This window comes from Glycine max, chromosome 8, assembly GCF_000004515.6.
Source record: "Glycine max cultivar Williams 82 chromosome 8, Glycine_max_v4.0, whole genome shotgun sequence".
Lineage (NCBI taxonomy): Eukaryota > Viridiplantae > Streptophyta > Magnoliopsida > Fabales > Fabaceae > Glycine > Glycine max.
The window spans coordinates 1,032,663-1,171,886 of NC_038244.2; the positions used below are offsets into that span (position 1 = coordinate 1,032,663).

General features: G+C 32.7%; 17 protein-coding genes, 1 long non-coding RNA gene, 2 other non-coding genes and 1 pseudogene across 36 annotated transcripts in view; 9 read left to right on the forward strand and 12 right to left on the reverse strand.

The window, feature by feature from the left end:
- The first annotated feature begins 6,277 nt into the window (after positions 1-6,277).
- LOC100781978 (probable LRR receptor-like serine/threonine-protein kinase At1g63430) lies at positions 6,278-11,462 on the forward strand. The gene is made up of 13 exons (XM_006584650.4): positions 6,278-7,060; positions 7,446-7,584; positions 7,758-7,829; positions 7,970-8,113; positions 8,211-8,360; positions 8,886-9,002; positions 9,080-9,144; positions 9,413-9,667; positions 9,758-9,963; positions 10,064-10,199; positions 10,280-10,437; positions 10,564-10,779; positions 10,954-11,462. The coding sequence occupies exons 1-13, from the start codon at positions 6,976-6,978 to the stop codon at positions 11,197-11,199; spliced, it is 1,989 nt and encodes a 662-aa protein (XP_006584713.1). The 5' UTR covers positions 6,278-6,975; the 3' UTR covers positions 11,200-11,462.
- A 3,107-nt stretch (positions 11,463-14,569) lies between these two features.
- Positions 14,570-17,534, reverse strand: LOC100785714 (RNA-binding NOB1-like protein). The gene is made up of 5 exons (XM_003532626.3): positions 17,118-17,534; positions 15,864-17,010; positions 15,454-15,622; positions 15,069-15,185; positions 14,570-14,921 (listed from the first exon to the last, which is right to left on the reverse strand). The coding sequence occupies exons 1-5, from the start codon at positions 17,437-17,439 to the stop codon at positions 14,772-14,774; spliced, it is 1,905 nt and encodes a 634-aa protein (XP_003532674.1). The 5' UTR covers positions 17,440-17,534; the 3' UTR covers positions 14,570-14,771.
- A 1,220-nt stretch (positions 17,535-18,754) lies between these two features.
- On the reverse strand, positions 18,755-20,531 carry LOC100790487 (actin-depolymerizing factor 7). The gene is made up of 3 exons (XM_003532635.5): positions 20,319-20,531; positions 19,488-19,747; positions 18,755-19,289 (listed from the first exon to the last, which is right to left on the reverse strand). The coding sequence occupies exons 1-3, from the start codon at positions 20,319-20,321 to the stop codon at positions 19,139-19,141; spliced, it is 414 nt and encodes a 137-aa protein (XP_003532683.1). The 5' UTR covers positions 20,322-20,531; the 3' UTR covers positions 18,755-19,138.
- Positions 20,532-22,245: 1,714 nt separating this feature from the next.
- LOC100795231 (serine racemase-like) lies at positions 22,246-25,173 on the reverse strand (annotated as a pseudogene).
- A 6,388-nt stretch (positions 25,174-31,561) lies between these two features.
- LOC100810141 (probable copper-transporting ATPase HMA5) lies at positions 31,562-37,370 on the forward strand. 2 transcript variants are annotated; one of them, XR_005892499.1, is made up of 7 exons: positions 31,606-31,947; positions 33,669-35,060; positions 35,192-35,446; positions 35,636-35,758; positions 35,848-36,324; positions 36,531-37,029; positions 37,201-37,370. XR_005892499.1 is itself a non-coding variant. In XM_026129478.2 (6 exons), exons 1-6 carry the CDS (start codon positions 31,657-31,659, stop codon positions 36,945-36,947), a joined length of 2,955 nt encoding a protein of 984 aa, XP_025985263.2. In that variant the 5' UTR covers positions 31,562-31,656; the 3' UTR covers positions 36,948-37,370. The 2 variants fall into 2 exon arrangements, 1 of the variants encoding a protein (XP_025985263.2); XM_026129478.2 differs by having other exon boundaries at positions 31,562-31,947; positions 36,531-37,370.
- A 273-nt stretch (positions 37,371-37,643) lies between these two features.
- GSTT3 (glutathione S-transferase T1-like) lies at positions 37,644-40,962 on the reverse strand. Of its 2 annotated transcripts, NM_001317613.1 has the most exons (7): positions 40,780-40,850; positions 40,608-40,681; positions 40,369-40,429; positions 39,613-39,666; positions 39,135-39,214; positions 38,385-38,590; positions 38,025-38,237 (listed from the first exon to the last, which is right to left on the reverse strand). In NM_001317613.1, exons 1-7 carry the CDS (start codon positions 40,848-40,850, stop codon positions 38,025-38,027), a joined length of 759 nt encoding a protein of 252 aa, NP_001304542.1. The 2 variants fall into 2 exon arrangements, with proteins under 2 accessions (XP_006584714.1, NP_001304542.1); XM_006584651.4 differs by lacking the exon at positions 39,613-39,666 and having other exon boundaries at positions 37,644-38,237; positions 40,780-40,962.
- A 583-nt stretch (positions 40,963-41,545) lies between these two features.
- Positions 41,546-44,206, forward strand: LOC100306295 (probable phospholipid hydroperoxide glutathione peroxidase). Its single transcript, XM_003532659.3, has 6 exons — positions 41,546-42,078; positions 42,160-42,236; positions 42,447-42,508; positions 43,028-43,146; positions 43,725-43,892; positions 43,993-44,206. The coding sequence occupies exons 1-6, from the start codon at positions 41,857-41,859 to the stop codon at positions 44,020-44,022; spliced, it is 678 nt and encodes a 225-aa protein (XP_003532707.1). The 5' UTR covers positions 41,546-41,856; the 3' UTR covers positions 44,023-44,206.
- An 854-nt stretch (positions 44,207-45,060) lies between these two features.
- LOC100808523 (probable glutathione peroxidase 8) lies at positions 45,061-46,950 on the forward strand. Of its 2 annotated transcripts, XM_003532666.5 has the most exons (6): positions 45,061-45,300; positions 45,609-45,685; positions 45,780-45,841; positions 46,022-46,140; positions 46,479-46,646; positions 46,736-46,950. In XM_003532666.5, exons 1-6 carry the CDS (start codon positions 45,256-45,258, stop codon positions 46,766-46,768), a joined length of 504 nt encoding a protein of 167 aa, XP_003532714.1. In that variant the 5' UTR covers positions 45,061-45,255; the 3' UTR covers positions 46,769-46,950. The 2 variants fall into 2 exon arrangements, with proteins under 2 accessions (XP_003532714.1, XP_014634113.1); XM_014778627.3 differs by lacking the exon at positions 45,061-45,300 and having other exon boundaries at positions 45,780-45,948.
- Positions 46,951-47,565: 615 nt separating this feature from the next.
- On the reverse strand, positions 47,566-52,043 carry LOC100813888 (AT-hook motif nuclear-localized protein 5). The gene is made up of 5 exons (XM_003532674.5): positions 50,690-52,043; positions 49,461-49,528; positions 48,699-48,830; positions 48,451-48,609; positions 47,566-48,105 (listed from the first exon to the last, which is right to left on the reverse strand). The coding sequence occupies exons 1-5, from the start codon at positions 51,141-51,143 to the stop codon at positions 47,860-47,862; spliced, it is 1,059 nt and encodes a 352-aa protein (XP_003532722.1). The 5' UTR covers positions 51,144-52,043; the 3' UTR covers positions 47,566-47,859.
- A 3,563-nt stretch (positions 52,044-55,606) lies between these two features.
- LOC100819210 (serine/threonine-protein kinase BSK7) lies at positions 55,607-66,732 on the forward strand. 4 transcript variants are annotated; one of them, XM_006584652.4, is made up of 12 exons: positions 55,607-55,690; positions 55,892-55,958; positions 56,376-56,467; positions 56,550-56,773; positions 58,330-58,465; positions 58,792-58,925; positions 59,540-59,645; positions 60,259-60,344; positions 60,557-60,745; positions 62,831-62,983; positions 64,635-64,748; positions 66,081-66,732. In XM_006584652.4, the coding sequence occupies exons 3-12, from the start codon at positions 56,383-56,385 to the stop codon at positions 66,321-66,323; spliced, it is 1,470 nt and encodes a 489-aa protein (XP_006584715.1). In that variant the 5' UTR covers positions 55,607-55,690; positions 55,892-55,958; positions 56,376-56,382; the 3' UTR covers positions 66,324-66,732. The 4 variants fall into 4 exon arrangements, 3 of the variants coding, with proteins under 3 accessions (XP_006584715.1, XP_006584716.1, XP_006584717.1); XM_006584653.4 differs by having other exon boundaries at positions 55,616-55,690; positions 55,900-55,958; XR_001389384.1 differs by lacking the exons at positions 55,607-55,690; positions 55,892-55,958; positions 66,081-66,732 and adding an exon at positions 64,355-64,450 and having other exon boundaries at positions 56,365-56,467.
- Positions 66,733-67,652: 920 nt separating this feature from the next.
- On the reverse strand, positions 67,653-67,724 carry TRNAC-GCA (transfer RNA cysteine (anticodon GCA)). The gene has a single exon. It is a non-coding gene; the product is annotated as a tRNA-Cys (tRNA).
- Positions 67,725-67,900: 176 nt separating this feature from the next.
- TUBB1 (tubulin beta-1) lies at positions 67,901-70,190 on the reverse strand. Its single transcript, NM_001358288.1, has 3 exons — positions 69,668-70,190; positions 68,888-69,157; positions 67,901-68,815 (listed from the first exon to the last, which is right to left on the reverse strand). Exons 1-3 carry the CDS (start codon positions 70,059-70,061, stop codon positions 68,142-68,144), a joined length of 1,338 nt encoding a protein of 445 aa, NP_001345217.1. The 5' UTR covers positions 70,062-70,190; the 3' UTR covers positions 67,901-68,141.
- A 2,027-nt stretch (positions 70,191-72,217) lies between these two features.
- LOC100811211 (glutamate--cysteine ligase, chloroplastic) lies at positions 72,218-80,858 on the reverse strand. Its single transcript, XM_014778388.2, has 16 exons — positions 80,704-80,858; positions 80,325-80,622; positions 79,888-80,038; positions 79,688-79,795; positions 79,340-79,432; positions 77,770-77,853; positions 77,550-77,618; positions 77,389-77,459; positions 77,235-77,303; positions 75,795-75,888; positions 75,555-75,644; positions 75,371-75,451; positions 74,912-75,004; positions 74,243-74,323; positions 74,099-74,168; positions 72,218-72,513 (listed from the first exon to the last, which is right to left on the reverse strand). The coding sequence occupies exons 2-16, from the start codon at positions 80,612-80,614 to the stop codon at positions 72,425-72,427; spliced, it is 1,533 nt and encodes a 510-aa protein (XP_014633874.2). The 5' UTR covers positions 80,615-80,622; positions 80,704-80,858; the 3' UTR covers positions 72,218-72,424.
- A 4,854-nt stretch (positions 80,859-85,712) lies between these two features.
- Positions 85,713-87,566, reverse strand: LOC100782347 (5-amino-6-(5-phospho-D-ribitylamino)uracil phosphatase, chloroplastic). The gene has a single exon (XM_003532700.5). It carries the CDS (start codon positions 87,004-87,006, stop codon positions 85,873-85,875), a length of 1,134 nt encoding a protein of 377 aa, XP_003532748.1. The 5' UTR covers positions 87,007-87,566; the 3' UTR covers positions 85,713-85,872.
- A 7,954-nt stretch (positions 87,567-95,520) lies between these two features.
- On the forward strand, positions 95,521-101,263 carry LOC100787670 (FK506-binding protein 5). The gene is made up of 8 exons (XM_006584655.4): positions 95,521-95,986; positions 96,453-96,515; positions 97,195-97,950; positions 98,095-98,229; positions 98,557-98,640; positions 100,395-100,454; positions 100,555-100,641; positions 100,736-101,263. Exons 1-8 carry the CDS (start codon positions 95,618-95,620, stop codon positions 101,015-101,017), a joined length of 1,836 nt encoding a protein of 611 aa, XP_006584718.1. The 5' UTR covers positions 95,521-95,617; the 3' UTR covers positions 101,018-101,263.
- A 1,228-nt stretch (positions 101,264-102,491) lies between these two features.
- Positions 102,492-107,583, forward strand: LOC100811734 (uncharacterized). 2 transcript variants are annotated; one of them, XM_003532363.5, is made up of 3 exons: positions 102,492-102,969; positions 103,756-105,640; positions 106,736-107,583. In XM_003532363.5, the coding sequence occupies exons 2-3, from the start codon at positions 103,772-103,774 to the stop codon at positions 107,060-107,062; spliced, it is 2,196 nt and encodes a 731-aa protein (XP_003532411.1). In that variant the 5' UTR covers positions 102,492-102,969; positions 103,756-103,771; the 3' UTR covers positions 107,063-107,583. The 2 variants fall into 2 exon arrangements, with proteins under 2 accessions (XP_003532411.1, XP_006584719.1); XM_006584656.4 differs by lacking the exon at positions 102,492-102,969 and adding an exon at positions 102,997-103,609.
- Positions 107,584-109,359: 1,776 nt separating this feature from the next.
- LOC100812271 (uncharacterized) lies at positions 109,360-113,587 on the reverse strand. Of its 5 annotated transcripts, none has more exons than XM_003532364.4 (10): positions 113,425-113,585; positions 113,241-113,342; positions 111,820-113,101; positions 111,562-111,680; positions 111,198-111,322; positions 110,831-110,930; positions 110,406-110,471; positions 110,231-110,314; positions 109,848-109,933; positions 109,360-109,695 (listed from the first exon to the last, which is right to left on the reverse strand). In XM_003532364.4, the coding sequence occupies exons 3-10, from the start codon at positions 113,042-113,044 to the stop codon at positions 109,548-109,550; spliced, it is 1,953 nt and encodes a 650-aa protein (XP_003532412.1). In that variant the 5' UTR covers positions 113,045-113,101; positions 113,241-113,342; positions 113,425-113,585; the 3' UTR covers positions 109,360-109,547. The 5 variants fall into 5 exon arrangements, 2 of the variants coding, with proteins under 2 accessions (XP_003532412.1, XP_006584720.1); XM_006584657.3 differs by having other exon boundaries at positions 111,820-113,113; XR_001389385.3 differs by having other exon boundaries at positions 109,554-109,695; positions 109,848-109,985; positions 113,425-113,587.
- A 353-nt stretch (positions 113,588-113,940) lies between these two features.
- Positions 113,941-114,014, reverse strand: TRNAV-CAC (transfer RNA valine (anticodon CAC)). Its single transcript has one exon. It is a non-coding gene; the product is annotated as a tRNA-Val (tRNA).
- An 898-nt stretch (positions 114,015-114,912) lies between these two features.
- On the reverse strand, positions 114,913-123,236 carry LOC100812813 (kinesin-like protein KIN-14J). Of its 5 annotated transcripts, none has more exons than XM_041017878.1 (22): positions 122,813-123,236; positions 122,242-122,348; positions 121,978-122,135; positions 121,708-121,806; positions 121,119-121,314; positions 120,792-120,916; positions 120,513-120,596; positions 120,310-120,393; positions 120,121-120,213; positions 119,967-119,996; positions 119,044-119,397; positions 118,882-118,963; positions 118,500-118,595; positions 118,219-118,398; positions 117,982-118,088; positions 117,727-117,905; positions 117,072-117,236; positions 116,730-116,983; positions 116,434-116,597; positions 115,673-116,229; positions 115,362-115,468; positions 114,913-115,254 (listed from the first exon to the last, which is right to left on the reverse strand). In XM_041017878.1, the coding sequence occupies exons 2-22, from the start codon at positions 122,312-122,314 to the stop codon at positions 115,193-115,195; spliced, it is 3,249 nt and encodes a 1,082-aa protein (XP_040873812.1). In that variant the 5' UTR covers positions 122,315-122,348; positions 122,813-123,236; the 3' UTR covers positions 114,913-115,192. The 5 variants fall into 5 exon arrangements, with proteins under 5 accessions (XP_040873812.1, XP_014634116.1, XP_014634114.1 ...); XM_014778630.3 differs by having other exon boundaries at positions 121,978-122,153; XM_014778628.3 differs by having other exon boundaries at positions 121,978-122,153; positions 122,242-122,353.
- A 2,953-nt stretch (positions 123,237-126,189) lies between these two features.
- LOC100813348 (uncharacterized) lies at positions 126,190-129,826 on the forward strand. 2 transcript variants are annotated; one of them, XR_001389386.3, is made up of 3 exons: positions 126,221-126,630; positions 128,028-128,072; positions 129,315-129,826. It is a non-coding gene; the product is annotated as an uncharacterized lncRNA (long non-coding RNA). The 2 variants fall into 2 exon arrangements; XR_003267845.2 differs by lacking the exon at positions 129,315-129,826 and having other exon boundaries at positions 126,190-126,630; positions 128,028-129,044.
- A 7,349-nt stretch (positions 129,827-137,175) lies between these two features.
- The window catches only part of LOC100808167 (transcription factor EGL1), a 4,176-nt gene continuing 2,127 nt past the window's right edge, over positions 137,176-139,224 (forward strand). Inside the window, exons 1-5 of the mRNA XM_003532741.4 lie at positions 137,176-137,702; positions 138,072-138,329; positions 138,474-138,570; positions 138,747-138,761; positions 139,147-139,203. Coding sequence (XP_003532789.1) covers positions 137,605-137,702; positions 138,072-138,329; positions 138,474-138,570; positions 138,747-138,761; positions 139,147-139,203 — 525 coding nt within the window. The 5' untranslated portion in view covers positions 137,176-137,604. The remainder of the gene's footprint in view (positions 137,703-138,071; positions 138,330-138,473; positions 138,571-138,746; positions 138,762-139,146; positions 139,204-139,224) is intronic.

Here is a 139,224-nt window from a genome sequence, read left to right on the forward strand (position 1 = left end):
CCCAAATATGGGATGGAGGCCGATGTCGACCCGTTTTAAAAAAAGTTCTATCATTCTATGCAGCCTCCAGAAAGCAGATTACTAGGGATGCTATTATGGACCCAAAAAAATAAATAAAAGGATACTGTTAGGTGGTTATGTATTATAAGTTATAACAAAAATAGAAGTAGCTTTAAAGGCAAATTTAATTATTTTTAGATTAAATATTATTTTTGATTTATTATATTTTAATATTTTTTATAATGATATATTAGATTTTAAAAGATTTATTTTAATTCTTTATGTTTCCAAAAGTTTATTTTTAGTCTTTAATATTTTCAAAATTTTCATTTTAATTATTTATTTTATTTTCCGTTAATGATATTAATGTTTCACCAATGTTTTAAATTTTAAAATAATTAATTATTTTATTTGTCATTATTTTAAATTAACTATTTTGTTTATATTTAATGTTTCATCAAAATTTAAAACACATTGATGAAGCACTAATGTTTTTAACAAAAAAAAAATATCAAAATAAAACTAAAAAAAAAATGAAAGTTTAAAAAATATTTCTAGAATTGACAAAGGAGGGCCTATGATCGAACATTAATTTGTTTTATTGGAAAGTTAAAAGCATGGCGCGTGTTATTTTATTAATTAATAAAGCTGAAGAAGACTAGTATTTCCTCGTCTCAGAACTATGAAATTATATTTTATTTTATTTTTTCACATAATATTATATTTTCATATTATTTACTTGTATTAAAAAATTAAATTTAAGTAAAAAAAAAAGGAACTTGTATTAGGTTAGGATGTTCTCTTGTTATTATTAATTGATACGATGTTATACAGAAGAAAATAAAAAAAAAATCCGTCATTAGATTAGTAATTTTATTATTTTACTTCTCTCCTGTGGTAAAATAACATTACTTAGTATAAAAAAAAATAAAAAATCCAAATCTGCCTCTATTTTGCTTTCTTTATGCGATTGGATAATATAAGGTTGATAGTGTACCGAATCATTTAATGAGCCCAACAAACCTTCACCCATCACCATGGAGGATTCTGATGCTTCGCCATCCCTTTAATGTTTTATCAGAAAATGGTGCATTTTCCAATCATCACCATCATATATATTAGCGGTGTCAGTCAATATGTATTTATTTTTCATTCATACTTTTTCTTTTGTCCCATATGAATCCTCCTTATAAGTTATAATGCAGTTTCATTCAAAACATGATTGGAGACAATATACGATAATTTTTTTCTTAGTGAAAAATTCAAATTTTAGTTTTTTACCTTACCAAGGATTAATCCTCGATCTCTACTGCACAAATATTTAAATTAACAAATATTTGACACACACATAATAAGAAGGAGAAAAAAAGGAAAAATAATTTTCAAGCAGGTAAGCAGTATAATTATTTTTTTTATAACTAATAATGGAAAAAAATTATAATAATAAAAAAGTTTAATTTTTATGTAGTATATTTTTATACTATCAATCAAATATAAATTATGATTGATGTCACTTTCAATATAATTATTATAAAAAAATTAATAAATGTATTATATATATAATAATTTTGTAATTGCTTGTAACCAAACCTGAATTCTCAGTCGCAGCAGAGGAAAAAAGAAAGGTCCTAAAGCATGCTTAATTGTGAAGTAACATATGACTATCAACTAAAAGATTCTCTGTAGCTGTTTCTGTGATTTTGGTAATTTTAAAGCAAGTTGCAGCAATGGGATTTTTGAAAGTAAGAGAGATAATTTGATTTGAAAACCCAAAAATAATTGCCGTAAGCCACTTTTAAGCTCACCAATTTGATAGTGCTCTACTTTCCAAAATTAGCCAATGCTATATATCCGTATGGCCAAGCAAACTTCGAAAGTTCCAATTCCTTGCTCTTGAATCAATTTTGATTACGAATTGGACAGATAAACTAACTTCCTAAGGATAAAAGCATTGTTGAGCATAACAAATTAAAAAGCAAGGGAACAAAGCAAAATTGGTCTCGCACTAAGAATAAGAATTAATAAGCACCATCTCCAACACATTATATCGTCTCAATTAGTGTTCGGGAAACATGATAATGTCGCCAAAGGAAGATATTTTGTACATTAATTACAAAATTTACTATTTGCAAGAATTACATTGGTAGGGCCAACTTTAGGACTCTTCTCTATCAATCACTTAACTTTCACGGGGCATTTTAATTAATCTCCTCCCTGTATGCTCTTTAACTATTTACTTTACTTAGGGATAACTTTCATGGGGTAACTCTTCTCTTCTTTTTTTTAGGGGACTCTTTTCTTGGTTAAGGCATTTCTTTATCGAAAATTAGAGAGACGAATATCTCAAAATATTAAAGTTCATTTAGGAAATTAATCCCTAGCCTCTTTAATAGATATCCGTCTATACACAAAGACTTAAGAATAAACCCTTGATCATATATTCAAGAGAAACAATTATTTGCTAACCATACTATACTATGTTGATTCACGGACTAACTTTAGGAAAGCTTGGAAAATTCTTAGATTGCACAAAAGCAAAGAAAAAAAATGATAAAGGAGACATTAATGGGACAATGGCAACCAAATAAATGAAGAAACCTAACAAGGAACAGGAAAAGTACGTAGAGGAATTTCTCTTTCTTTTGGAAGAGAATATATTTGAATAAAGAAATATGCATGTGGGGGCCCTAATGAAAAGCATGCACATGGGGGGATTCTTCATGCCAGGTGAAAGGAAGCCTCAGGTTTGCTTCCTCCAACATGGATGTGGATGGAACTTTGACAAAAGCTAAAACAAAAAAACCATCTCAGATTATAAAAGTTCTAGCAATACATGACCCAACAACCTGTCTTCATGCTACATCTTCAATACTTGATAGCTAATCAACTAGCTGACTTCAAATACAATATTTAAAAAATACATGTACAGCATTATATATATATATATATATTCATTTTCTCCCTTTTTTTTAACAAATTAATTGTTGTGTTTGAGAATTGAGTTTATTTTATTTGGTCATGTTCCTGAGCTTAACTGGGTTTTGAAGGTGCCTTATTGTGTAATCTGGTTCAAGATCATTAGGTTCCTTCTTCCTTTAGATATACTCCAACAACCTTTTTAAGAGGTTCTTGCTTTGAAGCACTGTTGACGAGGGCCCTTTAACTTAAACAATATCTCCATTTGTCTTTTGTTACCCCTTATCATTATAAAGAATAGACTTCGATATACCATTAATACAAAAAAGTCAAATAAAAAAATTCATGTATATTAAGTTTGGTATTTAATTATGGACATTCCTTTTCTATATTTATATACCTAAGACGTAAAAAATAGAAAGACTAACTGCCTATTTGATTTCACGTTTGAGTAAAATCGAATAAAAATGATTATGGAAATAGTGGGAGACAAATTGTATTGGGAATATGCATTTTCCAGTGAAAAATATGATATTTATAATGATAAAACAAACGGGACTTAAAGTAAGCAGATATGATCATAAACATGAAGACATTGAAGAAAATAATAAGATAAATTCACCCGCAAATGCAGGACAATATCATGCATGAATGGCTTATTAATTAATAAAAAAAAGAAATGTGGGTAGGAGCGGGAGTTGTTATACATCAAGACCAAAAAGATAATTGACGCATGACATTATTAGCTTTAATAATGGTTTTGGATGGAGAACAACTGTGAAATGTAGAATTTTTGAAGCATTTTCTTTCTTCTTCTTTTTTTCCTGTCTTAACCTGTTCATCAGCAAAAAGAAATAGATCATATTTATCCGGAATTTGACTGAAAAGTAAGTGAAAATTGATTAAAAATTAAACTCAAATAGTAATATTTTCTTTCTTTTTCGAAAAGCAAATAGTAGCTTAGGTAGTATATATCACCTAACTAAATATTAACCATACAATTTAAATCATTAATTTTTAGTTAGTAATAGTATTCTTTATAAAAAAAATATTTATTCAAAATAACTTTTCGCATGCAGGACAATTGTTGTTATTACGTTGACATTGACTAATTAAGGAAAAAGAGATAGTTTTTGTTAAAGAAATTGATAATTTTTATAACATTTAACATGGCTTTTTTAAGTATTATTTTTGTAATAATATGTGGGGAGGGGACTATAAGTGATTTAAAAGTTATCATCTACTTCTTCCTATATTCAATAACAGCCAATTTTTTTTTTTAAAAAAAACTATTCTTTCTTATTTTTTTATAGAAAATGACATATATTATTCTACTCATTAAACCCTAAAAAATGTTTATTTATTAATTAGAGAAATGTGATTGAAATTAAACGCCTGGATTGGCGAGTTAATTTTAGTTGTGCCAAAAGTCAATTCAAGTCATTTTGTCTTTATTTATTTGTTTATTACGATAAATCGCGATATCTATTATGATTACTCGAGAGCTTGGCGCAAAAGTCACAAAACATCAAAGTCACGCCATTTTTATCATTTACTTCAAATACGAATTTGAGTATTATATCAGTATATTTGTCCATGATCTTTTTACAAAAATACAACACAATTAATTGTTTCAAATTTCAATAGTGTATTCCTAATTATTTAACTATTTTATTCATATGTAGAATTCTATTTGGTTTTTACTTTTATGCTTATAAAAATGTCATTACTGTTTTACAAAACATCCTTGTACATTTAATTTATTTTGAACAGCACATTAAATTATTTTTTTATTGAATTAAACACAGTTATTACCTTTGACCTCAAAAGAGAGGGATAGAAAGAGAAACAACATAAATACTATTGTGGGGGACCAAAAGAAAATGTAAAATTTAATTTTAACCAATAATGTTTGATAGAGAATAGAAGGATAAATTAAAGTGGCAAAAAAAATGATGCAGTTAAAGAGAAATTGTTACAACTGACTTTAAAACGAGAGACAGAGACAAAGAGAGCGAGTGAGAGAGAAAATATAAATAATGTAAATACAATTGTGTGTTTGAAAAACATGTGAGAATCAAATACACATGATAGTGAAAAAGTTCAAATTTATTAATAATGCTTGAGAGAGAAGAAAGGGATCACTTTAGTGGTGTAGTTAAAGAAAACCGATTACATTTGACTTAAAAAAGAGAGAGATAAACAAAGGTAAATATTAATTTGAGTTTGGGAGGTTGATTAAGAAATTAAAAAGAGGAATTTTTTAATTAAAACACAAAAATTTATATTATTTATGATTTATTTTATATCTTTTATGATCTTTATAATAAATATTTTTTAATTTTTAACTCAAACAAATAGTATGAATACAACTGTGTGTTCGAAAAGCATGCCAAACACAAAATTATGAGCAAGTGAAGTTCAAATTTGTTAATAATGTTTGAGAAAGGTGAGAGGGATAAATTAAAGAAAAATGTTACATTTGAGTTCAGGAAGAAAAAAAAAAAGACAAAGGGAGAAAATAAATGGCACAATATACGATTATACGTTCGAAAAGCATGCCAAACATTAAAATTCGGGCAAATGAAAAGTTTAAATTTATTATTAATAATATTTGAGAGAGGAGAGAGGAGAGAGGGATAAAGGAAAGTGACAAAAACGGTACAATTAAAGAGAAATAGTTATATTTGACTTTAAAGAGAAAAATAAACCGTGTAAATACAAATGTGTATTCTAAAACCATACTAGACACAAAAAATATGTGCAAGTGAATAGTTTAAATTTATTAATAATGTTTGAGAGAGGAGAAAGAGAAAATTAAAGTGACAAGCTGTACACATTAAAAGATAAACTGTTACATCTTAAAAAAATAAACAGTTAAATTTGACTTTTAAAAGAAAGAATAAAGAGAATAAATAATGTGAATATAATTGTGTTTTCGAAAAATATGCCAACACAAAAAATAAGAGAGGAGAGAGAGAAAGATGGGAGACAAGAGATAGAAAAGAGAAAAAAAGACTATTAAATGATTTATTAAAAAAATTAAAAAATAATTTTATGGATAGGTTGAATATATATTCATAGAAATTTGTTAATAAATGAATTTGATGATTTTTCTTCTCTTGATTTTTAAATTGATTAAGGAAAAGTTTAACTTTAAATCACAAAATAACCATTAATTTTTATTAGATTATTAATAAATATATCTTTAATTATATATGTGTCATATGATTATTAGATAAAATCACTAATGCCTTAATATTCTTAAATCATATAATAATTTCTTCTAATTACCAATTGTCCAACTGTAAGTTGTAATCTGGATTTGAACAACCTTTGAGGATTTGATTGAGGACGAGAAATACGCGAGTGCCAACTTCTCGTGGCACGACAATGAAGAGACAGTATATGCATAGCAATCAGCACCTCTCATTATGGAAAAAAAGAAAGAGAAAAAAGAAAAAAGAAAAAGAGAAGCAATGAGCAGCATCACCATCACCGATTAGTCCCTGACCCTGTTACACACACTAATCACTCCAATTGCTTTGATTTTGAAAGAAAGAAGCACAGTCCAAGTCCTAAAGAGCACACCACACAAAAACACAAATAATTCTTGCATTAAAAGTATCCATAAACCGCCATTTTAAACGTATTTCAAAATAAAAAATAAAAAGCCCTTCTTTTTCATCAGCCCAAGTGTGCCATCAAAATCCAAACTTGGATAAACTCTCTTTGAATCCAAGTTTCATCCTCTTCTGGGTTGTCTTCAAACTTTTAGTCTAGTGCAGTGTCAGTGTCACCTCTTCCTCATTACATTGCCACTTCTCAAATCCACCATTTATAACTCTATCAGTAGTGTGCATTTTCAGAACCTCAACTTGGCCAAGTTTGTTCTTTTTTTTTTTTCATGATATAAATCCCAGCAAGTTCTGGGAAATTCAGTTTCATAACATTTTTTTTATTTGCTGAATTCTACTTTTGTTGGAAAGAACACCTTGGAGGGTGACTAACAAGGAAGAAGCAGAAGCAACATAGTGTGTAGAAAATTTTGGGAGGAAAATGAAGTTATATACTTCATTGTTGTTACTTGGTTTGGTTTCCATGCTCTCTTTTGTGGCTTCTGTCATGATCCCTTCAGGTGAAGGTGAGAGTCATATGGCTGAGTATTCACTTTCTCTCTCAGATCTCGATTATGTACTTGTTTTGACTTCTGTTTGGATGCTGGGAAAAGACAAAGAAAGCACCACAATGGTTAATCTGATGATCTTTTGGTTCTTATTAGTCAATGATCTCCTTTGAGTTCTAGTGTGATGTGTATAGTATCATGATATGATATCATCATGTAGCAAAGTTTGCCATTTTTGGTTCTCTGGTGAACTTGGAAGTTTTGAGATCGAAAATTGCTTTTCATTCTCCTTGTATTTTTGCCTTGGCTAACTGCGGTATACATTCACAGCAATGAAGCATTTGAATTGTCTTTTGTTATTATTATTTTTTGAATTGTAGAATTTGTTTTTTTTTTCCTGCAGTGTTGGCACTTAAAACTTTCAAGGAAGCTGTGTATGAAGATCCACATATGGTTTTGTCCAATTGGAATACTTTGGATTCAGATCTTTGTGACTGGAATGGTGTTTCTTGTACTGCAACTCGAGATCATGTCATCAAGCTGTAAGATTTAAAATACCATGGATCCATTTAGCATTTAATACATTTCTTTAGGGGGTGTAAATTTAGTCCTCTGTTGCAATGTGACATGCTTCGTGTCAGAGATGGTCAATTAATGACATACATTTCTAAGATAGCACATTTCTAATACGACAGAGTGGAATCCTTTTTTGCAGTAATCTATCTGGGGCTTCATTAAGGGGATTTCTTGCTCCAGAATTTGGGAAAATTACCTACTTACAAGAACTGTACGTTCCTTGTTTCTCCTATCTGTACATCATTCTGCAAACCTATCTTTATTTAATTAGCGATTCAGTGTTATTACCATGACTTGTAGTACTGGAATAGTATCATGATTGTAAATAACTTTTGGTTCTTATTGTTGTAGGATCTTGCATGGAAACAGTCTCATTGGAGTAATACCTAAAGAATTGGGCATGTTGAACTCTCTCAAGGTGTTGGATTTGGGAATGAATCAGTTAACAGGACCAATTCCTCCAGAGATTGGAAATTTGACCCAAGTTATGAAAATGTAAAAGGAAATTATTAATTAATATGCACTTCCAGAATTGTCAACTCTTAAATTCTTTTGATGGACTTGTGTTTTCAATTCCATTGCATTCTTGCAGAAACCTTCAGTCCAATGGGTTGACTGGTAGGCTACCTCCAGAGCTAGGAAAGTTGAAATACCTTCAAGAGCTTCGGCTGGATAGGAATAAGCTTCAAGGATCTCTTCCTGGTGGTGGCAGTTCAAATTTTTCTTCAAATATGCATGGGATGTGAGTGAATCTTTTAGAAATTGAATTAGTGTAGTTTGTTTACTGATTCATCATCATCATTCATGAAGTATTTTCTCATCTGATTGATAAAACTCTTCTTTCTCTATGAATACAGTAACTGCAATATATAGTGTAGGCCTCTAGGACTCTTATATCTATGGTAGGATTAAATTACCGTTTTCTTCAAATGTCATTTACCAGTTTCATTTGTGTCTACTAAAGAAAACAAGATATAGTTTCTTCTATCTTTTATGCTTACTATAAAGGAAATAAAATGCATGTGAGATATCTGATATGATAATTTATCATTGCTATAATTGTCAAATTTTCAATGTGCTCAAGTCATTGGGTATAAGGATATATATAGTTAATAAGACTTAAATCACCTTTGACATTATGAATTTGCTTAAAATTGTTGTATCTAGAAAGCATTATCAAGCTCACCCATTAAGTATAAAACACCAAGTTACACCATCGAAATTTGGATACTGTTAATCAGACTCATTTTTTCTATTGTTTCTTCAGGTATGCCTCGGGTGTGAATATGACTGGCTTCTGTCGTTTGTCTCAGTTAAAAGTTGCAGATTTTTCATATAACTTTTTTGTTGGTAGCATACCCAAATGCTTGGCATATCTTCCAAGGTACTCTATTGATCTTCTTGTTTTGTTGGCATTCTAGTCAACCTCCTTTCTTATAAAACAAAAACTCTATCGTGCAGATCAAGCTTTCAAGGAAATTGTCTCCATATCAAAGACATAAAACAGCGGATTTCGGTGCAATGTGGTATGTATGACATGATATTTTTTGCATTTAAAATTAAGGTATCATTTAGGGTGTATCTTCATCAACATATCATAAATTTGACTTGTACAGAAGATATGAAATGAACTTATTAGTCTGGACTTCATTATGTTGAGAAATGAGAACGGAATGATGGATAATATGAACTTTTATGAATCTGATATACATCTGATCCATTTTACTAGAATATACTCTGCCTATAATTGTTTCTTGCTTGTTTTACATCTAATAATGAACTATTATTTAATAGCTGGTGCTTCGCCTGCCCAAAGCGGACCAGTAGTGAACCCAAGGTACCTACCTGCTACTAAACATGTGACCAAGCATCAAGAAGCATCAAAACCTGCTTGGCTTTTGGCTCTAGAAATAGTGACGGGAACCATGGTTGGTTCTCTCTTTATTATTGCTATTCTCTCTGCGATTCAGAGGTGTAACAACAAACCATCTATCATCATTCCTTGGAAAAAATCTGCAAGCGGAAAAGATTATATGGCAGTACATATAGGTTTAGTTTCTTTGCTTCCTAATGTGTATTTAGTATTTACTACTGATATTTTGTATTGTACTTTGAACATATTACACTATCAATGTGCAGACTCTGAGATGTTGAAGGATGTGATGAGTTATAGCAGACAGGACCTTGAAGTGGCCTGTGAAGACTTCAGCAACATAATTGGGTCCTCACCGGATAGTGTGGTCTACAAGGGTACCATGAAGGGTGGGCCTGAGATTGCTGTGATTTCCCTCTGCATCAAGGAAGATAATTGGACAGGATACCTTGAGCTCTATTTTCAGAGAGAGGTAAATGGAATGGAACATTCCAATGCCTACAATGTTCAAGAATTGACAGATAAATAATTGAGTTAGTCTTTTAATTTTTTCTGCTATTGATGCAATTCAGGTGGCAGACTTGGCAAGGTTAAATCATGATAACACAGGAAAGCTGTTAGGATATTGTAGAGAGAGCAGTCCATTTACAAGGATGCTGGTTTTTGAATATGCATCAAATGGAACACTTTATGAGCACCTACATTGTTGTAAGTCACAATTCTTCGCTCGTCTACATATATCCTTTTGTGTTTCAGTACCTTAAATCATTATGAAATCATGGTTACAGATGAAGAAGGGTGCCAGTTGTCTTGGACAAGGCGTATGAAAATTATCATAGGCATTGCCCGTGGACTCAAGTATTTGCACACTGAAATTGAGCCGGCGTTCACTATCTCAGAATTGAATTCCAATGCCGTTTACCTCACAGAAGATTTTTCCCCTAAGGTGTTTTTACAAACCTAGTTTAAGCTTTCTAGCATGCCTATTATGATTGTCCTGAATATCTTAACATGCACCTATGTTTATGTGCTGTATGGTATTTTTCTCATTTGAATGAACCTTAAATTTCAGCTGGTTGATTTTGAAAGTTGGAAGACAATTCTTGAAAGATCCGAAAAAAATTCTGGTAATGTTAGTAGCCAGGGTGCTGTTTGTGTTCTACCAAACTCTCTTGAAGCGCGCCGTCTCGACACCAAAGGAAACATCTATGCTTTTGCTGTACTTCTATTGGAGATAATCAGTGGGAGACCTCCATACTGCAAGGACAAAGGGTACTTGGTGGATTGGGTAAGAAATTTCCTAAAAATTTGAATATATTTCTTTTAAGGCATCATTACTTAAAGCATTATGAATCCAAATTTTCTCTTTAGTTGTAAAAAGTAACTTACCTATAAGTACTTATATGATAAACACTTATTTAATAAGCCATTAAGCCCTAAATTTTAAACTCATGTGGTGCAGGCTAGGGACTATCTTGAAATGCCAGAAGTAATGTCATATGTGGTGGATCCTGAGTTGAAACATTTTAGATATGAAGACCTCAAAGCAATATGTGAGGTGATAACTCTTTGCATCAATCCTGATCACTCTGTCCGTCCATCAATGCGTGAATTATGCACTATGTTGGAGAGCAAAATAGACACAACAATAAATTTGGAGCTAAAGGCATCATCACTGGCTTGGGCTGAACTAGCACTTTCGTCATAATTGAGCCAATAATACTCAACTAACTCAACATGCACCACAACTGAAGCATGCAGACCTATAACCATTAATACTTCTCTGACTACTTTTCTTTCTTCTCCTCTCTTCCCTTGCTTTGCTTTTCATTTTAATCTATTTCATTTTATCTCTCACCTGTAAATAATTGTTCATAAAAAAGGAGTGTGCAAGGGTTAAGGTATCCTTGTATAGCGGTGGGTTGACAACTAGAAATTGATAAATCAATGGAGACAAAAAAATTGGGTTGACAACTGTCTTTGCTTTTCCTTTTCTTTTTGTATATGTGTGATTCTTCTTCTTGGGCTCAGGGAGATTTACTTTTTGGCTATGCACAAAGTCTGGCTTATAGTGTTTACCATTGCATTCTACATGTTCATATCAACATAAGAAAAGAACAGTTGTATGGGCACAGTGCAATGCATGATTAAGCTGAGCCATGATCAGGCAAACACGTTGACGGTGCTTTAACCAAAGGCGTCTTAAGATTTTTTTGGACGCTTCAAACGTCCCTTTGTGGCTGTTGGAATCTTTTTGCACTCAACCAAATTTGGTTTGATCATCCCATTCCCATTATTTCCACTATTTCAAGTTTTTGTTTTAATATCACATCCTGTAATAAAAGTCGCAAGGCATTAATTTAAAGTTATATTTACATTAACATTAATGGCCTTTCTACTAGTAATTCTATACCTTCCCCCTCCAAAAAAAAGAAAAACTAGTAATTCTTTACCTAAATAAAAAAAATGGGTTGTTGGAGATCTCTGAAGAATTTTCCCGATCAAGATCTTGCGGTTGACGCAAGTATTGTGTTAGAGACAGACATACACATCGTACACTGTGGCACTTAAATTTGAATGTCTAGATCCATCGTACGTTTGTTTCTTTGAATAGGACCATTGCCTAAATTAAGAGAAATAATTCACATCGTAATAATAATTTGCGATTCTTGGCTGCATGGTGGTTGAGTGGAGACATCTCAAATTTGAAATTAGACCTGGTAGCGATTACGTTTCTTCTCAGATCTGTAACCTGGAGCTTGTGTTTTTATTCTTTGAAATAAAACTTCATTCTGTCCATGGCATGGTTAGATCTGGTTTCCCATTTTGATGATGATGTTGGGTCGCGCACAAAGCTTTGCTGGTGTGGGTGTGGGTCTCTTTTGAGGAAGATGAAGGGTGGTGGAGACAGAGAGGGAGAAGAAAAGAAGAAATGGGTAAATCGAAAAGAAAAAAGAGAAAAAATCTAGTGTGGACAATTCTACGGAAATTCCACATATCTCAAGATCTAACGGTAAAATTTACACACGCACCATAAAGTCCATTCAGAAACTGGTGTTCGCACCGTGCATACCCATTTAAGGTATCCCACGCAAGAAGCCGTCCAAGTCTCTGTTTGGTTCATGGATACGAAAATAGAAATAACTAGTGTGTTTTTTGTGGTGTTATGCATGGTTATATTATGAATATTTGATTTAAATGAACTTTTCATGTTTTCTTTTTACGGTAAACTTTTCATGTTAAAATAACATTAATTTTAAATCAAACTTATATTCTATGATATAAATCAAAACACAATTTGGATACCTTTTTTTTTAATTTATAAGTACTTAATCAATCTTTATTATTTTTAAAATTAATATTAATTATTTTAAGAAAAATATTATTTATTAATATCTCATAAATATTTAATTAATTCACAAGTATAATTTAACTCGATAGTTTCTTCAAGATGTATACATCTCCTTGAACTCTAAATAATTTTAAATCTATCTACATTTTGTATGCTAAAATTCTAAAGATTAAATAAATAAACTTACTTTTTCATTTAAAATTTTCTTTTTAAAAATATTTTGTAAGAAAATATAGCATTATTTAATTTCTAATGGACAAATGCGATGTATTCTATTGGAAGTGAAACACTAAAAAAATATAGGTTTAATTAAGTTTTTCATATTTAGAATATACGGGAAAAAAATTGGTTTCATTTTACTATGTGTCATCAGTCGCTTTCCGTTAAGTGTGATGATGTGACATAGAGTGTCGTGTCATTACGTTTTGTCATGGACATCTCATTGTCATGTCATAACTTTCAATAACGTGGTAGGTAGTAGTGATTGGACGTAATGACATGACGTCTTGTCTGTACATCATCACTTAATGGGAAACAACGATTAACAAGAAATAGTAAAATGAAACTAAGTTTTTTTCTGGTATGTATTTGACAAAAAAAAAAGATAATTTGAAAATAACTTATTTTTCAGGTATGAAAAACATATTTAAATCATATATAATTAGTGTTTTTCTGTCTATAATCAATGTATACATGTAACATGTTATGTCTTCCTTCATTTTTCATTCATTATTCATTGTTCTCTGGACCCAAACTATATATCTAATCTCACCATTTGATCTCGTTGGTTTTTATTTAACTTTGTCCAAATATTAAATGTATAATTTTAACTCTTTAATTTCATATTTAATACGATCGTATTAATGTAATTCAGTTGATTAAACATCATAAATTGTTAGATGAGCTATTGTAAATTTCAAATAGTATTTTTTTATTTCCACCAATAAAAAATATCATATTAATTCAATGTTTTCCGTATTTTGAACGATGAATTATCTTAAAAAATAAATACGATAAAGTTTCTTAAATCTATATAAAAATAAATTATATATATTTATCAAATTATTTTAATTAATTTTTAATTTTTTTGATAAATTTACAAATATTTGATCAAATAAATTTGAGAAACAATTTTTTTCTTATTAACTTATAAGATTTGGTTTTAAAACATAACTTAAATTTATGATTATCATTTTTATTTTTAATAAAATAGTAAAATTTATTATTTCATCTAAAATTAAATTATTTTGATAAAACTCCGTATCATCTATTAAGCAAAAACTCATCTTTCAAATTAGCTTAATTAAATTTTTCATACTTAAAAAATAAACTATTTTCAAATTACTACCAAAAAAATTATTTTGTCAAAGAATGAAAACTACTTAAAGATATGTTAAGATTTAACTTCCTATCTGTTAAACAAAGATATACTAGACAAAATATCACATTATCATGTTGAATTATTGTCACGTCATCTCTTATCGAAAAACAATTAACAATAAATAATAAAATAAAACTAAAAAGTTTTCAGGTACTTTATTTATTAAAAAAAGTAATGTTAGATAATAATATAAAAACAAACTATATTTGAAGTATGAAAAACATAAGTAAAAAATGAACAGAGAATTTGATACCCATCCTTCCGTTTCATAAGATGGACACTCGCCCTGATACCGTCGTCTAATGTCCTACCACTAAAATCAGCTAAGTACCAAAATTGCTTTTGTGCCACAAACGGAAACCCAATCTCATGAAATTAATTCTTTCACTCTTTCATCAACTAATTCGTAGATTAACGAGACGCGCTTTTTAAATCATGTTTGTCATAACTAAAACAAATTTCCAGGTAACTTCAAAGTCAAGCAATAAGAAAACAAAATTGGGGGGGGGGGGGGGGGGGGGGGGGGGCAATAGAAGCCAGTCAAAATCTACTTATGCTTAGAGCGTGAGTAGTGATTGTCATTTGGATTTCTCCTCCCACCGAAAACTGCCATTGCTTTCCTTACAGGAGGCTGGAAAGGAGCTTTCTTATCTGTGTGGTGGCTGAAGACACTGTCTGGTGTAAAGAAGTCATCATCCTACAAAGTGTTAATTAAGTATGCTCGGGTTAGAGAATGAAACTAAATAAATTGACTTGTGAGAAAAATGAAAGAACACCATATTCCCAAGGGATATGGATCAGTTGGCTATTATCAGTAGTTTAAATACAGACATACACACACAACCTGCTTGTTGGCTTTCTTCGTTTTAGGATAAAGTACCCTATGAGGAAGTTGATCTTCACGGAGAATGAGGTTCTTTGAGACTGCATCCCTCCCACCTTGGGGTAAAGGCAATGAAAACTGTACATTGAGTCATGTATCAATCAGAATTTGTGGAATAAAAATTTACACCAAGTCTTATAAATCTCCAGGAAAGATAACACATGCATCATATTCCGATTCCAAACCTATTATTTATTACTCATGTAACGCATGAATCAAGTTAAGGATTCAATAATTTAAAAAACAAAACCAAATGACTTTAAGCTAGTACATCACAGTGTTTGCCACACACCTTTTATAGCAAAAAGGAATGAGAAAAATGAACTGATATATATAATATACTCACCTTTGTGCCACGTAATGTAACTCGTGGTCGACGGGCAGCTAATACTATTCCATTTTCATTAACAGTGACAGCTACCTTCCTTAAGGTGCCACCATTTCCACATTTGGGACAGAAAATCCTCCCAATCTCGCCAGTAACAGTGTAACAGGCATGACACTTGAGTATCCATCTGGAATGCAAATGATTAAAAGAAAAGCACAAATAATGCATTTTTTATATCATGCTGCATAGAATGGTATCTTAGAGATTAGAATCAATAGGCAGATGTCATTACATAATTATAAAATAACAAAATGTTAAATAATACATCTAGGCTTTAATTTCCACATGCATTTAAAAGAATTTCTTCACAAAGCAAAGATAGGTAATTTGTAATAACAGCGAATATTGAAAAAGCTATTGAAAATCACCTGTGCAGCTGGTGTATCTGTGTTCCTCCAGGTGCCAGCAAGCGTAAACCCATTTGTAGAAGAACATTTTGCATTGCAAAGTCACCAGTTATACAGGCTACACTTGATTCAGACAAAGACCTAACCACCCAACTTTGGTCACTATCATCATCATCTGCACATGAAAAATCAGCAACCTCACTTGTCTGGCTAGCAATCTCCAATTGATTTGATTGGCCATCAATTGTATCTGTCCCACTGTCACATGGTTTATTGACCACAGTTGCATTGCCATCAGATGCGGTTTCCACCAATCCAGCATTGTCTGACTGGAGTTCTTTAGGAAATGAACTTGGTTTACTTTCCTCATCAAGAACTTCAAGTGAGCCTTCTTCCAGCCTCATTTGCTGCATAATTTCATAGATACTTTCATTGTCTTTGTTCTCTTTAACCACCTTACCATCCTCCAACACAGCATTTTCAATATGTTGTTCTTCATCCCTCTGATGAACAGGCGGATTTAAAGCACTAGCATCTTCACCAACACTACCATCAACAACATTTGCTTCCAACTCTTGCTGATCTTGATTACTTGACAACGACTCGTGATACTCGCGTCTAGCTTTCCTTCTTAGATATCTCCTATGAGTACTCCGACTGACAGCCGGCATCCAATCACCAGCATTGTCATCAACCCCTCCCTGCGACGCATCAATTCCATCAGCCACCATCGTCTTCCCCTCAATCTTTATCTCTTTTTTCTTAGGCAGATATCTCCTTGGCTTCGTCAAACCATTCTGACCACCCTCCTGAATCCCCAAATCAGCTTCACTCACAGGCTCCACGGAACCATCCACAGAATGCTCATCTTGAGAAACAATGTTCAAGCTAAGGTCCTGCAAAGGAAGGATCCTGGAATTGGAATTGGACGCGTCCTCGGCATGTTCCAACGCCTCCCACTCATCCAAATTGGGCACGTTAGAACCCCATCCAGGCAAGTCCTTCTCAGGCAACCTCTTCACATTGACCATTTGCACAGGAGGAGGGGCATCCCTGATATGTTTTGTCCCATGAATTTGACCCTCCAAAGTATAAGTCAAAGCTATGAGCTTGATATCAACATCAGAAAGAGTTTGTAGGTCACCGGTAGCCCTAGCAAATTTAACAACTACAAAAAAAAAATGTTTTAAGTTAGAATTAAAACTGTCCGATACATAAATTGAAGCTACAAACAACGGGCTATTGAATTTTAGGGTTAGGGAAAATTGGGGATACCTTTGTTGATGGATTCGGAGGAGGGTTCCATGGTTTGGATGGTGAAGGGGAGGAAAGAGAGTTTGTGGCGGGAAACGGGGTCGCGGATTTCCTCCATGACTTCGGGGATGGAGATGAACTTGTCGGCGAGGCCGTGGAGCTTTTCGCCGGATTCGATGACTGCGTTGGCGTCCACGACGGCTACGGAGATGGCATTGGGGGAATCGCTGGTTTCCACCAACACTCGCTCGGTGTGCTGCTGCGGTGGAGGTGGTGGCTGCTTCTTGACCACGTTGCTCCAGCATGATGCCGTCGCTGGAACTGAAGACGGAGTTTCCTCCATGCTATGCAGAGAGAGAGAGAGAGAGAGGCGTGCACAACACAACAGAAGAGGGTTAGTGTGTTTAGATCGCTAAACCCTAGAAGGCTAGAAAAGAACGGAGGAATGGTGCACAGTGCACTGCTTTTTTTATTAAATATTTTATTTATAAAGTTATTACTTATTACTATTAAATCATTTTTATATTTTTTTTAATATTACGATTTTAAAGTTTATTTTCTATACACTTAAAATGTTTATAATTTAAAAATATATTATAAAAATCAATAAATTAATTATATATAATATTCTTAATAAGATGATAATGTATTTTGTTATAATTTTTTAATTTTAACTTTTTATTCCTTGGTTGCAAATATATTATATTCAACCTCAAGAAGAAAATAATAAGTAAAATTGTGATTTCCTTGCATGGGACTTAGTGTTGGAGTGCTTTTTTAAAAAATAAAAAATAAAAAATAAAAGATCAAAAGATCATAGATGTATCTTGTCTTTCCTATATTTGCAAGAAAAAATAAAAAAAATTCTATCCCTCGGAAGGAACTATTGAATTATTCTCTTATTATTGATTGAGAATTAGTATATCTTTAGCCGTATATACAGGAAAAGAATATTTTAAATCTTTGAATTTTATTGAATGTCTTCCAAGAGTGAAGAGTCTCTACTGTCAAAAGAAAAAAAAAAGAGTGAAGAGTTAGTAGAGTTTGGCGTCTGGTAATTTTTTTTAGAAAGAACAAATGGATTCCTTTATGTTTTAACTTTCTTTAAGAATCTACGAGTAAATTGTGTGCGTACGTTTCTTTAAGTGGGTTAATTGTGTTCAAAACATCTTTTTCATACGCATGTCAACCATTTATTTAATTGTCTATGTTATATATATATATATATATATATAAATTAAAAAAAGATCTTCTCTATAGTTTATCTGGGTTGCAAGTTGCAACTAAGTTGTTAGTTCACTAGGATGTTGTTTGAAAATTGAAAGAAAAAACAAAGGTATATCAATAATAATGCTAAACATTCCTTCAAAAAACAAATAATGCTAAACATAAACTTTACCTAGTACTCCTAGTATCTGTCTCGTTTTCATAATATGATTACAGTTAGCTCTAATTGTTTTCAGCACTCATAAAACTAATTTTGTCATATGATACGACACACTTGTTGTGAACCCGATCGTATATTTATTGATTTGTATCGGTTTCATACATAACTCTTGTGTTGTTACCAACATCATTTCTACTAGTATACCACATACTACTTGCAAACAAGAGAAAGATGAGACATTATTCAGCAAGAATAGAAAAATGAAGAGATATTTGACATATATCAGTGTCATCATTCTTTCAGAAGCTACTACGACTGCACAAATCCCACCCTCATGAAGTGAAACACCAAGTCGTCAGATTGGCAACTTGGTAGAGAACCGAACCAACCTATATATAATAATAAATGCTAGTACTAATCTTGAATCCACCACTACACATGGCCCTTCAAACAGGCCATGAATCCAAGATCTCTAGGAAACTGAACAAGGATCGATCGAGTACAAGGAAGAATGATGCATATACATGTCATTTTGGATTAGCCGTTGTTGAATCCAAGCCACAATTGGCGCAAAGAAAGATGGCTGCCAAATAGTTGAATTAATCCATAACATAGAAGCTAGGAAAGCTGAGTTATATAACAATAAAAAGGAGGCTTAGATGGCTCGCGCTTTCACAAGGTCCAAGCTCATCTCACTTGGATCAGTTGCTTGCATATCCACTTGAATGCCATCCAATTCCCTCTTGAATCTATCCTTGGAACTTGCATACACCATCTTCATCCTCACCTTTGAGGTATCTGGTGACCTGCACCCAGTTAAACCAATATTGGTTCAAATTGTCTTAATTTGCAATAATATGCATAATTTATAAGGTCACAAAATGAACCGTGCATAATGTAATATATACCTAATAAGAATAATGATTTTTATATGCATATAATAAGTAGTTTGGGCAGAACAATATTTATCAAATGCAGTTGTAGATATACTATAAGTTAAGTACCATGCAACGAAGAAGATCTTGCTCTTTTGGCAGTTCTCAGAAGTTGTGAAATCAAAATCATAGACTGCATAGCGACATTCATTAGCTGGAAAACTGGCCATAAAGTCCTCATAACTTTCCGTGGGGTCCCCTAATTTCTCAACCACCACTTGCTGTTCTTCAATTTTGAACACAATGAACCTGTAGCTCCTCTTTGATTTAAGCTCTTGAAACCTCAGTTTGCAATCATCGTGCACAGCCATTCCGGACGCTACATTTGCCTGCCCCAAAATTTCATGTCACGAATTTAAGACTATCGCAGTCCAGCCAATTTACATGTAACACGAAATTAAGTGTTATCAACTCTTTTCTATAAATTGAAAATTGTGGTTATATGTCGAACCAAGATTGGCATGGCAGAAACCATAGACAAGTGGTGGTCTAGGACTATGTAATTCCAAATGGATAAAAGTGAATTTTAATGTTATATTCAGTTAAATGCTAGAAGAACATATAGAATTTGAAGAGCCACATGCAACCACTAGAACATAAATTTCATAGATGAAAGTTAGGAAGGAAAATGATTTGCTATCATCTTTTGATAACAATTATAGGGTATGTAACAATCATCTCGTAATTTGATAGAATTTTAAGATCTCAGAAGCTTGAATTTAATCTTCATACATCTAAAACCATAAAAAATTTATGAATATGCATGTTACACATAAACAATGCTAATGGTATTCCTTAATAGATGTTGCATCCAAAGTGGAAAAGTAATAAGAGGGTGATATATATATGTCTTCAAGAAAACAGGAACAAGTATGCAAAATAGAGAAAGAGGATGCATACCATTTTGCCAGCAATGAGAAAGAAGCGCCCTGCGAAATGTGAATGAAGGGAAAGCGAAGGGAGCAATAGAGATTGGAAAAATGAGAACAATAGACTCAATGACAACTATGGAGAGAAAATAACGATTAAAGATCCTTGTTTTCTGGACAACGAGAGGTGGAACTTAATTTGAGAAGACTAAGATAGCATATGGAGATTAGATCGAACTTAGGGGAGTAATTAATGGATGGTTCCGTTGCAATCTGTTTTGCTTCCTTGTCCATGTATCCACAAATTTATTTTATGCCTTTCGCGTTAATTTCTTTCTTCTTTTATCTAGCTATCTATACATACATCAATCAATATATTTGTTTCAAATTTTTGTTAAGCGCAAACGGGAAATTAAACACAAGTTCTAACAATATAATAGTACTTTTTATAGAACTATTCTTTTTTGGACTAAAAAAAACACTGTTTGCAATCTGTTTGGTTGTTGTTTCTTTATTTTTAGGCCCTACTAGGATTATCTAGTAATAATAAATAGAGTGTGTGATATGTCATACTGATCTATGGATTTCTTTGTAGGGGTGGGTAAACGGGCCGGCCCGTCCCACGTAAGGCCCGTCCGCGTAAGTCCGCATTGGCAGCGGACCGGCCAGTTCGTCCCGCTTCTTACACGGACCAAATAAATTGGTCTGTCCCCGCCCTGCAAATCTCGCGGGTCAAACGGGCCGGTCCGCGGGCCTAGTTTTAAAAGAATTTTAATTTTAATAAAAATACAATATAATTAAATTAAGTTCAATACAGATGTAAATAAAGTCTCAATAATTAGTCAATTACATCAATAAAATAAATAATGTCTTAACAAAAAAAAATCCAAGCAACAAATCTAAAATATGAAATTTAAACATCTCCAACAACAAATGATTCCATATTTGAAGTAGCTTGAGTCTTCTTCATGTGAGTTGCGTTTTGTTTTCCTTGTAAGGAAGAAAAAAGTCGTATGACTTGTGCGCGTGTGATGGAAAAAAATCGTGAGGAAAAAAGTATTCTTAGTCTGCTACAATGATCACTGCTAAATATGATGTAAGTTATTTTTTATAATAAAAATATATTGAAATATCTTTAAAAATATTTATTTAACAATTATTTTTAGCTTAAATGATAAGAATTGATATTTTTATTATTTATGCCTTAAAGATATGAAAATGAAGATTTTTAGTATGTTATCACTTATCTTTTTTTATCTTAATCTTTTATTTTTGTTATCTTATCTTTTTTATGTTTATCATCTTTTAATTTAAATCTTTTACTTTTATCTTTAAATCTTTTTCTTATCTAATATATTTCTTATCTGTTAATTTAAAAGAAGTTTAAAGTGAAAAAAAGAAAATCAAACCTAATATAATTAGGTCAGGGTTACACAAATCAAATTTAATGCGAGCTGCGGGCAACCCACAAACCCCATGGGTCAAACCCGCAAAGTCCGCGAGTTAAGCGGGACGGACCCAAAAATATGACCTAATCATAGATCATTTAAAAAAATTGGTTCGTAACCCGCGCAGACCGCGGACCCCGCGGGCCAGTCTATGGACCTGGGCCCGTTTACCCACCCCTATTTCTTTGTCCTTTTTAACCTTATTCTCTTATAATTCAGTTAAAGAATTAATTAAGTTGTATGAAATTAAGAGGGTTTATATTTATATGTCTACATAAATTAGAGCAAAAATGCTTGGGTTAGCTGGGTAGAAGTAGCATTGTTACTTGAATAATGGATGAAATCAAATCTTAGCCCTTTTTTATCATTTGTGACAGAATTTAAATTAATTGACTAAATTTCTTTCTTGATATTTCATTTTAAAGGAACTATTAGAGAGTACCTTTTTTCTCTCTTTAAAACAAGAAGAAAACAACTGTTTAAATAAGAATGAATGTTCAACCCAACAAGTTAACTAGAAGCAATGGAATAGACTTGTCCATACATATTGGATCATTTACACTCGTCTATAAAACAATGAAGGTTCACATAAGCAAAATAAAAAAATAAGTCACTTTCCTTTGTTCAAAGAATCCCAAAGCAAGGCCAGATCAACATTGCCTCCTGAAATTACAATTCCTATATGGTTACAATCCTTCCAAGCAGGATTTTTCTGGAAAGTATCGGATAGAAAAGCAGCAAGGCCAATTGCTCCACTTGGTTCTACAACAACCTTAAGAATTTCAAAAAACAGTTTCATGGCTTTTATTATTTCACCGTCTTCAACAGTTATAATGTCCTCAACAAGATCTTGTACAACAGGCCTGTTCCATCATAACATGACAAATCAACAGAATAATAAAAAAACAGCATGAGAAGAGGAATGTTAAAAACTAAACCCCTCCATTAAATAATAATAGACAGTAGGGTAAAAAAAGCCAGAGAACAAAAAAGGACCCCAAAACTTTATTTTCAGTTCACTATCTTAATCACTAGAGACTTTTTTACCATGTCAAATCTCCAAGAAATACTCGAAGCCCATCAGCTATAGTATTGGTCTCAGGCAATCGTATTATCCTCCCAGCTGCTTTAGATTGTGCTGCATCATCAGCACCTTTAGGTTCAGCGGCAAAAATACGAATAGCTGGGTTAATGGACTTGGCAGCCAATGCTATTCCTGATATCAAACCACCACCTGCAGTTTCATTTGTTGGAAAATCAAGAAGCAGATGTTGAAATTTATGCAATTTTTACAACATTTTGGTTGACAACTTGTCCGAAAAAAAAAGTGAACAAACCACTTATGAGTACCACTAGCATATCTATTTGTGGTGCTTGTTCCAGAATCTCTAAGGATATGGTACCCTGGCCACTGCAAGAACAATGCAACATGTTTAAAGCACGATGGTGTGCAAGTCAGCAATTCCTATAGCAAAGCCTATACAATATGTCAAGTTTTTTATGTTGAATAAAACAGTGACACAATGTCAGATCTTTATAGCTCAGCAATCAATTCAAAACTTAGAAAGAAAGACTAAAGAGTGTCGATGATTATAACAATGCATGTAAAAATAAATAAATAAAGCTTAAAGCAGCATTTGGGGAGCAATTGGTCCCGCTTTTATGAGCTTTTTCCTTAAAAGAATAAACTAGGCTAAACATAATTGAAGAGATTCTAAATTTGAAAGAAAAGCCAAAAAAACAAAGCTTCCATAGAGATGCCAATTGGAGGAGCTTCTACTTTTAAGAACTGGAAAAAACATGGCCAAATGCTATCTTACACACTACATGATCTATTTGGTAAATTGTCATGAAAACGATGAGTCTACCCGAAGACTATCACCAAAAAGAGTTGAAGGGCATTTTAGCCAGAAACAAATCAAACAATAATCAACATTCGACATTGTACCTTAATTTGCGTCCATCATTATATGGATGTATAAAGATAGCACCGGTTTCTGGCCACACTTTGTTGGCAACTTCTTCCCTTGATTGAACAGAGGCTTCAGACCAGACAAACTGACCACCATACCACTTTACATTTTCAATTTTGCAAGTTGGCACATTTTTTGGGATAACAATATACGAAGGGATCCCCTGTAGTTTTGCAGCCAAAGCCAATGCTGCAGCATGGTTTCCACTGATTTTTTAGAAAACAATTAGAAGAGCTTTACAGAATCTGATTAAAAAAAATCAAGAATTACTGCACATAGCAAACCTGCTGTGTGTTACAACCCCTTTAGAAGCATCTTCATCATTGAGAGAGAACACAGCATTGCAGGCTCCCCTAAATTTAAAAGCTCCACTGATGGCCATAGGATGCACAAGGAAGTGTGTCATCATCTTTTCTTCTTTGTTTTTTGCAAAAGTGTGATGGAATTTAAAGTACACCAAAAAATAAGAGATGAAAAATAGCATCTAAATTTTGTACAATTCATAAAATATCCACTTCTCACCCCTTTTGTAAACATTCACATTTGAAGTAGAGCTGCCTTCCTGACAGCAGTCAGAGAGCTGGAGGACAGAAGTGGAGTTTTATGAACCAATGATTTGATTCTGGCATGTGCTTCTTTTATGGAAGAAATATCAGCAGCATATTTTCCTTTTGTTATTTGGCTCTCTTCTTCCATCTAAGTAATTGGTCTCAGAAGTGAATGAAGACAGATCAGTGCGTATTTGTCTTTCCAACAGAAACAATGTTTAATGCCAATCCACCAATTTTCTCCTTTCACTATGAAATTGAGCTAACTATTAAACAAAAAACACGCTATCAAACAATTTTAGTATTGTGTCCCATGATTACCAAGCAATATACAACAACAACAAAGCCAAAGGCATAAAGGTAAGTTAGTTCCATAATCTGAATTTGTACGAAAATAAAATAGAGATTACCTACCCACAGTACCAATTAATTCTCTTATGATCTCAAATTTAAAATTGCATAAAAGAGTGTGGGGGGTAAATAAAGTGTGGGGTAAATTCCTAGAAACATGAATGAAAAACATTGGTACAACGTTGAATGTTTGACAAGGGGAGTATTCCACGTTAGTAAAGTCTTATAAGGTTGACTTGGTGGCGAAGGGAGTGAGGTCGAGGGTTCCAATCATCGGTTAACAAAAATCTAATATCTAACATTTGCTGATAAAAAAAAAAAACTGACAGAAGGTTGTCCGCAGGTGAAACGAAAAGAGAATCCGAAGTCAAATACAAGTGTTATATATGTGGTATTGATTTTGAAGAGAATCCGAAACTTACTAGTTGAATTGAAAATGCAGGCTGGCAACCTGAAGCAGTTCTGGTCGGGGAAATGAACCCTCACCCCAGTTCTTCAACTTTAATCCAAGGTAAAAACAGTCATTTTTCTCCCTATAAACTTGTGCGCTAACAAATTCATCAAAGATGAAAATATTAGATTGATTTGAAAGTATAATTTGTCAATTTCTATTATAATATAGGTGGTAATTACCGGAAAGCTATAAATATATTTTAGTTCTGTTTCTATACATCTTTTATACTTACACAATTCATTTACAAAAATTTAAAATTTTGAAAAATTTTAAATTAAGAATTTCAAATACTTTAAATGAAATTCTTTTATTTTCAAATTTTTGTGTTTGGATAAAAAAAATTAAAATTATGAGGATGAAAAAAAGAAAATATATGATTGGTGTGCTAGTTATACTCCTCTTGAAAATTTCAAATTTCTCACCTTCTAAAAGAAAATTGAAATTCCAGATTTTTAGTTATTTAAAATTTTGTTTTAAAATTTCAAAATTTTAAATTCTTCATAAAAAGTATTCAAACAATGAATTCTAAATTATAATAAATTCAAATTTTATAAACGCACTCTTAAGATTTTATAAACTAATTTTTTATTTAAAAATTTACTCTTATCTTACCTTCTCCTCTTGAGTCTTGATTTATTTATGATAAGTTCACATTATAAGTATAACTATAATTGTAATAAATATTTGTAATAACAAAATCATAAACTTCTAAATATAATGTGTTATTGATACATGTATCATAGTTAATGATGCTAGCTAGTTAGATTTATATATTTCATAGATATATTTGTGAGTAAATTGTATAATTGAAGTACTAAAATGTTAATAAGTTGTTAAATTAGAAATGCATCTCTAAGTGACTTTAGTTAATTCTTATGTTCATATGAGCATTAAATTCATGACATTTTTATCTTACTTATCATATAGGCAAGTTTTCTAACATTAAGGTGAGACATATTTGTCTCATTTTTTATCCTTTCATGATTAAATTTTATTTTTTCATCTTTTTTGAATAAATCTGTTAATATTATATATTTTTAAAGACAAAAATGATTACTTACTCAAATATATCCTTTAATTAATTAAATATTGTTAGTAATTTTTTTTTCTATTTAAAATTTTATAGCTCTTTATTTTTAAAATAAATTTTTTGCAAATTGAATCAATTAAATTATTTTAATTATTTCTCCTCTTAAAATTCATTAAAAAATACATTAAATTTTACTATTTTGTCCATTCTGGACGAAACAGAGAAAATGTTGCTTTTGAGTTTTGTGTAATTAATTATTAAATAACTCTTACTTATCTTTTTTTATTATAAATATTTATGTGCTCATTGTTTTTATTTCATCCATTCTGGATAGAAAGAGAGAGCAAATTGCTTTTTTTGATTAAATTATTAAATTATCCTTATATATATATATTATTTAATTTTTTTACACGGTTAAGTAAAATGAAAAAAATAAAAATTTTCTTTCATTTTCTTTTTTATTGAACAACTTAAAAATAATCTTATTTTCTAATTTCTTTTTGTATTATTTTATTTCTCTCCTATCAAATAAAGTTTTCAATAAAATAAAATTCACAGAAAAATTAAATTGGTTTAATTTTAAAATAAATAGACTTGGTTTACTTAAAAAAATTAGAAGAACCAAAATTACCCTATTCAAAGTCAAAATACCAAATATGTAAAATATAAAATTAATAGAGAGATAAACACAATACTTACAATTGACTTATCATATGCATACAAATTACAAAGATTCATTTCCATATATCTAATAAGAATATTCCTGCCCTTGCTAGTTTAGTTTTATATGTTACTGAAAAATACTGGGTTGAAGAGGTCCCTTATCAATTGGATCTAATTATAATTGAGGATGCTCCTTGCTCTATTTTTCGCTGAATAAAATCCCAATTCCTTTCTTTCAAAAAAAAAAATCCCAATTCATACGTAAAAAAATAAAAAGAATGTTCGTGATCTGTCTTACTACCATTATCTAACTCAAAGTCAATTTAGACAAATTTTAGTTTTACAATATGTATTGCTTAAATAAGTGCTTATATACTAATATCTATAAATTAATTTAAATAATTTTAGAGGAATCTTTAATCATAAAAACTTTTTTAATATAAAATTATCGCAAAAAGCTTTTATTTGAGTTTGTATTTTTTTATTCGATAAAAAATATAGTATTCATGTTTTAGGCTTTTAGCGATACAGAGGTTGACATTTTTTTATGAATAAGATAACGTAATTTATTGTTGGTGAACACACATCCCCTCAAATTTATAAATTATTATTTGAATTATTTTAAATGATTATTTTAAAAGTTAATAAATTTATCATATATAATTAATAAGTTGTAATTTGATAATTATGTAGAAAAATTTATACTGTGAGTGAATAATCTTTTTTTTTATTACACTCAAATTTAAGTTTAAGACATCCACAAAATTCCAATATCTAAATATAAAAAGTGATGGGCATTGAGCTTAAGTCTCTTATTAATTTGTTAATTCATGGGATCTCTAATATCTTAAAATTCCAAAAAAAATATAAATGACTTCATAACTTTCAAGTAGTTAGACTAAATAAATATGATATTAGAGAGAAGAGATTAAACTACATTAATATAGTTTTGATAATTATTATATTATTTTATAGTTTTCAACTCAATAATATTTTCGTAGAAATTATTGTTAGATTGTTTCTTTCATACAGATTATATAAAATTTCATATTAATAAAAAAATAATTTATTACTTTATTCATATAAATTAAAATCGACGTAATATAAATATTTCAAAATATACTAATATATAAATTATTTGATTATTTATTTGTTGTTGTTTAATTTTGATAAAATTTGACACAAATGATCTTAGTAATATGTAAATATAATTCGACAATTTGATCAATAAAAATCACATTTTATATCAAGTTATAAAAATTATGTAATAATTATCAAAGTTAGATTAATATAATTAAATGTTACAAGCCAAATATATAAGCCAAATTTTGGCATCTAACTAGTTAGAGATTATGTGGTATGAAGTGTCAAGCGTTAAAACTTATACATAGAACTTTTTTTTTTATTCATAATAAGAATGAAAGATAAGTATTGAAAGTTTTTCAATAATTTATTATCATATTTAATCATTTGAGGTATATCCCTTAATATACTTAAAAGATAAAATTGCTGAAATGTGACTTGTTTAAAGAAAGCTTCTTTCATTATTCAAAAACATGACTCATCTAAAGGAGTGTTTTAAGAAAAATAATGGCACCTTAAAAAAATCCAACTGAGGTCAATAATTTGAAACAAAGTACGTCTTAAATAACGTGATACTGCCCGGAAAAATAACGTAGGGATAATTTTTTTTATATGTAACAATATATAAATAACTTAGTTTTAAATATTTAATATATGAATCATATTTTAAGAAATTTTTTATTGATAATAAAATTTTATAATTATTAATTTAATTTTAATTATTTTCAGTTTCAAAAGAAATTGCTTTTTAAGATAATTTATGTTTTTCATTTGTTTTACTGGTGATAAACAATAATCTTATTAGTAGAAAAAATGTTTAGATGATGATGAAGAATATCATAAAAAAAAGCTTAAATACTTTTTTTTTCTTGTAATTTAATGTTTTTTATTTTTGTCCTTATAAATTTTTTTCCGTTTTAATTTTTACAAAATGTGTTTTGTTTTATTTTTTTATCTTTAAAGTAATTTAGATAGCCGTCTTGAACAATAACAAAGTGTTATCTTCAACATTCTAAAGACGAAGAATAAAACAAACATAATTTATAGAAATTAAAGTGATTTTGTTTTAAGAATGAAAAATAAAAAAACTATTAAATTAAAAGGACAAAAACTATATTTAAACCTAAAAAAAATTGACAAAAAATGTGCTATATTTTTTTATACTATCCAAATTTAATCATTTGCAAAAATATTTTTTTATTCAACTTTACTTATTTCACGATTGAACTTTGGATTAGTCAGAATTTCTTTTTCTTACTGAATCAATCAGAGGATTAACACAACAAAAAATATCATTTTCAATAATATTAAGTATCTATTTTTTTATGAAATTTATATTATAGAATATTTATATACAAGAGAACCTTAACTATTGTTTCATCCAAGCTCATAAAATGTTAGGATCTATCCTGAATAAAATACAAATACGAATAAAAGAATAATAGCAAAATGTCATTAAAGCAATAATTAAAAAATAAAACTAATTTTTTTATAAAGAAATATTGTCTACTTACTCTTGCAATGATTTTTAATCCACCTTTAATGTATTTTTCAGTAGGTTTTTTATTAACCATTTAATCGTTATGTTTAGAACACAAGAATATTTGTTAGCAACATTGTTTTATTATTGTTATTATTATTATTTGATTATAGGTATTTTAAAAATGTTATGTTAAATATCATAATGAAAATAAATTAATAATATTTTTAGAAAAAATATTTTATTTTGTTTAATTAGTATCTTAAAGACATTTGGGAGTATTTGTTTTTTAACTTCCATATACGAACAATGTGAGTATAAAGTCGTGGGAAGGTACAGCCCGAACAACAAAATCGCTCACTCTGTCTCTCTTGATTTTGATATCCTTAATTGTCATTTTTTTAATTTTCATTACGTGTGAATCATGAATTTTGAATTAATTAATGGTAAAATTAGTAATTAATTTGGGTATGATGCAAAACGTTCTGGAGCTATATGCTATCAGGTGTTTTCTTAAACGTCAAAGAAAGAATTTGACTCGTGTTATTTTTTTTAAACCATAAAACTACTAATTAGTGATTTAGTGTCATACACCGGTCAGTGTTAACGAGGCAATTATAAAGCAGCTCGCGTTTACTTAGACGCTTTAAATTGTTTTTTCTAATATCTTTTCGTTTGCTCTTTTCGTTCTTTTGTGAAATTAATCTATCATCTAGTGAACGAAACGTCATGATCGACCAACATTTCCCCTTTGTTTAGACATGGATTAAAATAGCACATAATATTTTAAGATTAAATAAGAGCAATTGATTAAATTCTAAAAAACTTTTTCTCTCCTTATATTCTTGCCTTGTATCCAAACATAGGAGTAATAGTTATTATTAGTTCCACTAATAATACATTGGTGTTTGGAGTTTAACAAAACTAGTAGTAAAGTTAATTGAAAACTGACAAATTAACTTATTAAATTATAAGTAAGCAGAAAAATTAACTAGTAGTAAAGTTAATTGGAAGTAAGCATTAAATTATAAGTATTTGATAAAATTAGTTATTAAAATAGTTAAAAAGTATAAAATGATTGAAAAATAATAAAATTATGATTTATTTAAAAATGATAAAAAAAATTTAAAAAATATATTAAGGATAAAAAGAAGAAAATATAAAAAGTTAAAAATTAGTATTTATAAAAATACTATTTTAAGTAGTATTTCAAAAAAATGTTAGAAGCTACCGAGAAATTACTAAAAAAACTTATTTATTAAATAATCAAATAATTTTTTTAACTAATAAAAAAAGTTAAAATTTAACTAAAATGTTTTGCCCATCATAATCTTTGTATCATTGTAAGTAATTTTAATGTTTATAAGATAATTAAGAATACAAAACATTTTTGGAAAAAAAATATTTTGATTTAATCAAAAGAAAAAAAAATAAAATTAATTACATCTAAACTAGCACATCTTAACAAATGACTTTTTTTAAGATATTAAGTTTGCTTTTCAACTTATACTGTGAGATTTCTTATTACTTTTGGTATTTAATTATTAAATTGATTTAATGAATATTCGTAGATTCATCAACTAACAAAAAGTCATAGAATTTGATTTAATGGTAAAATGGTCACTTCATTTGATTTTTTATTATAAAAAATCATACAAGAAATAATGAAATTTTTTTTTATTATTTCCACTATTTCATTTATAAATTACTGAAAATAAAAAAATAAAAATAAGAATAAGGTGATATTTCTATAGTTAAAAATAAAAATAAAAGATAAATTTTCAAGCCAATCATTCGTAAGTCTTGCAAACATATGGCACACCTATAATTAATATCCTTGGAAGTTTGCATTGCATACATAAAAAATGATATTTGCGAGTAGAAGTGTCCACCCGGTTAAATTAATAACCTTTTGGTTTCATTTTCTTGTGGCGTATGCACCTGCGTATTCTATATGGCAAAAGGTTAAACCAAAGTCAAATATCCCTCTGTACGTTTGTTTTATCTCTCTTCTTTTAACAAAAATGAAGTGGAAGAATATCATTAGTCTTATTTTTAAGACTTGGTTAATTAATTATTTTTCACGTTAATGTAAAAGAATTATATATATATGAATAGACATGAGCAAGAAGATACTAATACATGCAGATTCCACATCATATTTTAATTTAGTTTCAGTCTACATCAAATGAAATATTTCGTCATTAAAATAATAATGTAATTGAGTATGAAGCTAGCATAAAAGGGAGGACTGAGGAGGGAGTGCTCATGGTTAAAGCATACTACAATACAATACGTTGGGATTATAAGATCTTAATTAGGGTTTGTTGTTGTTGGAGATGGCGACCAAGTTTTTAGCTTTAGCTTGTTTACGTAACAATGAGGGGTCGGGGTACCTATCGCCACGACCTCACTACCCGTCGATGCCGAAATATCCAAAGGGAGTGACAGAAGAAGAAGGAAGCAGTAACATATCGTCCAAGGCACTTTTCTCCGTCGTCGGAATGACTTGCTCCGCCTGTGCTGCCTCCGTCGAGAAAGCCGTCAAGCGTCTTCCCGGAATTCGCCAAGCCGTCGTTGATGTTCTCAACAACCGTGCCCAAGTCCTCTTCTATCCATCCTTTGTTAACGTAAGTTATATACTATTAGCAAGCCTAATCATATGGTACTAGCTATTTATTATCTTGTTATTATATTATCAATTTTTCTTTTCCTTTTTCCGAGCACCCTTGCATACTACGCCTATGTTTCAGGCCCCTTCTTTAATGTTGGTTTGTCAAGTCAAATGTTATATTGATAAAATATAACAACTATTAGATCAAACGTTTGTCATTAGAACAAAAGTTATATTGATTTACGGATTGATAATAAGTCTATCAACTCCTTGGAATCGATCTTGCTTATCAAAGAAAGTCAACAGTCTCCCAGAATATCACTAGAGTGATTTCAACTCATGACCCTCTTACACCGTCGGTTGAGTTAAGTACCTAGCTAAGAGAATAACTTTATTCCTTTAACTAAGAATTATCATATATCCACGTTTAACTTAATGGACTACACTCATTGTAGGCACCATGAGACGATGTTGACCAAATATAATCCAACAATAAAGATGTAAGATAATTTTATAGATTTACTTAGTGATTTTTTTATAGAGTTGCACTCTTAAAAATGAATCTTGTTTTTTTAGATTTAAATATAATCCTTAATTTTTTCTCATTAATTCATGCTATCTGATTTTTTGGAACGGAACCCTATATTTCGAATGATAATGTATGGACATGCCATTTGACATCACCAAAGAGAAAGAAAGGGGAAAAAGTGTAGATATAACGAGTAATAAAATAAAAGAGAGAAATAACGTGTTAAGTGTGTGTAAAAATAGGTTGTTCACATATCATTCGTAGATTAGTGACATTTGTCGCATGAATCCTGAGCTTTCTTACGAAAATAGTTTTTTTTTTTAAAATTATTTTTCTATCTAGATTGGTCAAGAAACATATTATCAGTATGGGTAATTCTCGTCATGTCGGCAATGGGAGGTGCCATTTTGGACTGCATGATTTTACTCTGATTTTCCTATCAACAGGATGTTTTGAAACTCAATTTTATCCGCTTAGATGCGTTATTTTTACATGAAATGATGAATGATTCCATTAGTTTTCATGTTGGTCTATCTAATGGTAGTATTCGCGTGCCTCAAATCACACTAAAAATCAAGTAAAACAAGCCTCAAAAACTGAAAAAAAAAATGTATTATAGAAAATAATTTTTTTTCCTATCAGCAGTGTGTTTTGAAGCTCAATTTTGTCTGTTTAGATGCGTTATTTTTGCATGAAATCATATTTATTTCATTAATTTTCATGTCGGTTTACTAATGGTAGCATTCATGCGCCTCAAATCACACTAAAAATCAAAGTAAAACAAGCCTCAAAAACGAAAAAAAAAATCACGCAGAAGGATGCAGTCCAAAGTAACGCCACCAATTTAGACAAACCACCTGAAAAGGTGACAAACATCAAAGTGACACCTCCCAGGTGACAAAGCATTGAATGGCGCCTCTCATTGCCAACGTGACAAGAATCACCCATATTGGTTATATGTTTCTTGAACAACCAGATAGGAAAATAGTTTTTTTAAAAAAGCCTTGAATCCTGTGTTACACTTGTTGTCACCTTGTATGGCTTCTTTTTATTTTTAACTGACAGACGGTGAGCTTCGTTGCGAACTCATGCATGTTAATTTGGTAGAACTTACAAGAATAATTCAGTGATTTGTAGTTGTACACTTGTACTGTTAGCTTTCTTTCACATTTGTTCTGGATGTGTCGATGACATTAATTCTTTCTTAGGAAGAGACCATTCGAGAGGTCATTGAAGATGCTGGATTCCAAGCCACATTCATCAGAGATGATAACGAGACATCTGTTCAGATATGCCGCATACGTATCCAAGGCATGACATGCACGTCGTGTTCCTCCACCGTCGAATCCGCTCTACAATCAATCCAAGGAGTGGTGAAAGCCCAAGTGGCTCTTGCAACTGAGGAAGCTGAAGTTCACTACACTCCAAACGTTGTTACCTACAACCAAATCTTGGAAGCTGTTGAAGACACGGGCTTTCAGGCCACGCTTATAAGCACAGGCGAAGACATGAGCAGAATAGACCTTCAAGTTGAAGGCATAAGAACTGGTCGTTCCATGAGACTCATTGAAAATTCTCTTCAGGCCCTCCCTGGGGTCCAAGGTGTAGAAACACACCCTGAGTTCAACAAAGTGTCTCTTTCTTATAAACCAGACTTGACAGGACCTAGAAATTTCATCAATGTGATTGAAGAAACGGGATCTAGGCGTTTCAAGGCGAAGATTTTCCCTGAAGAAGGAGGAAGAAGGAATAGTCATAGGAGGGAGGAAATCAGGCAATACTATAGATCTTTCTTGTGGAGTTTGGTGTTTACTATTCCTGTGTTTCTAACCTCTATGGTGCTTATGTATATCCCTGGAATTAAGCATGGAGTAGATGCTAAAGTTGTGAACATGCTTACAGTGGGGGAGATTATAAGATGGGTGCTTGCTACACCAGTGCAGTTCATTATAGGGAAGAGGTTTTATTCTGGTGCTTACAAAGCATTACGCCTTGGCTCTCCCAACATGGATGTTTTGATTGCCTTGGGGACAAACGCAGCATACTTTTACTCAGTGTATTCTGTGCTGAGAGCTGCTACATCGCAGGGTTTCAAGGGGACTGATTTCTTTGAGACTAGTGCTATGCTTATTTCGTTTATTTTGCTAGGGAAGTACCTTGAGGTTTTGGCCAAGGGCAAGACGTCCAATGCAATTGCCAAGCTCATGAACTTGACACCTGACACTGCTATACTGTTGACCCTGGACAGTGAAGGAAATGTTGTTGGTGAAGAGGAAATTGATAGCAGGCTGATTCAGAAGAATGATGTGATTAAAGTTATTCCTGGTGCAAAGGTGGCTGCGGATGGATTTGTTATTTGGGGTCAGAGCCACGTGAATGAGAGCATGATTACAGGTGAGGCACGTCCTGTGGCTAAGAGGAAAGGTGAAACTGTTATTGGAGGAACTGTGAATGAGAATGGAGTGTTGCATGTTAAGGCTACCTGGGTTGGATCAGAGAGTGCTCTTTCTCAGATTGTTAGACTTGTTGAGTCAGCACAGATGGCCAAGGCTCCTGTGCAGAAGTTTGCTGACCGCATTTCTAAATACTTTGTGCCTCTGGTAGTTAATTATATAACATACGCTTTTTAAAATTTTTTTTTTATTTGATTCATGTCTTCAAGACATTTTTTTTAATTGAATCCTTATGTTTATATATATAGTACTTACTTTGAAGGGTTTTCTTTGTGCAGGTTATTTTAATCTCATTTTCAACTTGGCTTGCATGGTTTTTAGCTGGAAGATTTCATGCTTACCCCAAGTCTTGGATACCATCTTCCATGGATAGCTTTCAGCTTGCTTTGCAGTTTGGGATTTCTGTCATGGTCATAGCTTGTCCATGTGCTTTAGGTTTAGCAACGCCAACTGCTGTTATGGTTGGCACTGGAGTAGGTGCATCTCAGGGAATACTTATCAAAGGAGGTCAAGCATTAGAAAATGCACATAAGGTCAGCATTTGACAACTAACATATATAGCTCCTTAAATTCAGGATTTGCTTTGTAAATGTTGGTGAAACTAACATGGACTAGCTTAGCTTGTCATAGGCACACAACTTACCTTTTGTGCTTATGAAAGAAAAGTTGTATGTATATACACACACAACATTTGAATCTGTTTATGGTGGTTTGTCTTGTAGGTGAACTGTGTTGTATTTGACAAAACAGGTACTCTCACAATCGGGAAGCCTGTGGTAGTAAATACAAAGTTGTTGACAAATATGGTACTCCGGGAATTCTATGAACTTGTGGCTGCAGCTGAGGTAGGCATTCTATTATTGAGTTTCACATGCTTATCAAGTTATTCATGAATAATTGTGAATAACTTTCGTTGTATAATTGGCTATGTCAGGTGAATAGTGAACATCCACTGGCTAAGGCCATAGTTGAGTATGCCAAAAAACTGAGAGATGATGAGAACCCCATTTGGCCAGAGGCACGGGATTTTGTGTCCATTGCTGGACATGGAGTTAAGGCCATGGTTAGAAACAAGGAAATACTTGTGGGTAACAAGAGCTTGATGGAAGACCACAATGTTGCACTTCCCATCGATGCTGAAGAGATGCTTGCAGAAGCAGAAGCAATGGCTCAAACTGGAATTATAGTGTCTATTAATAGGGAAGTAGTTGGGGTTTTAGCAGTATCTGATCCATTGAAACCAGCTGCACAAGAAGTCATTTCCATTCTCAAGTCTATGAAAATTAGGAGCATCATGGTGACTGGGGACAATTGGGGAACTGCCAATTCTATAGCAAGGGAAGTTGGAATTGAAACAGTTATTGCTGAGGCCAAACCAGATCAGAAAGCAGAGAAAGTGAAGGACTTGCAGGTACATTATTTAAAATTGTGGTTCTAAAATTGTAGATAATACTTTAAGCAACGTGTCGTTCAATCTTCATCCAATAGTAAGCGAAATTCTGATTAGATGTCTAATATTTTACACTGAAAGTGTATATAAATTAAACTCATACTTAATCCTACATCTCTAACATATATTACCTGTGGTTAACATATTGAGTACCCTTTTTTTGTTAGGCTTCTGGGTACAGGGTGGCTATGGTGGGGGATGGTATCAATGACTCGCCAGCACTTGTGGCAGCAGATGTAGGAATGGCAATTGGTGCTGGTACAGACATTGCTATTGAGGCTGCTGATATTGTCCTAATGAAGAGCAACTTGGAGGATGTCATAACTGCCATTGATCTTTCCAGAAAAACGTTTTCTCGTATCCGCCTCAACTACATATGGGCTTTGGGCTATAATCTACTTGGCATTCCAATTGCTGCTGGAGCTCTTTTTCCTTCTACACGATTTCGGTTGCCACCATGGATTGCTGGGGCTGCCATGGCTGCATCTTCTGTCAGTGTTGTATGCTGCTCTCTAATGTTGAAGTATTATAGGAGACCAAAGAAGCTGGACAACCTTGAGATACGGGGCATAAGCATTGAGTGATGTGAAATATGGTGCAGAAGAATTCAGGGTGGGGCTTGTGTTTGCTATTGTGTGTTACTGTTAGTGTTAGTGTTACTAGTAGGTGGTCACTTGTTCTCTCTAATGTTGAAGTATTATAGGAGACCCAAGAAGCTGGACAACCTTGAGATACGGGGCATAAGCATTGAGTGATGTGAAATATGGTGCAGAAGAATTCAGGGTGGGGCTTGTGTTTGCTATTGTGTGTTACTGTTAGTGTTAGTGTTACTAGTAGGTGGTCACTTGTTCAGTTGTCTGTTACTATTTATATATATCAATAACTTGGACATTTGTCACTTGACAGATGACCATTAAGTTGTCAATATTGCTTGCATGATTATGTTTTCCATGTAAAAAATTCTCTGATGTTGGAATAATGTACAAATGGAAATCCTTCAAGTCGTATGTTTTACCCTCAAGTAATGATATTTGCACCCGCAAAATTTACAGGAATCAATGTGGTGTATTTCAGCATGTAATGATGATATTATAATGTAAATAGGTATGATGGTAGTGTTATTTTAAGAGGAACAGAACCACGTTAAGTCGTATGGATACCAAAACGATGCAAGAATTTTGATGTGTAAATATGCATCAGTTTCAGGTGTTCTTCAACACTACGTCCCCATCTCAATTTGCCACATGCAAAGATATATCATTTCAAATATTTAGACTTAATTCAATGTTTGACACAGACAAATTAGTAGTTTTTTTTCTTCTTTAAATGTGAATAATAGATCACCTCCAAGTACAAAGCACCAACACCATTTACAAAATGAACATACACAATTGTTGGCCCATTTGGTTGAGAAAAGATAGAAGCAGGATATGCAGTTGCCATGTACAGCAACATTACTTCACTGTCAAAATCTTCTTATGGGCGTGTGAATTACTCAACAATTGAGCATGGTGGTCTAGCATTTGTGTCTTTATAGGAAGATATAAAGCTATTAAAGCCAACAAAGCAAAGCCAGAAACCCAAGGCTCAAGCCTGATGAAAGAAAAGGCTATGACTATGATTATGTTGTCAGTCTAGCAGCAAAGATAAAGGCATAGCTTTCACATCTTTGAATGCCCCCCCATCTTGTTGCTAGGCTCAGTCCCAGTTTCAGCTACCCTTGAACGCTGCTGTTCAAATTTCTTTTTAGCTCTATAAAGGATATTATGCACTTCTTCAAAGTGAGGATTTGTTGCAGTTCTCGTATCCTCAATCCACTGAAGAACTTTCTTGTATGGTGATAATATACGACTGTGATCCTTCTCATCCAAAACCTAAGTTTATTCACAGTTTAATTTTACAAATTCATGTAAAAAGCAATTATATTACCAATCTCAATTCTAATTCAACTGAAAATTTCAAGACATTGAGCCAATTTGGATGAATGCAGCATCGATAATTATTAAGTCACATTTAGTTACCTCAAGTTGCATGAGTTCACAAACCATGCTGAGATATGCTATAGATGGCTGAGAGACACCAAGCAGGAAGTGTCCATCTCCATTGAGCCAAATATTCTCTAGTTTTGATAAAGAAGATAATAGAACTTTCTCAGCTTCAGCAGCTGCTTTTGGACTAAGTGGACGGCCAGTTGCCGGTCCTAGTACAGTATTTATTACATAGTTCGCTGTAAAAGGTGGTGTGCTTCTGCCGGTTAGTCATAGTTTGCAAGAGACATGCTCTTTCTGTAAAAAGGAGAAAACAAAGATGTTCTCTGGCTAGAAACATGTGATTTAACATATGGCTTGCAGCAATGGTAAAACCTATTCTTCTATCATATGTTGCTTTTTCAAAGCAAAATCAATACAATATGAATAATTGAATATATTGGGAGTTGCATAATAGCTAGACACTAATTTAGTTTACTTAATGACATGAAGCTCTCCACAAGTGAGCAATGATTTAGGCCCAGTTTGATCCATATAAATAATTAATGAAGATATTGGCAAGTTGCACTCAAGTATACTTAGAACAAATTTGAATGCTCATAGTAAGTATGCAGAAGATAGTAACTATATGATTGAATTCTCTTTAAGTAGATAGTAGTCTATATCTATCTGTTACAATACCTATCTAGCACACAAGTTTCCATAGAACAAACTCAACTGCTCACAGCAAATCACATTATTCAAAGGGGTTAGAAGATGTATGGATTTAGTTGTGTAAAGCACCTGCTCCGTGTTGTAAATTAGAGTGATGCCAATCCATTACTGAGTTAATTTTGGCTCTCCTGAAAAGATTGCTTGGATACCTGATACATCAAGGAGTAACTAAACTAAATCATTATAAATTTCAGATGCAAAACTTTTACACTTTTATCTTCAATGCATGGCAACTAGTATTTCATTTAGATCATGGAAAATGTATCTCGAAGCAGCACAAAATTGGATTTAGAATCAATATATTTTTTAAGTTATTTATTTTATTCTGTTTTATCCCAATCTGTACTTTCAAATTAGCATCCAAAAGTGAGGAACAAGGGCCACTAGAAACGGGCAAGGAACCCTGGTCATGATTTTTCGAAATCATGTTAAAATACTGTGCAGTGAAACAGTTCAGCTCTGATATTTAAGAGACTCCGAAGTATTTCTTTAAAATAACCAAGCAGTTCAGAATTTCAGAAGCAAAAGAAGAAGAGGTTCTACTAGCCAGTGGTCAGCAATTCCAGGAAAAGCAGAAGCAAGATAGACAAGGATTGCATGGCTGGCAAAAGAAAACGAGATTTACTAAGAATATATGATAAAATCAATCAGTAAAAATATTCCTAACAAGAAATTCAAAATTTACACGGATTTACTGAAACTAAAAAAGCATACAGGAATTACAGAGACTAAGAAAGTACAGACAACAATGAAAAAGATGTGATTTAAAATCAAATACATCATATAAGCATTAAAAAGAAGGATAAACTCATTACTCCAGTGGAAAATTGATTGCACAACATGGTTCATTCACTTTCCTAAGCCATGATTCACATAGCCCGAAATAAAGAACGAAAGGGACATTCACATTGACCATTTCTAATACCACTCTACATCATGTATAAACCATCCAATCATTAGACTATGAGATTGTTTTCAAATAAAATGAAATTAGTTTCATAAGAAACTATAAATTGTTAGTAAATCAGATAAACATCTGGAAAAAAAAATCCCCTTTCTATGACGGCACACACAATCACCAAATAGTGGATTGAGTATTCAAAGTTCAAACAGGTAGATAGCTTCAAAATATATGACAGTTTAGTCCTTCCCCCGGACAACAATCAAGATTTAGATGCACATGGCTTAAATATAACTAGGACAAATGAAATGAAGATAAGTTACAGTCTAAGAACTTTACTTTCCTCTCCATCGAGAATCATTAATATAATAAAAGACATGACCCTTATCAGTAATTAATTACCTCTCGGAGAGATTGAAGCTTCCATGAACTATAGCCGGAACTTTCTGCAGAGGGTTGATTTCTGCAATAAAATTACAAGAGGGACTTCAATTGAAATCAAATGGATGCAAACTATAAAATTTTCTATCGACTACTTAGTTAGTGCCATGACAAAATACTATATAATTATATTACTTTGTTAAGTGCAGAGTCGTTGGTGAATGAATATACTTATGAGGTGCATAATATGCTTGTTTTACCTCTAAATTCAGGAGAAAGGTGGTGGCGTTTGGAAATGTCAACTTTAATCTCCTCAAAGTCAATTCCGTTAAACCTTTTTAACTCACAGAAGATGATAGTAGTGTTTAGTTCATCATAATCACAATATATACAGATAATGGTTTTGTGTGTAGTGTGGAGAAAAAATATAACCTGCAGAATATGAGAACTGCTCGAGAAGGCTGGGACATTTGATCCGCATACACCTTTAGCTTTCCCATCATCGCTTACAATTACAAATTTTGAACTCTTAAGTTTGGGAAGCAAAACACCACTTTGACATCTTGTTGCATTAGTTCATGTGCCTTACTTGCCAAAAATAGTACTACTATCTTATTAACAATCATTTTTTATATCCTTAAACTGAATGGTTAAGGTAAAGAGACGGTTTTTTACTCGGGTGTATGAACGTGCAAAAACAAAAATACACCGTGTGTTGGACAAGAATTTCAATGAAGACACTGCAGTGAAAAAAATACGCATTCCGATACACTTCTGTTGCCTGCTTTTTTTAACACTCATGAACCAATGCTACCCTCGTCTCGTTTGATGAAAATTGTAATGCATTTGTCTTGGAATTTTATGGAAATTCACGGGGTATTAAGGTATCGATGAATATTTGTTAAAATGCAATTTATTTTTTTAAAAAAAAATAAAATAAGTAATTTAAAACATATATTTATACTAAAAAGCAAATCTCAAAAAGTAAATGAGATTTATTTTATATGTAATTGTGAATATTTAAGTAAATTTATTATATTACAAATACCCACATTGTTACCTTGCGAGAAGAATAAAAATTTATGTATTTTATTTTTAAATGTTCTTCTAAGTGTGGATACACTAATAACATAATTAAAAAAATGTTCATTGAATTATCAATTTTTAATGAAATATCTGCCTGTATACACACATTCACAAGCCTTTTATTTATAATAGAAAATCTACGTCCCATATGTCTAAAACAAAGAAATAACTATTCTATCAGCTTCATCTTTCTTAGTTGCCTAGGCATCCACTCATCCTCTATTTTCTTTTTATTCAAATTCTTATTATTATTATTATTTTGCCGACAAGCTGGGCCTTTTGGGCTCTTGGGTATCAAGCCTTGTGTTGGCTGTAATAGAATAAGCTTCAATTGGAAACGCCAGAGCTCCATCACCGGAACAAGACCCAGGCAGGTGTCGCAGTACGCGGAGAAAGGACGCTATATAAATATATTTGTCCCCGATGCTCTCTATTTCAGCCACTCGTATATTCTTCCTCCGCTCAACAACTATAAGATTATCTTCTTCTTCTTCTTCTCTTCAATTCTTCTCCAATCCCAACCGCACCCTCTTCCGTCCCTTTCTTCACACTTCCTTCAAACCACTTCCTTCGTCTTTCTCTTTCCGAACAGATCACACTATGGCCACCTCAAACGCCAAATCAGTCCATGATTTCACCGTTAAAGTATCTTTTTTGTTTTTGTTTTGCATATGCATGTAAATTTTAGATTTTAGGTTAACCCCCCCTTTTTTTATCCTTTTGCAGGATGCCAAGGGAAATGATATTAACCTTGGTGACTACAAAGGAAAGGTCCTTATCATTGTCAATGTTGCCTCACAATGGTACCTCCCCAATTCTCATTTTTCCCAATCCCTATTTTATTTGTATAATTAAGTACGTGAGAGGGAGTATCATCAGTATTTTTTAACTTATGTCCTCTAACTGAAATTTTACCCTAATTTCGCACAGAAATTGGAGAGATTTTGCCCCCAATTTTGTTACAATCTAATTCTCTATGCTATATTTTGATGTTGATTCAATGTTTGATGCAGTGGCTTGACTAATTCAAATTACACTGAGCTCAGTCAGTTGTATGAGAAATACAAACAGAAAGGTTTGTTTTTCTCTTCTGTTCTCATGCTGTTGTTGCCTGTTGCCTGTTGTCCTTCTCGTTTGTTTCCTTCTTTCTGTCTGTCCCTTTCATTGTTGTGTTAATTATCATCTTATTCCTTGCTGTTGTGCCAATGCTCATCTCTGTAGCATGATAGCTTCATTTTGTGAGTCGTACTTGTACCCGGGTTTTTCCAACAATCTAGATATATTATATTATATTATGTTCTGAAATTCATCCGTTTTAAAAATTATATTAACACATCCAAACTCATTACCATAACAAAACCACAGATGCTCATGTACTGACTTAACATGACACAATACTTGTTGCAAATCTTGTTTGTTGTCTTTAACTTTTACATCCTTAATAAATAATCATTTATTGTAGACTAATTGAACTACTTGGCTGTATGTACTACACTTGAATAAGCATCCCGTAATTTTAAGTTTCAAGCAAGTAGCAACTAACTTATTATGGGGTCCCTTCGTCTTTCTAAAAATCTTGATATTCTTTGTTCAGGTCTGGAAATTCTGGCGTTCCCATGCAATCAGTTTGGGGCACAGGAGCCTGGATCTAATGAACAGATACAAGAGTTTGTTTGTACTCGCTTCAAGGCTGAGTTTCCCGTTTTTGACAAGGTAAAACCTTTGCTTATTCTCATTTCCCACTGCCTGTGATTTCATTCCTGTGTATAAAAAATTATTCCATGCCTGTATCTATATTATTGATAGAAAGAAATGCTGTCATCATGGGATTAGCTCCTTAAGTACAAATTTTTGGTGTGTAGTTCAAATTTTGTTTGAGTCACAATGTAGCATATGCTTTATGTTAACGTCTAATCTCCAATTACCCTTGAGCATGTTCTTAATGGGTTCTGTAATGAACTTTGCGTGCAAATCAAAGTTGATTAGGAGAGCAGTTGACTCCTTCAATGATTTCCCACAGTTTCAGTCCTGGTTGTGTAATGCATTAATATATGAACCATTTAAGTAGAGATGAATAGATTGACTTCAAGACTTTGTATTCTTCCTTGATGTGGCGTTAATAGCCCCCTCCAAATACTAAGCAAATAAGAGAAAAATGAACTAGGGAAAACTAATTCTGGTTTGATCATGGTCAAGTTTGAATAAATATTTCACTTTTCTGTGTCTAAGTATTTACTCTACTGTTAACCATATACTGAGAGTTGAGACCATTTTTTTTCCTTTTAATATAGGTTGATGTGAATGGTGACAAGGCTGCTCCACTGTACAAATATCTAAAATCAAGCAAAGGTGGACTCCTTGGGGATGGCATCAAATGGAACTTCGCCAAGTTCCTTGTTGATAAAGAGGGGAATGTTGTTGATCGCTATGCACCCACAACTTCTCCTCTGAGCATTGAGGTAAGACAATTAGTATGATGGAACCAATAATCTTTCCTATACATATTTGTATTTGAAATTTTTACACCAAGAATGCTTCTTTTTTATCTGATATCTGCAGAAGGACTTGCTGAAGTTGTTGGATGCATGAAGTTATGAATGTTTGGAGTTGCCAATAAATAAACTATGAATAAGAAATGTACTGCAGATGCTGCTGCAATTTCCTGTGTGCCTTATATGTACCGAAACAGTTGCTCTTGTAGCTTTGACATTAGATTCATAACCATGAGATTGTGTACTTATTATTGTGTGAATGTAAAGTTAAGCTTCCTTTAGCCGTGTGCTGTGGTCTACCTATTCCATTAATTGGTTTACTTCCTGGTCTTATTACCTTGACGCAAAATTGCCTATTTCTGACTTGTGATAAGATTAATTCCGTGCAGATGGCTCTTTTCTAGTTGATCGTGACCGAAATGCTGTGATGGTTTTTAGCTTCCTTGCTTACAAGCATCTTCCACGTCTAAACGGGATGTTCTCCAGAAAATATAACGACAATAATGAGTAGAAGAGTGCCTAAGAGAGACTGAGAAAAAATGAAAGTGCACTTAAGGACTCTAAATAACACAAAATTGGCTCTGCAGAACCTTAAGGTAGGGGTATTTATAAAATGTGCAATCTAAATACTTACCGCTAAAATAAAAACAGTATACCACAAAGTGTTATGCGACTGAGTATTGAGTCTTATGAACAAAACATATCAAAGAAACTAAGAAAGAATAACTAATCAAAATTTAGACAGTGGAAAAAGAAAACGTATCAAAGAATTAAAAGTACATAAAATATTATGGATAAGTTTTTTTAATAAATATGAATTATATTAAAATTAATTTGGATTTATTTGAATTAAAAATGATGTTCTATTTAGATCATATAAAATTACCTAAAGATATATTTTGCAGCATTACTTGATGATTACTATTAAATATTTGAGTTAATTTAAAATTACTAGAAATATTAAACTTTAGTACTTTCGTACGACTTATGAATGAATCGAGTCCTTTTATTTATTTTTTAAATTAAATCAATTAGATTCTCGTTATTTTTTTTTAAAAAAAATCCTCAAAACCTTATTCGTTTTCTTTAAATAATTTAGAAATTACGATATATTTTGGATATAACAACGTGAGATAACCAAATTCAGATATTTTATCGAAACTATATAATTGAATATGTAAAAAACCCTAATGTTAAAAAAATATAATTACAATAAATAAACGATGGTAATAATTTACACATGTAAAGTACCATATATAAGGTTCTAAACTCAGCTTCTGAGTTCAGATTCTACCCGAAGCTGTTGCCTTCTCTTCGTTGCCCGCCCACCATGGCCACCAACCATTCAAAGTCCGTCTTTGATTTTACTGTCAAGGTTTCTACTCTGTCTCTCTCTTTGCTTTGACTTTTCGATCAACTTCTGTTCCCTTAAATCGCTACTTTTTCTTCTATTACAACCTTGTTTTTTTATTTACAATCTTTTTTATCAGTAAATATTAATAGTTAGAATATTAGTTTTAATAAGTGGGATCCAAGTCCTGACTTTCTCTCTCTCTTTTTTTCTTAATCATTGAACGCATCTTATACCTGATTTTATTTACAATTATAAAAACCATCATTTTAATCATGTAAATTCATAGTGATATTAAATAACGTGTAGCGAGTTTTTCTGTTCTCTTGCAGGATGCTAAAGGCGATGATGTGGATCTTGCTACTTACAAGGGAAAAGTCTTGCTGATTGTTAATGTTGCTTCCAAATGGTATCCCCCTCATATCAATTATTTATTATTCTTCCTGAAATCGTCATCAACGTGAGAATGTTTTTTAGTTTTTGTTCGTTTTGTGTTGAGGCAGTGGCATGACCAACTCAAATTATGTGGAGTTGAATCAACTATTCGAGAAATACAAAGACAAAGGTTGACTCTTTATGCTTTGGGCTTGCGTTATTATACTTATCTTACCTCAAAGGGGAGAAACCTGGTTTTGGAGTTTGATATTGTGATGTTTTACTCTGTGAAGCACGGTATTTCTTTTTATTATTTTCCAAAAGCTTGATTTTGATTAATACAAATGAGTGAGTTTAATGGCTTCATTAGGGCTGGAGATTCTGGCATTTCCATGTAATCAATTTGGTGAGGAGGAACCCGGAAGCAATGATCAAATTCAGGAGTTTGTCTGCACTCGCTTTAAATCTGAATTTCCCATCTTTGATAAGGTAAATGAATGCATAAGCTTTGAAAGCTTACTCTTTAATCGCCATTTTTGGGCCCTCAAGTGCCAAAAATATATTCTTATGTTCTCTTCCAAATTCCAATTTTTTTTTTTTGTGACACTTGTGCTGAAAGATTAAATATTACTAGAGATTTCGTGCTTGTGCATTAGTTGAGTTTTGCGTTTGCTGTGGCATGAGATTCATTTTGCTTGGCCATCTATTGCCAACACTAATCAGAATTTTCATCTGCTTTAGACTCTACAATAATTTATCTGCTTCAATTTTTTTGAAGATATGTGACACGCACCAATTACAAGTTTGTCCCTCTGTTATTGTGCTAGATTGAAGTGAATGGAGACAGTGCTTGTCCTTTGTATAAGTTCTTAAAGTCAGGCAAGTGGGGAATCTTTGGGGATGATATTCAGTGGAACTTTGCCAAATTCTTGATTGACAAGGATGGGCAAGTGGTAGATCGCTATTATCCCACCACATCTCCTCTTAGCCTTGAGGTATTATTCTGTCTTATATTATTATTCTAGAAATCATATGGTTTATGCTGCCAATAATTCTTATGGCATTTATTTTTATTGTTTTGCAGCGAGACATCCGTAAGTTAATTGGTATTGTCTGAATGCAAGGATTCAGTTGGGAAGAGAGGATGTTGTGAATGCCAAAGCACCTTTTCTTGACTTTATTATGTTCACTTTTGTGAAGTATGATGTTGTGCTTAAAGGTTTTGACTAAACTGAACAAGATCTGCTCATTGGCATGGACAACATTTACATGATGCCTGGTTTTATTGGGATTATGAAAGAATAAATCTTAAACACATAATAATATGCCAATGATGAACATGAAAAGTTATTTAAAGGTCGCCTAAATAAAAAAATCAGATAACTTTATGTTCTAATTTTCCACTTAAACTTTATCATGAGGGGTGGGAATCCAAGATTCTCATTAAGGAAGAAACTTATTTATATATATTTTTTTTCTCATTTTCAGAAATATCTTGCACATACCAAATATATTTTGGACATTTTCAGAAAATATAATCCTTAGAATCTTGATTCGCGGGGTCAGGATGAAAAAAATATTGTATACCAAACGCCTCTTTAAAGATTGTTGTCAGCATTCTTTAATTATTAAAGGAAAACAAAAATAAAGTTATTTCTATTTATTTTTAAAAAAAATGAATATTAATAAGAATAAACAAAAACTTAAAACATTAAAATTCAACTAATTTATTATTTTTAATTATTTCTCTTACCAAAATATTAAAATAAAAACCCCATTCTGAAACATACTCTTTCCAGCAATAATCTAGTTAACATTCAGGTCCAGCTCAGTCTCAATTATATTTTGTTCAGTTTATTAGGCTTCATAATAAACAGATATCAAATGCAAGGCAAATAGTAGCGTGTTTCAACGTTAAACATTTTGGACCGCAAAGAGGGATCCCAGAATTCACTAAATTCAACGCAGGACAATATGCATCCCAATGAAGTTTGTCATATGATCATTTCAACAGACATTTTTGGGATATGCCAAGAATCATCACTTAAACCCGAATCAAACAATTCATTTGTTTCAGCATGTATTAGTGCAAACCTGTTACCCAGCAACGTGGGGGGATAACAAGCAGCCACAATGCTCACAAACTCAAGTTCATTTACAACAACAGTTATATACAAATCTGCAATGTCTCTCTTCCGAAATAAACTCTCAACCGCGAGTCAAGTCGATGCCAGTATGCATGTGTGTGCTTTTCAGCTCTGCTGGTCGTGATCCAGGCCAAAGGTTTGTTGCAGAAAGAGGGAGGTAGTTTTGACCGGGGGGAGCAGGAGCACTGGCTGGAGAAGCTAACTTATCGTTATGCTGAGGAGGTGGCTCAGAACTTTCATCTTTGATAGTGGTTCCTAGTTTAGACTTGGTCTTGGAGCCACCATAAACAAAACTGCACAACATCACCTGCAGCAAGGAAAACCTTCATTCTTCTATCTAGCTTTTTGCTTTTTAGTTTTTTGGGTTATTGATATTGTTTTGGTTTTGATTCTTTCGAATGTGAAGTATCCTGTGATGCAGAAAAACATGAAGCATGTAGAACATCCTACCCACCCACATGCTGAACAAGGAAACTATAGAAGTATGAACAAGCCTAAGCTCAGCATCCCTATCTGACTATCTCCAATCTCTATTTCCCCAATCCATTTGAAGCAATTTCTTGTTTAAACAAATTGTTTCCAGCATTAACCGCATGAATAAGCAATTAAGGATGCAATCAAGATACTGTGGATTTTAGAGGAATCAAGATACCTGCACGGGGCCTCCAGCAATAAGCACAGCAACACCACCACCAATAACATGACCATCATGGCTAGAGAGCGAAACACTAATGCCACCAGTTCTATTGGAGGGTCCACCGTCTTCGGCAACCAAGTAAGAACCAGACAAGCATAGTATTTGGAATCGTCCCTATAAAAATTAAATAATAAAACAAGTTTCTTATTACAACATAAGAACCAACCTTAGGCACTTTAAGCAATACTAATGAGTGCTTTCACCTCAAAAGTTACACTAGCATTGGTAGAAGCAGGCTGTCGCAGAGTGACTGAAGAAACTGTCCCAGTGCCCGACATGATGCACAGAGCCCTTGATCTCTGCTGTGATAATGACAATAATTTTGCCACAATGTCCTAAAATAGGGAAAAAATTATCATTCAAAGGAACTTCTGAATCAATGTGAATTGATGAGAATAAATCTTGAAGGTTTCCATGATGAATAAAGTAATTATGCTTTTTGAAAACCGAAATTTAAAATTAGATGATTATATCAAGTAGTATCTTCACTCATTCACTCATCAGTATCGCATGCAATCAACAATCCTCTTTACAAGTGACAGTAGTCTTCAATTTATATTCCTGTTGACAAACCCAGTCAATGACAACTCCATCCATGTGTGCATTCAATGATTTCCAGTTATATAAACCATCCATGGGGGTTGCATGTCATGATTAGTAAATTAAAATTATGTCAATATGCTGAATAAAAATGAAGCACATTTATTTTGGAAAAAAGAAAGTTCTCTTCCCACTGTTTTTCAATATATGCCTTTCAGATTCATGTGGAGTATGGACTAATTGGCCACAGAAAGTAAATTTTCTAAATTGAATGAGTTCTTTTTTCCTATGCCAATGATTTTAGAGACACAACAGAATCGGACCAATAAAATTTGCCCCTCAACATCTTCACATTCTGGATTCAGAAAGAGAACTAAATAAGTAAGAACATCTATATTGCTTATGAACAGAAAGAATGTTACTACCTCCCCAACTCCAATAGTGACAACATGAGGCGAAAAGGCCAACCCTGCTGAACTATTCATCCATTCACCTGAGATGCAATAAAAAAGATGTTTAAGGTCCAGACACTTTCAAGAAAGTAAATAAATATATCTTGTTACTACCATTAATTACCACCAAACAATTTTTTTTTTTGCTCAGCAAAAATATATATATTATGTAGATATTGGAAGTACCAGTGGTACTGAAAATACAATATGGGGATTATGTAACCAGCTGGATCCTATGGTTATTACAAGGATCCAAGCCAGCTCCACATTACCCTGTTACAACAGTCCAGCCCCTATCCTCCCAACCTAGGTACAGAAGCCTACTCTTAGATTAGTGGACCATTGGTTAAAGTGTAATACAAAATCTTTCTCCATTGATTTGAGCCATGTCCAAGTTAGTAGTATTGCATCATCCAGCACTTTGCTACCATTGAACAATTCATTTTTAAAAACTATCTTGTTTCTTTGCTGCCAAATGGTCCACGTTACTACCAAACAATTAAAAAAGAGTTGCCCGAGGGGAAGGGAAAAGTGCAAAACCTAGCACAGTAGCAGACATGCTCAACATCAGAAATCTTTTATTTTAATTTTAAAATCCAGAAATGTGAACCTGGACAGCCAAGGCCAAGTGACTATTGCAGTCAGCACACATGCTCAACATCAAGTATCATGATGAAGGCTACTAATTTCTACATACATATTTTGGTTTAACCAGTTCTATGCATCTCCAGGAAATCCATTCATCAGAATAACATTCACTTCCAGAAATTTGAAAAGTACAGTAGAAGTGTAGAATTTAAGACTAACAAGTAATCATATCAAAAGAAACCAAATTATAGAATGTCAGTAACCTGGCCCAACACAGAAAATAATGGCAAATGATTAGGGGAAAAAAGGAAACAGAACTAACCAGTATAATGCATCCAGAAATATAAAAATAACAGCAACACAAAAATCATGCATTTTAAAATACATTTTAGCAATATGAAAACACAGTCAGCATCCACCTATTGCTAAGTTACTTATAATTATTAAAAAAAAGGGAAATTTAACAGCATAAATCTTCAGAAATTTAAGTCACTATCTACTTCTGAACCAAAATCAAAACAAAAATAGTCAAGTCAAATACTGAAGAGCAAACTTCCATCATGAGTACAGCACATTACAATACACAAGAAACGATGATCCTCACGCAACCACACCTAAAGCGGCTAGCTGTTGCTTCCTTCCAGAGCCAGGAGGGCGCCCTCTCGCCTTTTTCTGAGAAGGGGTGGTTTCACTAGCATCCTGAGTGGAGTTTGCAGGGGCAGACATTGGAGACAGTCTCAAAGAAACTGCTCCATCAGGACCATATTTACGGGGTCTCCCTCTTTTCTTCTTCACAGGCTCACTTGAAGGTGCCCCAATCCCAATGCCATGGTTAAAATTGGTATGACCCTGAGGTGGCTCCACTGAAAATGGGGAACTAGACCCTACAGAACCACCACCCTGACCCTGACCACCCCTAGCATTTGACTCAGCTTGAATGCCAGTGTTTGACAAAGGTCTGAACCCAGGGGCTGGTTCGAACCCAGAGGCAGACCCTCCGATCCCTACTCTATGCATGTAATATGGAGCTGAGCTACCAGAGAATGCCATAGCTTCTCGGCCATCCATGTATTTAGTTGCAAGTATACAAGCTTTCTACTACTTATGCAACTAAGCTAAAAGCCTAAAACTCTTCCAAACTCAAGTTAAAAAATAGGTGAAGATGCTAAAGTGGAAAGGCACAAACCATGATGGAAAAATTGGATTTTGACCCCAAAAAATAACAAAAGTGATCTAAAAGACAGTAGCTAACAAGCTCAAATACTTGGCAAAGTGTGTGCTGGAAAAAGGGTTTTGCAAGGGTTTTGTTCAACTAGATGAATCTAAAATAACCCCTCTAGAAAAAATAAAAAAGAGATCAAATAGCCCTACCCCTACCCGGTAGAAAGGAACTCAAAACAGTGTATCCATTGAAAACCCATGAGAAAGCTCACTGGGAAATGTTGTGTCTATTAAAAAAAATGTGGGAGCATCAGAAGCTTGGATTCCAGACATAAAACTCAGACTTGCAAGCTGGCAGTTCCCAAAACCATGTCTGAACTGACTTAGAAAACAAAACCCCAGATTTGAAATCTAGGGTTTTGACAGAAGAATGCAGGGGGTAAAAAGGACAAAAGGGGTGTGAGAGTTGGGAGTTGAGAAGGGGAAAAGCGAATAAAAATATGAGCTTTTGAATTGAAGTGGGGTTAGTGAAGTAGTGAATCAGATGGGTGTAGAAAAGGGGTAAATAAAAGACCCTTTGTTGTTAATTTTGTGTTGTGTAATGGTGAGTGAGGGTGGAGTAGGAGTAGTGGGAAGTATCTGACCAAGAAGGCAGAGAGATAAAAAAAGGGAAACATAACAACAAAAGAAGACTAACAGGGACGGCAGAAAATGTGGGCATTGGAGGGAAAGAGTGGCCTACCAAAGTACTAAAACCTGATGTCCTTTCTCTGACTGCTATTGCTTCTTAGGGTACTGAGCCTTTGCTTCATACAGACGGAGTATGAAGTCCTTAATTAACTAGCTAATTAATTTTTTTAGCTACAAGATAGATACGTAATCTAAATTGTCTTAGACTTTGTTATTAATAAAGTAAATTTTGGCTGCACTGTTGTTTTTATGTATGCTGTCGCCTGCCATATTGGAAGAGTGAATTTTTAGCACGGTAGACTGTACATACTGTTATTTTAGTTTAATCAGTGTGTTAAAATTTAAGGAGCGAATTATGTTGTTTATAATAGTTGTCGAATAAGGTTTTTTTTTTATAAAAAATATATGCAGTCTATGCATTTTTAAATAGTTTGGATCACTCATGAAAATGTCGAACAGATAGTTGAAATGTTTGAGGTCAAGATTCTCCTGTTATAACTCATATCTTAAGAAATGTCAAAAAAAATGCCTAGCATTTCAATAAAGTGCTTTTTGGCAACGTTCTTAGAAGAAAGCGTGCAATTTAGGCTCCCCTGTAGGAATTAAAATCAACGGTCTCCAAAGTTCTCCCATTTTCTTTTTTTCATTTCAACAAACTCACACGATGCGTTACCTTTTGTTCCGCCTTAGTGTATTTGTTATGATCTCATAATTCAACAATTAGGAGGAATGACTTATTACGTTTAACCATTTAAAGATATATATATATATATCAGCATTTTTCAAAATTTATTTGAACATAATCTTAAATAAGTAGGTTTCTATTAAAATTTATGACAATGTATTTGTGCTTTTATGTTTTTCAAAATAATAAAAATATTAAAAAAAATTGTTGTCTATATTTTTTTTCACAAATAAATTATGTGCTTGATTTTCTATTGGTGCAATAACTCAGTGAATCGACATTGAACATGTTCTAGAAACAAACAAGTTAGAGTTGGTGGAAGATTCAATTTTGTGTATTTGAAATACACTTACATGGCTCTGAGGGTGTGCACTTGCACCACTTATTCTTTAAATTTATTAAATTTGTAAATAAAATCTTATATTTTTATATTTTATTTTATTTATATTTATATAATTAAACCAATTAATTTTATTTTTTATAATTTACACTGATTTAGGATTTTGGATCCGTCACTGCTAAAATAAATGGACAAATTAAAAATGAAATAAATGTTGTATCCCTCAACAAAAAACATTCGATGCTCGGTTGCACCATCTTCTTTAACGATTCAAACAAAGTTTGATGCTATTTTTCAAGCAAAGTTTCATGGAGGGATGACAAATGCATCCATAAAAAAGCATTTGTGGTGAATGACAATCAAACATAATGAAAGATAAAGCAGGGGGTCATGAAACATAAATTAAGGAAAAGATTTTACTAAATGTTAAAAGAAGTTATAACTTAAACATTAAAGTCTCACAAGCTATCCTGAGTTAACAAGTTTTTATATTTTTTGTGAATTTTATATTATTAAATAAGTATCATTTTTGTCGACTATAATAATTGCGAGGTTTTCTTTTCATGATTCCTTTAAGGGTATATTCGGTTGCTTTTCCGATAAATATTTATTAATCATCTCGAGAGAGAGTCTAGTGAGAATTTGTTAAGTTATTTTTTTGGTTATTATAATATTTTTTGTAGTTGGCAAGAAATTCATACATAATTTTATTTTAATAATAAGAAACTTATTTTTATATATTTTATTTTTATTTAATTGTAATTTAATTATAATATTATTATGTGTTAGATAAATATTATTTTTATTAAAAAACAATTTTTATATAAGATATAAATCTTATTTTTTTAAAAAAATTCGTCACATAAATTTACTTCAATGAGAAAAAACTATAAAAATTAGTTTCTTTATATACATGTTTATAAAATTCACATACATACACGCATCAATATACATAACATTTTGTTTATAATAATATCTTTAATTTTGGCTTTTGATGAATTTGTTTTCTGGTTTCTTAGGGCATGAATGATGGTAATGGGGTTTGAGTTGTGAACGGTTTTATAAAAGGAGCGATGTCGGTCGAAACAGCGTCGTGGAGGACCAACCCCTCATGCGGACAGCGATACAGTGAAAAAAAAACAATTATATTTTGTGGCCCATATTTATCTACATAATCCAATCTATCCTATTATAACGCTAAAAAAACTGCTGTTAAGAACCTATAATTAATTACTCAATAAAATTTACTCATGTTTTTAATATAAATAAACAAAACATATGCAACTTTATTTTATGCAAAATAGTACAACTAAGTACATAAATGAAGAAAAAAAAATCGAATTTTCTATATCACATCCAAATAACAACAAATTTTCATTAACAAGTTTTAAACTTTTAATAACATAAAATTCTTGATATCTTTTCAAATTTTGAATTAGTCAAAATGATGGATAGGAAGATTAAGATAGAAAACCTTTTAATAATATTAAATTAAAACACAGAAAACAATACTTAATTATAAGTCTGTGTAACAGAAAAAAAAACTTATTGAATCTCTTCAAATAAAAAGGATCATATTATGTAAATTTTAATTTATACCTTAGTTTTAGTGAAATAAACTTGAATCCCCTGCGATGCATACATTTAATTTCAATTTTCAACTTGAATATCATTTTTGCATATTTTGAATTTAATAACTTTTTAACTTTATTTTTTTATTGTAAATTTAAATCTTATTTTAAAAATATGGTACAGTAACTCTTTATGTTTATATCCCTTTACATACAACCACGCGCATCTTCTTGATTTTGTAATATATGTCTTCTAAATTTTGTATTAACTTTAATAATTTTTCTCTGTGATTAATTAATTAATTATACATTCATTTTTTGTTTTTCTTAGTCATTTTTTCATTACTCAGTTTTTTTTTTCTTTAGCATAAAATATATTTATAAATTACTACTAAACTAGTATTTTATTAATAAACTAAACTTTAGCAATATTTATGAAAATATAAATCACATTCAATACCTATAGTAAAAAGAAAGTAAAAGGACTAATAAAAAGATGAAATAGAAGTTTTAATATTTTTGTTTAAAATATTATTTTTTCCACACATACAACCTTTGAAAAATAATTTTATCTGCAGTTAAAAAAAAGAAAAATAATTCTATCTAAGTTAGATTTTTCTTTTTTGAAAACAAAGTACTTTGACTGTCGAAACCATGAAACTAACATGAGAAACTTGATAATCAATTAATGGATAACGTCACTCATAAGAAGTAAGAAGTGTTACTTTATTTGCATAAGTAAAAATCAAGCTATTATCATAAAAATAAAAAAAGTAAAAATCAAACTCTTATCATATTTTGTTGTCTAAATCAAATGTTGCATATGTCTTTTAATTTACTGACTTAGAGATTAATTTCACTAAGGACAAATTTTAATCAAAATGAAAATCAAACACCAAATAACTCAAGGCAGATAACCCTGATAAAAGAAAAAATATTACTACTACTTGATTTACGCAATGATTTTAACCTTTACGAAGTTCAGTTTTTGACTTCCATTTTTTATTCCTTTATTAATGAGAGGTTATTTATTATACTGAATAAAAATAATATTAAAATTCACAGTATATATAAGTTGTGAAAGATCAGAACTAGCAAGGAAAGTCCTTTCGCTTTCCTGTCTTTCATTGTTTTGTTTTAACTGTTTCGAATCCCTGCGCTTGCTTAGGTGCTTCGTCAATGCTTCTTATCGCTTTTCTTCTTCAATTACTCTTCATGCTTCTTTCTGATCCTTGATTTTGGCACAAAAACTTACCTTGCTTCATTGCTTGGTGCCTTAATTTCGTCTTCTTCTAATGCATTTTTATTTGTTCTACACAAATAAATGTTTTGGAGTTCATTTTTGGTTGATTTGGTTGCTTTGTATTAGCAATTCAGGGAGGAACCGTTGAAGTGGATTGACCCAGTACTGCTTTCAATTTGCTGCTGAAGGAAAGGTTTGGTTTTTTAGCTGTATATGCTGCATATTCGGGTCTTGTTATGCTTGTTTTTTTTATAATTTCTGTATAGGGTGGTTTCTATCGTTTGTTTTATTGTTATCTACTATTGGGTTCAAGTTCAACCTACATGGTCCCAGGTGACATTCAATTGTGAATTCTTGATGAGCTCCGTATAGAACCTGCTTGTTGTGGGGCTTTTGTTTTCTTGATGTAAAAGGGTTTTTGAATATTAAAAAAAAATCCAATTTTGGTTAGTGAAGGCCTACCAAACTTGTTTTAATGTAATTCTGTGAGTGACGGGGTTTGTAGTGTGTGCAGTTGAAGGTGGTGATAGGTTGAGAGGTTAAGCAAAAAGGGGCTTTTGGGTAAATTTGATAGTTTTTTGACTAACTGGAATTTGCCAATGATTTATAGGGTTGGGATGGGTTGTGACTTTTCCAAGTACACAGTGTGCTGCACGGGTACGGAGCAAGATGGTCCGGCTGCTGAGGCTCAGGTTGATGGTGGTAAGTGTTTGAATGTGCCTATATTTCTGTTCTTGCTGCTCTGAGAGTGATTGCTCTTTCTGTGTTTATATTTCTTGTTCAGGAAACGAAGACAATGTTGTTGAGGGCGTTGACTTGCCGCGGTTTCATGAATTCACAATTGAACAGCTTAGGAGGGCTACATCCGGATTTGCCATTGAAAATATAGTTTCTGAACATGGAGAAAAGGCTCCAAATGTGGTCTATAAAGGGAAACTTGATAATCAGATGCGAATTGCTGTCAAACGGTTCAACAGAAATGCTTGGCCTGAAGCGCAACCATTTTTGGTAAGCATGCATCAGTTTACGTGGTGCCAACACTATGTAGATTTGCTATTTTAAATGTTCATTATGAGTATCAGTTTTCTTGTATGTTTATGCTTTTTATAGTGTTGTGATTTCCAGTTGGTTTTACCAAACTTTTTGTCGCTTTTAACGGCAGAATCAATTATTATTTTGTTTCGTGATCTGTCTGTTAATTTTTTTTTTTTTTGTTTTTACCACACTCTTTCCTGCTAAAGACATGAATCCGATGGGGGTTGGGGGAATGGCTGAATCATTTATTAGTTTGTTTTATACATGTGTGTCTGTTGTTTTTGTGCATTTGTGTTTCTTTATCTAGGATAAATAATTATAGTATAGTCCAATTCAAATATGTTTTGCACTGTGTAGATTTGTTATTTTTTTATGTTTGTGGCTTTCTTGTATGTTTATGCTTTTTATAATGTTGCGATCTCCAGTTGGTTTTACTGAACTTTTGTCGCTTTTAACAGCTGAATCAATTATTATTTTGTTTTGTGCATGTGTGTCTGTTAATATTTTTTTTGTCGGTTTTACCTCACTCTTTTCCGGCTAAAGACAGATCCTATGGGGTTTGAGGCAACAGCTGAATCATTTATTAGTTTGCTTTAAACACGTGTGTTTGTTTTTTTTCTTGCATTGGCATTTCTTTATCTTGGATAATAATGAATAATTATAATGCGGTCCAATTCAAATGTGTTTTACATGGTTTAATTGCTGTCGAATGTGGTCCAATTCAGCCTGGCCAGATGTCCAGCAGTTTTTGGGGGGCTTGAAGTATTCTTCATTTTAATTATGTTGCAATCTCTAATTGGTTTAACCATACTTCTTTTTGTTTTTAATGGCTGAATTAATTACTATTTTATTTTGTGCATGTGTGTTTTTTCTGCTGGTTTTACCTCACTCGTCTGGCTGAGGACACACAGAAATCTTATGGGGATGGTTGGAACAATTGGGTCAATTATTAGTTTGTTTTATTCACATGTGTATGTTGTTTTCGCACATGTTTATTTCTTTATCTAAGATGGTCCAACTCAAGCCTGTTTTACATGGTTTAATGCCTCCTAACTCATGCATGACCTAATGACATATGTGTTTCTTGTTTCTATAGAATATTTTCTATTGTTGTGCAACATTTTCATACTTAATAGATATTTTATATGTAATGTGCTACATCTATCAATATAATTAACTTGTGCTGAAAATTTTGGTGTGCGATTTATGTTTAGTTTCACTTGCCAATGACAGTTGGCTCAATTAATATTTAATAGTATTGAACAGTGTTGAGAAAAAGGTCTTGGCTTTGTTTCCTGATTCGGATCCTTCATTTGTAAGTTGCATTTGGAGTTAAAGCTTCAAACATCTTGGTGATGGATTTGTTGCTTTAAGGATTTTCCTTTTTGCATGTAGTGCCAGTTGAATATTATCCACTATTTTCACAATTTTTTTCCATGTGGTTAGTGATATAGTTTTCTTCATTCACTTATACATGCTGTTCAATATTCATTATTAGCTTGTTAAAGAAACTTCTTTCCTTCCTTCAGGAGGAGGCTAGGGCTGTTGGTCAGCTAAGGAACCAAAGATTGATAAATCTGCTTGGATGTTGTTGTGAAGGTGAAGAAAGGTTACTTGTTGCAGAATATATGCCCAATGATACTTTGGCAAAGCATTTATTCCATTGTAAGTGCATAACTGACAATTAATTCAGTTTGCCAGCATTAGCTTTGCCATTTACTTGTTTGTATTTTTAAATCAAACTCTTATCTAACCAGTGACTGAGCACAATCTTGAGTTATTAGGAAAGTCCCTTTGTCAGATGATTCTTTTAAATCTGTTTGCCAAGGAGTTTATTATGAAGGAAATTCATTGTCAATGCTCTCTTGTATTCATTTTATTTTACTTAGTGAACTGTAGCTGTGATTTTTTGTTGCCCCTACTTCTTGCTCTCATTCTCTTAAATATGGTTTGGTGACTTTCTTATAACAACTTTTTACACAATTATTTAGGGGAAACTCAGCCCATGAGATGGGCAATGCGAATGAGAGTTGCTCTGTGCCTTGCCCAAGCTCTAGAGTACTGTACCAGCAAAGGACGTGCTCTATATCATGATCTGAATGCTTACAGAGTTCTTTATGATGATGTAAGTTTATTTTCTTCATCTGTGACATGACCTTATTATTCAAGGTTAAGGAATTGTTGGATGATGCTCATCTGCATGTTAATTGTCTTTTATTCTTATGAAGTGGTATCCAGCACACAATCTAATGGGTGTAATCCTGGAAAGCTTTATTACAGTCAATAAAAATGATATTTTATTCAATTGAATTGCTTAAAAAAAATAATTAATATCATTTAATATTGACAATTCACTTCCCTTAACAAGTCAACAAGTTAATACTTATTTTGTCATGTCTTCAAATTTTCATACTTCATACTCTGAATTAAGTTAAAATATTGATTTACAATAGTTGGATAGACAGCCAAGATACACTGTACGTATATAAATATACTGTTTTTGTAGAATTTGAAATGATATCAGAATCTTAAGAGTACCAAGATATAGAGTTGACCATTGTTCAATATTTCATTGCCTTAGCGGGTAAAGACTAGGATGGATGTAAGTAGCTATTTACTTGATTAAGAGGCTATGAAAGGGCACTGATACTGTGGAAGAAACTGCTATAAATTAGTGCTTTCTTAGCCTAAATAGTATGTGTGACTGTCCTTTTTCTTTTTTTCCTCCTTATTATTCAGGAATACAATCCTAGACTTTCATGCTTCGGTCTGATGAAAAATAGTAGAGATGGGAAAAGTTACAGTACAAATTTGGCATTCACTCCACCTGAATATCTGAGGACAGGTACCCCCTCACAAGATATATTTTTCATCACAAAATCATGTTACTCAATCTTCTATGCCTGTGCTTGGAGATCAAACTTTAGTACTGATGCTTATTAAGAATTTTCAGATATGATAATTGATTTTTCTTCTCTCATAACGGTTGTTTCTGTTACTCTATTTTCATAAAGTTTTTGTCAACTTAAAAGGGTATTAAGCTGTGAAAGTGTGAAACTGTTTAGTCATACCAGGTCTTCTGCAAAATTTGTTCTTAGATCGATTTTATTCTTTCATTGTTTCTCTTTATAAACTTTTCATCCAATGGTTGACTTATTGTTGGAGATTTATCTTCACATTGATGTTGGTGATATTTGACCATGTTTGGGTGGAGCTATTAGTGCCATTGTCATAATTTATCTTATTATTATAAACAGGTTGATATAATCTACTGCCATTTCAAACTTAATGTGATTGGAGTGGATAATATAATTCCCATCTCTCCCAAATAGAAAAAACAATAGTTTATATGACGTGATGGCTTAATTATGTTACTTATTTTATATCCTATAATCTCATACCATAATTATAAGTATATGATGGCATTGCGTCTGCCCTCCTTTTCCCTGGCCATGCAGGCAGAGTTACTCCAGAGAGTGTAACTTATAGCTTTGGAACCCTTTTGCTTGACCTCCTCAGTGGCAAGCATATTCCTCCAAGCCGTGTAAGTTTCTTTACTTAATAAAAAGTTATGCAAACCACTCTTACTGTGCCCTGCCCTATAATGTTGTCTATCTTAGTCTAATTGAGTTCTTCCTTTTGATCAATTTCTTCTTCTGATTGTTCTAGCTAAAATCAAGTAAGAAGTCCCTGTAAAAAACAATTCCCCAAAATAATCACTTTCAAAACATACACTTACCTTCATAATTTGTGCAGGCCCTTGACCTAATTAGAGACAAGAACCTTCAAATGCTATCAGACTCTTGCTTAGAAGGAGAGCTTACAAATGATGATGGGACTGAATTAGTGCGTCTAGCCTCACGATGTTTGCAATCTGAACCACGAGAGCGTCCTAATCCAAAGTCACTGGTTGCTGCTCTAATACCTCTACAGAAGGATTCTGAGGTTAGCTGGTTTGAAAGTGGTTCAGCATAATTTACTGTCTGAGACACAAGGATAGCTGGACTTTAATACTTTTAACTGAAGATAAGCTATAGCAGAATGCTTGAAGAGCTGTACATAAATAATTTAGCTTTTACTGCTGTTTCTTGCTTTCTTTGTTCAATGTCATTATAAAAAGTTCATATACAAGGATAGCATATAGTTCATATGCAAGGATAACATTAGAAGAATGCTTGAAGACTAGTTTATATTTGCAAGGCATATCTGTCTTAGTAATCAAATCTTGATTCAAATTCTGTATTGTTAACCTAATTGTTGAATTTTGAATTATAAATCACATTGAATCATAGGATTCAGAAATCTGATGAAAAAAATAGCTTGAAATATTTCACATAAATGTAGTGCTTAATAATTTTAAATGAGACATTGGAAAACATCTTAACTATAATCTCTCGAAAACAAAATTCCTAGACATCATTAAGTATATGAAGCCTTTATTAAAGAGGTATGGAAAAAAGAGCAATGGAACAATTTCAAGAACCCAGAATAGAAAATAGAGTAAAAGAGTGATTTTATTTCTTGACTCAATATAATAGAACAGTGAGAGAGATTTCTTTTCCAAGGATCTCCCGTTCACAAAGGATTTCCCCTTTAATGGATTATGGAGCTAATGCCTAAATCTCAATTGATACAATATAAACTGCCCCTTCCATCCTTATTCTCCCCTACTTATCTAGTTAATCCCCTTTATCTAACTGATTCCCTATGACTATCTGTCTCTAATTTATTTTCCCTTCCAACCTTACAACGCAACTCACCCTAAAATTCAACCTTGACCTCAAGGTTGAAATCTGAAAGCTAGAAAATATAAGAAATGTTCCTCTAGGCATTATTGTGGCTGCAGGACAATAAACAACTTTAATGATAGCAGTTGAGTAATCATTTATGTTTTTATGGCCATTTAGACCTATGCTGCTGCAGGAACCAAAAGATAATGATATAGTTGAATGACCTATAACTTCCAAGTCATCCTGGATGCCATTCCAAATAAAGTGCATAAAATAAAGTGAGTGATGCTGTAAAGCTCCAGTTTCAGAAGCATGAAAATATAGTAGTGGAATAACCAAATAGTATGCAATCTATAGTACTCCTTTAGTTCCTTTTTATTTAACTAGGTTTAATCGGTGCACATTGTGTAGGTGCCATAAGCTTCTAAATCTAATGATTACACCAATAAAAAAAGAGCAGTTTGAAATTCATGAGAATGTAAAAAGATGAGTTTCTCAACATAGAGTTACACAATTGAATGATGGATGTGGAACTCAAAAGGACAATCAGCCAGGAATGAAAATGATCACAACTTGCTGATGTAGCAATCAAATATAGTAAAATTGCTAACATGTGTCTCAACTTAGAGTGACATAAAGATGGATGTGGAACTAAGCAAATTGTTGATGTGAGAATCAAACAGATATGGATGTCTCAACAAAGGAATGGAGAAAAAAACTAACTAAAACTGATGTAACCCAGTGCCAGAGGATCCTTGCTTTGCATAAGTATGGGGGAGGTTCATTATACACAGCTTTTCTTTGCATATGCAAAGAGGTTATTTCTGAATTTGAACCCATGACCAACTGTCACCAAGGCGCAATTTTATTGTTTTGCCAGGACTCGGCCTCCTACAAAGGAATGTAGAATGATCACAAATTGGTGATATGACAATCAAATAGAGTGAAATTGCAAACTTTATCTTGGCATTTTGTGCTTCAAATTTTATAATTTGTAAATGGATAAATAAATATGACTATATGAGGTTAATTAACTTTCTAATTTCATTGTTGAGAACTGGTGAAAGAAATGTAAATAAGAAAAATAATAACGAATTGCCAAGTCATGTGATTTTTATTGGTGATACAAAATTGTTCCATTCATCCATTTATTGTGATTCATCACATGATATTAATCTTTAGCTAGTTGAGTTGTATTGAACTGAGATCTGAATGGTGAATCTTAAGATTCTAACCCTTGGACCATATTTTTGTTTGGTGGAATTAATTATTGATGTTTTTTATATTTATTCTTTTGTAGGTTCCTTCTAATGTGTTGATGGGTATCCCAGATGGTACAGCTGGTTTTCCCCTTTCACCTCTTGGAGAAGCTTGTCTACGAATGGATCTGACTGCCCTGCATGAGGTGATGGAGAAAATTGGGTATAAAGATGACGAGGGTGCAGCAACTGAGGTTTGTTTTTTATGTCCTAATTGTAGAACCTGTGATAAATCATTTAAAGCCATTGGTTGTTTATTATTCATTTTTGTTCAATTTTTTGATCGTGTCTTGATTGTGAATATCGAGGATTATTCATGACCACAAAGTATTTTGCCAAACTCAAAAAAGTTTTATCAAATTGCTATGCTTGCGGTTATATTCCATGGTAGTGAATGTTGTGCTTTAAAGAAACAAGAGAAAAATATAAAAGTAACAAAAATGAGAATGTTGAAATGGATGCATGGCTTCATGAGAAAGGATAAGTCTTAGAATGTGGTTTTTAGTTCTAACTCAACCATGCAAAACTGGCTTGTAAGGGGAGGGTTGTCCTCCACTTATATACACTACTTTGACCCTATCACTAATGGATGGGGTACAAAACCACCACCCTTGAGGCTACAATTAAGGCAGCCCCAAAAGAGGCAACAACTAAGGCAAGCTAGGGAGGCCTAATTAAGGTGGCTTTCGAAGCCTCCCTCTCATGCCTAGGACTTCCCGCTTAGAGTGTGGCAAATGCCGGTGGCCAAACAATGGATCTAGAATAGGCTCTAATACCATCTTAGAATGTATTTTGCCAAACTCAAGAAAGTTTTATCAAATTGCTATACGTGCGGTTATATTCAATGGTATTGAATGTTGGGCTTTAAAGAAACAAGAGAAAAATATAAAACAAAAATGAGAATGTTGAAATGGATGCGCAACTACATGAGAAAGGATAAGTCTTAGAATGTGGGTTTTGGGCCTAACTCAACCTTTCAAAATCAGTTTGTAAGTTGAGGTTGTCTTCCACTTATATAAGTTATTTTGGTATTATCACTAATCGATGTGGGACTAAACCACCACCACCCTTAAGGCTGAAATTAAGGCAGCTCCCATAGAGGCCACAACTAAGGCAGGCTAGAGGGACCACAATTAAGGTGGCTTTCTAGCAATAAGATACAATACGAGGAGATATTAATGTGACACCAATTGAAAAAAAAGATGACAAGCTTCATTAAAGCGGCTGACATGTGCAAAGAAGACTATTGGAAGCACCAATGAGGAGAATAGATTGCACTTTTTTAGTCCTGTAAAAAGGGCAAGGAAACCAAGACGAACATTAGAGGGAATTGTTAGGAGGGATCTTATGGTGAATAATATCTTTAAGAATTTGATCTTTTATCGAATCCAATGGTGTTATGCTATTCATGTAGCCAATCTCACCTAGTGAGATAAGGCTTTTGTGGTTTATCTTGATTGTGGAGTAAATGAAAGGTCATGTTTGACCCTGGAATAATTCATTGTTTCTCTTGTTATTCATTTTTGGTATTAGGAATTTATTGGGTCCTTTGTTTGACTCTTTAGTAGTTTAGTCTTAGTGGAGGAATGGGAAGGGAATATTCTATGCTATACTTGGTCTGACATATCAGACAACATAAGAAGAGTCAGTGCTACATCATGGTAATAATTAAGTTTTTCACTTATAAACTTTACTTTTTTGTTTCCATAATAGTTTACAATATGTTGGTCTAATCTTGAATCTTCTATGTCTTTTCACATTTGTATCATATTGACCTGTTTTTCCATGTAGACTGGCTGAATGGATTGTTCCCTGATTTCTTTATTTCGTTTTCCTATCAAGCAGCTTTCATTCCAAATGTGGACGAACCAGATGCAGGAAACATTGAACTCAAAGAAGAAAGGGGACGCTGCTTTTCGGCACAAGGATTTTAAAACTGCAATTGATAGCTATACGATGGTCAGTAATTTTCTTGGCACTTGGTTAATTGAAGAGTGACTCAGTTGCACTTTTGGTCCTCCTATTTTCTCAATTTCATGAATTTTGTTCCTCTCACTTTTTTGGGGTGAATTTGATCCCTACTATTTTAATTGTGTTTTTGGTCCCATCTATTAACTTAATATCCAATATTTAACGAAAATATTGGCGTTGCAGTGCAGTAGAGTGTCACGTCAACATGATTGTGCTGATGTGGCAGTGCATTAGAATGTCATCTACATTTCTTTTAAATATTGAATGTTGAGTTAACATATGGACCAAAATTGTACAATTAAAAAGTGGCGGGATCAAATTTGCAAAAAATGGGGGATGGAATTCGCAAAATTGAGAAAGAAAGGGGACTAAAAGTGCAATTAAGTCTTGATGAATATACAAAATTACTTGCGCTCTCTCCTGGCTTGGCGGATTTGATAACAGGACTGGATCTGTTTGAGATGTTGAATTCATAAGGCTAAAATATGTTTTCGATCCCTAATAAATATCCAAATTTTGTGTTTGCTCCTTGATAAGTTTTTTCTTTGCATTGAGTCCCTAATAAAACAACTTTTTTTTATCTTTGATGTTTTTTTAATTCTTGATAAATTAACGAATTTTGTGTTTTCTTTTTGATGAAAAAAATCATTTGTTATTAGTCTTTTTCGAATGGACTAATAACAAAAGAAAAAAAAATATCAGGTAGAAAACACAAAATTTGTTAATTTATAGGGACTAAAAAAGAGTGCTAAGGACTAAAAACAATTTTTTTGTTTAATTAGGGAGCAAGAACAAAGAAAAACTTTATTAAGGACAAAACATAAACTTCAGATATTTATTAGGATCACAAACAAACATATTTTAGCCAATTCATTATATAAGATGGTAATTTTCCTTTCTGAACAAGGAAAGAAAGTGATACAATTCAAATATTGAAAAGTTAAAAGCTATGTTTTATAACCTTGCAGACTAGATTGGTATACAAAATAAAGACATGCAGTTTTTTTTTTTCGGTAAATGTTAGTTTGTTAGTTTTGTTAAAAATGTTAGTTGGGGGATCATGCATGATTTTACTTTTACAAACTCTATCTGTAACTCATTATAGACTTTTGAATCCACAACCTCTCCCTCTTCCCTTCACCATTTTCAACCACTGGATCCATCTTATATCTCCTAATAAAGACATGTTGTGAATAGTCTTGAAATATATTTTCATTATATAATGAGTTTCATTTATGAATAACCTATGTTCAAAATATATCATAGATTTTGGATCTGTTACGATTTGTGTGCCACTGATGATTTCGTTGTGTAACACAGTTCATTGATGTTGGAACCATGGTTTCTCCAACGATTTATGCACGTCGTAGTCTATGTTATCTGATGAGCAATATGCCCGATGAAGCACTTAATGATGCGATGCAAGCACAAGTAATATCCCCCGTTTGGTACATTGCGTTTTATTTACAAGCTGTTGCTCTTTTAGCACTGGGCAAGGAGAATGATGCCCAGGTGCCACTTAAAGAGGGTTCTTCGCTTGAAAATAAAAAGAACACAAATTAGTTGAGTTCGTTGACCAAACCTTGCTTTCTTTTTCCTGAAGATAACTTACATAGAACATGTGCTGGTTTCTCAATGTTGCAAGGGGCTCCAGTTCCTTATCGGACAAATTGTATTGCATGGAATAGAGTGGTTTATTATACTTGTGCATGACTGGTTCATTGGTTGCCTAGAAGCATTCTTTTGCACAGACTAGAGTCACCATAAGTTATACAGTATGTATTTGCACTAGGGTTCTCTTTTTGTTGTTTAGTCAGCTATGTTAGCATAAAGGTCATGGGAAGGATTTGAGAAACTTTTGGGAGAGAGTTGTGTATGTAAAGGTTCACTTGTCAGTGTATGTCAGCATTTGTTGGGTAAACAGCAGATGTTGTTGTTGTGCTTGTAATTTAATGTACAGAACAATTGCTTATGGTTACTGCGTCGACATGAAATAGGTTGTTTTTGTATTTTGTATTGATATTGGTTTTGCATCTAATAAATTCTTTTAATCTTTTCCGTGCTATAATCTCTCCATGCTGAGTTTGCCTGATAAAAACGCATGTCTTCAATTGTAATAATCTTCAATTGTAAAAAACAAAAATATAAAATTTAATTTAATAAATAAGTAATTTTAAAATCAATTAAAAAAATTATATAATATAATATTTATATTTTATAATATTTTAAATTAAAAAAAACAAAAAAGAGAGAGAAAGTTTCAAATAGTGCATATTAGAAATTAAATTACATAGTGTAGATTGAGAAAAAATAGAAAAGAGAAGGTGTGTTTATGAAAAAAAAATTATATTTCGTACCATTGAGCTTTTCCGTTAATTAAAATATGTCATCTTTATATCGTCCTGTGTGGAACTATGCCCCAAGACATCATAATTCATAATGCATGTTTCCTCTATTACTTTTTATAAGACATGATATTTCCTACTTTATTTGTTCCTAATCAACACTTAGGATAGATAACAGTCCAAGCTTCATAGTCTGAAATAAATATCTAAAAATAAAGTTATAACTAAAAAAGAGTCCAAATAGGTGACCTCTTGATTTGCAATCAAATGCTCTACCACTAAACGATAAACCCATTTGATATTTTAATCATCGATAATATACTAGATTTGCAAGCCAGAAACAAAATTCATTTTTGAGAAGAAGCCTATTGTTCCAGGGGAAGTTGTGCGTAAGGCCATGATGGAAAGCAGTTGCAAACGTTCAAGCTTGTTTATGAGGAATCTAGGATCCACTGCTGAGCTATGTATGAACCCATTTGATGTTTTAAAATCAATAATATTCTATTTAATGAAAATGTTACTTTGGAAAAGAAAAAAATTAATACAAAGGGCCCAACCGGGTTCGAACCGGTGACCTCTTGATCTGCAGTCAAATGCTCTACCACTGAGCTATGGACCCAAGTTACTGTCAGAGGCAGATTTTAACAAATAGATAGTAATTGTTCAATTGTTTATTGTGAAAATCTACATATATGAAAAGGTTGGACTGGCAATGATGTAAATTTCCATTTAAATAATAATTAATTTTGGGGTTTTAAATAATTTACTTGTTAATTTAGTATGAATTTGAAACTATTAAAGAGAATAGTTAAAATTTTTGTATATGATTAATTTTCCACTAATTACATCAATCATTGACATGGACAAGAGAAGACATAAAAGGTGCAAAACAAAAGTCATAAAGTAGCATTAACAAACAAAACCCACAACAAGCAAATAAGAAAGAAAGAAAATCCGTAAAAATTTGACTTGAGGCCACCACACCTTGCAAGATAGACATATATAACACACCGTATGGCATATACAAAGGGTTTTCTCATGCAGCCATGGCTTCGTCCTCGTCCTCGTCCTCGTGGTCATCGACGGCGGTGGCATCTTGATACTGTTGATACTCGGCCACCAAGTCATTCATGTTGCTCTCAGCCTCAGTAAACTCCATCTCATCCATTCCCTCGCCAGTGTACCAATGCAAGAAGGCCTTTCTCTTGAACATGACCGTGAACTGCTCGGAGACGCGGCGAAACATCTCCTGAATGGAGGTGGAGTTCCCCATGAAGGTGGAGGACATGGACAAACCCGTGGGAGGGATGTCGCAGACGCTGGACTTGACGTTGTTCGGGATCCACTCCACGAAGTAGGAGGAGTTCTTGTTCTGTACGTTGATCATCTGCTGGTCCACTTCCTTGGTGCTCATCTTGCCGCGGAACATGGCGGACGCCGTCAGGTACCTGCCGTGGCGGGGATCGGCGGCGCACATCATGTTCCGGGCGTCCCACATTTGCTGGGTGAGTTCCGGGATTGTGAGGGACCGATACTGCTGGGAGCCGCGGGATGTGAGGGGCGCGAAGCCGACCATGAAGAAGTGGAGGCGAGGGAAGGGGATGAGGTTCACGGCGAGTTTGCGGAGGTCGGAGTTCAGCTGCCCTGGGAAGCGGAGACAGCACGTTACTCCGCTCATTGTTGTTGAGATCAAGTGGTTCAGATCACCAACTGCAATTGTTAAAGCACACACACATTACTCCCTCCCTCTATAATGAATCATGTGGGCTTGAGAATACTTACAACTTGGATTTGTGAGCTTGAGTGTTCGGAAACAGATATCGTAGAGTGCCTCATTATCGAGGACCATGCATTCATCCGCATTCTCAACTAGTTGATGAACAGAGAGAGTGGCATTGTAGGGTTCAACCACAGTGTCAGAGACCTTCGGGGACGGGAACACTGAGAAAGTCAACATCATCCTATCCGGATACTCTTCTCTGATCTTTGAGATAAGCAAGGTACCCATTCCAGACCCAGTTCCACCTCCCAGTGAGTGACAAATTTGGAACCCTGTTGATCATCAAACAAACAATTCTCATATGCATAACTTAGATGTACTTCTATTTCTTTATTATTTTCCTATTAGAATTAGAGTTTCTTCTCAGTAATTCACACAATAACATATGCTACTAGGTAAAACTCTAATTTTGATTGAGGATCAGAACAAAAAAGTATTTAAGGGACTGTAAAAAGGACAAATCTATGATACAATTCTTTAGGTGATTTTCATGTTGCCCTTCAATCAGAACTACTGAACTAGAGTATTATTATAGTTGCCTTACAACAAAACACATGTTACTAAGATGAAACTTTTATTTTAGTAAAAGAACAACATGAAATGAAGTTAAGGTACTACATATATATTTTGTTACAAAAAAGGTGAAACTACTACTCTCTAATTAAAGAATAAGATGAAAAGTAGTTGGTTAACTGCATCTAAATTTATGAATTTACTAAGAACTTGAATTAACTAACTTTAAAAAAGAGAGAGAGAAGAATTAACTAAGCAAGTAGTAGTACCCTGCAAGCAGTCACAATTCTCAGCTTCTTTTCGAACAACATCAAGAACTGAATCAATAAGCTCAGCTCCCTCAGTGTAATGCCCTTTAGCCCAGTTGTTACCAGCTCCATTTTGGCCGAACACGAAGTTATCGGGTCTGAATATTTTTCCAAAAGGACCAGAACGCAAGCTATCCATGGTCCCTGGTTCAAGGTCCATAAGCACAGCTCGAGGAACATACCGTCCCCCACTTGCTTCATTGTAGTACACGTTAACCCTCTCAAGTTGAAGATGAAAGTTACCTACGTAATTTCCAGTGGCATCAATCCCATGTTCATCACACATCACCTCCCAAAACTTGCCTCCAATTTGGTTTCCACATTGACCAGCTTGAACATGAAGGATTTCTCTCATTTTGAAGATAATTCAATCCAGAAATTGTAGTACAAGTTGAGAAGGGAAGAAGAAGAAGGGGTGGCCCTTTTATGCAAAAGGGTGATAAGGTTGAGAAAAATGGTACTTGCCTTTCTTTGTGTCAAGTGGAAAATAAAAATGAATAGAAGTTCAATTAATAGGTTCATGTGGGTTTGATGGGAAGGGGCTATGTCTTACTCCAAGTAGTGTAATGAGCTGGACGTGGAAAGTGACAAGAAGTTGCATGATTGTTCTCATGGCCTTGTGGCCTTATGTATCTGAATTATCAGTTCTTCCTACCACTTGATATCCCATCTGTCAATACTATCTCCAATTGTCCATTTCCCCGTTTGCTCACCATGCTTCTCTCCACAATGATTGATTTGACAACTATTTTTCACCTCCTTTACTATACACGGTGTTAACGTTCTAGGTTTGTGACAGAGTAGTGGATAAGTATATTAGATAAAGTTAAACTAAGTTTAATGGTCTCCAAAAATTATTAGTTAGTCCCAGATTGTTTATAATTTTGACCAATTTTTATGTGACATTAATTGAGTTTTTAATTTATGATAAAAATTAATAACTCTTTGACTGCATATCGTATAGAGATTAGTCAGATTATAATGATTGATAAAAAATATGTATGCCCATAGTTATATAAGTCCCTATTGAGCATGTTGAAAGTGTATCCTTCTCAAGACAACTATTTTCATGCCACTAAAGCAAGAGTTAGGTAATGGTGTGGGAATCCCTGGTCTTCCTTAAAAAACTAATTAAAAAACCGCAACATTGCCCAATTAACTGGCATTTATTCGTGGAATATCTGAAACTGCTGGAAAGATTGTTTGCCCTTATTTTTTCAAAAGAGAAATTATGAATGAGAATCTTAAGCGATATCATTATTTTTCATTTTTTTTAGCATAAGCGATAACATAATTTGAAGAATTAACATTTTGTTGTCGTGTGTTTTAATGCGCAAGTTCAATAATAAAAATGATTAAATAAAAGTATACGTATTTGATATGTTAAAAATCTATCAAGTCTTTAATACCTTTAATCATTTGAGATGAGTAATACGTGCTATTTGTATTCCACAGTTTAAAAAACCCTTGGTAATATTTTCGGATAAATTGATCGGCAATTTAATGAAACAAAAGAAAAAATATGTGAAATAAAAAATTGTTATCATTTCATACAGCTAACATCCAGAAAAGTCAAAAGATATAAGGTTGCTCATTCAACCAATATCTGGTGGTTGCATTATCTAGTGACACCGACATACTTAGTGTGATTTTAGATTGAATTATTTCTAAAAATATTCTAATAATCAATTATAGACTTAATCAATTTTTGATTAATTATGTAAAATAATCTTTATGTTTTAATAGGTATTTTTAAAAATAATTATTCTGTTAAAATGATCTAAAATATTTATTTTTTTATAATGAAATTTAAAAATATTACTAAACTAGAGAACATGAATATAAATAATTTTGAGAATAAAAAAATGAATATAAATAGTTTTTGCATCAAAGTGAATTATAATCTCCAAAAATAAATCAAACTCAAATCACACTAGCAAGTGAACAGAGGTTTAAGGAGGTAGATAATGCTCTTGAATATATGGTTTTCAAGTCATTGGAGGAAATAAGGTAGCCCATCAATTCAAATTTAATAGAATCAGGCTTCTGACGACAGATAGAATGTTCTATCCACAGCAATCACCCACCTCTCTACCTAGTCCCCTCATTCTCCAACTAGCTGTACTTTAAGACATTCACGTCCACTACCAAGGTACATTTCAGAAGCTCACGAGGGTATTACGTATTCTGTCCCATGCTAAACTATTGTTCACGATAGATGTTTTGATTTGGAAGTAATAACTACTTGCGCATGAGCAATAAATAAAGCTGACTTGTAATCACTTGTTAGAACAAATAAGGTTAACATTTTGGTTGGTTAAGATATATCTTTCAAAATGGAGCATAGATTAGTGAAAAATTGAACAATACCGAAAAATAGTAATAGTAGTACAAAAAGAATTTTAAAAAATGGTGACTGAATGAGTCCGAGTCTAGAAATAAAGAAAAAACAGTGTTTATTCAAGCAGCATTTGTGCCTACCACAAACATTTAATCTATTGACACTCTTGCTAAAATGATTATGGTGATGGATTTTCAAATTTGTGACACATTGAATGTCAGCTTTTGATCAGATCATGTTTTCCAGTAAAGGTATATGAGAAGCCTCAAGGCAAAAATTACATATATCTAAATGAAGCTCAAATGAGAGACAACCAGGACTATAACCAAAGGATTACACAATTAATCTTCCACTGACATTTGAAAGATAATACAGCTTTAATACAGCAATTCCTCATACACGTGATCTACGGATTGCTCCCACTTTCCATGATACAATTCCAAAAGCCTCTCGGCTGGAGTGACACCTGCCACAACAAAGACCATTAATCAAAAACAAAAAAACAGAGAGAACCTTTCATGCAAAGCATGATGAAGGCAGCAGCATAAATGAGAGCATGGCATAGTAAAAAATAAAAAAAAATCCATTTCAAGATGTTTAGGTATAAAACTCGGGTCTCAAGAAAAAACAATCGAAAATTTGGCATAAAATTGCACAAGTTTTAATAGCCCAATTCTAGATGACAATGTAAAAATAGCTAAATTAACATATTGACATTTGCTTTGGTAGGTTAAGATGAGTCAGGGTAAAAAAACATGTTCAGAATAAACTCATTCTAATTTCCTTCGAAGATGATGGAAGTGGATTTATTTAGATCAATGTCTTATGCATAACAATTGTCTCAAACCATATTTGGATAATGGTTTTAATTACGATCTTTAAACTTTCAGCCTATGTTTTAATAAACAGAAAATGCTATCCAAGAATACAGGAACTTAATATAGAAAGGCCCTCAAGAACATATTTTAGTCCACGTATACGTAATCATTTTCAAATTAGTCCCCGTAGTTGTCATTATAACATGGTGAGATTGATATGGTGTTGCTGTGAAGTTATGGGAACAAAATTGAAAAAAAGTGACATAAAAGGATAACAATTATAATATAGCAAACTTCAGTCCCTAAATGTGACACTCACTTTTAATTTGATCCCTATATTATACTATATCTCCAATAGACATGTTAAAACGACAATAGACATATCAAGACCAAAATTTAAAAAATTGTGCATATAAGGACTAAACTGAAAAACTTCTCTTTTGTATAGGGGTTGAATTGAAAAGAGTCAGAGAGATCAAACATAGATTTTAACATAAAAGATAAAGGACCAAAAGATAATTTGGACTAGTAAATCAACTACAAAATCTCCATATAATCAATGTCAATATTATTTATACAATTACAAACTAAAATTAATTAACAAGTCAAAGTTCAAATGTTAAAAAAATTCTTCACAGTAAGGAAAGGGAGAACCTACTTTTATTTTTTATATATACAATAGAATAAAGTTCGGATTTTGATAGAATTCATCTAATTCTTCTTTGTATTATAATACTTTAGTAGATTTCACTTATTTTATAATATAATATTTTTAATTTAGTTTAGTTTTAATTTTGATTTATAGGATTTTCCATTAAAAAAAGGAGTCTCTATGTCGCAATACAAAGGACCTCGTTTCAAAAACAGAAGATTTCAAGTAGTTTCATTTCAATAAGATGCAGAGACAAGAGAATTTTGTATGTTCGAAAATCGATAAGACTCTTCTTTAATGTGTCTGCTTCTATAATCACTAAAACAGCTAGTGTACCCAACCCCAAATAATAGGAGCAAAGACTTTAACTAGACCGTAAGAATGTTCAATTAGAGAGCAGAACATTTGTTTAGTGCATTGAAGACAATCTATTGCGAAAGTAAAGTCCAAGGGGATAACAATTATGAATGTTTGAATCTAACTGATGAGTAAGGGAATGAAACGAAGTAGGGCACAGGAAGCATGGAAAGGTTGTGGGAGATGCATCATTAATGAGAGTATATGACCAATAAATCCATTACCTGTTCTAACCACCTCGGCAACCTCATTCAAAAATCCTGATTCCTTGAAGCCTCTTCTTTCCAAGCCATCCTGTGGATGCACACCTGAATGCCCTAAGCAACATTAAAAAAAACAGCAACAACAAAAATAATGACACCTTTTACCTTTGCCAACTTTAGAACATCTTCAGCAACATGCTTCAGCAAACCGTCTCGGAATGGTGTCTTCAAACCAGTTACAGGAACCTGCCATAGACTAGTGGTTAGTAACTTAGTATAGACATCTAGCATGAATAATGACCGTTGCTGAAATATAAACTATCAAATAGTAAAATATCAACTTCTGAACCCTGGGGTTATGAGATATATCAATCCTCAAGAAGAAATAAGAAAGTCTCTAGGCTTAAATCCCAGTACGTGTATATATAATTGCAGCTTCATTTGTGAGTGCGTGTGTGAGAGAGAGAGAGGGACTTAAAACAGAGAATGAATACTTTCTCTTCCAGGCTCCAGAGTGATATTTAGCCCCCTCTAAAATTCAAGAACTTAATAATAGAACATGTAAAAACTTAAACAGCTCCCTTTTATCCTTCTTTTAGGTTTGCACCTAACTTAAATACGCTGACAAGAATTTAAGGCCACTTTGATCAAATGATCAAGACAAGATTTCAGTCCTCACTTATCCCCTTCTTCTAATTATATTTCACCACAAGGTAGCAACCTTGTGCTTAGTCCATGCTTCCAGCCCAAAGCAATTTTACAGGGGAGGGGACTTCATGCATTTGGGTTGGATAATAGCAATAGAAATGAAAATAGTGTTATTAAGGGCTCTACCTTATTCCTTAGCATTTGTCTTTCTTCTGGAGTCCAATCAGCTGTCATATCCAAAACACTTTGTAGAGAAACTTCATCGTACAATAACCCTACCTGACACAATCAAGAAAACTACAATTAGCTTATGTTACTAAATCGAAGCAGTTCATATGTTAAGTGAAGAGCATGCAAGCAAAGATAAATAGTTTGAATGACACAAATACATAACAAAAAACTTCCAAAAAAATATTATTCAAAACAATATTCCTTTTGCTTTTTAAGACAACAAACATTAGATTGTTGCACAGATAGCACCTCCATGAATAAGCTAAATGCTAAGTGACTATCCCAACTCTGACATGTCAGTGTTTATACTCTACGAAACCATTTTGATGTTGACAAATAATACAGTGAACAATCCAAATGTCAGAGGCTAAGTGACCACAAACATCGTGCACAAGTAGTAAAAAGGTCACTCACCCAAAATGCTGGTAAAGCACATAACCTTCTCCAAGGCCCTCCATCAGCACCTCTCATCTCCAAATATCTCTTCAGCCTGACCTGAAAAGAATAATGTAACACAAGTTACACAACAAGGAAAGTGCTGCAAATCTATTGCAAAGCAACAGATACCAGTTAAATTGTGAAACCAATAGAAACTAACCTCAGGAAATATAGTTGTCAAGTGATTTTCCCAATCATTGAGAGTTGGTAATTCACCAGGAATACAAGGAAGTCTTCCAGCCAAGAAGTCCTGCAATAAAAAAAAATAATCAATTCTCTACATTGAACAAATCAAGACTACGTGTATACTATGGTCAAGCAAAGTAAGTTTCACAATAAAGAATGTCGGGGCTACAATAGATAGCCTTAAATTACAAGAATATTAAAGATAGATGGGAACCCTGAAGGTCTTTCCAGTACAGTCGATATATCTGTGTTTCCGATAGACAAAATACATAGGAACATCAAGTGCATAATCAACATACTGCTGAAACCTGCAATCAGAAAGTTAGAAGAAAAAAAGTGAAAAAAAAAAAAACCAAGTCATTGCATGAAATATAATTGATAAAATTGTAAAAAAAATAAAAGAAAGGGATTCATCATGTAAGATGACACAGTACAATAACTATCTTTATTTCAATTAAACTATTGCAGAAAATAATGCATCATCTGAATTTTAACTTCACAAGAATGCCACTTACTAAAGATAAATACAACATTTTTAGAAGTAATAGTAGTTAATGCACTTAGGAAATAGTATGTTTGTGTATCACAAGATAAAATGCATTCATTGTTTATGGGTATTACTGTATTAGTGTCTAGGATGTTTCACTCAATTAGTACTAGCCTGGGAAATAGTCTCCATAAGGTCTATCAAAGAGTCTTTATATATAGATGATATGCAGAAACTGTGTTCTACGTTTTCTTGAATATTAAAGCATTATCACTCTCTAAATTCTCTAAAATATTTTGTTCTTCCTTTAAATCTAAATCTACCCCTCTAAATTCAACAAACATCAGTGAAACAACAAATTATATTCTTATATTTACCGAGTTCTTTCTCCATATTCTTTAGTCTCCATGAAGTCTTCATGGGTAGTTCTTTTTATTCAAAATAAAATATCAAGTAGTGTTTGAAAATCTCCATTTAGGTACATCATTCAGTTTATTAACACCTAGAATTTCAAATTTAAAGTTCAAACCATGAGTTAAAGAGGTCATAGAAGAAAATCATAATAAACAAATAAAAGACAAACATGGAGACTTCAAAAAACAAGGAATAAGTTGGATGGTGTAATTATAATGGTATTATGGTACAACCGTATAGGGCACTTCAGAGATAAAAATGTGCAAAATTCATATTATCATACATAAGTAGAACAGAGGTCCACAATTTCGTCAAACCCAAACCCTCCCTTTTTCTTTTTCTTTTTTTTATCGGCAAATGTTAGTTGTTAATTGTTAGTTTTTTGTTAGTGGGGAAAGTCGAACCAGCAACCTCTCCCCCCCTCCCCCTTCTCCCTTCACCACCTCCCTTAATATCTGGTCAAAAGTAGGTTTAGGGAAATTGGCAAATAAATATCCAAACTCTTCATATCTTGATTGCATTGGGATCTTAAATGTCAAAAGTTCAAATACCCTAGCCATTCAATGAGTATATTTCCGAATACATTTATTTTGGATAGTCAATATGAAGGATAACAGAATCGACAAAAGGATGAAAAGTTTTACTTTTAATGCCTTCTTTTAAATTCACACGAAAACAGTGAAGCCTAGCATCAGAAGGCTTAGAAACAATAGTTTCAGTCTTAATTATTCATAATTCAGAAAAATCTCTTACCCAAAAGAGTCATCAAAAACAAAAGGCAGCATGCCTGTGCGATCCTTGTCAGTATCAGTCCAAATATGGCTGTTCCAAGCATATGAAAAGTGGATAAGGCACCTTAACAATGCAAAGTGTGAAAGGAAATAACTGCGTGAGAGCTTCCATGTACCTTCTCATACTGAAAAAACCATTTGGCTTTCCCTCTTTAAAGGGTGAATTTGCAAAAAGAGCCGTTGCTATCTGTCATAAAGATAACATTGATTACATCACACAGCACTGAACAAATTCCCTAATAAAAACAATTGAAAAGAAATTGTTAACATTTCTTACTGGCTGCAAAGCAAGACCTGCACGAAATTTCCTGATCATGTCAGCTTCAGAACTAAAGTCCAGATTGACCTATAAAAGTAAGATAAATATATTACTATCCAGTATGAGAGCTGATTATAATATTGTGTCAAAAAGATACTCTTTTCACCATGTTCAAATTACAATAGCTTTGTTAAAAATTAGCTTGCAAATCATGAATCATCACACTCACACATCTCACCTGTACAGTGCATGTCCTGAACATCATGTCAAGCCCAAGAGAGCCAACTTTAGGCATGTAATTCCTCATAATGTCGTATCTTCCCTGTGCAACAACACATAGTCAGAAAGCAGGTAATTGCACCACTAAAGGTCAAGAAAGAACTGTCATAGTTCAGTTACTACAAAGAATAGGACCTGCTGACAGAACTCCCCAGGCATAACTTGCTACATACATAGCTTAATAAAAAAGAAAAAGGAAAAAAAAAACCACAGACAGAGACCATTGATAGAACATTGAAATACTAATGGTTTAAAACTAAGTCTAATACGTAAACATAAGTATGTACACCAATAGCAATAGAAAAGGCAGAATTTTGTAATTTTCAGTCGAAAGCAACTATAGTATACTAAGCAGATAAAGATGGCACATTTAATGCATTTCACACAATGTGACTTTGCATAGAGGAAAAAGTTTGTACTAGTAAAAATTGCAAAATCCACCAACCCATTGACTCCTTAAAAGCTACCTAAAAGAAGGATATATGTTCATTCAATAACAAATTAAGCTACCAATCCTTGTGGAGAATTCGTAAGACCAAATATCAGTACTTTACACTAGTAATATCCAAATTCGACAAAAGTTTGAAATAATCTCTAGTCATTATAGTTAATAATGTAATTCATTGCAGATGGCAGTCCATGGCAAAAAAACAAAAATCCACCATACGATATGGCAGATTGCATTGTGGGCAAACAGCTGAAACATGCAGATAAATTAAAATCCCATAGCAACACTAATGAGAAAGATAAAAGTCACACAACTAAAAATGTCCTAGAAGTGAGAAGGGGGGAAAACAGATCAATAAAAACAGAAAAAAGGAGAAAAAAAAGTGGCAAAAAATGAAGAAAAAACAATAGAAACGGAAAAAAGGAGAAAAAAATGGTGACAAAAACTGAAATAAATAAAAGAAGAAAAAACAAGAGGCGAGGAGAAAAAAGATGGCGACAAGAACTGAAAAAAAACAAGAAAAATAGATTAGAGATGAAAGAAGAGATTTAATTATTTGGTTGCCATAGTTTGGGTCGCTAGAGTTGGAACTGCCAGCCGGTGGTGGAGGGGGAAGATGAGCTTCAATCAGCCCAGAGAGAATGGGAAAAGATTACACGTAGAAGAGTGAAGAAAGGTTTTAAAAACCTTATTTGAGACTCTACAAAAATATTTAATTAATAAAAAAGAAGTCCACATCCGACATGGCAGCCACAAAACATGAAATGACAGAAAGCGCCGCAAAGCAGGAGGCATCAAAACTGCCTCACTATTCCTTTAAGCCCCACCTTAACTGCCATTTAATGACTTTGATGGTTAGTGAATAGGTATGGCTGCGAAATTTGACAGCTATCTAATCCTGAAATCAGGAAACCCGCCAAATTCATGAAAAGTAACGGATGGTGTCCTCCTTTCAAAGGATTGGCCAAGTTTAAACTGATGCAGTCAGAGAGCGACATTTGAGCAAGATTTTCAAGCTGAGATATCAGCAAGTGTTCAGCAGTTCAAGATCTTGAAAGACGAGAAGAGAGAAAAAAACTACCTTTGGCATTATAGGTATGTCTTTGATTCCCCACTTTGGCTGGAAACCAATCCCCAAAAATCCAATTCCCATTTCCTCGGCAACAGCTTTAACCTATAAACATGAGTATATCAAAATAATTACCGTTTTGAAGGAAATAAGGTCACTTGTCAGATAACAGACTCATCAAACACAACAAACTAGTACTAAATTTAGCTATCTATTACGTCTAACATTCAAAGATAAGTTCAATTAAATGGCAATACCTGCAATGATGATACATATTTATCCGTAGAAAATATGATTGCATAAAAATTCCAAATCACTCTAATGGCAAAAAAAAAGTTAATGTATCAGCGAAACAAGTACCTGATAAAGGTGCAAATTAACTTCAGCACAAGTCTGATGCAAGGTTTCAAGAGGAGCTCCACTAAGTTCAAACTGACCACCAGGCTCCAATGATATGCTCTGCTTCCCCTGGTTCACATAATGACAACAAAACATGCAATTTTAACAAATGAATCTGGAAGAAAATATTAGACATCTTGTTGATGCAAATGTTAGCCTACCTGTTTGAGTCCAATAATTTTGTCACCTTCCATTACTTTATCCCAGTCAAATCTCTCAGCAATGCCATTCAGCAATTCTGCTATTTGGTCATACTTCATAGGACGCAAGGTTCCAAACTCAAAACCAAACTTCTCATGTTCAGTACCTATTCTGCAAGACCGACCACACGAATAAATTAAGCAATTAAGAGATAGTTCAAGGATTCGATCCCTCCTGTTAACAAAAACTAATGAAGTAACAATTAACATTTGCCATTAAAGAGAGAGAGGGAGAGAGAGAGTTGGAATCTTGAAGATTCAAGAAACCTAACCAGGGAAAAAGGTCATGCAAACAGAAACGGCATAGAAAAGAAAAGCACGTTAAAACAATGATGATTACAAGGAATAATAAAAATGAAAAATAGGAAGAAACATAAAAAAAAGAAAAGAAAAAGGACCTCCATTTATCCTTGGGCTTGCAACCAGAGGCAAGATAATCGACAAGATCCTGCTTGGTGAGAGGGTCAGTGGCAACTAGAGCGTCTTCGGTGGGAGGGCTGGCAGCAAGAATCACTCTACTGCCACGTGCACCACCAAGAATCCTCTGCGGAGGAGCCTTCTTAGTAGCAGAGTAACACAAACTATTATTATTGCCAACGCAGGTTTTCGTTTGTCGTATTAAGTTGTGGCGCGTATAGGTCGTCGTCGTCGTCGTCGTCGTCGTCGCACTTCGCGAAAAGACAACCATGCCGCTTGCTGGTTTAAAACGCCGAGAAACGTTAGAAATTGACGAAGCGCGAAGTGTGATTGGGACATAGGATAGGAGAGAGAATTCACCTTAGGGTTGAGGAAGGAAAGAAGAAAAAACAGAGTGAGGGTCTTTTTCTCCTTCGCTCCTGCTCTGCTCGGACACACCCACCTTGGTTTGCTATTAGAATGAATACTACTAGATTACGACGACTCACCATTACGCAATTTCTCCTTTTATACTATTATTCTGTTAAATTATTAATTAATCAAATAAATCCTGCTGTTAATTACTATTGAACTCTAAGTCTGATTAGTATTGTAATCGGTTCAAAGGATCCAAATCTATAAATATATCTTCGAGTTCTAATAAAGGATCAAAAGCTTGGTTAAAAAAAATTAGGCAAAAGTACTTTATATGATACTAGTTAAGAGATTTAAAATATAAATGTTTTTATTAGTCTATTATTTTATTTTTTATATTAAATATTTTTCATTTTAGTTTCTTAATCAATACTTTTAGGATAATAATTAGCAAAACTAAAAAAATATTAATAATATGATAATATATCTTGAGCTCATCATACCACCCGTCACTTATCTTTTTCAATTTAAAATATTGGTTAAAAAATTAAAAAATATATATATATCTTTATTAGAATATGTAAAATTACATGGTTGATGAGATTTTTACATTTAACCAATATTATAAGGAGAATGATTATCCACACTTTGTTAATTTTGATTTTATTTGACAAGGTTGTAGAGGGCGGGAATTGTGAACTAAGAGGTTGAGGGTGGTTCTTTTTTGGCAAATGAGTGATGAGCCTAAATTTAGACAAGAAAGCACCGCCCCTATGAGTGGATTATTATTATACAGTCATAAAGTTGATTCTATGATTCCAAATTCTTATAAGTGAGCTAAAGGGTCACGAGGCTTCAGCATGGTATAATGATGGGATAATAAAGTAGTGAAGCACAATCTCCCTAACTTGGAAATGGATCCCCTCAGGATGGAAGGTACGTAATTATTATTCTCACGATTAAACAAAATATCTTTCCTAATAAATTCTAATTTTCGAATATATTTGTTCTCCCCTATAACACAAATAGGTTTTTTGGGAAGTAAAAGATCAATATTCATAAGTATTTTCTATTGATTTTCAAGTCTCAAAGGAGATCAAGCATGTCACTTATTACAGTGTTTTTTTTTGGGGTTGCGTTTTCAACTCATTTGCACTCTTATTTTCACAAATTGTCATCTTCTACCCAGAAACAGTATTGTGCCACACGGGGAATTCCACTCGTAGCAACTTTATCATATATTTTTTATTTAGATTAAATATATTTTTTTATTAGAGACAATTATATTTAAATCGAATAAGAATAATGAATAATATGCGTTCACTGTCAGCTCCTATGTTTAAATATGAATGTCTGTGTCGAAATCAAATTAACCATTGATTGTAATTTAAAATAGTTTAGTTTCTTTTATTATATGGATACATAGAGATTTTAATTTGTGACTTTATGTGCAAAACGAAATAATCCTCATTATTGGGTTGCTGTGAAACATGTTGTGATGCTTTAATAAAATTATTAATTAAGCTCAGGAATTAATTAGGAAGCTTCGTGGATGTTCAATGTACTAATATCACCAATGAGGCAACGACTAATGATTTAACGCTGTCTTCTTGACTAAAATCTGCACTGGGCTATGTTCGATGTTATTGGAAAATAAGTGAGGATGTTATATTGTGTTGCCTAACATTTACATAAATATTTGTAGATTATTTATCAATAAAAAATTTGTAAAAATCAAATTCATATCAGCGTGGAATATGAATATATCCCTTATTTATTGGACCAACTTTATTAGATAATTAGAGCTATCATATACGGCGAGATTTTAGAATTCTTGTAACAAAAGTTTAGAGGTCGTCATGATGTTTTTCCTAATTAAATCTTACAAATAGATAACTTATTTTGGTTTTGTGCCGCTTTCGTTGTTAGTGTTCAGAAACTTTGTAGCAGTGTGTTTGGATTTTTATTAATGGGATAAATTTGTTTGTGTTTTTTAGTGAATAAATATCTAAATTGAAATAAGTAAAATTGTAAAATTAAATTTACTGTTAATATAATTTAAGTATCTTCTATATTTAATTACCTTTAAATTAAAGGTAGATGTAAGATACACTGTTTGGTTTAGAAAATAAGTTAAGGAGAGACAGTTTAGGTTAAAAAGTAAACGCTGAGAAAGAGAAAGTGAAAAGATTTGTAAATTTCATATAAGATGAAGAGAGAGAACGAAAAAGAAAAGAAAATTCTCCATTTGTTTGATAAAAAATATTTTCCCCTTAGTTATACCTTTAAAATAAATGAATTATATAATATTATATAGATATTCTTGTAATATTTTATTTATTTACTTTTATATAATTTTACTTGATCAAATTAAATAAATATTTATTTATTTATGCACACATTGCATAATATTTATGCACATGCTAAAATATAATATCATGTGCATGTTTATTTATAGAATTTAATTTTCATTGATTATTAGTATTAAAAAATTTATATTGTTAGTTAATTAAAAATTATTATAAATATGATTATAAAAATAGTTAATTAGTTAATATAAAAATCGAAAATTTGACTTTATAGTACTATATAAATTTATGATTAGGTGAAAGTATTTTTTTTACAATACATTTAAATTCTTGTTTATAAGAAGAAAAAAATGACCTCTTACGATAAATTTATGATATCAGAATGTTTACCTTAAAAAAAATCCCAAGTACAGTCTCTCTAATTTGGACATACTTAATCTTATCCCGCAAACACTGACTTGCATGTAAAAAATCCTACAAGTATTCCATTGAATTTTTGTCTATGCTAATCATCAAAGATTCCTTTCAAATATTCAATCGTCTTATATTGACACAGAACAAATTCTTTATTTCTTTTCCTAGTGTTAATTTAAACGTCAAGTTATTTTAGTTCTCTAATTCTAATATTTGTTTCAATCTAGTCTTTTATTTCACTTCATTTCTATTTATTTTCTTAGTTTTAATTTAATCATCAAGTTATTAATTTCACCTAGATAAAAAAAAATTGTTGTAGTTAAAGAAAAAGGCTACTACATTTTTAACGATAAAATAGATGAAATGAAATATAAAAAAATAGTAAGAACACGCCTAAAACAAAAAATAAAACTAAATGAGCAAAATGGTAATTTTACTAAAAACATTTATAGATTGGTCTAGAATGTAAGTGCACATGAAAGCCATCGCAGATCAATTCGTTTAATAACTTCAATAACTTCGAATGGTGGAGATTGAGTGGGGTCAATCCATATATCCGTTGTTGACCTTTAGAAAATGAGTGCCTCTAACCCTCTATCACATTTTGGTTTGTCAGCTTTTGTGCGAGTTGCCTCTAGAGGCAGAACATACATTGAAATTTATTGAAGGCATCAATCTCTCAACATATGTTATTTAATACACATGAACTTGAAGATCAACTTAATCTAATTATGCTATTAAAACAGGAACCTTTACAACCCCCAAAGCACGTTTGATAGGCAACGTTCCAAAGGTTCTTTTGAAAGCAACTTCTAAAATTATACGAGTATTTTTTTTTAATACATTCACATCAGCTATCAGATACTTAGTGTATGTTCGAAAACATTTAATTGAGGTTGAAGGAGGAGTGTATACTCAAAGAAGGGGTAGATCATTGGAGCTGGAAGGGAGAGCATCAGGGAAGGTACACGCTAAGATCACCATATAAAATACTGATGAACTTACAGATGACTGAAGAGGAAGGTATTGATTGGTGTAATCTGTGGAACTGCTATGTGCCAGCAAAGGTTACAACTTTCGTGTGGAAATTGCTACAAAATAGGATTCCTACGAAAGATAATCTAGCTCAAAGAGGGGTTATTCAGCAAGGAGATAAAATGTAGGGGATGCTACCAACAAACAGAGGATGCAGTTATTTTACACATGTAGATGGTTCTCAGAAATATGGAGAGCAATGTTCTCATGGCTGGGTATTTCAATTTTCAACAGTAACGCATAATGAGGTAAAGCAAAAAAAATTACAATTTAAAGGCACTCTCAAACAAATGAAGTTGAAGCAGAAAATAGGAATGGTAATTTGGTTTGCAACTCAGTGGGCAGTATGGAATGCAAGAAATCAAAACATTTTTGAAGCAACAGTTTTAGAGAAGGAACGTATAGTGGAAAGTGCCAAGCTGCAGTCATGGAAATGGTTGAAGGTTAGGAGAAAGAGTTTTGTGTACTCATTTATTAATTGGTGCAGTAATCCGCTGGAATGTATTAGTAGTTGTGGTTCATGATCATAGCATGAGATTATGTACATTTATGTTATGAGAAAAATAGATTTGCTTTGGTGCTTTTGTAAGAGTAAGCGGTATGTGTATTTAGAAGCATAGGCACTTCTGTAATGTTTGATTGTGGAGCTGGTCTTTAAAACATAACTTGTGTTTTGGAAGCTAGTCCTCAATTTTATAATAAAGGTTTTTGCTTGTGAAAAAAAAAGATAAAAATAAACAATTATTATTTTTTAGATAAACTGAACTAAATACATTCACTGTAACTTGTTTCACAAATAACTCAGCTTAAAACAAAGCTAGTTCATATTGTGCTAAAAAGGCTCAAATTATGCAATAGAAATTTTACTATTTTAGATCAATAAGCCACAAACCAGTTTTATGATTAACATTTATCCCCTTATTATGATTAACATTTTGGCCTTACTATACTTTAATCCCCCACAAACACAGCGGCATCCTTATAAATTCAAACAGAGGAAGAATGGTTTAAAATTAAGTCACTTGTGAGGTACAAATTACTCGAATTTTAGATATAACGCATCATTTGTGTTCATAAAAAAAACTCATTAGAAGGTTCCAACTTTCATGATTTTCCAAGATTTGGGGTTAGGGGATAATGTGTCACAAGATAAACTTGAAGGATCAAACGTAAAAATGACCTAAAGTTTATGAGGTAATTTGTATCCTATCTTATGGATGGAAACACCTGTAAATCAAATCTAAAAATTCGTGAATGTATATGAACAGAAAATTCATTAGTAGTAACATCAATGTTCAATGCATACCACTTATCATTTTTTCCCCATTTATTCTGTTTACCATATACACAAGTAACTAACCTGTAACTAATATCATCAACAATCAGATGAGTTCAATCAACTGTACATTTATAGGATTTACCAGAAATTTTCATCAAGTGATGATGTATCATGATCTTTTTCCACCTCCAGCTCCATCTCAGGCTCCACAGACCCAAATTCAGTCATTTCAATGTCTGCAAGATTCTTCAAATCAACCACTGAAAGCTCGTCAAGGCGCCTGACAACCAAGTCTGCAGCCCCAAGCTCATATACAGGATGCCTGCTAGCAACAGCCACACACTTCATCCGGGCTTCATGAGCAGCCTCCACTGTTAGATTGGAGTTACCAAACACAATGACCCTCTCAGGTATGAAGTTCAAAAGCTGTGCAGCATACACAAACATTTCTGGATCAGGCTTTCCCCTATGAACATCCTCTGCTGCTACAATAACACTGAAAGTGTCCTCAATCCCAATCTCCCCCATAGCAGACTCAAGAGCCTTTCTAGGCCGCGTGGAAACCAATGCCATTGGTATCTTATAATGCATCAAAACACTCACAAACTCCTTGGACCCAGACAAGAAACTATATATCCCACCCAGCAAAGCTTGGTAGATTTCTTCCTTTCTATTAGCCATTCTTCTCAGCTGTGCCGGATCCCTAGACCAACACAGCACTTCCGAAATCGCCTGTTCATTCTTCATGCCTTCTATTCTCTTGAGGATAAAAGCAGGAGGAGAGGGTTTGCCTTCTTCCTGAGAGAGTGCCAGCCAAGCCTGCTTCTCTAAATCGGGGTTGTCTTCAATTAGAACACCCTCCCACTCAAATATAGCACCCAACCAACCACATCCCATCCTCTCATGCCGGAGCAAGGGATTCCGAAGTGACAGCTTATCCGCCCTATTCGCCGGAGGCCACAAATCAGGCCTCTGATCAAATCCACGGTCAATCTTGTTATCCCTATTGGGCAATTTCTTTTCCCTATAAGCATGTGCTTCTCTTGTTAACTCCACAGCCAAGGCCTTAATTGATGAAAACACAAACCTATCCTGCTTATCAGATTTAGGCAAAGCCAGAGAAACCACAATCCTTCCCCCACCAAGAAACTCAGTTGTTGGGAACCGAACAGTATTCAAAGATTTGCGTTTAGCAGAAACATCCCTGGTTAAACTTCCACCACAAATTGGGCGGTGGCCAAGGAGTGAAGTTGCAGCAATTGATTCAACCATATTTTTTCCACTAACCTAATTGAATTGAGTTCCACAAAAAGGGAGGACCAATTATTGAATTGAATTGAGTTCCAAAGAAACCAACCTATGTAATCAAAGATTCAATGCTGAAGAAAGAACTTCAACCCTTTTTGCATATTTCCGAAAACGACACCATCTTGCGGTAAAACGACACCGGCGAAAACGCAGCTTAATCGTCGTGAAAATATCGTCTTCTAGAAAACACAAGCATACCAATTACTCGAATCGCAAAATTAACTAACAAAACAATAAATAAAATGCGTAAAACAGAGTAGAGAAAGTGAACGCGAAAAAAGCGAGAGAAAAAGAAAAAAATGTAAAGAAAATAGTTGAAAAGAGAAAGAAGAATGAAGAAAGAGAAAGGAAGTGAAAAGAGAGAATCAGAAACTTGATGGGGACGAAGGGGAAAAGGAAAAAATGAACATGAATGAATCTTTCTCCTTCAAATTCTTTGGAGAAGCTTTTTCTATACGTTTCCTTTTTTATTCCGATTTTTTAAGATTGTGGCTTATAAATCAGGAAGGAAGGTTGGGTAAAGAAGGGAGAGAGAAAGCACGCACCTACAGTATCAAACATTGAAGAAGAAACTGTCCACGTTGGCAAAATCGTCGGCTATAATTGGCACACGTTTCGTCACAAAATAAGATCACATTTTAATAGTGAGTAACTGACGGTGTTCCTATCATTACCTTTTCTTTTCTTTTTTAGTTAAAAATTCTGGTAAAACGGTTCACACGCTGACAAGCTAACACTGTTTCCCCTTACGGCACTCAACCACAGTGTAAGAATAATTTCGAGGCTTAACCAATTATACTGTTAGTTTTTATTTTATTTTAATTATTTATATTTTTTAACATTTCATTATTTATTTAAGAGTCTTTCTATTTTTTATTTGTCAATTTTAATAAATAAATTAAAGGTACTCACGTCTTTATTATATTTATGTTAACTATTGATTAGATTTTTATAATAAGAACTTAATTTAAATAATTACAAAATTATTATAATTAAACCTGAGAAGGTCTAACTTTAATACAAAAAATAGTACGAAAAAGTTATAAATTTAAATTTTTCGCTTAAAAGTTAAATAAAAATAATCTATGCGAGAATTAACTAAACTGTACAATAGTACTACTATAACTTTAAATCCACTTTCTTGTTAAAAAAAAAAAGACACTTTTTTACATTAAAAAAACACTTAAAATCCACCGCAACATTTATAAATAATTTATATTTTTTATAAGTTTTATTATTTTATATTAAACTAGTATAATAATTTGTGTTTTGCACTAGTTTAAGGTTTACAATTTATAAATTTTATATTATTATAATTTTTAATTTATTTGTAAAGTCTTTTATTTTAAATATATATATATATATATATATATATATATATATATCTTTATTTTTGTACATATGTGTATGTATGAATATGTATGCTTGCAAGTATATTTATAGGTATATGTTAAAAAAACATAAATTAAATTAAAAACAAACAAATTTGAACCAAATCATTATATTAAATATTAAAGTTATATTATAACAACTTAATTTATATATAATTAAATTTATTTAAATAATTTCAAATTACGCATACCTTTAAATTTTGATTACTATCTATTCATGTTTCATTAATAAGCAAGTAAAGTAAAAATTTATTTATTCTAGATACTCATTAAATTAACTATTTTTAATACATAAAAAAATGAAGTGCATATTTTTTATCATCTCTAATCATTATATTTATAACCTAAATTAATAGATAAATCAAGTAAAAGTTGAGAATTCAAAAATAAAATAATATTTTAGACAAAAAAATATGTTTTTAGTTCCTATACTTTTTATTGAATCTCATTTTTAGTTTCTAAATTTTCATATCTCTAATTTAGTCTCTAAAGTTTTAAGAAAAATTATTTTTAATTCTTCTTCACACAATCTTCACTAATGATGTTAACTTTTGCTTTAAGGTTACCAACTTATGCTCAATGTGACAAATTTGTGATAGGTGAGGGTATTATTTATTTTAGAAGAGAGTACCTTGTGGACTTGCATGTTAAATTTGTAATAGGTTAGGATACGTGATTTATGGACTTTCGAAAGGAGTATCTTTTGGACTTGAAAGTTAAATTTGCAATAGGTGAAGATATTATTTGTTTTAAGGAGCAAATGCTTCGATTACATGAATTTTTTGCAAAATGTTTAAGTACCAAAGTGGCACCATAAGAAAAAATATTTTTATATAAATCAAAGTGGCACCAAAGTACCACTATTACAAAGAATACATAACACTAGCAACCTAATTGTAGTAAATGGTTATAAAAAAAATTGCATCTCTCCAATTCTTGCATCTCCAAAACATTTTTCTGTTATATATAATTGTCACTTCTCGCTTTCAACAGCTACAACCTTTTTCCACACGCATATTCTTTTCATAATGGATGTGAAGAACAAGCTCAAATTTTGAACCACAGCTCATATGCAAGGACGAATATAAAGGGGGGCAACCATGGGCTTCTTTCTTTCTTTCATTATATATATAATAATTAATAATAAATATATTTTCCAGTAAAAATAAAATTAAATAATATACACTAGTTAGTATATAATAAGAGAAAAAATATATATAATGATAATGTAAAATATTTTGCACAATCATCTAATTATAATTTATCATATATAATAAATTTATTAATTTTTAAAATAATTATCTTAAAATAATTCAAAAAGTGATTTATGGTTGAATGAGGTGTATAAACATTAAACTCATATACTACTTCTAATATAAATAAATAAAATGATATATACTGATTAAAAATCTTACAATTAATATATGTTACACCACTAATTATATATTGATCTTTTTAAGACTGAAAAAAATACCAATCTTTTCAGTAATATATGTTGCCACTAATTACTACCATAATCTAACTCAAAGAGATATATTTTCTATGCTAATTATGCTTTGAGTATTATTATAAGTTTTATTTATTTAATTATTAACATTATATTATAAACATATTTATATAAATTTTATATAATTGTTAAGAAATTTGATGACTTTTAATTATTATTATACTTAATACGTTTGTTGCTTTTTTTTATGTTATGAGATTATTATTGTGAGACCAGTTTAATTGTTATTGTGCTTATAAGACAAAAAAAGTCTTCCAAAACATGAAAAAAAAATATTTGAGTTATAAAGTATAAACACAAGTAATTGTTTCTTTTATCATTTGAAAAGGAAACAATTTTAATTTTATCTGTAAAACTAATAATTTTTTTTATAAAAGTCATTATTTAATATGGTCTTCTAGATCTGTCACTGCTCTTGGGGTGCAGATGTAGCTTTTGAAAGTTAAGATTTAATGTGTTTGAGATAGCCATTTTAGTAAGTTCTTTTAAAAAAGATCAATTTCCCACATCATTATAATTATTTTCTAAAAAAAAAGCATTATTTGCCACATTGGACACAAGTTAAAACAGGTAGTGAAGTTTTTGTAAGAAAGGATTAATTTTTTTTTAAGTTTAGTGACTAAATTAATAGATATGAAAGTTTAAGGACTAAAGATTTTATGAAAATATAAGGACTAAAAATATATATTTTTTCTAATATCTTTATATTATATAACAAATAAATACATATAATATTTTTATATTATATATCAATTATTCATAATCATAATTACAAATTTTGTTCCGTGTGTGCCCGTCAAATTTTAACACTACTATAAAGAGGATGCATAAATCATTTTTTCTTGGAAGTAACATGTAACAAATGAAAATGGAGAAAAATCATTACTTACGGAGAACACTCTTTGTAACACATATAAAATTGAAAAAATAATACATTAGAAAGTAATGAAAAATGAAAGACACAAAACAAAAGGAAAGAAATAAAAATTAGACAAAGAAACAAAGATATAAAGGGATGAATAAAAAATCAATTCAAAATTTAAAATAGAAACTAAATTCAATTCAAATAATTATTAAATAATCAAACAGATATTTTTTTCTGAGTTTCTCTAACCGAAAAGATGGAAAACATTGATTACATATGATGATTTGAAATAATTAGAATTCAGTATTTAATTGTTGGATTATTTATAATTAACAAATAACAAGCACATTCCATAATACAAATCAATTTTTTATTAATTAATTATAATACATTTTTCAAATAAATATTTTCATATTAATAAATATATTAATAATTTTATCAGAATATTAATTATTAAAAAATTATATATGAAAATATATTTACATTTTTATTATTATAAATATAACCATCACAAAATTATTATCTAACAAATATATGAAAAAAATTATTTTTAATATTTTAAAATAAATTAAATTTATAAATATATTTTTAAATACAATCTAAATCATAAAAAAATGGTTTAAAGTATAAGAGAATATAATTATAAAAACTTGAGTTATAAAAAATCTTAAATTATACTTTTTAATGACTAATAACTTTATTTATATTTAAATTCGATTTGTAATTGAATTAAATTATTACAAATCATCAAATGATGACACATGTCATTCAATCTTGAGAAGTTGTCTAATTTCAACACGTGTCATCCAAATCTATTTTTGGATTCTCAAAATTAGTATTATAGATTTATTGAAAAAAATAATTTATTTTATATGTGATAAGAGTTGTTTTTATGAGAAAAAAAAATAGTTTTTAACTTATTTTATAATAATTTATAGAAATTTTATTTTATTTATGAAAATGATTTGTAATTTTCAATTTATTTGAATATTTTTACTAAATTTTATTAAAAATGATTTTATTATTTCAAATAATTTACTCAATGTATTTCAAAACTTGCAATAACTCTTTCTTTTATTAGGTTGTCTTAAATTTTACTTTGATTGTAGGTATCAATATTTAATTTGATTTAGAGTGTGTTTGGATGAGGGAATTTAAAATTCTGATAAATTTTAAATTTTAAGAATTTCAAATACTTCAATTGAAATTCTTTTATTTTCAAAATTTTGTGTTTGGATAAAAAAAATTGTGAGGGTGAAAGAAAATGAATGCAAAAAGAAGAGAAGATATGACTTGTGTACTTCCAAAGAGAAGAATATTGATGCGACATGGGGTCGCAAGGAAACCGGGACACAACAGAGTATACCACCATACTCGACCACAACATTCAACGGTGCAAGACATGGCCCAGGCTCTCCGCGCCAACGAGCATCTCCACCGCGTGATAGACAGCGACGCTGCGCGAGTTTAAACGGTGTTTCTTGAAGAAAAAGATCATTGACGTGAGTTAGAGAACAAGATTTTAAGAACTTTTAGGTGGAAGAGAGGATGAATGTTATAAAAGAAATACACAAACATTTTTTAAGGTTATTCTATCAAGAATATAATTTCAATTTATCATCTTTTAGAAGGAAATTAAAATTCAACATTTTTAGTTGTTTAAATTTTTTTTAAAATTCTAAAAATTTAAATTTTTCATAAAAAAAATCCAAACAATGAATTTTAGATCAAAGAAATTTAAATTCTCTAATAAATTACTTTTCTCAATTAAAATTCTCTATTCAAACACACTAACTCATGAAATTGTATGCTAAGATTATTTGTTTGAGATACTTTCAAACTTCATAGGTTTTAGTGAATGATTAACTTACTATAAGGGCGTAAGTCGTAAAGGTGGAGTAGTTAATGGTCAGACTCATGAGAAAATAGGAAAAGTTTTTCTTTTATTAGTAAACCTTAATGGTTAGTTTTTGTTAGTTGAAAAAAATAGAATTCATGATTTATTTTTATTTTTTTAATTAATCATTCAAGTGAATCAAGTGATAATAATCCATGTATAATTTGGGTAAAATACACATGACCTGTATTTCGTTCTTCATTACAACTTAACCTGCGATGGTGTGCGAAGTAACATTGTTATCTAAAACCCTCTACTCTGTTGGGTACGTCCTCAGCTAATCTAAGTCCACAACCCCCGGGCGACTCCCATTTGTAGAATATATGTCTAGGGTAAAATGTTTCAGTAGTTGATTATTTGTAATTAATGTTTTACTTTAACCATTATCTTTCACTTAACGTTCGTTCTTCAATGACTGAGTTATAGCCACCAAGGGGTGTTCCTCTTGTCTGACCTTCTATTGCCACTGATCCAAATGGTTGAACCTTCTTTCTTTCAAATGGATTGTATTAATATACCACTCTAGTCCGAGTGGTTCGTTTACACCCTTCATTCACTAAAAAAATATTTCCTTTTCCCCTTGGTAGAAAGGTGATGATTCTTCCTCATTTGATCGAGGGGGCCTCCTAGCATTTTCTTAATAATTTTTTTAGAGTTGAACAAAACCTTTCTTTTTCTTTTTCTTTTGTATCCCTCTTTATAAAACCTTTCATAAGGAGTTCGTGATCTCACATTGCCTTAGTAACCTAGGAAACCTCTTTACAGGTTACATAATCATTGTAAGTCAAGGCTGTTATCCAGGCTTTACCCATCTACTCTATGATGACCAATAAAATTCCAAGGGGAGTTATTTATAATATTGAGAAAGCAGAGCGATCTTTTATTTGGGGAGACCAAGAGGGAAGGAAAGAAAATGCATGCTATAGGCTGGAATTTAATGACTCTGCCTAAAGCTTATGGAGGGGTGGCTATGTGTAATCTCAAACATATGAATTCTGCTTGTTTGATGAAGTTAGGGTGGTCTCTCAGAAATAATGGGAACAATTTATGGTGTCAGGTTCTTGGAGGAAAATATGCAAGACAAGATTTGTCTAAAAATGCTTTGGTAGTCAAGCCTCAAGATTTCCCCCATTTAGAAAGCTGTAGTTGGGATTTGGCCTAATTTGGTGGAAGGGGAAATTTGGGCCATTGGGGATGGTAGGCTGGTGGATGTTTGGGACAACATTTGGATCGGTAATGGTGTGAGATTAGCAAGTGCTGGTTTAAACATTGCTCAACAATTCCTGAACACCAAAGTCAAGGACCTGGTGGGAGAGATGGGCCTTGGAGTTCAAATTTACTGCAACAGATGTTCTCTAATGAAATCATTGAGCTTATCAAACCGATCCTACCCCCCTCAGATCAGGTAGGTCCTGATAGAAGACTCTGGCCAGGAAACAGACAAGGTGAATTACAGTGACTAGTGCATACCAGAGGCTTATTGGGAGTAATTTTCAAGTGATTCTTTCCCATGTGTATTGTGAAGCTAATAAGGTGGCGGATGCCATTGCTAATAGGGGCATTGGTACGGAGGAGGAGTTTTTGTTGTATGAGCAACAACCAGATTTCTTGGACCTCTTGTTACTTAGGATGTTCTGGGATTTCAATCTCCCAGAGTTGTAGCCGTGTAGTTTTTCTTTGGGCTTAGTCCCCGATTAATCCCCCAAAAGGGTGTGACTCAAACATGATTGGAACCTAAGAGGTTCTACCTTATGTTATTAAAGGGATACCACTTTGGTAAGCAACTTGTATTTCCAATTTTTAACCTCATTTCAACTCAAAACTTTGCTAGTAATACATCCTTCAAACCAAATAATTGTTGCTCTATCGATTTTTACCATGATCATTTTATACCAATAGACAAAATTTGCCTAAAATTTCGACCCAAAACAAACTACCTTTTCACCTAATAGTCTATCATTGTTTTCTTCGTAATGAAATTTCATAAGATGCCTTGGAGTGTGATTAAAAACCTCAAAGCACAGTCTATTCATAATTAGAATTTCATTTCATATGATCATTTTTGTTTTTTTAAAAAAGTTTTACCCGATAACTTCGTTGAATAATATTACAAGTTGATTCTTGATTAGTATTTAACTGCAGTTAACGTATTTTAAAACCAACAAATGTTCCTACTGCAATTGATAAACAAATCTGGTCATTAATTAAGCAAATATTGTTTCCAATTACCTAAGCCAATAATGCACTAATACTATGTCAAAAGGCATTTCATCTTAATATTCCTCTAAATCCATAATGAACTTGGAGCTTTCAATAAATAAGAAAGAAATAAATACTAATTTAGTCTTTAAATTTCTAGCTCATTATCATGTTGGTTACTGTAAAGGAAAACTCAAATAAAATTATTACATGTAAGTAAATTAACTGTTATCGTTCTTAAATTTATGTTGTTATTATCACTTGAATCATAAACTTAGGATCAAAATAAGAAAAATGTTAATTTTAAAGACTTAAGGCGTGCTTAGATTATATATTTACTCTAATTTTCATTTACAAAAAATATCACATTCAATGTATATTGGGTTTTGTGTTACCGCATCTCAATCAGTAAAACAAATACATCTCTTTAAATGAAATTAAAAAATTTTCAGTTACTTATTAATTTTTTCTCAAAAAGAATAAATATTTAAATCAAATTAATGTTGTAAAAATTTGAGACCCCATACAGTAAAAATTTATTTTCCTTTCTCATTGATTTCATCTCAACCAAACCATGGGTAAACTTGTAAGAAAAGTATAAAAAACTTTCCTTATTCGAAAGGCTCATGAAAAAATAGCAAGGTTCTTGATTTGGTATCAGACACAAACATCAACAAAATCCAAATTCGCGTGTCACAGTGGCGCTGGGTGTAAGAATGGGAAATCGACGCTTCACTCAGGTCGCAACCAGCGAAGATGAGGACGAAGCACCGCCGCCTCCTCCTCCTCCCAAGCAGCAATCGTCGGTCAGTGCCCCCGAAGAGAACCGTTCGAAGCAGCAGCAGCGCAAGAGGAAGAGAATGAAGCTTCAAGAAGAAGAGGAAGAGGAAGAGGAGAAAGAGGAAGAGAAGAAGAAGAAGAAGAGAAAGATCAAAGACAAGCAAGAAGAGAGATCGAACGAAGAAGAGGAACCGCCGCAGGAAGACGCAAAGCCCATTGGCGAACCGGTTAGGTTATCCGGAAAGGGAAGGGGCCGCAAAAAGCATTACGAATCCTTCGAGTACGACGGAAACCAATACATGCTGGTATTACCTTTTCTCATTAGCAGGAATTAATTTAAGCTGTTAGATTTGAATGCGTGAGTCTCGATTTCATTTTGTTCTCTGCTAGGGTTTACGTCGTGTGCATAATTGTGTTATGGAAAATAATCAATGGACACCACGACAGTACATGACAATGGGCACGCGGAGAGAGTAAGAGAGAGAAGAATAGAAGATAAAAAAGTGTCAGATATATATGAGTGTCTATATCCAATGACAGTGCAATTTATAGTGTTTCCAAAAGCTTACTTGTTTTATATTTGCCGCTCTTCCTAATTTCTGACAACTGAGAGACAAGTGTTGTTTGAGGTTTCAGCCATGAAGTTGACTTGTGAATTATTTGAGGTTGATGGTTGTTTTGTGAAAGTGGGTTCTAAGACCTTCTGAAATTGAAAGGTGTGTGTTTTGATCCTGCAACTTATTGTTATTCCTGGCATTACTGTTTCTGCAGGAGGACCCTATACTTCTCACGCCTGAGGACAAAGATCAAAAGCCGTATGTGGCTATTATCAAGGTAAATTTCTTGTCAAGAGGAATGCTAGCTACACTCTCTATAACACTCTCTCCGTGACTGGTTATAATCTATTGAAAATCACGTAGGTTTCGCTTCTCATTTAATATAAATCGTAAATTGGGAGAGAGAAACATTAATTGAGAAACAAAACCTACCAAAATTAGTGATTTTCAATAAATTAACAGAGAGAGTATTCGAAAGTGTGTGTTAGAGAGAGTGTCGACAACATTTCTCTTGTCAAATATGTAATTCTGCCATTGGTTGACAATATTTTTCAAAGATATGTTGGGCTGGAAAATTAGGATTTTATGCCACTTGATATCTGCTTTGATATCATATACTGGATTTTGGTGATCATCAGGGTATGACATCATGCATTGGTGAAGAAGTAATATATTCTACCAGAAGTACATGGAATACAAATAATAATTTTCTGCTCATTATGTTGCCCTTTTTTTAAGATTTGGTAACTAGGTTGCCAATTTTTTGTCATGTTATATGCAGCGTATGTTGTTGAGCAGCTTGAGCTGCATTGATGTTATTTTGGGTCTGGTAGCCCCCCTTTTTTCTCCTCTGTCATGTGTGGGTGAGGGTGCTGTTATTCATTAATTTTCTACAAAATCTAGATATATCGACCTTTCTCTCTCCACCTTCATTTGGGGGGTTGTTTTGTTGCCAGGACATTACGCAATCCCTAAATGGCAGCATGATGGTCACAGGACAGTGGTTTTATCGTCCCGAAGAAGCTGAAAGAAAAGGTGGTGGCAGCTGGCAATCACGTGACACAAGGGAGCTGTTTTATAGTTTCCACCGTGATGATGTTCCTGCAGAATCTGTTATGCATAAGTGTGTGGTGCATTTTGTTCCCATACACAAACAGCTTCCAAATCGTAAGCAGCATCCTGGGTTTATTGTGCAAAAGGTGTATGACACAGTAGAAAGGAAACTCTGGAAGCTTACTGATAAGGATTATGAGGACAATAAACAGCAAGAAATTGATGAGCTTGTTCAGAAAACTCTTAAACGTTTGGGCGAACTACTTGACATTGAGCCCGAAGAACCTGTTGCTGATCAGGAAGATCTGATGAAAAATAAAAGAATCTTAAGGAAAAAGAGCATTTCACCTCTTGATGTTTCGAAGGAGGAGGAAACAACTCGTAAGGGGGACCAACCTTTGAAACCCGAAACACCATGGAGTTGTATAAATAATGCCTCAGAACATTATCGCATATTAGTAGATTTCAATGTTCTAACAGGAGATACTCATCGTGACAAATGTTTGGAGAAGTTGCTTCAAAGTGTTGAATTCATGTTTAATTCTGATGACAGCATAAAGAGGGAAGAGAAAGGAAATGACAATTCTGATGCAACCAACAATGGAAGCAATAACAAAAGTTTAGAATCTGTTAATGAATGTAAAGACAAGGTTCAAAAGGTACATGTTGAATTACTAAATTGTGTGGTGGTGATCTCTTGTATGGATTGTTTATTTTCTCATAATCTTCTATTTATATCCATTTTCCTCGAGGCAAGTTGAGGGTTATAATGATTTCAGTATTTTCCTTTTTTCACTTTACAGAGTTCAAAGCCTTTTGTTTGGCCAGATGATGCTGTTCCAGCTGTAGTTGCTCTGGAAAAAGCTTCACATGATACCTTATCATCGGATTATCAGAAGTATAACCAAAAGCTACGGCAATTAGTATTTAATCTCAAGGTTAGATGCTGCTCTTCTAATATGGATTGGTAACTTGAAATGTTTGTAAGTGATACGCTTGAATGATTAAAAAAATTATATATTGCTGCTACATTTTATTTTGAATAAGTTGGGACTTTTTTTATTGCATGAATTTTTTTATCATAGTAGCTATGAAAAAAATTAATGTCTAAGTCTAAGATATAAGATGTGTGATGGAATGCTATCAATCTTTACTTGGTCATGTTACTACTGTTGAGTTATTGATTGTAATTTTGAATATATTTATACAATTTTTTTTGTAGTTATATTGATGCTTTGCTTATATTTTCTTTCTTTTTTTGAAAGAACAATGCAATCCTAGCACGCCGCCTACTAAATGGAGAGTTGGAACCTTCTAAAATATTGAATATGACACCCAATGAGTTGAAGGTATGATATCTTTTTTTTTGCTTCGTTGGAACTTTGCAGTTTTGTGCTCTTATGATGAATTTATTTTGTAGATTTTGTACTATTATTTTCTAATTTAAGCCAGCCGCTTCTTGTGATTCTTTTGGTCAGTCAATATTTAATAGTCTTTAGCATATTCTACCTATTTAACAGATATTCTTGTCATATAGCAGAAGGAGGAGGTGAAAATCTATGATTATTTTAATTGTATTTATTCTTTAGAGTGAAAATTGGGATAAAGTTGGAACATTTGGATCTTGAGGAAGAGGGGATTGCGAGAGATCAAATGGGAAAAGACTCTTTCCTAATGTTCTTGAGCAATGTTGATCACCCTGCATTTGGCCTGTTGATTTGTTTTCTTTGTATTTTCATTTTCATGGGGCATCCTTTTTGGGTTAAATCACTCTGACATTGATTGTGTGTGAGATTAATTGATAATAAATATAGTACTAGGTGCCTTTTACAATTTTGTGATCAACAACAAATGCTTATATCCACTGATGGGCAGGGAATTATTTGCAACTCAGTCCCTATTAATTTAATTTGAAGCTGGATGATATAATTGTTTTTTAAATTTTGATAGTCTATATTAATAAGAATGTTCCCAAATAACACAAACCTCCCCTCCACAATGCTTTCAAATCTGCCATGGCTCTCAGCTGGTGGTGCTGTCCATTTTGGAGTTTGTGAATCAAGGTGGATTTGGGATTATACGGAGTAACCAGCGCATCCACATTGAGAAGTGACACCAACACATTCTGGTGGACACTAGTGAAGACGAAGGTCAGGAGGACTGTGACAGAGGAGAGTGTGACCACCAGGAGGTGGATTGTGGAAGTAGAGGAAGAACCGGATGGCTAAGATGGGGTACCACTGGAGGAAAATTACAGATCTCTGATTAGTTTTCTTCATGGAGTGTCAACAAATATAGATCTTTTCCCGGATCTTGTTCTTTGGTTGAAGTCTATACAGATTGCAGGCTCTTGATAGTGTCAAGGTTTTTTTGCTTAGTGGCATGCTACTGAAAAGGAGCAGTTTTGGTGTTGGGAGATGTTTGAAGTGGAAACAAGATCCCATTTAGTTATGAGGGAGTGAGTGGCTTCATGTTTTCTTCCATTAGTGTATTGGAGAAGGTTTGAAGAAGGGCTTCTATGAAAATAAGCATATTTTCTCAGGGACCGAATTGATTTGGATAAGTATCATCTCATGCAAAATCAGCCATTATTTTAAATAACTAATACATCTATGTTGTTTATTTAGTTGTGCACTGATGGGCCAAAGATATTTTTGGTCCACCAAGTGGTGTAAGTTTACTGGAAATAAAATTTTGATGTTCATGGAATCATGTACTTCTAAATTAAAGTCCTAGTTGTGTTTATTTGATTTGTGATTACGTTTTGTATGTGGTTTCTTCTTATTAATAGAGCAGGGGTTAGTAAACAAGTAGTTGCTACATTCTAAAATAATTCCAGTGTTTGTCAAATTTCTCTGAATGTACTTTTAAAATATTGTTTTTTTTTTAAAATTAATAATGCTAGGAGATGTTTTTGTAAGCTTCTTGTGTTTTTCTTCTTCTTCTTCTTATTCTTCTTTTTTATCCAATACAGAAGATAAATAAATAGATTTTGATAAAGCAACTAACTGGCTTATCATTTTTTAAAGCTGCTTTTGAAAATATTAATCTGGTTGATGATTCTATGGTTTATTTGGTTATTTACTGAATATTTGAACTGCAGGAGGGTTTGACTGCAGAGGAAACAACCAAGAAGGAGCCTGATGAGTCACAACACATGCAGGTCATTTTTTATTTCCTGCCACAATATTATGTTCTGTTAAACTGTGTGAAGTCAGTGAAGATATCTGCTGACCATTAGCTTTTCTCTACCCGGGAAACAGATGACGGGTGCCCGATGCCGCAGATGCACAGAGGGTAAGGTGGGCTTGAGGGATATTATCCACGCCGGACATGGTGATCGGTATCAGGTTTGCACCTTACTTTTTACAGATATATCAGAAATTCCAAAACCATCTCCTATGCTTTTCGTAACTTTGCTTGATTGTTGCCCTTCTCGTTCAGCTGGAATGTACTGGCTGTGGTTATTCCTGGTTTGCCTCCCGTGATGAGGTGTCTGAGCTGACTATAGATGCATCAGATTCAAAAAGAAGCGTAGGCACAGCGCCATGGGCCACTGCAAAATTTGAAGATGTTGAGAAGAAGCTGGTGAGTCCCCGCGAATCTGAAAAGAATGACATCTTTAAGAAAACAAGTGAAGCATATATGCCAGTTTTGGATGCCCAGAAATCATTTGGCAAATATAGGAAAGATGAAACCGTCCAAGCTTCAAAGCACGCTGACTAGTGGCTAGGAATAGTTATCCTGTGCTGTAGTTAATTTTAGATTATTTTTTTTTTTTGGTACTGATAGTAGCAAAAGATCGTATATAGTTCGCATACAACGGAGCCGTTGTTTTTCTGTATAGCTTTAACTAAATGTAAAATGTAAATGCTCAAGTAGAATGGTATTATAGCCATTTACGTGAGTTTTACACGTCCTCGAACACTATGGGTGTTGCCATGTTGGGTGTGAGATGATGTTTCAGGTTCAGGTTCAGGTCGTTACTTTCTATCTAGTATTTTCAGTTTGAAAAAGCAGTTCACAGTTTTTTTTTATTGGCTAAAAACTAGTTGAATGAATTATTTAGATGTGTATATTTATTAAAAATAAGTAATTTAAATAATTACATTAGTTTAAATATGTTTAGTTATAAACTTATAATATATACCAAACATGATGATTCAAGTGGAATTGAGATCATATTTCTTAACTTGGATTTGATATATTTGTGGATGAAAAAACATAATTGAGATCAGGTTGTTTCTATAATTTTTCTCATATGATTTTGATCAGTATAGGAATAAAATTATGGTATTGTTTCATGAAAAAAAAATTGATCAGGTGTTGGAGTATGCTCTTTTTCTTTTTTTGGGAGGATGAAGGTAGAGTTTGCATAAGACTTTAGAAACATGATTTTTATTTTAAAGACAACATGAAATTCGAAAGGGACAATGATGAAAAAACGGCAAGTCGTGACTCGTGAGTCCAAGATTCCGTGAGTTTGATGTGCGGTTCCTCCCCGCCCAATCCAATCACATGCAAATACACTCCCTTGTCTTTGACCACCTCCCGCCCCCATAAAAAAAATAAAAGGTTCTCTCCTTGTCCTTATTCATCTCACATAAATTTACGCTTCTACCCCTGCTGGCATTGTGACTTGGTCAAACATCTTTGGAACACCTTCAACTCCGAGTCTTACAATTACTTGCCTTGCCCGATAGGGAAATATAAAAATAACAACCGAGGGGCTTTATTGCCAATAAATTTCACCTCACCATACGAAAACTGCAGATCTGATTCTCAACTCGACAAAATCGTTCATGGTGTTTAATTGTAGTGGTATCTTATTATTAACGTACACACTAATGCACTTACTAAATTATTGATTAATTAATTAACTGTGGGATTCCGTTCTTGTCTTATTAATAAGTTAATATATATCTGTCTTTCCCGAAGACATAAGATAATGATATATTTAAAAAAATCACTTTTTTTTTTTTTCTTACTGAAATAAACAAGGTAAAACTCAAAGTGGCACTGTTACTGTAGTAAGAGCACATTAAATACCAGTATTACCCTTCACTTTGTGCACTGAATGAGTGAAATATTAAAGGCAAAGTTTGTGGCTGGATGGTGTCATTTGTCATCTCATGATCGATTCTTTCTCGGGTTGCTCGCTTGCTTTGCTTAGATCGCTGGTCTCATGCTGACTGTTATGTGGGACACAGATAATAAATAATAAATACATAAGGAAAGCCAAAAAAAGAAACCAACATGGCATGATGGTGTTTGAAGAGCATGCCTTTGTTTTATTTTAATAGGGTCTTCATGTGCATTAACGTAGCTTGCTGTTCTTTCTCTCTCCAGTTACTCATATGAGAGAGAGTTCAATGCTTCTCTCTTTATTCTCTCTCTTGCAATCTGTTGCTTCCGTTCCTGTTTCTAACATAGCTTTTTGGCACCATTTGCCATTGAGGTGATTGAACTGAGCTTGCTTTTTTGTGGATTTATACCAATTTTGAGTTACAAAACAACACAAATGGCCCAGGACTTTACTCTTTAATCAAAATGGGTTGGTTTCTTAAGTTATTCTCCTGCACACTTTATGCTCAAGTTTGGAGATTTATCATTGTGCATTGAAGCTGCTTCTTGGGGTTCTCCTTTTCTTCAGTTTACTTCTCCAAGATCTAACTCTAGTATGCCCTTTTACCCAATTTATTTATTTTTCTTAAAAAATTCCTTCTTTCTGTGCATTTCTCCATGTTATGGTTTGGTATCATAATCATCGTGTACTTTGTTATTGTTTTTAATTAAAACATTTGTGGAGCACTCATCTGTGTCACTTTACTCACATTTGGGTGTTACGGAGATCATACAGTGTTCTTTCCAGCCTTTTCTCTTTTCCTTTTGCAATTTTTTTGGTACCCTACAAATCATAAGGCATTTCTTTTTCGGTGCTTGGAATCAATATTGTTCTTTTTTAATTTTACTTTTTTTTTTCTTCTTAATCTAACTATAACCAATGATTTGTAGGGCACTGTTAAGACGTGGCCTTTACAACAATGGTTGTTTGCAAGGTCACAATTGTCATTGCAAAATAACATGTTTTTATGAGTGCAAACAATTGTTCTACAGTGTTTAGTACCATCATTTCTTAATTGCAATAAACAGTTTGTTTTATGAAATATCATTTCCTGCATCAACTGTTATTTTCATCCCTTGATTATTACAGCCAAAGTTTTGATATAGTTTATATGGACTCCTCAATGTGATGCTATAGCCTTTTGTTTTAGTCCAACAAAAACCCCTCAATGGAAGATCTCCCTTGTATTCCGGGTAATTGTAGCCATCTGATTTTAATTTGTTAGATGATTGGTACCATGCAGCATTATGTCAAGTGGAATTGGGTCTGTTTGAGTATGTATGTGTTGCATTGCCACAAACTAATATATGTTAGTATTTTTTTCTTAATGGTATTTCAGGTTTTTGGATTCATCAATGGGACAAGAGTTGGAGCTGGATCTTGATGACAAGTCTTCAGTGGGTTTGAGTCCCAATACTGTACTTCCACCTCATCAATACTGTGTGAATGTGAAGAAGAGATCTAAAAAGGGGAAGCCCACTGGGAAAGATGATTCTTTTACTCTCAAGGAGGGCTTCGCTGAGATCAAATTTGCTCGCTTCCGCAGTTCTTCGTGTAAGAGCCATCTCTCTAGACCTCATGGATTGGAAGGTAATATAGAAACCAGGCGCAGTTCCATGTACCAGAGTTCAGAGGAAGTGAAAAGTATAAATAAAATGGGAACCATGGTAGAGGGAAGGAAAAAAATAGAAATTTCAAGGAGGAGTGACACCTCTTTCGCAGGCAGCATTGTTGATTCTTTATGCGGTTCAGATGATGAAGCTTCTGGGCTGAGATCATCAGAGATTACCAGGTCCAGGACTTGCAAGGTGCCAGACTCTCCAAATAGCTTTATTGAAATCTGCATAAATTCAGATGTTAAAAAAAAAAAGAACTCTACCACAGTACAAGGGAGAGACTCTATAAATTTGAAGCCCAGAAGTGATAAAGTTTCTGATTCTGTAATTAATGGCAATTGTCGTGTTGAAAAGGACACAGTCCACTCGCTGCTAAAATCACTCTCAGCTAAGGCGAGGGTCTCTCACGTGCCATCTCCATTAGGAAGTGATTGTTCATCAAGAGTAAGTCCAAAAGTCCAAGTCACTCATTGCAGGAAAAGGTTGAATCATTTCACAAAGTCAAAATCATTGAGAAGTCCAGTGAGTAAGATACTGGAAAATAGTGAGATCAAATCAAATGAGACTGCAAACATTGCAAGACATAGGACATATCAAAAGTCATTGCTAAATGACTTATCCAACACAAGAAAGCATTCTGACATTATTTCTGAGTTTATCAGCAGAGAAATCCAGTATTCAGGTATAGGTTCTTCACCAGTTCACCTGCATGGCAATCTCAAATTGGAAAATAAAAATGGAGTGCCGTTTTTTGAGTTCAAGGTGAAGTGCCCCAAAGATGTGTTTGTGGCCAAGACATGGAGAACAGGTAATGCTTTCAACTGGGTGTATACCTTTCACTCAATTGATAATAGAAAGAAGAGCAATGTCAATGGGTTGGGATCCCATGATTTTGATAAAGATCCCTCAATAGTAGCACAGATGCTAGTTTCCTGTAATTTATGTTCTGAACTAGAAGACAAAGAATTTGACAACTCTATGGTGACAGAATTTGTGTTGTATGATTTTACACAATCAAGGCAGAGTGTTTCGTGCGAAAAAAAGTCTTTGAGTGAACTAGATGGTTCCAAAACTCCGAAAGCTTTCCATGTTGGATCGAAGGAGGAAACTTTGGGGCTGCATGAGAACCGTGCGGTTAAAAATAAACTTCAAGACAAACCTCTATCAAGCAATGTTGAATTTGATGATTTAAATTTTTATCCTTACTTGTCCACGGAATGCTATTCAAACCTTGAAAATGCTGTCATTGTCTTGCAAATTCCATTTTCTAAGAGAGAAAGCTTGAAGTACAAAAGAGGAGATAGAATAAGTGCTAAAGAATATTCCAACAGAAGTGATCTCTCTGCAGTGAAAGATAGAAAGAGTCTTCATCGCCACCAAATCCAGGAACAGGTAAAGGTGGTAATACCAACTGGCAATCATGGTTTGCCAAATGCTGAAAGCCATGGTCCCTCGTCATTACTTGATCGACTGAGGCACGGTGGAGGTTGTGACTGTGGTGGCTGGGACATGGCCTGTCCCCTTATTCTTTTAGGCAATCCTACTATTCAATTTGCTGAAGACTGCCCACTCATGGAGGAACATCAGCCATTGGAACTTTTTGTTCAGGTACAAGTTGAATTTCACAGACACTATTTCTTTGAAGGGGATTGAAAATACATTAAAGGGAGACTTAGTGCATGAGGCTCCCCAGTCCCACCTAATGGGATCGGGTGGTGCCGCAGATGTATGCAGCCTTATCCCCCTCACCCGTAAGTGGAGAGGTTGTTTCCACAATTTGATTGTGTCCTCCAAGTCACAAGGCTGCAACCTTATTGTTACACCAAGACTTGCCCTCTAAAATCTAAATAGATTAAATGCTACAGTATTTTAATTTTGAATTGCTTAGGAGACAAATATGGAATAAATAACTTTGTGTATTTTTGAATTCCAGTTCCCAAAATGGATTCCACTTTCTTATGTAGCTGTTCATTGTACCAATCAGAAGAAGGGCATTGGTTATCTTCCAGATTTCCACCGAACCATATGCCATAATGCAAAAACTTTTCTGGTTGAATTTTAGAGAGTTCAGAGAAATTGCCAAAACTATTTTACTGATAATAAATGGCAAAGGAAATTTTTTATTGATAACATTCCATTCTGAGACATTTAATCAACCTCTTACTTTTTGATGGGTTGCATCTTCTTTTTAAAATATGCTGGTCAAATCTCATGAACATGTTCTTTTATATTCATAATTTTTAGTGATTCACTTCATCTTTTCTTTTTCCCACCTAGTAGGATAATGCTTGGCTGTTGTTGTACTTTGTCTCTTTTTTTTTTTTATATATATATATATAACTTTTTGTGCAATCTTTTCCCAAATAAGAAAGATACTATAGCAAAATTAGCACAACCCAGTGCAAAGTTGCAGTGTTACAGTAGTTAGAAGATCCTCTCAAATTAGCTTGAAGAATTTGAGCTCTTTCTAAGTTTTGAATAAAGATAGAATGTGTACAGGTATTTAGGAAAGCAAAATGATATTAATAGTAGGATTGAACAATGAATTAATTCCATGAGATATGCATCTATTTAGGTTTGCGAATAACACTTTCTTATTACAGCTTTCTCTGCTTTCTTCACTTCAGTGTTACCATTTTAACTTGCTTCTTTATGAGATTGTTATTGTTTTTTCTAATCCATGTCTGACCTTTTGGTGCACAGGGAGCAAAAGGAAGCAGTCCTACCTTCAGCATGACAAGAATTGAAGAGGGGCATTATGCTGTTGATTTTCATGCACAATTATCCACATTACAAACATTCTCCATCTGTGTTGCCATTTTGCATGGAACTTCTGCCTTCAGCAGTGCAAGTCACGAGAAAAACCAACAGTTATCTCAGTGCAGTTCACTGAAAATGCTTCTTGAGGAGGATGTTGATTTCTTTTTCAAATCAGTCACAACTGAGAAGAAGACTGTTTGCAAGAATCAAAAAGGAATTCCTCGATCCTATGTGCTGAACCCGCCTTTTTCTCCTATTGCACGTGTATAAAGTATAGTAGACCTGACCAGCCCTGCTGTAGTGATTAAATGGAAAACACATCGTCTATAGGGAGTTTGGTTAGACGTTGTTGACGTAGTTTCTGATGTTTCTACCGTGATTCCAAACACACGGCTAGTTTCTTATCTTTATACCACCTTTATGCCATTGCTGGTTGGAGAAGTATGGTCTTGGAGATGGCCTGTGAAAATTGGTAACAAGTGTGTGGAGGATCTTAGTGAGGGTGGGGATTGCAACTTTGCATCAACATAATGGTTTTGTTGCTAGACACAATGGCCTGCTTGCAGAATCTACGTTAGAGGTGTCAGAATCATTCTTTGTATAAGTTCTTTTGTTCCAGTTAAGTAGGATAGAAACCAAAAATTGTCCATATTGTACGGGATAGTTAGAAGAGGGGTATACTTTACACCCGGTAGGAAATAGCATAACAACCCTTTCTCTCTGTTTTTTGTATCTATTAAGATTCTGAAATTATATAAATGATGGGAAGTGGATTGGAATAATTTCAAGAATTGTTGGTCTCTCTTCTTTGAGTATGGACCCAAATTTTTGAAAGTTCAAAGAAATACAGAGTAGTAATGATACTTCCTAATTGCTAGGCTCTAAATCTTAAAAATCTTTTAAATAATTATTTTTTATTGCTACTTTTAATTAATATCATTAAGATGTTTATATTTTTATATTATAAAATAGAATACACAATTTGAGTGAAATTCTTATCCTCCATACTCTCTCAATTAACATTCAATATTTTTTTTCTTTTTTCTTGTGGATATGCATTTTACACTATCTCGACAAATAGCTAAATATTTCTCTTTCGATTGTCTCAAATTTTATTGTAAATTTTAATTATACAAAATAAACATTTACTCATGTATTCTTCATAGGCTAAAATATTTGTTTGTTATTAGTATTTTTTTTTTAATTTGTCTCATCCTTTCTCTTTCACGGTAAGGAATAAATATTGGTATCCATTTTGTCCAACGTCTACTTCTAAATTGAAGTCCATCTTCCTTTGAAAGTTGAAACAAATTGACCTTTTCTATTTAGACCAATAAAAAATTAACTGTCTGTCCACTAAAATCGCATCATTCGCGAGATAGAATTTAATTTCAATTGTTTTAAATTTTATGATTGCAAAATGATCCCACGAGGTTCATTGCAATTTAATTTAAATTCAATATTAAACATGAAAATCTTCATTTTAATCCCCCTCATCTATGGACACTTTAAGAATCACACAGGATCAAATAGATTTGTTGAAAAAAATAAAAGTTTTATTAATTAGAGAAAATCATATTGATATCCTTTATTACCTGTCTTTGATTAGTATAAATAAAAAAATAAAAATAGATGAAATTATATTGATATCTCCTGAGATTTTGTCAAATTAAACAAAATATTTTTGCTTTTTATCTCTATACAAACATCTCCTAATTATTTAAAAAATATTACACTGACAGTGTGATACCCTTCTTATATTACATCCCTTAAGGTTCAAAAATATTACACTGTATACTTTTGTAAGAAAGTCATTATAAGGAAAAAATAAACAGATATTTTGTCTAATTCTAAAAAATCTCAAAAATTGTCTATAATTTACTCGTCAATTCATAAGAAACTACGTTGAGAAATGGATAAGCTTTTGTATAGATTGCGGGTTAGTCCCTTTTAAGCCCTGTCTCAAGCTTTAAAGTCTCCTTATTAAGTATGCTAAATGCTTTTAAATTTTTTACAAAGGTGACAATAAACATTGAAATTATAACATCATGCTTCTACCCTAACCCTAGTACCATTAGCCATTAGGAACAAATTAATAGCTCTATCCCACATTAGTAGCGGGTTGCGTGAGTGAAGAAACATGAAACAAAAACAAACTATTCTAGAAGATGGAGTAATCTACACAAGATGTTATGATTGGAGGGTAAGGCAAGATCCATGAGTCATCAAGATTCACAAGACGTCATCATCATTATAAATTTCAAAGTATTAAAATTATAATTATTTAGTGAAATTAATAGAATAATTTATGCTGGTTGTAAAATTTTAATTGGTATGCCAACATGCACAAGGTTGAAAAAGCCCATTTACTCTATTTTATGACTAGTGGGCTTATTCACTTAAATAAAATATATTTTGTTAAAATTAGTACTTTTTAAATTAAATTAAAAACAATACTATATCCTCCTAGTATTTTATAAAGTAAGAATTAAAAAAATACATAAAAAAGGAATCTTGAAAACACAATGCTTTCAATTCATTCTACATTTAATAAATAGGAAGATTTGTAAGATAATGTTAAAGAAGGATTTAATATTACTCTTTAAATCCATAGTTTATGAAACTGCTTACATCTTGTGGCACAATTAAACTTTTCTTCCACACACTATCTAGTTATCAAGAATGCTCAGGACTTGGGGAAACTGCTGCTGGAAAACCCAACGATGGACCTGTTAATTCAAAGTTTTTGCTGTCTTCACTCTTCAGCATTCCCATCATTGTCCTGAATGCATAAATCAGTGGGATATGGTGCTTCCAGAGAAAATGTCCTCTTGAAAAATTCATATGAAGCAAAGAACAGTGATCCTTGAGACATGTACATAATCAACCTCGGAATCAACCCCCTGATGATAGACATACAAAGCATATCAAAAGACAAATATCAATGTGCAATTCACATTTGAATAGAGATTTCACGACAAAATGTATAGCAGTTACTCCTATAAAATATTTTCTTCTGATCTAAATGATAGAGGCAAGATTCAGACAATAATACCTGTACAGGCCCTTCAATCCTTCACTCTTACTAATTTTGTAAAGGGCATGGAGCACACTATCATATTGATTTGCAGACCCAGGAATCTGCAGTGCACTCACTTCCATAAGAACCATGAATTAAGAGTAAACTGGCATACTTCAACCAAAAAAAAAGAGGATAAAATATGTATTGTATTCTTTAAAATAACATTTGAAAATAACATACTGAAATTATAATATGATTGAGGATAACAAGATAAACGATATTAAATGTCATAGTTTAATAAGGAAAAGTTTCAGAAACCTAGTGTTAAGAAAGGTTGTCTTCAACATCTAATTAGATGGCTGCACCAGTAGTAGCAATAAGAATTTATAGAATTGAAGGGCATGATAATTAAATACCTGTGTCTGTAATCTAGTCTTGATCACATCAAAAGGAGTCGTGAATAAAGCAGCCGTAGATCCAGCTAATCCTCCACACACTACCTACAGAAATTTGTAAAATCATCCTAGTTACATTCATTGCAATGAGACAAAAAAAATGATGGTTAAGAGCCAGGGACAAACATTAACTCACAGTCTTAAACGAGTTGGGTTGAATACTAGATGGCATCACTTGCTTCAAGCTTTCATATGTGTAAAACTACAGTTGGTCACAACAACCAGCAATAAATAAAACCTTAGTTTCTGAAGAACTTAGAAAGGCAATCATAGAAGACTAGTCTAAGTAATATTAACAGGGGGATTGAGAAGAAAACAACAATAATCAAAACAGGCTTGCTCTCAGAGTAAGAAATTAAAATCCTCATGGGAATCATGAATCTTTAGTAGCAGGGTCAAACTTTGCAGCCAACAAGGAAAATAATGAATTTTCAGCATGACTGCATGAGGGACTGTTGGACACACTACCAAAAACTCATGCAACCCCCCCTAGTGATGACAAAATCTGTCTGTATCAGCTACTTCAATAAATATGCATTCAATATTAAAACACCTACTGACCTTGATAATTGAATGTGGAACATTCCGGAATAGTACAGCTCTCCAACCTGCATATAGGGAGGAAAAACCACCATTTCTGATAATTCCAACCAATACATCCCTGCACAGATATACTCGTGAGGCTCATAGCAAAGTAAAATTAATACAATTATACAGGTCTTGCATGGGAAAAATTTCCAGTGAAAGTTTGAAGCCATGAGTTTACATAGACATAACAAGCATCTCTTGACAGGACATATTTGACATGACCAAACCAAACAAATTTTACAAGAGCTTCAGAAACAATAACACAAATTACAATGATTAAATATTCACAACAAATGCATAAAGCCAAGGCATACTGATGATCCCAAAAACTGTGGCATACCAGCAGTTGCGATAATGAGAACCAACTTGCATCTGCTGCTTTATTCGCTCACTGGGAGTAAAAATGAAAGAGGTGGCAATGCTTGCACAACCACCTCCCACGCAATGGGCAAAAGAACAATACTCCTGCACGAAAAGATGATTGAAACCTCATTTATGCCAATAAACACTAAAATAATAGTAAGAGTCACTGATGTCAAACACCATAATATTTACAGCGATGTTTAACTTGCAGTTTCTCCCACCTAGATGGTACCACATATAGAAATAAAGAAATCAGGGAAAAGCCAAGCACAAGACCGCAAGGGTAACCAACTTCAAACAACTTCACTTAAATAAGTAAAATATAGAGAAAGATGGGCTACCTTTGGAAGATGAGGAAGCAAAGCTGCCTTAACTGATTCATAGGAGAAAGTATAAACTGCAGAAATTGGAGCTGAACATGCAATGTTTGTGGTAATTCCACGATACAGTCCAAGCAAACCTGAAATTAGTCCATCAACTCTATGAAGGAGCCATCTAGTGGAGTATTTAATTCAAGAGAGAAAGTTAATCTAAATGAAACGAGACATATAAGCTGCACAGATATCTAGCAAGAACATAATTTCTCTTGCAAAGCCAACCTCTATCAGAAACAATTGACTTCCCAATGTAAAAGATGGACCTGTGTTCAGCACGGCATGCTTGAATGACTGTTTTAATTGTGTCAACAGGATGCAGACAAAGGCTGACACATACACCAGCTAACGCCCCAGAAAAAGCATGTTCTTGTTTGGCTTGGGAATTACAAGGTTTTAGGTGGGTTGCAGCGATCTGAACCTTAGGTTTATCATCAGTTATATCCAAGAAATGCTTTCTTTGGATTTCCTGAGATTCATTATCATCAATCTCATGTTGGCACTGATCAGACGCACTATTATATGAAGCTAGAGAGTAAATATGATAGTCCGCACAGATACTAGAATAAAGGATCTGACAAGCACCAGCGTCTGCCTTAGTATCAGGCACAGCTTGAAGAAAATAGTCTGAACAAAGAGGGCTAACTATTCTTGAGTTCAGAATTGCAGCATTAGATAATGATTGAGTTTCATGTGTGATTGAATTAGGACTACACACATCACTCTCATTAGCCAATGTGGGGGTGCTTGTGTCTACTGAAATGTTACCCCCAGCAACTGGAGCATTAGTTTCCAGGTTCTCAGGTCGGGTAGCATTCACTTGACAATTTAGCGCCTTAGTAATATTCCTACCTACCCACCAAAATACATTTCCTGATATACAAGACATTTCCTCCCTCCTAAGTTCCATTTCTTTCCAATCTTGATTTGTATTTTTATCACTAGCCTGCAAACACCTCTGAAATAAAGAATGAATATAATCTTGACTGTCATTAGAAGAGTCAAGTACTGATATCTTCTGCATTACCTTAGGGAAATCCAATTTTCCCTGCACAATCTTTGCACCACCACCCTTGGTAACAGGATAGTACTTAATGTCACTTGACGCATATACCAAGTCATTTTTTTTCTCATCAACGCTATCCAGAATTTTTTCTTTCTGGAATCCTTTATCATCCTGATTCACATTATCCTTTGGGAGTAAAACCGAAAGCGGGCGACTGGCAGAATCCCATATCTGGCCTATAGCTGAGATGAGCTGAGCTGTGCTCAGTATCTGAGGGGACTTTGGTTGAGAACTTCCATGGCATTGCTTGTTCTCATTGGTGGAAAGAGATTGCGAATAATCTACACAAGAAAGATCAGCCTCAGAGGATGCCCCTCCGTGTTGAATCCGCCAATATTTGATTGATTGTTGATCATTTTTTGGTGATTTCTTGCATCCAGACATATTCCCAAATCTTCTGTGTCTCCTTCAACAAGCCGATAGCCCGAAAATGTCTGGATCCTGGAAATGAAACTACATTAACTGTCAAGTGTCAATTACCTAAACACTTAAATTCTCAGTTGCGCACTTTTTTTTTTCTTGGGAAATTTATAACATGAACATTATGAACTAAAAAACACTAAACCAGCGGTATTTTTACCTGTTAAAATTTTCTTCTCATTTGTGTGAGAATATAGAAATGAAGAGAAAGGAACCCGAAGCAAAATTGGGAACATCAAGTGAGCTAAGTGAATGAGATACTCTGCAGAAAAAAGAAGGGAATGAATTTATCGGAAAAAGAGAGAGAGAGCTAAATTTGAAAGTTGTTGATTAAGAAATGAAACCTTGATGAGAGCGATGGTTGGTGGCGAGAAGCTGTGAAATTCATGTTTGGGGAGAAAGGGTTTAAGAAGCTCAAGATTTTACGGTTGCGCTCAATTTGTTTGCTCCGCACCATTACTCAATTACTCTTTTTCTTTGTTTTCACCACCTCCCTCCTCCTTCCCTTTATTTTACCATCATTTTTTTCATCTTCTAATTACACCCTTATATAGTAAATTTATCAAGAAAATAAAAAATAAATAATTTTGATTTTTACAAAATATTCACAGTAAAACATTCATATTATTTCTTTGAGGCATTTACATTTGAAAAGAAATACTATCTTATAAGACGATGTACACCAAAAAATTATCCTATAAAAAGATTTAATAATGGACAAGTCAGAGCCGCGGGTTAACTTATTTAGCATCAATTTTTTTACATCTTTAAGTCTACCGCTGATATTTTCGTGTAAATTATTTGTTTTTTAATGAAAAAATAAATAAAAGAAAGTTTATATAGAATATATGCAAATAAAATGTCTGAGCCCGGGTTCGAACCGGGGACCTCTAGTGTGTGAGACTAGCGTGATAACCAACTACACCACCCAGACTATTTTCCAGGTTATGACGGCTAAGTATGAAATTTTCTTAAATTCCCAAACAATTCCTCACCCTTTACAATTTCCAATTTTTTTTTCAGTGAACTCAGGTATCTCCCGAGTAAAGTTTGGAAGGTCTATGAAATTTAAACTGCTCAAATCTTTTCCCGCTTCCAGCATTCTATGTCATTTATTCCACCAAGTAGGGAAAAAAAGTTCATTTAATTCTTCCAAAACTCAATGGTACAATGAATTAGCAGGATTGGATTATAAAGCACGAACAAATTTATTACTTTTTAGAGGATTTATTACAATTAATTTTTAAAGTGAAAATCTTGCAGACTGACAATGATACTGGTGTCCTAGTCTCAACTCTCAAGGAGCATACACATACAGGTCATAGTTACGCGGTTACGCCCGAAGCTCTATGTATTACAAATGTGGGGTAAATTAATTAAATACTTTTTATGCACATTTTTTTATGCATAGTAATTAAATTATAACACTCACAGATTTTCATTGCTTACTTTTTATGCACATATACATATATAAAAGTAAAAAATTAATAAAAAAATTCCAAAAAAAAAATATAAATTGACTATTATATATTATATGAAATCAAAAAATCAATGACACCAAAATAACACTTCCTTTATTTAATTAAAAGCATTAAGTTAAGTAAAAATAAAAAATTAAGAAAAAAATTGAAGTAAAATATAAAATTAGTTTTAGGTCACCAGTTTTGAACTAGTTCGCTAGTTTCCGCTTTTATAAAATCAGTTTTATTTTTTAGTCAAACGGACCTAACACTAAACTAAAGATGGTGATTCAATTTTTAACCATTCGAGCTAGAGTTTTCAAATGCAATGTTTTAATGTTCGATGAATTTGTGGCATTTCTCACCTTCAGCTACATATACAACATCGTAGATAAACATTACTGAATGGAAAGTTGTAAATACAGCAGATTCAGTAATATGGCATAAAAGGCCATGATGCTTACATACAAACTGGTTACAAGCTAGAGTTTGCAAATCGCCTCATTTAATAACAGATTGAAGCTGAAATGAGCTGACCCTTGAGCCTTGAGTACAGTGTAATAGTTAGAATGATCACCTAACATAAATAGAAAAAAGTTCCTAACGGCTATCTCTATAAATAAGCACTCTACAGCATCAAGTGGCATCCTAACTATTGCCATCGTTTAGGGGGCTTCACCGAAGAAGAGCTACTGGCTGCAGGTTTTCTAACACCTGAATGTAAGAAGCAGAATAAACAAGGGAGATTGAGTCACAGATCAATTTAAAATAGATATATTAATTTTGGACACGTAACAGAATAAAATGGGTAATATACATACTTGACAGAACCTTCGAGGAGGTTTTGTTCAATGAAAGCCTAGAAGGTCTTGACTGGACTTTTTGTGGGACTTGAGCAGCTTTGGGAATTTTGGATGGCATAATAAGCCTGTATTCAATCAAACAAATTGAGATCAGGTCCGCTTTAAATAAAGCTTGGTAACAGGTCCTATGCAAGTAACTTGGATTTGAGATGAAAGAGCCTCATTGTACCAGCAATCATTGATGTATTATTATCCATACCATTCTATATTAGGGTAGAATATGTGCCTTGTAAACTTTTAATAGAGATGGAGGGCGGTGGAGAACTCACTTTTCTGTGCTCTCAGCTGGAAGGTTGTCAGTTGTGGTGTCCTTCACTGGTGTAATTTCAGCTGCCTTCTCAAGTTCAGGGAAAAGAGTGTACTCCACAATACTGCTGATTGAACCTTCAGTTTCGGTTCCCATTGAAAGACCGCCATCAGATATGTCACTTAATCTCTCCTCTGAATCTGCATCTCCAAATCTTAAGAGGTCAATGTCTTCATTGACATTTTGACTGCTATCATCTCTGGTTAATTTCAACCGAAGGGAACTGGACTTGTTCCTGAAATCATCCATTGATTGATGAGAACCAGCTTCTGAATGCTTATCACTGTACTCTGAGCAGTTATCCATTTCAGAAGCTGCCTTTCCATTGACTCCAAAGCTCCTCGCTCCTGCAAGTCTCATGCTATTTCGGGGAGTCCCTATGGAATGTCTCCTTGGAGATGATGACCCATGTCTTGCTGAGATCATACCAAGCTTTGCACCATTATGATTAGCCTTGAGCGACTGTAACCGTTCAATCTCTTCATCCTTCCTTGCAATTACATCCTTGAGAGATGCCAACTGCAAGAATAATACAAGTCAGTGTGCATTTGTAAATGATATTGCAATATCAGCTTAACCTACAGCAAGAGTGATGGCCTGAATATTGATGATGGGGCATAAGTGTAAAAACAAAATGAATAAATAAAATTATAATTCCTAACATTTGGTGCTTTGCTGATAACTAGAACATCCAAGTAAAATGCAATCAAAAATAGAAATAACCTGCTCCATAAGTTCTCTCACATCCCTTCCCTCTTTGTTGCTACGAGCAGCGCCTAACTCCACGCCGGAAACCCGCTCAGCAAACTTCAAGGTGCTTACAGTTTCAGAATATGAAGCAACATCAGGATTAAGCTGTACAAACATAAGGGTTTTCGCTTGACCACCTATAAAATTACAAGGGACAAAGCTATTGCAATTTAGTAAGCCATGACTGCAATATGCTTAAATCAAAATGCAAACAAATGAAACCAAATATAACAAAACTGTAAATTGATACCAATAATGGCAACAATTACCTAACGAACTCTGAAGAAGTTGGGTCAATTTACTATTTCTATATGGCACATGTGAACTCTTTTGTGATAGAGCAAATATTACATCTCCTAGTGCAGACAGTGATTTATTTATATGTTGAGCCTCCTTAAGCCTATCTCCGGTTGCTTCAGAACGATCCACTCTTTCACTTCCTGCAAGATCTACAAGATGAAGGCATCCACGCAACAGAGTGTTGGTCTTCAAATCCGTTCCTCGAACATGAACAGAGAGAACACTATTATGTGATATGAAAATAAAATGAGTTTTGTGTCTTCATAATTGAAAAATTGACAAAAAAAAATCTTAAAAACTGTGAATATAACCTGTGTGATCTACTACTTCTTTCATTCAAGGCTGTGGCACTTGTCGCCCGATTTGTCAACCCAATATTCATCAACTCAAGGACATCTGCCATTGAATTCACAGAATGCATACTTGCATCAGGAACAGCCAACCCATTTGGTTGGGCAGTATTCCAAATCCCAAGTGTGTGCAAGTCAAGGAAACAATACTTGGTATGTTTTTCCTTCAAAACAAGTAAAAGTAAATGAATGGTAAACAATGCTATGCCTAAATATAATGACATGCACTGTCATACATGATACAAAATAAAGATGCATGAAGTAAATAAATGAATAATATATATTAATAATATATATTTTCTGCCTTCAAAACAAGTATTAGGTTGGATTGTTATTTTGGAGGGTAGCACCTTGGTGCCTTGTAACTTCTATCTCTGGTACTGGTTTATATATTAATAATATATATTTTCTGCCTTCCAAAAAAAAAAATGAATGAATAATATTATGTGTAAAAAATCTTCTATACATGTGCATATAGTAGTATGTCAATACATGAATGAATAAAAATGCTAGTTATGAATATAGAGAGTCACATAACTTATAATTAAAAGCGAAGCCTAGTATACAAGGCTCCCACTATTGTGGATCTGGGAATATATACTAAAGAAAAGGATATCTCTTTTGAGGACCATTGTTTGATAGTAAATCACGAACTTGTTCGTTATAAATTTCAACCATTTGTACTCCAACTTCATAAACAATAGAGCTTCTCCTACTCTGGGAGATATGGAAAAGATCATGAAGCGCCCGATAGTTGACTCCCCAATCTGATTTTGATGATAGGCCAGGTCCACTCTAGTAGAAAAGCAGTTGCTAAGTAAATTAGGCTAGATACGCAACATAAAAAGCATTAAACGGATATAATGCATACCATCGTATATGTCTTTCCCGAGCCAGTTTGACCATAAGCAAATATACAAACATTGTACCCATCAAGAACAGATCGAATCAATGGTTGAGTGTCCTTGAATATTTCCTCTACAAAGAAAAATATTGACATATAAGTTAAACATTACTATCAATTTCAACAATAGAAAACAAGTACCAATAATAATAATAATAATAATAATAATAATCATGAAAGAGAAAAGAAAAAAAAACGCAGTACCTTGACTTGTTGCTTGACCGAAAACCTTATTAAATTTAAAAAGCTTGCGATTTTCTTTTCCTTGTTTAAGAGGATTGCCAACAATCAGTTCTCCATCATCACCAACAAACTCAATTGTTGTATGGCTTTGACTTTGCCCTGGAAGAAATGGCCTAATTCGACAATATACCCTTATATTACCTATTAATAAATGGTTTAGAATAAAAAGAAGAAAAAAATCAGGTCATCAATCAAGCAAACACCAGTTCACAATCTTCATATAAGCACCATATAATGCATACCTTTCAAATCTTGAACTTCATTATACAATTTCCTATTTTCAGCTATAACTACATGATAATTTTCAGCAGCCTCAGCTAGACCTTTCAACTTGATTCCTACATATACACATCTTGTTTGTAAATACATCTAACCCATCATAAAATAAATAAATAAACTTCGTACCCCATTGCCCAGAGGCTCTTCGCTATGCGAAGGTATGGAGGAGGGATGTTGTACGCAGCCTTACCCTTGCATATGCAAAGAGGCCGTTTCCGGATTCGAACCCATGACCAACAAGTCACCAAGGCACAACTTTACCGCTGCACCAGGGCTCGCCCTCTAACCCATCATAAAATAAATACCAATGATAAATCACGAAAAATTTTAAACATTGTACCCTACCAAAGTACTTGAATTCCTCTAAGTAGTTTCTTTTTGTTTTTATCACATCATCTTTGACAGACTTCATGGCAGCTCTCAGTTCCTAAAAAGCATCAAATTATATGGGATAGCACAAGAAAGAATTGGCGACCATAAATGAAACAGCAATACAAAGAAGCAAACCTGGAAAGCTCCAACTTGGAAATTTACGATAGTTTGATAGGTATCCTCTTTATTCTTCCATTTCAAAAATCTGGATTCGGAAAATGCCTCTAGTTCCTTCACTTGCATTCTTGCATCTGCAAGATGAAGCTTAAGTCCCTCTATTCTTTTTTCATATTCAGCTTTAGATTCAGTAGCTTGCAATTCTAACTCTGAAACATGTTCTTCATATGTTCTTTTGGCTATTTCCAAATCTTGCTTCAATTCAGAAATTTTGATTTCACTATGAACTTTTTCTTTCTTTAAACGAGAAAAATCCTGCTCTTCAAGTTTCTTCTTCTCCTCAAACTTAGTTTGTTCAACCTGCAAAGCATACTGAACATACAAATGACTGAGCAAGTTAGCAGCCAACATAAATCATATTTATAATTGGAAAAGCTACTTATTTTGCAATTTTTAAAAGCTAAAAAAACATTTAAATAAATATCAAATCAATTTTATTTATTTATCCACTGTGATAAAAGGGAAAACCTCTATCTCTCTCTCTCTCTCACACACACACACAGAAGATCAAGCTACTCCAAGAATAACCCTTGTTAAAATTACTCCCTTTTACATTTAGTAGATCAAGCTCATACCTTCTTATAAAATTTAAAAATTATTTGATATTTTATTAAATAAATTCAATTTAAAGTATAATATACTTTTTTTAAAATATAAGTAAATTTTGACTATAAGATTAGATAACTACAAGAGTCTGATTCATCTAAATCAACAGTTGGATTAATAAAAGTTAATATATACAGAATTATTGAAGGGAGTAATTTTAGCAAGGAATAATTCAATCCCTCCTTTATATATATATATATATAAAACAAGGATCTATATTGATAGTTTGTTCCATTATCTTGAACTCAAAGATAGGGCTTGAAATAGTTTTGCACCTTCAACTGCTGAACCCAACTTGTAACAACCTGTAGAAAGTAGAGAGTGGAGACAACTTCAAAATTAAACTAGAAGACAGTAATAATAATATAATATAGCAAGGCATTGCCCCAAATCCATCAACAATGACAACACATAAAAATAAAAAAATACCTCATTCTCTTCCGTTGTCCCTACCGCCAAGGTTTCAAGTGCATTTATTCTTGTTTGATACTTTCCCTCACGAGCCTTGAAAAGATGGTTTTGCTTCAGGTATGCAACATAGTTAAATGGTCATTGTTCAAGAACAACTGAAAAACTAATAATCTTTAGGGGAAAAATGTGAAAAAAATATATTTTTACATTTTTCATGCTTTCTGCTTGATTTGAAAAGCGCAACTGAATTACTTGCAGAATTTTCCTCAACAGGCATGCAGCACGATGAGCCTAGAAACAAAAAAAAATGGGAAATCAAACTACTTCACAGACACAATCAAAACTAATTTTGCCAGAACAATAAAACAGCATTATGCATTACTTCTTGTAGAAGTATTTAGTCCACTTACCTGAGGTACATCTCCATTTTTCCTTTCAAAGATATCACTTAGGATCCTATTTCCTATATTAAAAAGCAATTGAGTTGAGACACTCTGCAGAAAAAGATTTCACAAATATATTAGGGTCACATACAAGTTAATAGCAAAAACCCAAGGGAATGATACACACACACTGTACACACAGGGAGAAAGAGAGAAAATTATTCAGACAACAATATATATAGAATTGGTATGAGCAAGAAGAAAAGGAAACTTTGATAGAGACAAACAAATTATCTCATCACTTACATCCAAATTGTTTGATTTCAATACTTCATTAAGTTTAGCATCAGAAAAATCTGCAAGCAATCCTTGCTTCAACTGGAACAGTTCGTTAGACTTTATTCCAGTATGATCTACGGAAGTGATTTCATCTGGATAAAGAAAACAAAAAGTATAATAAAAACAAATAAAATGTTTTAACAGAAATAGAAACAACATAATTAAACAACAGCCAATCCTTATTCCATTAGGTAGTGTCAAATACATGAATCATGTGGCATGGTTGGACTTAACAAAATTTAAATATTCAATAAATCTACTGAGAGCAAGGCACTTTCTAATGGATTATTATACCTGATACAACAGAACCATCAACAGCATGTTGCAATTTTGAAGCATCCTTGAGGCAACTATCAGATTCCTCAAAGGATGTTAAATTTGACTGGTCCCATCTCTTTCTTGAACAACTTTGGATATTTTCTCGTGCAGCATTATAAGCAAAATGAGTTTTCAGAGTCTCGAGGCATTGCAACACAGGCACCATGGATCCCTACATACATTCTCAGGCCACAGAATTAATTATTAGGACAAAAATTACAAAGTGTAGTAAAGAAAAATGAAATTTGAGTGTCATGTTTGAACAGGGCCAACTAGTTTATTTTATTAGTCAAAGTCCAGAAGCCTAAGGAAGTACATAGAAGTGCACCAGTTTCAGCATCAAAGAAAGAAACTGAAGTATACATAAACTCAACCATAAAATAGTATATATCACAATCAAATTGTTCAGTGGTTTTCCTTCTTTGTGTGACAAAAGATGAAACAAACCATACATTTTCCATGTACAGACAAATTAGGTATTTATCTGGCAAATTAGATTAGATTCATAGACATAATATAACTCACAATGTTCTCAAATTACATTGCACAATAGAACTTCTTATACCTGCTCCAGGTCTGACAATTCAAATCCAGACAATCCCAATTCATCCAAAGCTACCAGAAACCTTTTCACACCGATTAGCTCATTCAAAGAACCACTTCCCTGAATTCAAAAATAGATTCCTTAGAAGAAAGAGGACACAAATAAACAAGCTCCCTAACTTAATGTCTGCACATTAGAAAACAAAAAACATTAAACCTAAGCACACACACACGGAAAAGAAAAAAAAGGCAATACACAAGTATAGAACACAATGAAGGACATTCCTACTACCTTCACCGAACCAGGAACAAGATTGTCCAAAATGCTGCATAATACAGATCCATCCCTCAACCATGCCCTCAATTCCTCCTCTGAAGTATCTAAAGGCAGATTAAAATTAGGAAGCACCGCATTTATCCACTTCACCAGAGACACAAGCTGCTGGCTACCTGAAACCATACCAAAATCTAGTCTTGCGTAAAGAGTAGGCCAACAAAAAATTGAAATAACCATTTCATTAGAGAGAAGCCAGTGAAACTTCTCTTTGGTTAACACCTGCCCGAGGAAACCCATTTCCGTTGTCAGTTCCCCCTCTCCCCCGCCCCTCCTGCTCCCACTGCATGTTCATTTTCAACACTCCTCACCACCTTGATCAATTACACCTAAACTGCCACAACTAAGAATTTTAATAAGCACAAACTCAATCCAAACAAGTTAATACTTCAAGTGCAGGAGAAACATTTAACTAAAATATACTTAAAAACAATTCATCCAAAAAAAAAAAAAGATCAATAACATCACAGAAACAGAATGATCATAACAATATGCTTCTTCTCAGTAAAAAAAAAAATAAGGAATTAGGGTTAAAAATAAGCTGCATTAAACAATTTACTGTCAGTCCAGCACAATATTGGTAGGCATTCCGTGAAGAACCAAATTAAAAAGTGTCTCTCAAGAACTACAATCACGGAGAAGCAAATGCAGAAAAACGATTTGAGGTAAACAAAGCATTAAAACACTAAACTCCAAATCGAAGCTACAATTTTAGCTGACACGCATTATTGTGAACTATTTACGAATTAATCACGCAACGAAAGAGGCGAAAGAGAAGCAGATCGGCGCGAACCTATCTGGAGGAAGCAATGTGGGAAAAAGGTGAGGGAGATGAAGCTCCGCTTTGCAAAACAGAGATCAAATCCAATGTCCTGGAAGAATGCAATGTGGATGAAACAGCAACAAGGGAGCGGTTACGGATCGATGAAAATCGCGGGGAAATGATCGTACGGAAACGAGAAATTGGGGATTTTGATTGATTGTTGTGTGTTGTGAGAGTTGAAGAAATGGGCATGGGCTTTTCTTTGTTTTCAAATGACAGTGTCAGGACCTGCTGGAATTTTGGAAAAATTAGGAAAGGCTGAATTGGATTACAAGCCAATTTGAGAATTTTGAATCTCTAAGATTTTAACTACCCTTTCCCAATAATATTATTAAAACACCATTTCCAATTTTGTGATTTTTACGCTCTCCAATGTCATTCCCGCCGGCCCCTTTTCCTTTCTTAATTTAAACTAAACTCAATTTGTCTTAATTTTCAATTAGCCCACCGTGTTCGCTTTTGGCCAAAGATGTCTAAGTGTATTATTTTAATTTGATTGGATTTTTTTTTTTTTTTTTTTTTGAGAAAGCCAAGATGTGAGAAAATGATTGGGTCGGGTTGGATTTCTTATAGGAACAAAAGTTTGGTTCGGTGTAGTATTTTATATTTGTTTTCTTGTGTTCTTTTCAAATTAATTGAAATTTTTAATTTAATAGTCAACGTCGATTTTGTTGTCAAATTTTCATTGTAAGAATTGTCGAAATAAAATTATATTTTTTTAAATAATATTAAAGACACTATTTTTTTGCAGTAAATACGATATACTAATAATGATACAAGAATGACTCCTCCGTTAAAAGTTGCAGAAAAATTATTAAATTAATCAAATATTGTAAATTTATAATTTCGTATGTTCTTGCATTCTTTAATTTTTACGATGAAATTACTTTTTTTTTTGAGAAAAACGATGAAATTACTTATACACCTGTTTTCGGACATAATCTTGTTTGGTCTAAATATTGCATTTCTTACTTATTAAGTATGATTTAATATTGTACAGTACTCAGACAGAGATTATGTAAAATGTTTTTTTAAGAGAGATTATATAAAATGTTACTATATTGGATAAGATTTAAAAATTTATATTCTAAATAAAAAATTATTTCAACTTAAGTGATATCAAGTTAAGTTGTGAGATGTAGGTGTTTTAAAAACTTCGAAAATATAACTTTATTACTCCTAAAAGTTATATTCAGTTTTTTTTTAATATCTTATGTGGAAAATATATATAATTCATAAAAAAATTAACATTAAATATTATTACAAAAATATTTTTTTATAAAAATATATTCTTTAATTTGAAAATTTATTAACCTATATTATTTTTGAAAGAAATACAAAATTTTAAGACACAATAAACAGAAGTCATTATAGTTAGATATATCAAGTGGAAATTGATTTTAAGACAACTATTTTTATTTATAATTTTTAGTTTTTTATGTGCCTAATTATAAAAAACGGTGTATAATCGTTTAAGTAGTTAAATTTGTACTTAAATTACTTAATTATCAGGGTTAAAATGAAAAAAAAAAAAAAAAAAACTAGTTGGTATTTTGCAATTTGCGGGGCATGGCTCATTACTTTAGTTCATCCAAACTTTGTCCCGTTTTGTCAATAAAATCTATACTACCCATGTTGATCGTTTATTTATAGCAAGTAACAACAAATTAATTAATTAATTAATGACAATCAATGTAGCTGATTTTGATCACCGAAACCAAATTGATAGCATTTAATTGTCATGAAAATTACTCTCTTTTTTTTAGGGTGTCATTAAACTTGCATTTTTTTAGCAAATTACACTTTGGGGATTTCTTGAATTACATATAAGATCATTCTCTTTTATATTCTTAAACTAGTCACTTTATGTTTACAAATATTACAAGACATTTTTTGGTAGAAAATATTATTTTAACATCTCCTGAGAGTTATAAAATTGATTGGTGATAAGAGAAAAAAAAAGGTCATAAATCCCACTAACAAAAAATTAATAATTAACAAATAATATTTTTCGATAAAAAAAAAACATTTACACCCCATAATTTACTAGTATAATTATGCAAAATCTTATGATTTACTAGTGTAATTTTTTATATAAACCATAATGTTTTATTAGAAGTCATCATGTTCAAGCGAGTTGAGTAAAATTATTATAGATGATTCTCTCTTCAAGTATTTAATGAAATTACAAACAGATAACTCAAATTCAAAATTATAAGATTTTTTTTTAAAAGACATGACATAAAAATTACTTACTAGTAATGTTTAGATACAAAAATTGAACACTTGTGAATAATACACGAGCTATAAATAAATGTCAAGGTTAGAGAAGCAAACTAAATTTAAAACACTATACATCAAAATAATTTGTTTGAATGATTGAAAAATACAAGGAAAACATTAAATAAAATGGAATTTAAATAATGCTTTAAATTAAGAATGTGGAAATCTTATTATTATCCTATAATTACCATATATGCCAAAGACTTTCACCTTTATACTTTGTGTTTGATTGTTACTTGAATTACCATGCAACATTCACTCCTTTGTTTGACATTTGGTTAATCTATAAAAGACATGATTTACTTTTGGATTATAATATAAAAAGTGAAGTTTAGTTAAAAATAAGTTTATTATAATTTGATTTATGCTTGAAACTTTTTATGTAAAACAAAAAAAATGAAGGAAATAACTTTAAACTCAATTCAACTTAAATGAGACTCACATTCAATTCAATTATAAAAATAAATTACTAAACATGTAAATAAATTTTTTTATGAGAGGTGAATAATAAATCTTGTTTTAAGTGATCAAATATCAAATCAAACATACTCTTAAAAGTGAGTGAAATTCATAGATATAGATTGTATCCTTTATAAAAAAAAATGTAAGAGAAAGATAATATTATATACTAAATAACCAAAACACACTTATATATGTATATATGAATCAACATAAAAACTTTTTAAAATTGATCTAAAATTGTTTAAACTCAATTAATTTAAAAACTAAAATCAATTATTTAATGTTAAATCAAACTTGTAAAATTTCACCTAAAATTATGGTTTTTTTTTTATTTTACCTAAAATTATGTTAACCAGTATTTAAACATGATGTTTGATAAATCAAAATGAAACCAAATATGCACATACTTTTTTCTTCTATTCAAAATATTTATGTCATTTCATACACATACGTTTTTATTTTATTTTTCTTTCTTGCGAAACAACTCACATAATTATATCACTTTTTTATTCTTTTGTTTTTTTTCACATTTAAAGAATAAATTGAATGAAAGAAGAAGATAAAAAATCAAAAGTGTAATTTGTTCTATTTTTTAATAAATACTTCCGAATTTCGAATACTAAATTGTAACTATGAGAAGTATTTTCTAGAAAGAAGATTAAATTACTGAAAAGCCCTGGTTGCAGCGATTGAGAACTAAGATAGAAGTTGGTGTGCGTGGTAAGTAATTTGTTGTTGGACTGGATCAAATTGGAAAATTGAGAAAGCAACAAGGATAGAGAAGAAGAAGAAGGTGGTGGCTCCTCCTTGGAATCGGAAGGTCCTGTTCCAGAGGCCAAAACAGAAACCCCAATCTCAGATGGCAATGGCATCTCATTCGACAATCAGAGTGAAATTTTTCGGGCCATTGAAGTTGTAGAATGTGACTCTTTGGCCATCTTCTCTCTTCGCTTCCCTCCGTTTGGCCCTCTTCGAATCCACCTCCACCTCACTCCATCACATGCAGTGCTTCACCGATGCCACCGGTCGCCTTCAGGAATCTGGTACCTTTCATCTCTCTCTAATTCAAATTTGACAAAAATAATCATAATAAAAATTGATATTTTGTGGTGGCTTTTTTACCCAAAGGTAAAATTTTACACAATTTTTCAATAGGAATATATTTTAAAAAATTATCCACAAAGGACTAAGTCTTAACCTTATAATACATGTTATATGACTTTTTTTTTATTTTTTTAATTGAAGTTGTAAAATTATTTAGTTTTTTGAAAATTAAAATTATAAAATTATTTATGACTTTATTAATTTAAAATATTTTTTTTTGGTTTTACCACTTTAGTAAAACCTTTTATTTTTTTTTTATTTTTTTAAAGGTTTAGAAGTCCTCAACCTGTTTCTTTAATCAGTTTTCTTTTTTTCTATTCGTAAATCTGTTTTTGTTTTGTAAACTTGTTTTTTTTAAAATTTATAATTGTTTACAGTTTTATTTTTATTTTAAACAAAGAATTTTAAAAATATATTTAAATATATAATAAATAATATTAAATTGACTTATTTATTAATATATTTTTTTATAATTTTATTTGATATGTTACTATTTTATTTTAATGTTTTATTATTTAAAACATGTTATATATATTTGTAATATAGTTTACTTTAAATATTTTTTTATTTAAAGTTTAAATAATCTATCCATACAAATATATAAAAAAATTAAAATGAGATATTAAAAATTTGAAAGACTTTAATTTAAAAATTGATTATATTTAAATAAAAATTACATATTTATTAAACTAATAATAAAATAATGTTTCACAACGAGTTTTATAAAATCATAAAAAATATATTAATAAGTAAGTCAACTTAATATTATTTATTATATATTTAAATATATATATTTTATTTAAAATAAAAATAAAACCGTAAACAATTATAAATTAAAAAAAATAGATTTACAAAATAAAAACAGATTTACGAATAGAAAAAAAAGCAGGTTTACAAAAAAATTAAACAAGTTTAAACCTTTAAAAAATTAAAAAAAAAAGTTTTATGACTTGAAAGTCATAAATAATTTTATGATTTTAGTTTTAAAAAAATTTACGACTTTAAAGTCGTAAAAAAAGATTTGAATTGAAGTCATAAATAAAAAAAAAAACATGTGTTACGACTTACCAGTTTTGAGTAATTTTTTAAAATATATACTCCGATTGAAAAATTATGTAAAATTTTACGCCTAATTGGTAAAAGAGCGGATCACTATATAAATTCCTGTCTCAGGTATTATTATTATTGTTATTATTATTTAATATTTAAATAAGTGTTTGTTACTGTCTATATTGATATTCAAGTTAGAAAATTGAATGATCGCGTAACAGAAATTGAAGCTTCTGGTTTAAGTTGGCTAGTTCCTAATTTATTATTATTGTTTTGTGGGTTACAGATTGGACGAGGAGATGAAGAGTGTTGATGGTCTTGCCTCTCAATTGTATCCAATTACTTTGCCTCTCAGATTGAACCACATGATCATATTTAAATACTTTATACAAGGGAACTAAAATGGAGAATGGAAAGGGAATGAAATAAAGAAAAAAAGGATGGTTTGTGGTCATACGCATACCCGTGAGGGGGTGTGGTAGGATGAAGGATGGGGGTGTGGTAGGATGAAGGATACAATGAGCACAAACGATGAGGATGATGAGCTTGAGTCTTGGTCCTTTTGAGACTTCGAGGAAAGAAAATGTTTATGTACAACTGAAGACTAAAACACTAGACTCATAGATAACATAACTATTGGGTTTAGTTAGGTTCATCAAGTTTGGAACTCATGAACCCAACACCAAACTCAAATATAAATAGTAATGCTATTTGTGTCTTATGTTGTAGTCCTAAGTTGTATTTAGACATTTTCTTTCCTGAAAGTCTTAAACTCATTGTCATCATCATTCATGCTCATCGCCATTCTTCATAAGGCACCATCCACACCTCCCTTCACTGATATGACAACTTTTCTTTATTTCATTCCCTTTCTATTCTCCATTTTAGTTCCATTTCTTTAAATATGACTTTTAAAACAGTTATTACAAAAGAAGGGTGAAGAATGGCGATGAGTACAAACCACGACTAGCTTGAGTCTTGGACACTTTGAGACTTTGAGAAAAAAAAAATGTCTAGTATAACTCAAGTTTGTCGTCATTCGTGCTCATTGTCATTCTTCACCACCATCCACACACACCCCTTCACTGTTATGGCCACAGACCACCCTTTTTCTTCATTTCATTCCTTTTCTATTCTCCATTTTAGTTCCCTTTCTTTAAATATGACTATTAAAACAGTTATTACAAAAGTCAACAATCTTACATGATAATATATGATTAGATGCCGCTCTAAAAAATCTTTAGTGTTAGTCAGTACATTGTAATTAAATTCTAAAGATTCATCTCAAAATATTTTTCTATTATTCTGGAATGTTTATATTTACTATGTTAGCGGGGGAAAATACTCCACTGAAGTGAGCAAGCCAAGAAGTGTGCAAGTGATGGTGCGTTCATACCTTGTGAACTTAGCCTTGTTTTTTTACCTTGTGTGCACTTTAGATGTTTCCTCTATTTGGAAGTGCCTTATTTTCTGTTTTAACTGAAGACTTGATTAAGAACAGTTTGAGTGTTAGATGTTCCTTCTTTTTCATCCTTTGATCTTAGTTTTCAATTGATTCCTTAATGGTTTGGAGAAAAATCCTAAGAAAGCATGTTGATGCTCTGGACGCAGCTGTTAAAAAGCTTCTTCATATCCCCTGACACTGGGGGATTCAGTCTTGTGCAAGGTTTTTTTCTGTTTCCCATAACAAACTCTTAAAAGAAGTTGAAATATCTATCATATCATGGATTGTGCTGAGATAGTGATGAAGTGCAAGTAAAGCAACAGAATATTTTTCTCTTTCGGCAGTTAATATAGGAGGTAGAGAACTGGTGATGTTTCCCCTTTTCCCCTAATAAACACAAGGGATAAAGAGTTTACAGATTGTTCCCCGTGTTACAATCTGTATGTCACAAGATTTTTCTAGTGCACACTATGGTTGAAGTTTTAGATGTTGTGTCCGCGCCTTTGTCTTGATCACTGTGCTGTTAATAGTTGTTTGGATACAGAACTCTGGGAATGAAAGTACTTAGAGACTAGAGTGGCATATTTTGATGCTTTATTTTGTTCTGAAATGGGTGGTATAAACATTATATGCTTCTTGTTGAGAAATCTATGCCCGTCCATCTTGCAGAAAGATGGGATGAGATAAGCTGTCTTTACTCTTTTTTTTTTCTATGATGCCACACTCAGAAAGAAAAAAAGAAAGATGGAATGTCTGGCATGTATAAGAATACGACCTTTTGACGACTAGGCCTGGATTCTATATGTTGCACTGGCAAACACGAAAATAAATATTTCGAATCCAAGCTCATGAATTTCATCTACAAGGCTACTTTAGCAAGTGTTTGAATTTCACCTACAAGGCAACTTGAGCTATTTTCCATGTGACATGCTTATGCTTTGAAAGCCCAACTCCATTTTAAACATTCTGAATTAGGAATTTAGGATAGACAGCTCACTGTTAGCTAACCTATGATTCATGTGTAACTTACATTCTCTGATGGTAAAAGTGGGTAAAAGACGCTAATAACGGGTGAAATCATTAACTGGAACTGAATATGATGTATAGTGATTTGATTCTTGAAATGTATTACTGTGTAAGGGAATGATAGATGCCATAGTTTGCAAGATATATAATAGAATTTGGATTGATTTGGGGGGGATTATAATGGAACCTAGAGAGACATCTTGCAACAACGTAGAGATATGAAATATGATCACATACATCAAAAGGGATAATTAATTGAAAATACATATAGTTACCACATTTTAAGTTATCTTCAGGTAATCAAATGTCTTTTTTTATTATTTTACTTTTATTAACTAGTTCAATAATTAGTTTTACTTTATATTTTTAATTCAATCAATAGCTAGTAGCTGCTTTTGCTAAACAAGTATTATTCTCCTCTTTTTGCAAAGTCATAAAGAACATCTTTGAGGTCAGATTGGAATTTGAGAATGATATTTTAATGCTGGGTACAATGTGTGAAAAATAATGGGTATTGTTGGTTTACAATATATTATTTTTAACAGATTCTCTATTATTTCTTGAAATTTATTAGGATTCACAAAATTGAGTAATATTTGATAAAGAGTGAATGAGATTTTAATTAATTATAAAAAATGTGTAGAATAAGATGTTGAACCAGGAAAGTAAACCCAACCTTTTGCTGCCGTCCTAAGCCTTTGTTTTACATTTGCTGTTTCTTAAACTGCCACTGCCCTGTCATCACAACTCACAGTAAATCAAAATAAGAAATTTTGATATCAAGTTGGTTGAATTCAATTCATCAAGGTAGATCAATGATACAATTGTCAATTGTGCTACAATCAACATACTGCTCCGAGTCAGATGTGACAGGTGGCAATATGTTGCCGACACAAACAATATCAAAAATTTCATATCATTTTTTTTATTAAAATAGTATATTTAATTTTGTGCCTAGTATTACATAGTTTATTATTTTTCAATTTTTAATGAAATAATTTAATTTTATGTTTCTTATATTACTAGATATCAACCAAATATATTCATAGGAATGATATTCCTTTTTTTGCGTAGTATTCCAGAAAATATGATTTCTGATCACATAGTTTTATAATTTGAAACAAAATTCCCTAAAACATTAGAAATAAAATTGATAGGTTACTTCCTTTTTCTTATTATTACTGTATAACACATATTAGTGAGTGTTTCTCTGGCACTGCAGCTTTAAATGAATATTTATCCACGAATGCCAAGAGACATAATTTTCCATCTTCACGCAATAAAGTGCACGTAAACAAAAAATCAAGCATACATCTAGTCCAGTTATTGCATTGCTATTTTGAATGGATAAATTATACACAAAATGAACCAATAGAACTTGGGGTGGATCGAATAATATTCAATCATCAGCCGGCAAGAGTCTGATGTTCATATTTCATACAACGCATAAAAATATTTAGTTTATTTATTTAGGAGTAAATGACAGCAATAACAACAAAATATTAGTCAAGTCATGCTACCATAAGATATATTTTCTTTATAAAAAAAAATTGTAAACGAACTTGCTGTTGAGTTAGTTTCTAATTTGGACAAGTAGGTGAAGGTGCAATCTCTAGACTGGGATTTTTCTCCCCAGTAATTATGATTATTTGAAGTTTAAACATTGTTTCTCATAAACACTCAGATCAACAATTAATTGTTTGTACGATGTTAGAAACAATTATTTGAAATTTGAAAAAGTTTGAAATTGAATTATATTTATAGAAAACAAGGTTTCTTGAGCTGACGGCTCACGCAACAAATACCTTTCATTCATTCATTGGATTTGGATTTTAGTAGGTTGTTTAATTTTATTGATGAACAATAATGCAATCCGATCGTTTTCCTAGTTTATTAATTAACAGTAATAGCAACAACCAAAAAAAGTTCAGATTAAGAAGCATTGACTTCTAGGGTGGACCAGTCTCTCAAATGATTTTTAACCCTTAGATGAATATCCCCCACACGTCCTTACTCTCCACATTGGCGTGGCTTGCTCCGTCTTCTCCCGCCGCCACAACCACCATGGCCACAGCCGTCGTGAGGGTCTACCATAATAGCATATACATAAGACTAATAAACAAAGAGAGACCTTCCAGGCTTCCGCTCATAGCGGTTTGAATAGTTTGATTGCTTCCAATGGAATTCAGATATTAGGAGTTTATAATAATTCAATCAACTAAAAATTGTCTTGATAAAGAGAAAAAATGTGATATGCCATGTGATAGATGAGTAATATAAAAATAAATATAAGTACCGCAAAGTTGTATAAATATAATTTATTTTTTCTCAATATTCCGCTAAACCAAGCGTAGCAAAATGGCACAAGTCTCCGGATGATTTGTCAAACTCTTTTATTGTATGGGTTTGAAAATTGATTAATGTTAGATTGGCATGTGATAGTGATTTCGTCCTTTACTTTTAACTTTTGTTTGATTTAAAGTGTCCAAAAATATGAGAAAGTGTGTATTTGGGAGTATCACGATTTTTTATTTATTATAAATATACACATTTGTTTTATTTCTTATTCTTATATTAAACGGTGAGTAATTCATATTTTATAAAAATAGAAATTAACTTTCACAATAACTACTTATTTTAACTTTATTTTTAATTAAATAAATTTAATTTTATTCTAAAATTACTAAATATTAAGTAAAATGTTCATGATAATACATACCATTTATAGACATAATATTCTTAAGAATAATATAACATGCTTTTTTTGGTGAATATAATATACCATGCTTTGAAACATACACTCCTAAAGAAAAGTGAAAAACCTATATTACTTAATTGCAACTCCAAATTTACAACATTCCGGAATCCGGATAGAGTGTAGTGGTGGAGATTTTGCACTCTCAGTCTCAGGTTTACCAAAAATATTCGGTGTACTGCGTGAATTGATAAGATTATTGAAACTGATTTCATTTTTAATGTAGTCATTATTTGATAATTATTCTTGTTAAATAATAATTTCTCATTTTAAATATTATTTAAAGAAGTGACTAAAATAAATGGCTTTTTTCACATATTTTCTTTGAGGAATAATCTTGTTTAAGCCAAATACTATAATCGGTGGAGATTCGATCGTTAATTCACTAAATAACCGATGTGCAATGCTTACATTAGTAGCTTTATATACCTAATCACTCTTCACTCCATTAATTTTGAAATTTACATTTCCAGATTTAATGTACAAAACTACACTAGACCGGATTAACTGGGCACCCTTCCATCAAAGATATCCATGCCCACTTTATTAACTGATATAGTGATTAGTTACCTTCCTTGCACTCCAAAATAATTTGAATAACATTTTTTTTACATAGTTACATATTTTATAACATGATGTTTCTCCCTTCTAGGTTATCAAATTTATGGGAAAAGAAATCAATCAGAAGAGGATGAATTCTCTAACACTTTGAATCCAATTTAACCATGGTGTTATTGTTCTGAATAATAAAAAAATTCAAACCAATTAACTGAGATAGTCGAACTTGGTGGCATGGAGGCGTGTGACAATATGTAGAAAGCCACTTGTCTCAAGTTCCTATATAGGTTTGTTCTCTTCCCTTAGTCATTATTTGCAAAATGTTTCACTTCCTCGTGGCATTATTATATGAAAACAAATTACATTTATTGATTTAAGTATTTATCTATAGATTTCAATTAAAATAAAGTTTTATTTAGATAACTTGCGCAATAATTATTAACGTATATACATCAAGAAATTAATAAATAACGTTTTAGAACTGTTCAATGGAATTAGATCGGATTAAATTCGACAACAGTGATACGGTGTTTAGATTTAAGATTTGATGGCCGAGCTAACCGGCAAAACACGACAGAGATGTTGACACAATGATGGGGGAGAATCTACAAAACACTCCTATGCTCAAGCCTCAAGTTTTGAGAAATGTAGAAAGTAAATCATAAAAGTTAAAGATGTTTCATAGTTAAGTGTTTAGAGTCATGCAACTAGCCTACGTGATGCATATGGGGGGTATTAGATATAAAATTAATTTAGTTAGTTACTAGAAGTTATTTGAGTAAGTTAGTTGGTTACTCAAGTTATAGTTACTAGAAGTTATTTGAGTAAGTTAGTGTTGGTTACTCAAGTTAGTTATTTTCTATCTTTGTATAAATACATCAACTTTGTAATACTTTGATCAATGAATGAATGAATGTAACCTAAACCTGCTTTTTATCTATCTTCCATTTCTTTCATTCCTAATATGGTATCAGAAGTTTTTGCTTTCGTGTCTCTTACTTCCTATTAAAGCTATTTATGGTTCTATCCGGTGGTGTGGATAGTGCTGCTAGTCCTCGCTTTGTGGCGTCGAGCCCTGACTCGAGGGGCGTGTTGTGAGTCCTACATCGAGTGGTTCACGAGGATGATTCAGTTCTTTTTTTAAAGGGACCTTTCGGATGTCTGGTTGGTTTTTTTTTTTTTTCTCTCATGACCATGGATGTCATTGATGATTAAGTTCTTATATAACTGGGTAGGCCACTGATGGAAGCTTGCTTGTGGAGCTTCTATGGAGGCTGAATCTTTGAGCTTCAATGAGGTCCTTTAATGGTGATTTTCCACCATGAAGATGCAGCGGAAGACAAAGGAGAAGAGGTGAGAGGAGACATCATCCACTAGGGAATAAGCCATGAAAGAAGGAGTTTCACCACCAAGATGAGTCTTGGATAAGAAGCTTGGAGAGGATGCTTTAATGGAGGAAAAGAAAGAGAGAAGAGGGGAGCACGAAATTGAAGGAATAAAAGAGGGAGAAAAGTGTAACTTTGAAGTGTGTTTCATACTACTAGAATGACCAAAATACAAGGTCTAAAAGAAAGAAAAACCTATTCTAATATTTACAAAGAAGAGTGGATCCAACCTTGACCCTTGGGCTAAAAAATCTACCCTAAGGCTCGTGAGAACCCTAGGGCCTTCCCTTGGATCTCTGACCTAATCTACTTGGAGTCTTCTATCCAATGTCCTGTGGGATAGGATTGCATCAGCCACCCCCTTATGCATCATTTTTTAAGGGGACTTTTCGGATGTCTGGTTGGTTCTTTTTTTTTCTCTCATAGCCATGGATGTCATTGATGATTAAGTTCTTATATAACTGGGTAAGTCACCCCCCTTATGCATCATTTTTTAAGGGGACCTTTCGGATGCCTGGTTGGTTCTCTTTTTTTTTTTTTTTTCTCTCATGGGCATGAATGTCATTGATGATTAAGTTCTTATATAACTGGGTAGGCCACCCCCTTATGAATAATTTTTTAAGGGGACCTTTCGGATGTTTGGTTGATTTTTTTTTATCTCTCATGGTCATGGCTGCCATTGATGATTCTAACCCCTTCATTCTTCATTCTTCTGACAATCTTGGCATTGCCTTAGTTTCTCATCCTTTCATTGTGTTCTCGACAAAGGCTTAGTTGCTGATGTGATGTTGTGGATGAATTAGCGTGAAGCGGTTGCGGTGCTTGTTTATGCCACCGCATTGTGGTACCTCTTCGAGCGTGTTAGTTACAATTTCTTGTCCTTCGTCACCAAAGTTTTTGCCAACAAGCTTTGATGCTTGCTTTGGACTCTTGGAAGCCGTTGAAGTTGGTCGAAGATTTATCGAAGTTTTTATTTTGACCGATGTATTTCCGATATGTTTCGCTATATTTCATGTTTTCAATTTTTTTTCTTTTTTTCTTTTCTCTTTTTTCTTTAATGTTGATATATTGTATTATCTGAGGTAGAAGTGTTTTCAACACATTCCAGCTTACGGGGGTATTAGACATAAAATTAATTTAGTTAGTTACTATAAGTTATTTGAGTAAGTTAGTTGGTTATTCAAGTTATAGTTACTAGAAGTTATTTGAGTAAGTTAGTGTTGGTTACTCAAGTTAGTTATTTTCTATCTTTGTATAAATACATCAACTTTGTAATACTTTGATCAATGAATAAATGAATGTATCCTAAACCTGCTTTTTATTTATCTTCCATTTCTTTCATTCCTAACAAGGGGTCATGTGTCCAACACATACCCTTCGTTGGTATTGATGACTCAAGCATGTCGATTCAATCAGATCGAGTAACTTCAAATCATTTTTGTTTAAATGAATGATGGAGATACTGCTCACAACAAGAACCAATCCCTTAATCATTGGTCACAATTGCAAACTTAATTATTTATTTGTTTAGAAATTATTTTGTATCCATAAATCCTTGTTGTTGTGTACAACACACTGAGAGTGTAAATCAACTCATACAACAAGGTTTTTTTTAGGTGTAACTAATGTTATTTCAGCTTAATTAATGATATCAAATTCAAATCATTAGCATACAATTACATTAATATTTAAATAGAATTTTTTTTAGTTATAATAATCTTATTTGTTTCGAATAAGATTATTCCTTTATACACGGTCGGTAGCAAAATCCTTGTCATATATATAGACACATGTTGGCATGTTATACATGAAATAAAAATTTACGTCGAACTATATAACACGCTGCACGCTATGTTTTTGTTTTTACCCTGCGGTCTGGAAATGAGTGCTACCTCTCCGCAAAAATAGATAGGAGGATAGAAAAATAATGAAGGTGGTCTTGGCTTTCTAAGGGTGAGTTTGGGAGAAAAGAAATAGGAGGAAAAGAAGATAATTTTTTTAAAATTAGGATGGTCTCACATCTCTATCATTTTACATTAATTTAAATATATATTTTTTTCCTATTTTGCCAAACTCGCATGTTTGATTTGTAGTTAAAATTGTTGTGAGACATATTTCAATTTCAATTTCAATGTAATCCAACATCCAACGGATAAAAACAAAATAAAAATGAAAACAACAACATGCACTAATTCCGTGCAAAACTCTGGGTTCCTTTCCTTGTGTATTTTTTCTGCATAACAATTAACAACAGCAAAAATATCCCATTAGTACAATACAAGTAAACAAACCAAGCAACACTACTATGATATCCTCCCTCTCAAGTCAACATCTACAGCCACTGCGCTTTTTAGCTACAGTAGTTTTGGATTCGGAATGGAATCTACCTACCTAATCTAGCAACCAAGACGTGCTTTTGGAATACAACCTGGTTGTTTTGTTTTATTGTAGTTGATTATTATGACAAGGCTTTCTATAATCAGAGAAACAAGGGTCATGGCAAGGGAGTAAATAAATCTACATATATATAGATTAGACTTAGAGAGAGAGGTAGACAAGTTCAACAAACTTGCCTTTCTTTTCCCATCTGATCATATAACACAACACACTGCAGGCTTGTTGTGTTGTGCTGTGTTCATTCTGAAACTTTGATCTATGTGAGACAAGTTGTGGCTACCCTGCAAAGCCAGAAAAAATGGTGCCAGAGAACTTGAAGAAACAACTTGCTTTGGCTGTGAGAAGCATCCATTGGAGCTATGCAATCTTCTGGACTGATTCAACTACCCAACCCGGGTACCAACTGTTCAATTCATATTATCTACCTCTATTCTATTCTCAATTGTTTTCTTGACTTTGCGCTTTCCCCTTCTTCAATGTGTGGTTTTATCCAATAACTCAGAATATTTTATATTAGATGAGGAGACTTACACAATCTGCCATGTTTGGTTGAACATGAGGAGGCATCATCTTTTTCTGTTGTAGTTTGGTTTATGTTATATACAAGAGAATAAATCAAAATCAAACAATTCTAATATATCCATGTTTTTCTCATCTCAGATGAATAGTTGACCAAATAGCAATTTGGAATTCTGAATCTACTGTTACATTTTCTTGTTGGTAAGAGGCCATTGTGATGTGTTGAAGTTTTTGTTTTTCTTTCAGGGTGTTGAGCTGGGGGGAAGGGTATTACAATGGAGACATTAAGACTAGGAAAACAAGTCAAGGAGTAGAACTCAATTCTGACCAAATAGGGTTGCAGAGGAGTGAACAGCTGAGAGAACTATTCAAATCCCTCAAAACTGTAGAAGTCACCCCTCAAACCAAAAGGCCTTCAGCAGCAGCACTGTCCCCAGAAGATCTCACAGATGCTGAGTGGTATTACTTGGTTTGCATGTCCTTCATATTCAACATTGGCCAAGGGTAAAATAATAAATCTCTCTAATTTTTATTTTTCTTTCTAGTTTTGGAACATCAACTTGTGTTCCCAAAAATGGGGTGTTTTATTGTTTTTTAATCTTAAGGGTGAGTTAGTTTAGTTATCTTCAAATCTATGTGTGCTGATAGGTTACCAGGAAGAACTCTAGCAAAGGGTCAACCCATTTGGCTGAACAATGCCCATTCTTCTGATTGTAAAATTTTTAGCCGTTCTCTTCTGGCAAAGGTGGATTCTGTTTCTTGACTTGGCTTGTTCCATCTTCTACTTTTGTTTGAAATCTCCAATTATTATACTCTAGTTGTTTACCATGATTAAAATGACAGAGAATCTGAATTGTGTCTTCTTTGTTTGGTTTTTGTTCCATAAACAAACCTGTGGCAATTGTCTTCTCTCATGCTCAGAGTGCATCCATTGAGGTACCATCTTGTTTTTTCTTTACTTAATCCGTTAATCATCCTTGTTTTATAATCTCTTACGGTTTTTAACAGTTATCTTAGTGCCATCAATGCAAAGAAATAAGATGTGTTAGAACAGGTGTTCCTTTTGAACCTACCCTATAGTGTTTAGTCTAGAAAGTCCTGTAAAAGTATGCATCTTAATTCCTAAGGGTAGCAGTAGACTTGTAGTTTCTGCAATGGTTGCTTATTATCTTAACCAAGGCAAGACTCTTTGTGGCCTTTTCCATGCATGTAGTTTCAAGTCTAAGACTATGATGATTACCAAAACTAATTTGTGTAAAATTTAATAGGCAAAGTCTAATCAATGCAGTGTGTAATTCGTTTCCTTGATTTCAACTTTCAGACGGTTGTGTGCTTTCCGTTTAGGGAAGGGGTTATTGAGTTAGGTACTACTGAACAGGTAAGTTTCCACCTTCATTTA

Coding starts and splice junctions, on each gene's coding strand:
- LOC100781978 (XM_006584650.4), top strand. CDS start 6,976: ATGAAGTTATATACTTCATTGTTGTTACTTGGTTTGGTTTCCATGCTC. Junction 8,114..8,210: donor TTGACCCAAGTTATGAAAAT/GTAAAAGGAAAT, acceptor GCATTCTTGCAG/AAACCTTCAGTCCAATGGGT. Junction 9,003..9,079: donor TGCTTGGCATATCTTCCAAG/GTACTCTATTGA, acceptor TCTATCGTGCAG/ATCAAGCTTTCAAGGAAATT.
- LOC100785714 (XM_003532626.3), bottom strand. CDS start 17,439: ATGGAGGAAACTCCGTCTTCAGTTCCAGCGACGGCATCATGCTGGAGC. Junction 15,623..15,863: donor CAGATACACCAGCTGCACAG/GTGATTTTCAAT, acceptor TTTGCATTCCAG/ATGGATACTCAAGTGTCATG. Junction 14,922..15,068: donor CGAAGAAAGCCAACAAGCAG/GTTGTGTGTGTA, acceptor AACACTTTGTAG/GATGATGACTTCTTTACACC.
- LOC100790487 (XM_003532635.5), bottom strand. Junction 19,290..19,487: donor AAGATCTTCTTCGTTGCATG/GTACTTAACTTA, acceptor AACTGGGTGCAG/GTCACCAGATACCTCAAAGG.
- LOC100810141 (XM_026129478.2), top strand. CDS start 31,657: ATGGCGACCAAGTTTTTAGCTTTAGCTTGTTTACGTAACAATGAGGGG. Junction 31,948..33,668: donor TCTATCCATCCTTTGTTAAC/GTAAGTTATATA, acceptor ATTCTTTCTTAG/GAAGAGACCATTCGAGAGGT. Junction 36,325..36,530: donor AGAAAGTGAAGGACTTGCAG/GTACATTATTTA, acceptor TTTTTTTGTTAG/GCTTCTGGGTACAGGGTGGC.
- GSTT3 (NM_001317613.1), bottom strand. CDS start 40,850: ATGATGGGAAAGCTAAAGGTGTATGCGGATCAAATGTCCCAGCCTTCT. Junction 40,682..40,779: donor GCAGTTCTCATATTCTGCAG/GTTATATTTTTT, acceptor TGAGTTAAAAAG/GTTTAACGGAATTGACTTTG. Junction 39,215..39,612: donor CCTGGAATTGCTGACCACTG/GCTAGTAGAACC, acceptor TTGATGTATCAG/GTATCCAAGCAATCTTTTCA.
- LOC100306295 (XM_003532659.3), top strand. CDS start 41,857: ATGCTCTCTATTTCAGCCACTCGTATATTCTTCCTCCGCTCAACAACT. Junction 42,237..42,446: donor GTCAATGTTGCCTCACAATG/GTACCTCCCCAA, acceptor TGTTTGATGCAG/TGGCTTGACTAATTCAAATT. Junction 42,509..43,027: donor TGAGAAATACAAACAGAAAG/GTTTGTTTTTCT, acceptor TTCTTTGTTCAG/GTCTGGAAATTCTGGCGTTC.
- LOC100808523 (XM_003532666.5), top strand. CDS start 45,256: ATGGCCACCAACCATTCAAAGTCCGTCTTTGATTTTACTGTCAAG. Junction 45,301..45,608: donor TCTTTGATTTTACTGTCAAG/GTTTCTACTCTG, acceptor GTTCTCTTGCAG/GATGCTAAAGGCGATGATGT. Junction 45,842..46,021: donor CGAGAAATACAAAGACAAAG/GTTGACTCTTTA, acceptor TGGCTTCATTAG/GGCTGGAGATTCTGGCATTT.
- LOC100813888 (XM_003532674.5), bottom strand. CDS start 51,143: ATGGATGGCCGAGAAGCTATGGCATTCTCTGGTAGCTCAGCTCCATAT. Junction 49,529..50,689: donor GCAACAGCTAGCCGCTTTAG/GTGTGGTTGCGT, acceptor ATTGCATCTCAG/GTGAATGGATGAATAGTTCA. Junction 48,610..48,698: donor ATGCTAGTGTAACTTTTGAG/GTGAAAGCACTC, acceptor TAATTTTTATAG/GGACGATTCCAAATACTATG.
- LOC100819210 (XM_006584654.4), top strand. CDS start 56,365: ATGATTTATAGGGTTGGGATGGGTTGTGACTTTTCCAAGTACACAGTG. Junction 56,468..56,549: donor TGAGGCTCAGGTTGATGGTG/GTAAGTGTTTGA, acceptor TTTCTTGTTCAG/GAAACGAAGACAATGTTGTT. Junction 60,345..60,556: donor AGCATATTCCTCCAAGCCGT/GTAAGTTTCTTT, acceptor TAATTTGTGCAG/GCCCTTGACCTAATTAGAGA.
- TUBB1 (NM_001358288.1), bottom strand. CDS start 70,061: ATGAGAGAAATCCTTCATGTTCAAGCTGGTCAATGTGGAAACCAAATT. Junction 69,158..69,667: donor GAATTGTGACTGCTTGCAGG/GTACTACTACTT, acceptor GATGATCAACAG/GGTTCCAAATTTGTCACTCA. Junction 68,816..68,887: donor CAAGCTCACAAATCCAAGTT/GTAAGTATTCTC, acceptor TAACAATTGCAG/TTGGTGATCTGAACCACTTG.
- LOC100811211 (XM_014778388.2), bottom strand. CDS start 80,614: ATGGTTGTCTTTTCGCGAAGTGCGACGACGACGACGACGACGACGACG. Junction 77,619..77,769: donor TCAGGACATGCACTGTACAG/GTGAGATGTGTG, acceptor TTACTTTTATAG/GTCAATCTGGACTTTAGTTC. Junction 77,460..77,549: donor CAGGTCTTGCTTTGCAGCCA/GTAAGAAATGTT, acceptor TCTTTATGACAG/ATAGCAACGGCTCTTTTTGC.
- LOC100782347 (XM_003532700.5), bottom strand. CDS start 87,006: ATGGTTGAATCAATTGCTGCAACTTCACTCCTTGGCCACCGCCCAATT.
- LOC100787670 (XM_006584655.4), top strand. CDS start 95,618: ATGGGAAATCGACGCTTCACTCAGGTCGCAACCAGCGAAGATGAGGAC. Junction 96,516..97,194: donor CGTATGTGGCTATTATCAAG/GTAAATTTCTTG, acceptor TTTTGTTGCCAG/GACATTACGCAATCCCTAAA. Junction 98,230..98,556: donor AATTAGTATTTAATCTCAAG/GTTAGATGCTGC, acceptor TTTTTTTGAAAG/AACAATGCAATCCTAGCACG.
- LOC100811734 (XM_003532363.5), top strand. CDS start 103,772: ATGGGACAAGAGTTGGAGCTGGATCTTGATGACAAGTCTTCAGTGGGT. Junction 105,641..106,735: donor CATTGGAACTTTTTGTTCAG/GTACAAGTTGAA, acceptor TTTGGTGCACAG/GGAGCAAAAGGAAGCAGTCC.
- LOC100812271 (XM_003532364.4), bottom strand. CDS start 113,044: ATGTCTGGATGCAAGAAATCACCAAAAAATGATCAACAATCAATCAAA. Junction 110,931..111,197: donor TCTCATTATCGCAACTGCTG/GTATGCCACAGT, acceptor ATATCTGTGCAG/GGATGTATTGGTTGGAATTA. Junction 110,472..110,830: donor TTCCACATTCAATTATCAAG/GTCAGTAGGTGT, acceptor GACCAACTGTAG/TTTTACACATATGAAAGCTT.
- LOC100812813 (XM_014778630.3), bottom strand. CDS start 122,314: ATGAACATGCAGTGGGAGCAGGAGGGGCGGGGGAGAGGGGGAACTGAC. Junction 120,917..121,118: donor TGATGGTTCTGTTGTATCAG/GTATAATAATCC, acceptor TTCTTTATCCAG/ATGAAATCACTTCCGTAGAT. Junction 118,596..118,881: donor AGAGGAATTCAAGTACTTTG/GTAGGGTACAAT, acceptor GTGTATATGTAG/GAATCAAGTTGAAAGGTCTA.